At 59.5% G+C, this 137,939-nt stretch overlaps 3 protein-coding genes and 1 long non-coding RNA gene across 12 annotated transcripts; all 4 read left to right on the forward strand.

Moving 5' to 3' along the window:
* Positions 1–4,708: 4,708 nt before the first annotated feature.
* On the forward strand, positions 4,709–94,968 carry ARHGEF10 (Rho guanine nucleotide exchange factor 10). 5 transcript variants are annotated; one of them, XM_041751758.1, is made up of 28 exons: positions 4,709–4,768; positions 20,720–20,790; positions 29,075–29,227; positions 29,760–30,041; positions 32,345–32,408; positions 35,657–35,733; positions 38,100–38,156; positions 43,233–43,396; positions 47,805–47,919; positions 51,283–51,389; positions 52,077–52,154; positions 52,292–52,471; positions 53,655–53,771; positions 55,380–55,472; positions 58,910–59,080; positions 60,643–60,788; positions 62,206–62,381; positions 69,697–69,812; positions 70,144–70,271; positions 70,395–70,495; positions 71,775–71,896; positions 73,054–73,140; positions 74,703–74,908; positions 75,350–75,507; positions 80,632–80,774; positions 84,060–84,234; positions 89,989–90,111; positions 93,613–94,968. In XM_041751758.1, exons 2-28 carry the CDS (start codon positions 20,754–20,756, stop codon positions 94,110–94,112), a joined length of 3,876 nt encoding a protein of 1,291 aa, XP_041607692.1. In that variant the 5' UTR covers positions 4,709–4,768; positions 20,720–20,753; the 3' UTR covers positions 94,113–94,968. The 5 variants fall into 5 exon arrangements, with proteins under 5 accessions (XP_041607692.1, XP_041607694.1, XP_041607695.1 ...); XM_041751760.1 differs by lacking the exon at positions 4,709–4,768 and adding an exon at positions 5,104–5,123; XM_041751761.1 differs by lacking the exon at positions 4,709–4,768 and adding an exon at positions 15,571–15,590.
* Positions 17,675–20,272, forward strand: LOC121489446. The gene is made up of 3 exons (XM_041752480.1): positions 17,675–18,567; positions 19,651–19,854; positions 20,096–20,272. Exons 1-3 carry the CDS (start codon positions 18,121–18,123, stop codon positions 20,270–20,272), a joined length of 828 nt encoding a protein of 275 aa, XP_041608414.1. The 5' UTR covers positions 17,675–18,120.
* A 56-nt stretch (positions 94,969–95,024) lies between the features above and the next one.
* Positions 95,025–101,371, forward strand: LOC121489148. Its single transcript, XR_005987284.1, has 3 exons — positions 95,025–95,138; positions 95,575–95,821; positions 100,968–101,371. It is a non-coding gene; the product is annotated as an uncharacterized LOC121489148 (long non-coding RNA).
* A 4,536-nt stretch (positions 101,372–105,907) lies between these two features.
* Positions 105,908–122,718, forward strand: KBTBD11 (kelch repeat and BTB domain containing 11). 5 transcript variants are annotated; one of them, XM_041753603.1, is made up of 2 exons: positions 105,908–106,116; positions 119,757–122,718. In XM_041753603.1, exon 2 carries the CDS (start codon positions 120,485–120,487, stop codon positions 122,567–122,569), a length of 2,085 nt encoding a protein of 694 aa, XP_041609537.1. In that variant the 5' UTR covers positions 105,908–106,116; positions 119,757–120,484; the 3' UTR covers positions 122,570–122,718. The 5 variants fall into 5 exon arrangements, with proteins under 5 accessions (XP_041609537.1, XP_041609539.1, XP_041609541.1 ...); XM_041753605.1 differs by lacking the exon at positions 105,908–106,116 and adding an exon at positions 106,239–106,359; XM_041753607.1 differs by lacking the exon at positions 105,908–106,116 and adding an exon at positions 106,377–106,402.
* The last annotated feature ends 15,221 nt before the right edge of the window (positions 122,719–137,939 follow it).

Below are 137,939 nucleotides of genomic sequence, written 5' to 3' on the forward strand. Positions count from 1 at the left end.
CCATCCCCTAGTAAGTCCTCTGTACCCACCGTGTGCCAGGCACATCAGCAAGGGTCTGAGGGTGTGTGAGGGACTGGCACAGAAACACAGTGGGGACTGTCCCTGGATCAGGGCTTCCAGGGTCAAGGCTGGCACAGGAGGAGCCGGGGTTATAGCGAACTTGCTGGAGGAGATGGGAGGAGGTGGGGCTGTGGTTGGGGCAGAACGTGAGACAGGCCATTGTTGTGGTAGTTCCACCACCTGAACTCGTGATGTGTGTCTGGCCCTATATTTGGTGTTGGGAGGCCCAGATGAAGCTTGAGGACCCTTGGCTCAGAGCCTGCTATGGAAGAGCCAGGCACACAAGAGCCCCGGTGGGCCAAGACCTCAGAGTGGTCTAAGCACAGCTGGAGGCATCAGAGGGACTTTCCTCGAGCCAACAGTGTGGCGTCCATGTCTGCTGTCCATCTGAGACCCTGGAACTGCCCCAGTGACCGCCCTTACTTCACTGGGGTGCTTGAGATGAGAGGCACCGGCTGTGATCCTCCCTGTTTGACTCCTCTCCCATCACACCATGTACGCTGTCACTTGACCACTGACATCACCTTTAGCACACACTCAAATTTTCAGCTCTGGGCAGAGTGCCAGGCAGGTGCGTGCCCATGGCCACATTTAATCTCCTACCCAAGGGCATTCTGTGCTGAGGGTTGTAGCTAAGCCTGTCTACATAGAAGAATAATGGGGCCTAGTGAAGGGTCATGGCGTGTCCAAGGTCACCCAGCGGGGAGGTAGCAGAGACCTGGCCCTGGGGAGTTTGGCTCAAAAGCCCGTTCTGTCCTCTTACCCAGAACAGTACTCGCCAACCTCAATTGAGTTCCCACCCCCAGGAGCCAGTGCTCTATCCTTGTAGGCCGCTCACCTCTCTTCTAGTGACAAGTTTCTGTGAGTAGGTCTATTGGCAGGGTCAGCTGGTGAAATGGGGCCACTAGGGGAGATGTTAAGAGACCCATTGCAGGTGGGATTTCAGGGACAGCTGGGGGTCAGATATCCTCAGGGTGGGCTGTGAGGCAGCTGACTGGGGCTCAGGCGTGAGCTGAACCTCTGCTTCTGCAGAGGTGTCTCTTGAGTTCTCTGTCTCCGGAGAACCTTGGCTATACAATCGTTCCTGCTGCTCAACATCCTCATTAACACTTCCTATGGTCAGTCTAATTTTAGCCATTCTTGTATGAGTGCGATGATATCTCCTTGTGGTTTTCAATATTCCTGAAAATTATACTGCTGAGCACCATTTCCTGTTCTTATTGACCATCAATAAATCTTTTGTGAAGTATTTTTTTTAAATACACTATCTTTTCTCATTGATCTGTAGTAATTCTTTGTTAGCAAGTCCTTTGTCAGTATGTGTATTGCAGATCTTTACTCTCAGTGCGTGCCTTGCTTTTCATTTTCTTAATCATCACAAAATAAGCAGGAATGTCACATTTCATTGAAGTCCAATTCAATCCTTTTAAATTCTTAGTGCATTTTGTGTCCTACCCCAAAACTGGTATTTTCTACATTTTCTACATTTTTTTTTCCAGGACTTTATAGTTTAAGGCTATGATCTATCTCAAATTTCTAAATTCCATTTTTAATTCTAATTATTTGTAGATTATTTTATATTTCTTATGTACACAATCCTAGTATCTGTGATTAGTCACATTTCCCTCCCCTCACTCCTCATGCTTTTTGTTTTTCTTATAACATTGGTTATATTTTCTAATATAATTTGAATAGAATAGTGATGTTTGAAGATTTTAACACAGCCCTCTCAGTATCCTTTAGAAAAAGTAGACAAAACTGGTAATAAGTACGACTGAATTGACATATATAGAACATGACATAATAAGTGCAAATTCATTCTTTTCAAGTGCTCATAGAACATTTACCAAAATAGACTATATGTTGGGCCATGAAGCAAGTCTACAAATTTGCAAAGCCTGAAATTATATAGATTATATTCTTAGAGCAAAGGAGAATTGAGCCAGTCATAATGGAAAGAAACCCAAAAAGTCTTTCAATGTTTACAAATTAAACCTAACTTTTCTAAATTTTCTAAGGGTCAAAGGAGGAATCACAATGGAAATTCTCAACCTTTCCCATATCAGGGTTCACAGAAAACGGCACTGTATCTGTGAAAAGCACTGTCATGAGTTGAGCCTTAAATCATATTTCCACCTGCCCTGGCTGCACGGGGCAGCCTTGGTCTGTGCATCCCCCCCCCCCCCCCCCAGCTACCCTGTCTGGTGGCCTTCAGTTACGGGGGTCAACATTGCCAGATGGGAAGGGAAATCTCCAATCTGTACTTCTAGTTCTGATGGTGCTCCTATATTGTCCTCATAGGTCTAAAACCACAATTTCTGAGTGAAACATGACATTTTTGTGTCCTATTTCACTTTGTGATTGTCCTTAAGTTTTTGAAAACAAGCCTGTGAGCCATCTATTAGAAGTATTGATTCAACCTGGGAAAACACACTTCTGGGAAAACAAATAGAGCCAAATATTAGGATTTACTACTGAGCACCTGCTTTTGCTGGACATCACACTGGCTCTTTGTGGAGTTCTCTGTTCTGTGATACGGATATTATTAGCCACATATTTATATGGTTGGAGACTGTGTAAGTTACATGGGATTAGATCAGTGTCAGAAACCAAAGTGGGATCCCGAAATGGATTCCACATCCCTTGTTTATACACAGTACTACTCCCTTCTGAACTCTGGTCTACTTGATCTGGAAACATAACAAGTATCAGGATTTTCTTGTTATGTTGCAAACTAAAGGATATCAGCTGGCCTTTTTACCTTTGTGCACCATGACCATTTAATTATCTGGATAGAAGACCGTTGAGGAAGGTACTCAGAACCCTAGGAATAGAGACATAATATTTTTTCTTTTTTAAAAAGATTTATTTATTTACTTATTTATTCATGAGAGACAGACAGAGAAAGAGAGAGAGAGAGAGAGAGAGAGAAGAGAGAGAGGCAGGGACACGGGCAGACGGAGAAGCTGACTCCCTGCAAGGAGCCTGATGTGGGACTAGATTTCAGAACTCTGGGATCGCGCCCTGAGCCACCCAGGTGCCCCTGTTTTTCTGATATTGAAGTCACGAAAGGAAATATGCTTTGTCATTGATTCAGGCACCAGTATCTTCACAGCCAGCAGCAACACAGGTCTGATAGAGTATGCTCAGCCTGTTCCACACAATGAGCAAATGCTAATAATAAAAATTGCTAAAAAAAAAAAAAAAAAAAATTGCTAAAATATTCCCTTCCCTACTATTACTTGTTTCCCAACCATGGTAGTGTTTGTGCGTCATGACTGTGGTTTACATCAGTCACAACTGGCAGGACTTAAATAGAGCATCGGAGCTTCAGGGACAGGTAATGTTTAATTAATTGTGACAATCAGCTACTTGGTTTTATTCTAGAAGCCAAGTGAGTGGGGCCAGAGATCTCTAAGATGTCTGGCAGCTAGTTCGACAATTCTGACTTTAAATTACTTCTGTGATTCAGAGCTTGGGCGGGAGAAGGGGAGGCCGGCTCTGGGAGCACCTCTGTTCCTGTAACCAGGTAACATTCTGTAGGTGTCATTGTGGTTTCTTTGTATTCCTGTTATTAAAGCTTTTGTGCCACGTTCCTCCCTTCAGAAGTCATTATAACAAAAACCCGTCTTTTTAAATTATAAATGCTGCCTGTTAACCCCGCCAACAGCACAGAGGGGCGTTGTCCACTGGACGCGGGTGGGGATCTGAGCCTGTGCTGCGTCCTCGCCACAAACAGACCCGGAGGCCACCGTGCTTTGGGAGCCCGGCACCAGCCACTCGGGGTGAGCCCGCAGGTGAGGCTCTCGGTCCCAGAGCACTACTCTTTGGCTCCCCAAATTGCCTGGGAAATGTGTGAAATCACTGCATCTCCTAGAGGCCAAGCCTGGGCGCCTCTGAGAGCAGCTGACCTGCGGAGCCAGGACCGCCCTGCTGGCAGGACCCGTTCACCAGGGAGGGGCGGTGCTCTGGGGGTGGCCTGCAGCCCGCGGGGTCCTGACCCCGACCCCACCCGCCAGCGTGTCGGGGGTCCTGCCCACGACCTCCCACGCGTGCACAGCTCCAAGGTCGCGAGAAGGTCCCCCTGTCTGGGCAGGGCGGGGGGGGGATGGTCCTGCCCACGACCCCCCACGTGTGCACAGCTCCAAGGTCGCGAGAAGGTCCCCCTGTCTGGGCAGGGCGGGGGGGGGGGGGGGGGATGGTCCTGCCCACGACCCCCCACGTGTGCACAGCTCCAAGGTCGCGAGAAGGTCCCCCTGTCTGGGCAGGGCGGGGGGGGGCCGTGGGGGGGGGCCGTCCTGCCCACGACCCCCCACGCGTGCAAGCCCGAGGGTCAGCGGGGTCGGGGGGGGGGTCCTGCTCACTGCGCAGCCCACGCAGGCAAGCCCAAGGGTCCGCGGGACCGCCGGGCGTGGGGAGGACTCTGCCCCCGGCCCCCCCCACGCCTGCGCAGCCAGGCGGGGCGTTGGGCTCCGGAGGGGCCGCGGGCGGCCACGTGGCCCCTCAGGAATGCGCGGGCGTGGGGGCGGAGCGCGGCCGGGGACGGGCAGGCGCGCGGTCCAATGGGCTCGTGGCAGCGTCGGGCCCGGCCAATCAGCGCGCGGGGGCGGGACGGCCGCCCTGTGGGCGGGGCCGGGGCGCATCCCTGGACGGCGGCGGCAGGGCTGGGCGCGGGGCGCTCGGAGGGACGGCGGGCGGGTCCCGGCGGGTGAGTGCGGGCTGCGGGCGGGGCGCCCCGGGGCTCCGGGGGTGCTCGGGCGGGAGCCGGGAGCCGGGGCCCGGGTGGGGCGGGGGCGGGAGTGCGCGGGGCCCCGACGAGCGCTGCTGCTCCTCCCAAAGCCCCTTCGCCCGTGACTCCCGAAGTCGCTGAGCCCCAGGGACCGGTGGCTTCTGGGCTGCCCGCCCCGACGAGCGCGGGATGGGGCGCAGACGGCCCGGGTGTCCCTGGTGCCCCGGGAGGAGCGCAGGGCGCGGCCGCGCGGCGCCCCAGCGGCAGGGGGTGCCCGTCCTCGCCGCAGCAGACCGGGCAGGCAGCAGGCCCGGCGGCGCCCAGCACCGTGCGGGTGAGGCCCGGCGGCGCCCACTCAGGCACTGCGCCCTCCCCCCCCCCCCCCCCCCCCCGGTGATGAGCAGGGGCCGTCGGCTGTGCGGGAGGTCCCCCAGGTGGGGTCTGGGCGCAGCCACACGGCCGGTCGCGAGCTGAGCTGTTGGTAGGAGGCCTGACTTCTCTCCTGTGAAGACAGTGTCGGGTCTACTTAGGAGGAGGGGTTACCGCTTACAAGCAAGCGTTTGCCCTTCTCCCAGAGCATCACTGCTCCAGAAACCGGAGCAGGTGTGCCGGCCACAGGTCAGGAGGTGGGTCACTCCCACCCAAGGACACTCCCCTCTGGACCCTAAATTCTCAACATAAACACCCGATTCCGCTCGTCACAGGGAATCAACAATCAGAAAAAACAGATGTATTTGGTTCGGTGTGCTTTTCATGTCCGTGACTCACTTTTGCTGGAGGTAAAACTTCTCATTAACCCCAAACCTCATGGGCTTTTGTCTTTTCTCTAGTTGAGCCGCAGAGTAAAAAGTAGCTGCTGGTGTTCTGGGTTTGGTGCAAGGGTTACATAGTTTCCCTGCAGGTGGAACATGGCAGGGGATAACTTTTTCACTGTTCATTTATTGCTTACAAAATACATTTTGGACATTGTTGCATAGGAAATAAGTATCAGAAAGCAAAATGAGATTTACTGTTTCTGTTTTTAAAATCTAATTCGCAGCATTTCTTTGGCCCTCAGATAGGATTTGGTGGCCAACATCTGGGGTCAGGTGTACGGTCACTTTCTGTCATCAGATACAGACTTTGGTGATGTCGTTTGAGATGCTTTTTCCTAATTCATTGGTCTTTCCATTAAACAAGTGACAACTAGGGAAGAGGGCAAATTCAAAATTATTCAAGATGCCTTCCTACCTTTTAAAAATTGAGCTTGGCTTTCTAGTTGGACTAAATGCATGCTCTTGATATTTTGAGGTGCCCTGTTTTCTCGGTAATTTCTTTAGTGTTGAAGTCAGAAGGAGAGTCTTTGGGAATTCTGGATAGAGGCGTGCTGGTGGATCAAAGGGCTTGGGGTCAGGAGCCCTGGTTGAGTTCAGGAACTGCTTGCCTGACCCTGGGTGAGTCAGGGTATCCTACAGAGGTTCTGTTTACTCTTTATGAAATTGCTGGAAGGGAATGTCTGTGGAAAGGCTTTTTTTTTTTTTTTTTTTTTTTTTTTTAAGATTTGCTTTATTTATCCATGAGAGACACAGAGAGGCAGAGACCCAGGCAGAGGGAGAAGCAGGCTCCATGCAGGTAGCCTGACGTGGGACTCGATCCCAGGACCCTGGGGTTACACCCGGGGCGGAAAGCAGTGCTAAACCACTGAGCCACCCAGGGATCCCCTCCTGGTCGTCTTACAATCACCCAAGTGAATCGTACCTGCTGGTGGGAGGGGCTATCTCTGGGTTTTAATTTCCTATTTTAATTAAGCGATGGGAAAACAAGTTTTTGAGATATTATAAAAACCTTTTTGAGTGTTAATATTTTTCTCTCCCAGGGACCACCTTGTGATATTAGAAATTACTTTTTAAAGTAGAACACAGCCTCCGAGCTGCCATGGGGTGCGGTAGGTGTGTGTTGGAGCTCGAGGAGTAGTGCATCATGGTCGCCAAGGAAATCAGCCCCTTTAGCTTTCCTGAGAGGCTGCTGCCCTGCTGGCCCCTCCTAGGCTCTGGAAGCTTCACCCGGTGAGTCCCTTGCCGCTTGACTGGGCAAGTGATGAAGGGAAGAGAAGAAATGGTGAAGGGTGTCTGCGTCCCTGTACTCGGACAGCTGCACGTGGCAGGGGAACTCCGCGCCGGGAGGCGAGTGGGGATCCCTGGGCTTTGCTTCGGGGGCTGAGGTCATGTCTTCATTCTCCATGGCCAGAGCCCGACCCTTACCCGAGGGTGTTACTATTTTTAAGGAAGAACTAGGACACTTGCTCTGAGATGGGAATACCAAGTGGAAGGCTGCAGAGTCTGATGGAGGCGTGATGATTGATCTTCGGCCTCGCTGGCGTGGCTCCTGTAGCTGCCGGGGTTGGGGAGGCCCCGGAGCCATCGTGGATCACAGCTTGCTGTGCGCAGGGAGCCTTTGCTTCTCTTCTTCACCCTGTTTCTCGGAAGGGGAAGTGGCGGGGTGCTGTGAGCTTGCTTTCACGCGCGGAGAGTGTGGTGGTCACGCTGACGCCAAGGTTCAAGGCAGGTGTTGGGGACCACCTGGCCCGAGGCTCCGGCACATCAGTCCCTCACTGCTCTGCCATCGAGCTGGGTTCTGCCTTTCTGAACAGCTGCTGGAGGGGCGAGGGGCCCGGAGGCTTAGGGCGTTGGCTGAGCCGTCAGTCCTGAAGGGGTACGTGTGGGGCCGGTGGGACGAGCCCAGGGGATTCCAGGGCTACGAGGACAGCATTTCTGAGGCCGTGAGAACATGCACGGGCGGAAAGAACTCCCTGGCTCTTTTCCCTTCCTGGGTGAGCGGGTCTGGGCCTGGTGGGGCCAGTTGATCGGAGACTGGAGCTTGCAGGCTGTTGCTTGCTGCCTCCCATGGACGGGGACCCCCCCCCCCCCCCCCGCCCACCTTGCTGCACAAGTGATAAGAAGGTTGCTTCGTGTTTGGTTCTGGAGAGCCCGGCTCGGCAGGGTGGTGGGGAGTGGCCTCCTCCTTGGAGGCGCGCTTGCGGTGTGCTCTGCGTGGGCCTGCGAGTTCTGCCAGCACACTGGCCGCTGCAGTTCCCTCTGCGTGGAGCAGGCCACGTTTCCCTTGGAGCTGAAATCTCTGCTCCTGCCCGTAGGTTCCGAGGATCACATGGGGCCGGGTCTCCAGGGTCTAGTTCAGGTCTTGTTCCGCGTGGGCCTGCCGTGGGAGGGTGGGTGAGTGGCCCACTGGCACTGCTGCATGCTTCTTCCTGAATTATCTGCGGACAGAGCCTGACTTGCGATGACTTAGCGGAAAAGGGGGACAGGTGCGCCTCCCCGCCCCCCCAGGAGGATGCGGGGCAGCAATCCCCATGGCTGGAGCCAGCGGGAGAGGAGTGTGCTTCCCGGGACCTTGGCTGGACGGAGATCTGGATGCTGGGATGCCTCTCAGCTCAGCTTTCTCGGGTGTGGACGGCAGGCAAGGAGAGGAAGTGTAATCGAGGCAGGTGTCTGGTTTCATGTGTAGGTGGATTCCTTGTATGGCTCATTTTCTTGGGGGGGGTGTCAGGATACAGAGGGCCGACCCGCTTGTCCCGGGCAAGCCTGCTCTCAGGCATCCTGGCTGGGGCACCTTTCCCCCAGGGCTCAAGTCCATGCTTAGCCATGCGTTTAGGCCATGTCTCCTCTGCCAAGATGACATGGAAACCGATAACTGCTGTACAAATAGCAAGAGACAGGGCTGCTGAAGGTGAGGGGGTTGTAGTGCTTGTTCTTCACACGGGTCAGGTAGGACTTCATGGGAAGATGATTCTTGAGTCGAGATCTAAAGAAGGTGAGTGATAGTGCAACAGGAGCATCCTAAACAGCAGGACAAGCATGTGCAAAGGCCCTGGGGCTGGAGCATACCAGATATGTCCAGGAGCAGCAAGAAGGAGACAGAGGTAGGACATGAGCTCAGGGATGTGACAGAGGATGATAGCCATTGCAGGGCTGTGACCACGTGGGCCCTGTTTAGCTGGGCCATCTTGGCTGTAGTGTTGAGAAGAAATGACAGAGGGTTGAGGATGGGTGAGGGGGGTTGCTAATGGAGCTTTTACAGGAACTCAGTTAAGAGATGGGATGCAGCATGGACCAGACGGGTGGTGGTAGGGCTCACGAGGGGAGAGAGGAGGGATCAGGGACCCCCAGCTGTGGTTGCTTTGTCCTGAACGAGGGGAAGGGGTTTCTGGTGGCAGGAGGTAGTGAGTGTGGGACATGCCGAGTAAAGTGGCTTTCACGCTGGCTCTGCTGATGTTCTGTTCGGGAGAACATCGAACCTCTGCTCCCGTAGCGGCTTTCACGTACCCGTACCCCCGCTGTCGGAAAGTCCACGGCGAGCCCCATGGCTCCTGTGAAAGATCTATGCCGTCCCCTGGTTTCCCTAACCAGAAGGAATCCGAACAGGACTGCCCTCCTCAGAAACAGTGGCCAAGTGGAAATTGCGACGGGGTGTTCTGCAGTGTGCCAGCCCCGGGGGGGGGGGTGGCACCCTCCGACTCCTCCCTGGGAGCTGTGCTCGGCCTCCGGCGCGGAGCTTTGCCGCGTGTCCCCAGCCTCTGCCGTGTTTTAGCTCCATTCGTTTCGGGCTCCTCTTAGCAAGTTGCATCCTGAGGCCTGAGGGAGGCCAAAGAGAAGTGATCTTGGGGTCACTGATTCTCCCGCATGAATGAATGGGAATTCCTGTTTGGCTTACACCATTTCTGCTATGAAAGGTTTCCGAGGAACACGGCACTTTCGGATATTAGGGGAACCTGCTGTCATCCCGCAGGGTTAGCTTGAGTCTTGTGCTGCACAGAACATTCCATGACTTGTGTCTCATACCCGTGGAATTTCGGCTCTCTCACACCCTTCCCTCCTTTGCCCAGCTGCCACCCCGGCCCCTGGCACCGCCAATCTGTTCTTTCCACGTATGAGCCCGTTTTCATTCCACGTAAGATGAGATCATATGGTACTTGTCTTTCTCTGTTTGTCGGTCACATTCAAGTCGCTGTCAGGTCTCTCCATGTTGCTGCAAATACCAGAATTGCTCTTTTTACAGCAGAATAATATTCCACTGTGCTTGTATTATACTGTATTGTCTTTTTCCACGGATCCATCAGCGGCCCCTTAGGCTGTTCGCCGCTGTTGGCTATCGTGAATAATGCTGCAGCGACCCTGGGGGTGCAGATTGTCTTTTTAAGGTAGTGTTTAGTGTTTTAGGATAAATACCCAAAAGGGGGATTGTTGAATCACGGTAGTTTTGGTTTTTGTTTTTTGAGGAACCTCCATGGTGTTCTCCCCCAGTGGCTGCAGCAGTCTGCATTCCCCCCAACAGGGCTCCTCTTTCTCTGCATCCTTGCCGACACCTGTTACCCGTATCGTTTTGACACCCGCCATTTCAATAGGTGGGAGGTGATTTCTCACTGTGGTTTAGATTTGCCTTTCCCTGATGGCCAGTGATGCTGATCATCTTTTCATGTACCTGTTGGCCACCTGTATGTTTTCTTCAGAAAGATGTCTATTCAGAGCCTCTGCCCATTTTTAAATTTGTGTTTTGGTTGCTGTGGTATGAATTCTCTATGTATTTTGCATATTAACCCTTTATGAGATACATGATTTGCAAATACTTTCTTCAATTTGGTACGTTGCCTTTTTGTTGATAGTTTCTTTAGCTCTGAGGAAGCTTTTTAGTTTGAAATAGTCCTACTTGTTTTTTTTTTCTGTTGTTGCCTTTGCTTTTGGCGTCAGATTCAAAAAGTCATCACCAAGACTGACGTCAGGGAGCTTACTGTTTTCTTCTAGGTGTTTATAGTTTCAGAGCTTATGTTCATGTCTTTAATCCATTTCAGGTTAATTTTTGTGTATGTTGTGATGTAATGGATCACTTTGATTCTTCTGCACGTAACTGTTTAGTGTTCCCAGCACCATTCGTTGAGAACACTGTCCTGTCTGCATCCTTTGTCGTAAGTGAAGTGAACGTGTGTGAGTTATTTCTGAGCTCTTCGTTCTGTCCTGTGTCTGTCTTTGTGCTACCACCAAACCATCTTACTGATTTCCATAGTTTTGCAATGTAGTTTGATGTCAGGAAGTGTGAGCCTCTAGCTTTGTTCTTCTTTCTCAAGGTTGCTTCAGCTATTTGGGGTCTTTGTGGATTTCTACAAATTTTAGGATTGTTCTATTGTGAAAACGCCATTGGAATTTTGATGGGGATTGCATTGAATCTGTACATTGCTCTGAAGTCAGTGGACATTTTAACAATGTTCTTTCAATCCATGAACATAGAATATCTTTTTCTTTATTCATATCTTTTTCAAGTTCTTTCATCTGTATCTTAGAGATTTCATTGTATAGGTTTTTAGTTACATTGATTAAATGATTCCTAGACTTTTTTTTGGATGTGGTTATAAATGAGAGTATTTTCTTAATTTTTCTGATAATTTATATAGAAATGCAACAGATTTTTGCACATTGCTTTTGTGTCCTATAACTTTACTGAATTAGTTTTAACCTTTTTTTTTTTTAAAGATTTTATTTATTCATAGAGACACAGCTAGAGAGAGAGAGGCAGAGACACAGGCAGAGGGAGAAGCAGGCTCCATGCAGGGAGCCCGACGTGGGACTCGATCCCGGGTCTCCAGGATCACGCCCTGGGCTACAGGCGGTGCTAAACCGCTGCGCCACCGGGGCTGCCCTCTTTAGGGTTTTCTATATATATAGTGTCATATTGTCTGCATATAATTACGGTTTTGCTTCTTTCTTACCAATTAGATGCCTTTTATATCTTTTCTTGCCTAATTGCTGAGGCTAGGGCTTCCAGTACTATGTTGAATAGAAGTGGCCAGAGGACATTTTTGTCTTGTTCCTCATCTTAGGGGAGAAGCTTTTAGCCTTTCATTGTGGGCTTATCGTGTAGGGCCTTTATTATGTTGAAATAAGTTTCCTCTAGATCCACTTGTTGAGAGCTTTTTTAAAAATCATAAATGGATATTGAATTTTGTCAAATGGTTTTCCTGCCTTGATCATAATCCTATGATTTTTATCCTTTTTTTTTTAGTGTGGTGCATCTCATTGGCTGGTTTGCAGATGTCGAGCCATCCTTGCATCCCTGGAATAAATTTCGTTTGCTCATGGTGTTTGATCCTTTTAATGTGCTCATTTTGGTTTGCTACTGTTTGGTTGAGGATTTTTAAATCTTTGATTATCAGGGCTGTTAGCCTGTGATTTTCCTTAATTGTATTGTCTTTGTCTTGTTTTAGTATCAGGGTAATGCTGGTCTCCTAAAATGCATTTGGAAGTGTTTCCTGTTCTTCTGTTTTTCTTGAAGAGTTTGAGGAGAATTGGTATTCTGATTTTAGTGTTTGGTAGACCTCATCAATGAAGCCATCTGACCTTGGATATTTGTTTGTTGTGAGGTTTTTGATTATCGATTCAGTCTTCTTACTAGTAATTGGTCTGTTTAGACTTTCTGTTTCTTCATGATTCAGTCTTTGAAGGTTGTTTATAAGAATTCTCCATTTCTCCTAGTTTGTACAATTTATTGGCTTATAATTGTTCATGTTAGTTTCTTGTGATGCTTGGTATTTCTGTGGTGTCCGTTGTAATGGCTCATCCTTTACTTCTGGTTTTATTTGAGTCCTCTCTCTTTTTTTCTTAGTAGGTCTAGTGAAAGGCTTTTCAATTTCATCTTTTCAAAAAACTGGCTCTTCATTTTATTGATGTTTTCTATTGTCTTTTTGTCTTTATTTCTCCTACCCCATCTTTGTTAATTCTGTGCTTCTGCTAACTTTGGGCTTAGTTTGTTCTTTGTTTTCTAGCTCTTCAAGTATAGAGTTGGATTGTTCATTTGATATTTTTCTTGTTTCTTAACATTTTTAGCATTTATTGCTACAAATTTCCTTTTCAGAGTTGATTTGCCTGCATCCCATAGGTTTTAGAGTGTTGTGTTTCTATTTTCCTTTGTCTCAAAGTATTCTTTAAAATTTTCTTTTGATTTCTTCTTTGACTCATTGCTTAATCAATAGGATATTGTTTAATCTCCACATATTTATGTTTTTCCTCATTTTTTTGGGGATTGATTTCTAGTTTCATACCATTGTGGTTGGAAGAGGTGCTTGACAGGATTTCAGTCTTCTTAAATTTATTGAAACTTGTTTTGTCACCTAACATGCACTCTCCTGGAGAATGTCCCATGTGTACTTGAGAAGAAGGTGTATGCTTTTGAAATGAATGTCCTGTGTTGAGCTCATCTTGTCTAATGTGCCACTTCAGGCCGATGTTTCCTTATTGATTTTCTGTCTGGACCATCTGTCACACCTACTCTACCTTACGATTTGGTGGGGTTCAAGAAGATGCCCACCACTTTGGAGGGCTGCAGGTTAAGGAGTCTTTAGTCTTCTAATCATCATCATCTTCATGGTCATGAGCCTTTGCTCTTGCCTTGTGGCCTCCCGAGTCTTGCCCTCCATCCCCTTGGCCCTCTGCCCCAGTGCCCCATGCACCCTGATTCAAGAATAACCTTTTCAAAAGGCAGCTCTGAGCTCATCAGTCCCCTGACCAAACCCCGCTGTGGATCCCCTCTGAGCCAAGGATGAAGCCCTGTCCTGAATGGGGGCTGCCGGTCCCATGGCAGGTGAGCTGTCTCTCCTTCTGTAATGGGGCCTTCCTCCCTTCCTGCTCCCCTGCTCTCAGTCTTCCTCTGGGAAGTACTCTCTTCTCCCCAGCTCTGGGCTCCTCTGTCCTAGCAGAGTCTTAGCCAGCTCTGTTTCTGACTCCCTGCTACAGGACTGCTGTGTGGGCAAAATGACAGTGCCATCTGGATGCCCTCTTCTTCCTCTTCCCGGGGTCCACAGTGTGGCTTCAGCCAGTGTTGGGCGGGTGGGCAGCCCTGACATCACGGGATGGGGGGGGGGGGTCGTGTCTTGGAGGGAGGGAGCAGGTGGGACTGAGCCACCCCCCAGCAGGCTCCCCTGCTGCCCCTTGGTGTGTGAGGAGAGAGGCTCACTGTGCTCTGGGGTGACGGTACTTATTCTGGATCTGACTGATGTAATAACACATTTGCACGGGGCCCATTCTTCTCTTTGGGAGCCTCATCAGGACGACGCTTCCTGTGGTAACACCCTCCCTGCAGGACTGGGAGTCTGGGACCAGCCCCTCAGTGTTAGGCTCGCCCCCTGAGCTCAGTGGTTGCCCTGCGGGGAGAGCGGGCACAGACTCAGGCTCCGGGGGCTTCCCAGGGGACTGCCATTGGAGGCTTGACGTCCCTGTCAGAGAGGATGATTTTTAAAGTTGGAGTTTACTTTCTGCAGGAAATCTCTAGGCATGTGGGTCTTTTTTTTTTTTTTTTAAATTTTTAATTTATTTATGATAGGCACGCAGAGATCGAGAGAGGCAGAGACACAGACAGAGGGAGAAGCAGGCTCCATGCACCGGGAGCCCGACGTGGGATTCGATCCCAGGTCTCCAGGATCGCGCCCTGGGCCAAAGGCAGGCGCCAAACCACTGCGCCACCCAGGGATCCCTAGGCATGTGGGTCTTAGTGGAGGGACTTGGGGTTTCCGTCTGGGTCACGTCCTGAGCTGACCCTTTCCTGGGATGCTCTGTAGCTGTGCTTGGAGCAGGCACAGGGTGATGTGGGGGATCACAGGGAGCCTGATGAGCTGAGGAGGGGGATCAGCCCCAGAATTAGAGAAAGGGATGCTTGTTGGACTGTGGGGGTTGGGGGGCACAGAATGTTTTCAGTAGAAGCAGAGACAAGTGTAGCGTTTCTTTCCTTCCAGGAGTAACTTTCTGTTCTTTTGTTTTACGAACGTAATATTAATGAAAACATTTCTCAAATACATTGTGTGTTAAAGACAAAATTACTCCTCCATGCATTTGTCCAGGTGACTTTGAGGTTTAGAGAAAAGTGGATTGTTCCAACTCGGATGACCCACATTTGTGCGTTCATCGTGGGCAGGCCTCTAGGAGCTTTCCGGGGGATGTGCTCTCTGGTGGTGAAACATTTGCCCTCTGTCAGTCTCCTCTTGGTAAATTGATCCTCTGAGGGTAGGAGGATCGCAGCCTCACTGCTCCTGGCAGAGCCGTGTGGACCCCAAGCAGGGCAGGCCCCCATCCATCCTGTATCCCAGACTCCGCCAGTCAGCAAGCAGCCCATCCAGTTCTGTGGTTTGGGTATTTAGGAGGCCAGTGGGAGTGAGCGGCAGGGGGAGGAGGCATTGTGCACCCTGGAGAGGTGAGGGCAGGAGGGGCAGCAGAGCAGGGTACAGGTCCTTAGTGTTCACAGTCCTGTGACCTCCCCACCTGCGTCTCTGGCTGCCCACACTGACCAGCCAGGAGCTCCTGCTGCACCCAGCTGCTGACTGCTGCCGCTTCCTCCCCCCACCCCTTCCCTGCTTCTTCCTTCCTCTCTCCTCCGTCTTCATAGTTTTGTTGAAAGTGAACTACATTCTGGATTTTGTTCCGGTAGTAGGCCCTAAATAATAACTAGGTGTATGTTTTTCCAATTCCATACGTTTGCAGGGTATGGCTCGGGCATTAGCTAGAGGTTACGGGCTTTCCTTCTTTAGAAACCAGCGTGTAGTGGCCGGCAGCTTTTATAGTGAGCCCCTGTGGACAGGCTCCGTGGTGGTGTCTGTCCTGAGCCGTACTCCTCTGGGGTGGGCTCAGTGGGGGAGGGCTCCTTCACTTGCCTTTCTTTCTCTCTCTAGAAAAAAGTGATGGTGCTCTTGTCCTGACTCTGGGTTAGGAGGAGTGTAGAGACTAGAGCAATAAACAAGAAGGTGGACATACAGAAGAATTCATCTCAGCAGGTGTGGAGGGGGAGGTGGGAGGCAGGGGTGCAGAGGTCCCGGGGGTGGGGGGGAGGAGGCAGGGGTGCGGAGGCCCCTGGGGGCGGGGGGAGGAGGCAGAGGTGTAGAGGTCCCTGGGGGCGGGGGGGGGGGGGAGGAGGCAGGGCTGCAGAGGTCCGGAGGGTGTGGGGGAGGAGGCAAGGGTGTAGAGGTCCTGGGGGTGGGGGGGAGGAGGCAGGGGTGCGGAGGTCCTGGGGGTGGGGGGGAGGAGGCAAGGGTGCGGAGGCCCTGCAGGGGGACATGTGTGCTGAGCTACAGGGTCCAGGCAGCGGGGCGGAGCGGGAGGGCCTGGAGGATGGGCAGGGCCTGAGAGCACAGGTGTGGGAAGCGCCTGGGCCCAGTGGTACCCGTGGCTTCCCTGTCCTGTGAGCTGGGCTCCATTTCTGAGGCTTTGAGGCAGGCCCGTCCCTGCTGGATGGCCTCTGCTCTACCCCGGCAGCCTAGGGGCCTCACCAGGTCATTGCCTGACGCCCCAGGATTCTGTTCGGGGTGGTATTTTGTTTCCTGGAGGCTGGATATCGTCATGCTCCACAGCCACTTGCTTCCTGGGAAGAGATGTGTCCTTTCCCTGTGGCTGGGAGGAAGCAGGGCACGTGGGAGAGTGGGTTTATGCAAATCTGCAGCCAGTGTGGTGATGGCAGGACCACGAGCTGGGGACAGCCCATGGGATGCCCTGTCCCAGCTTCTGGCTGGAGGAGCACACCCTCTGGGTTGAGGGGCGGCGGGGGCGGGGGTGGGGGGTTCTCACACGGATTCCCTGGACTCTGGCTGTTTGGGAAAGAGCTGGTTGACAGCTGGTGGCCGGAGGTTTCCTAATGGCCCTTGACACAGAGTGAATGTGCTTCTCTTTTAATTTTTTTTTTTTCTTCTCGGGCCTGGGTGAAGGAGAGGATGAGATCTGGGCATCGGCGTCGGTCTGACATGAGCACATTGCTTATAGTCAGACGCGGACACCAGACGCCCCCGTGTAGCCCTAGTGACATGATGCCTCGCCACAGCACCGGCAGTAAAATCCGGTGACCACAGGGTAGAAGTCCCAGATGGCTAAGTTCCCTGCACGCATCCGAGAAGGTTCTCTTTCCTTCCTTCCTTGCTTTTGTGAGCACTGCCTAAATCTCTGAAAATATTCAGTGCAGGGGGTCCGCCGTGGAACTGGATTAAACTTAGACGGTGCCGTCCCAGCAAGGTGTGAGCCCTGAGGCCTGGTGTGCTTTCCCTTTCGTGGTCTCTGGATGGCGAGCCTTGCTGATGTGGTGTTGATCTAGAGGCTCTTGCTTTTAGGTAGGCCCAGACTTGTGCACCTGCTGTGGGTCCTCGGGAGTTCCTGGCTCACACTGACTGCTCAGCATCCAGCTCCCTGCCCCCTCGACCCCAGGCTCTGTCCTTGGCATCATCCCCCCTTAGGCATGAGGACTGGGGCCCTGAGGCTCCTTGCTCTAGCAAGTGTCTTTGCTGAGATGCTCCAAGCCAGCCCCTTGGTCTAGGCCACAGGGTGCCGTGTGCCTCTGACACGTCTTTGCAGGTGCTCTGGTTCTGGTGCAATCCATGGTGGTGGGTTTGGGTGGATCTGGGCCGCGCATAGGCCCAGCGACCTGCCACCCAGATTGTGGGGGGTCTGGAGGGTGGATGTTAGGGAGCCATCCGGTGCATGACATGCTGTGTGCTCCACAGAACTGAGCCTGATGTGCGGTGAGCATGTCCCCTCGGGGTGCTGGCCTGGCCTCAGGGACGTGGGGTCCTCTCCCGCCCAGCAGCCCTGCAGGAGGGTTGCCAGCTGAGGACACAGACACGGACTGCAGGCAGAGGTTGGGAGAACAGGGTGTCCCCAGCGTCCAGGCCCCCGGCCCTTGTCAGTGGAAGGGACTTTGGTGGCAAGTGTCCTGCCTCCCTCAGAATCCAGAACTCAGAGTGCAGCTGTGGTCCCAGAGAATGGGCTGTGAGAAGCACCAGTCCTCCTACGCCTCAGCAGCCGGCTGCACGCCTGCCCTGGATGTGCACCTTGCACATCTCCATGTGTGTGCGAGAGGCAAGAAAAAAATGCCGTGAGAGTAAAGGTCAGCTCTCTCTCTGTGGTGTTGTGAAAAGCACAAAACGTGATCTGGGGTGTTCAGCAGCTGCCCTGGCCTTGGAAACCATCTTATACCAACCGGAGCCTCACAGCCTCCAGACGTGTCCCACGAAAGCATCCTGCAGTCCTCAGCCTCTCGGCTGCTGCTCTGACCGTGTGCGTCATCTTTTTGTTTAAAACCACAATCTGGGTGTATAATGCAATCTTTCATTAGGATGCCTAAATTGGAAAGTGACAGCAGTGACACAGCGCAGACTGGAATTATGTCATGCAGCCTTGGTCGGAGGACAGTGTTGTGTAAGCGAGTCTCGTCCTTTGTCCCTGGGTCATTCTCGGGCAGAGTGGGCTGCAGCCGCACGGCTCCCAGAACCCTGTGTGCTGACGCAGAGGGTACCCGGGGAGGGCGTCAGGCACCACCCGAAGATGGGGCAGAGCAGTGCGTTCTTGGCTGCGGGAAAGCGGGGTTTTCAGAGAGGCCTGAAGGGGCCAGGGGTGCAGAACACATCTGTGGTGCCCAGTGGGCTGTTGGTGGGGCGAGTCACGCCGGCCTCTGAAATCCAGGAGCGGAATCGTGTGTGCGTGTTGGCTGCCCAGACAGGTCCCTTCTCAGGAGCACAGCTTCCTGCAGATGCCGATTTGGGGAGAAAAAACGTTCACCGGGCACGCGGTCATCTGCTGGCCGCTCCTCAGGGATCCAGAGCACAGATGGTGGCGCCGGGGCTGGGCTCCCCGCTCGGCCACGTGGCGAAGCGAGCCCTGGCTGGCTCGGAACTGGCCTGGCACACGCACCTGCCCCGCGGGGTCAGCCAGCAGAGTCGCAAAACCCTACACGGCTCCTTCCGTGTCGGGCCGGAGTCATCCGTGGGAAAGGTAGGCTCTGCTGGGCTGTGTTCTTATGTGTTTTAAGTCCAGACAATCAGCATTAATGAAATTTGTACCCCGTGGTCTTTAGAAAAAAGCGTTGAAGGCGAGTAAACAGTGTGAGAGAAGAGAAAATCGCGTCAAGGCAGGAAGAGCTTTGTGGCAGCCGGAGTCAGGCTGGTGCACGCCCAGCTGGTCCCGGAGGAGCCCCAGGCAGAAGCGCCCCGCCTGGTCCCGACGGGAGGGACAGCGCTTCGTGGCCGTGCCCCCAGTGGGCCTCACGCCCGAGCAGAAGCCGCGCTGAGACCGTACTGAGTAGAAAGCTCTGCTCTGCTTGAGAGCTGGGGACCCCGCTGGCCCTGGGCTCTGCTCTTGGGGGTGTCGTGCACGCAGCTGAGAAAATGCAGGGTGTCTGTTCCCCTGGCCCGTGGCAGGAATGTTAAGTGGCTGCAAACACTGGTCCTCACCTGTCCGATTGCTAAAAATACCAGTTTCCCTTCTTTCCTCACTTCCTCTTGTGACTGTGGTGTCCATTGTCCCGTCTTCCTGCGGATGTGTCGTGTCTTTCCTGTTCCCTGCGGTGCCTGCGGGGTCTTGACAGGCGCACCGGGAGGGGCTGGATCTGGCGTGGGGACCGGCCAGGCGTTTCCCTGTGACACCGGCATCCGAGAGCAAACCCAGCATCCTCGATGTGCCCGTGTGTGTGCAACATGCCGTTGCCGGCCTGGCTCCATGTCATGTCTGCAAGCTCGTGGCCTAGGCGCGTTAACGTTGGAGCCTCTTGGACTCCTGCCTTGGGAGATGACTCGGTGGCAGGAGGTGACCCCTCCGCTCGCCTCTGAGGCTCCCGTGATGCCTGCGGGCCTGGCGGGCGCCCTGGCCCTGATGTCAGGCTCCGTCCCAGAAGAGGCAGACTGTCCTGCGTCCGTGCCGAGTGCAGTGTGTGCCTGCAGACCGCACGCTCGGTGCCTCCAACACGGTGGACGTGGCTGGACGTTAGCTGAACATGTGGAGCAGTGGGCACAGTGTTGGGTGCTGAGGACCCTGCCCTGTGGCCCGGAGACGCCACGGCTGCATCATTTCCTCCCACAGCTGCCGTTGTCCATGCGTGTCCAGCTGTGCGCTTTGGGAACAGAGCAGCGGTGTCTGGCCGTGCCCGCTGTTGACCCCACCGGGTACCATCCTGTCGAGTCTGGAGAGGGCAGGGGTGGCCCTGGTAGTGCGGAGGACGGGGCGTGCGCCTGGACCAGTGCCCCCACCTTCAGGTGTGGTACTGCTGCCGTCCCTGTGCTCCCGGTGAGGGGCTTGTGCTCAGCGGCTCCTGGCGGCCTGTGGAGGGCGGGGAGCCGAGACGCAGCCCCAGCGTGGGCGCCCCTGTCTGTCCTGCGACCCTCCAGGGTGGACTCCCATAAGCCCTCCACGCCTCGGTCTCTAAGCTGTGAAGCTATAGGGGAACCCATGTCACGGAGGTGTGAGGTGACGGAGCCGGCAGGGGGGTGGCCGGGGCAGGGCTGCAGGGCAGCGCCCGTCTCCGTAGGTGGAGAGAGCTGGCAGGGCGGGTTGGCGTGACGGGCTGCTGCTGGGGGACCCGGAGTGGCATCCTACCGGCTCCTACCCGCCGTCCTGTGCACCGTGGGTGGGTGGGGGCCGGGGTGTCACCCCTGCCGCGCTGACCCTCATGGTGCCCTTGCTGCCTCGGAGACTGGGCATTTGAAGCCTGGCAGGGGGCGGTGCTGCTGGCCTGGTGGACGGGGATCCTCCCCCTCGGAGCCGGGGACCAATGTCCTCACGACTGGGCCGATTTCACACCCATTCGCAGACCTTTCCTCTGAAAGCACATAGGGAAACAAAGTGCAAAAAAGAGACGGAAAGAAAAGAAAGCCAGGGGTGCAGAGACCTGGCCTGGACCCCACAGTTCAGCACAGGAGGTGTCCGGGCCCGGGCAGGGGGTTCTTCGGCTGAAGCTATGGCTGAGGGACGAGGCAGGGGCTGTCCTGCCGGGTGGGAGGGGTCGGCCCGCGGGGACCCTGCTCCCTGTGCTCGCAGGTGTGATTTCAGGGGAGACGTAGAGGTCTTGGGGGTGGACCTCAGCCTTGCAGAGCGCCCCGTGGAGCTGAGGGCGCTGGCCTGCCCATGGTGACCGCGGTGTCTTTCCTTCCAGGGGTCCCGAGGACTGAGGCTCCCACCGCCGCACCATGGACCAGCCAGAGCCGCCTGGCCCCACTCCTGCAGGTAACAGGCGTCCTCGGGGAGGGCTGGGAGGGTCTGGGTGGCGCACGAGGGGTGGGGTCTGGGCCCTTCGCCGGCCCGGCGCCCCCCTCACTCTGAGGTGACCTGGCTGGGCCGCCTGCCGGCCCCGGGCACCCTGCGAGCACTGCCCCTGCCCTCCGACCATTGGAGGCCCGCCTGGTGACGGACGGTGGACTTGCTCGGGACGGGCTGCGCGGGGCCCTCGGCTGCTCCCAACACCTGCAGGGGCAGGAGGCAGTGTTCAGGTCTGCCTCCCGGCACCCTGGGCTCGTGCACGGCAAGTGTGGACCCAGCGTCTGCCTGCCCCGTCCCCTCACCAGAGCGAAGCTACTGCTGGGGCGACCGAGGCGGGGCGTCGGGGGGCTTGGTGGGGTCACCCCCTGCTCGCAGGGCAGGGCCTTCCCAGGGCCCCAGCCCAGGCTTCCTGGACAGACCGCCTGTGCCCTGCACACCTTGAGGTGTGGGGAAGCCACAGTCTGGAAGGAGCCTGTGTGGGTCAGAGACCATCCCGTCCCTCTCTGCAGGTGCGTGCCCGGGAGACGTGGCCCCTGGCTTCACCCTGCCCGTTCGGCCCTGTGCCAGTGGTGGTGCTTGGGGCCGCAGCCTTACCTCGGGACGGAGGAGGGCAGCCTGCGGGTAGGGCTGATCTAGGGCCGATCCCAAAAGGAATCTGGGCTTGGGCCAGGGGACGCGTGTCCTGCCTGTGCTGGTCGCCAGGAGGGATGAGCTCCAGCGCAGAGCCGCGCGGTGACAGGGCTGTTCCCGAAAGCCAGCGAGCTGGCTCTGTGGTCACGGGCTCCCGCGTGCCTTCCCAGACGTGGCCCGAGCCGTGCGCCCCGGGTGGGGGCGGTGTGCCGGAGGGCGGCCCGGCTTCTGCGGGCACCTTGGTGCAGGCTGGCTCCCCTGCTTGGCCATGGCCGGGGGGCTGCTCGGGGGTCCCTGGGTGGCACCCTGCCACTGGCTTGGTCTGCGTGTAAGCCGGCGTTCGGGCTCTTCCAGGGCAGGCCTGACTCTGATCGTGTTGATCGAGGAGGCACTGCTGTCCCTGTTGTGCCTGCGTGCCTGGAGGGTCTGGCTCCGTGGCCTTCCCGTGGGTGGAGGCCAGCGGGGTGTGGGGCTGCCGCGGTGGTGATGGCCCGGCTCCTGCCTTGGCCCCTGCTGTCTGTCCGGCCGTGCTGACGGCCTCCGTGGGGGGCAGGGCCCAGCGGTGCTCCAGGTGTGGGCGCCTGGCAGCTGTCAGAGAAAAGTCGGAAGCACAGGGCCCCAGGGCCCTTTCTGCATCTCTGTTTGTAGGAACAAGGGTGACGCACGACCTACTCAAACCCTGCGGGCGACACCTGCTTTCTGCAGCCCAGGGAACCCAAACCTGTTCTTCCCCTGTTCTGTGGGTCCCGGTGTGCGGGCAGCGGGTGTCCAGAGCTGGCTGAGGCCCGTCTGGGCATGACCTGGACTCGACAGTGACGCCCGCCGGATGCACCTCTGCACTTGGTCGGGGATGGGGAGGGGCCCGGGCAAGCGGCTGGGGGTTGGGCAGGAGAGCTGGTGACCCCGGGTGAAGGCCTCGGGCCTGGGAGCCACAGCCTGAAGCCCAGGGCACCAGGGGCTGCCAGCCGGCCCTGCGAGCGTCCAGTCAGGAGGCCATCCAGAAGTGGTGAGCAGGATGTGACGGGAAGGGGGTGGCTGTCCCCGTGGAGCCTGCTGCGAGGGGAGGCCGGACGTGTCCCCAGCACAGGAGTAGAAGGGGAGGGGGATGGTGCTTCGGTGCGGGCTGCATAGCAGCTGGCCCGCCAGGGGCGGCCACATCTTGGGTCCCCCGGTGCAGTCCTCAAGGGGACACAGGACTGGGCCCGGAGCACAGAGGCCCCAGGCAGGGCACGAGCATCGCACCTTCCCCGCACGCCCACGCCGCCCCTCCGCCCGCCTGTTCCCCTTGGCACCCTATGCGCGCCCGTTCAGAGCCGTGAGCAGGCTGACCGGCAGGCCTGGCGGTGTTGGGGCCCAGCTGTCCCCCCGGGCGTCGTCCACAGCCGGGCCCTCTCAGCTGGGAGCTGGCTCGGGGGCAGGGGCTGGACGGACCCTCTGTGGTTCCCGGTTCCCCTGGGGGTGTGGCCTGTGCCTGCAGCGTGGATGGGAGGTCCCCATTTCCGTGGGGTGATGTGTGCTGTGGCCTGTGACCGAGTGTGGATTCAGGCCAGCGTAGAGAGGAGAGCGCCGTGGTTCTTGCTTACACGGGCACCGGGTCTAGGCAGTGCGCTCTCGGGTTGGGTTGGGCGCAGCGGCGGCAGCGCTTTCGGATGAGTCTGTGGTGGGTCACCTCTAACCCCCCGCGATGGAAGCGTCTGCTCCCAGATGCCCTGGGGCACAGGGGCGGCAAGAAGGACAAGGTCCGACCTTCCCGGCCCCACGGGGACGCGGATCCCGTCTCTCCTCTTGGCTTGTCTTGTTTGCGGGACCACAGACCCCAGATGGACGTTCCCTGCTGGGGCAGAGGCAGGCCGGTGCCGTGGGGCGAGGAGCTGACCTGCAGGGCGTGAGCAGGTGCGTGCCCCCGTCCTCAGAGCAGTTCGTGTGTGGCCTGGACCCGGCAGGTGGTGTCCGTCGCGGGCACTCGGTGGACCCGGAGAGGGGCTGACGCTCCCGGGGGGCGGAGCACGGAGCCCCCAGTCCCACGCTGTCCACGCGGCCGCCACCCCGACGTCCAGAGCCGGGAGCAGGCTGGGAAGGCCGGTGGCCGTGATGGCCCCTCGGTGCCTGCTGCTTTGCAGAGCACGTTTGTTCTTCTTCTCTGATAATGGCACAAATTACAGCGGGAGTACTCTTGTGCTCTGACACGTGTGGTCGTATCCGCCCCACGGACAGAATTGCAGCCTCCGTCTCTGAGCTTAAAAATGGGTATTCTCTGATTTCCTTTTCCTCAATGACTTCGTTTGTCTGCGGGGTGTCTGCCAACCCAGCGGTGGATGTTCAGCAGCCTCCCCCACCCCCGACCATGCTCCTGAGCCCCGGAGCCCCGTCCCCCGTCCCCCGAGGGGTGAGGGGCCCCAGCCTGAGACCAGGCCGTGCAGCAGCGGTGTAGACTGATGTGTGTGTGTGGGGGGGTGTGTGGGGGGGCCCATGGTGTCTCCCTACCTCCTTCCCTCCCTCTGCTTTCCCAGCCGGGACCCCGTAGCCTGTACTGACCTAGGGTTTGTTGCAGTTCAGGGGAAACTCAGATCTTTTTCCCGAGATCTGTGGTGTGAATTCTCTTTCCTTGGAAGCGTGCTGGCCACACGGTGTGACGCAGCCGTGGCAGGTGTGGCCCGCAGCTCCGCCTGCATCCCTGGGTTGTCGGGGGTGTAGACCACAGGGCCAGCCTGGCTCCTCTGCCTGGAGCGCCGGGGGGAGCCTGCGTGGTGCCGGGGGATGCGCCGATGCACAAGGGACGTTGTGTCCTCCCTCATGGGAGACAGACCATGAGCAGGGCGCTTGGGGTCCCAGGGTCACCCAGGGCAGGCTCGGGGCTCCCCAGGGGAGTCGGAGGTGCGGCCCGAGGTCTGGAGGCACCTGCAAAGACTGGGAGCAGGGGTACCTGGTGTGGTGTCCGTCCGTGGACGCTGCAGGAGTCGGGGAGGGGAGGTCCCGGGTGCTTGAAGCAGAAGGACTTTGCTGCAGGTTGGTTGGTGGCTCTGCAGCAGGTCGGGGCCCGGGGCGATCGTCGGGCTCCTGCCGTGAGGACCTGGGCAGACCGAGTGTGCAGGGATGGGGAGGGATAGAGGCAGGGCTGAGTTGGGACGGGCCTCGTGGGAATCCACGCAGGGCTCCTCGGATGCGAGTCCAAAGCTCTGGCAGGGGGTCTGGTGTAGATGGTGGGTTTTGTGCCGATGAAGGCCCAGGCCCCGGGCAGGCCTCTCGTGTGGGGGCCGAGGCAGGGGGTCCGGCAGGGGAAGAGGAGTCGGCTCGGGCAGCCAGCCCAGTGCCAGGGACGGGGCCAGGCCTGCATGTGTCGCAGCTGGGGGGCAGGGAGTGGGGGTCTGGGTGTGGGCACTGTGGGCTCCTCAAAGCCTCCCTCCTTGCCGTGTAGACGCCGGCTGTCCCTGCACAGACAAGCCTTCCTGGGGTCGTCCCTCTGCGTGCGTGTCCTGACGCCCTCTCCTCACGAGGACACCGGTCATGCTGCATTAGGAGCTGCCCTGGGGGCCACCTAACGTGGCTGCATTCTGAGGGTCTGGGGCTTCGGCCTTCAGCTAGGATTTGGGGGGCACACAGTTCTGTCCCCAAGAGGGACTAGGAGCAGTAGCCAGCGAGGCAGGAGGAAGCCAGGATCGCGCAGTGTCGTTGATGCCAAGGAAGGTCGCGCTGAACGGGGTAAACGGGGCAGTGGAGGACAGCCTGGTCACTGGGGGACAGCCGGCAGTGACCCCTGGGCATTGGCTTTGGGGACATCACCCAGCATCCCGTGAAGCCGTTTGGCTGGCAGGTGGGGAGGCCCTGGCACTCCTGGGGTGCTGGGGGAGGGGCGCAAGCAGGCGGGGCTCAGAGGGTCCCCAGGGCTGTGAAGCTTCTCTGCAACCCCGTCACGGTGGACACGCGTCATTGTACATCCGTGCAAGCCCACAAAGTGCACATACCTGTCGGCGCGGGTCGGTCAGGGGTCCGGAGACGAGCGTGAGCACCTCCTCCCCGTGGGGGCCCCTGTGCGTGGGTCCCGCGGGGCCGGGCGTCATCAGGCCTTTTTAAAAAGCGGTGTCTGTGCCGTCACTTCCAGGGGCATCTTCCCTAATTTCAGCATTCCGCAGCGATAACGCGTCACCTCCGGGAGAGGCCGAGGTCCCGGGTGCCTGCTGTGCCGAGGGGACGCGTGCCGGTGCGGTCTCCTCTGTGCCTGAGTCTGGATGGGAGCCTCCCCCCTTCGTTCTGCATCGTGTGCCTCATTGGAGGGGGTTCCCTGTTGTCCGACTCGGGCCATCAGGAACCTGAAGCGCCGGCGAGAGTTGCGTCTGGATGACCGTGCGCCCAGGTTCGGTTTCCTGCCGGAGACCTTGCTGCCCTCGCCCGCGTGAGTGCGTGGCTCCCGTGAGGAAGCTGCTGCCTCCACCGGCTTCCTGGCACTCGGCGGTGAGCGGCTGCCTGGCCCCTGGGGCTGGGGTTCCGTGCGCCCCAAGCCCGGCCTGTGTCTGGGGGCTTGTCCCGTGAATTCTGCTCACTTGCGGGAAACGGGAGTCGCACGTGCGTCTTTATCCAACACGAACCTCAGGAGTCGTATGCCCCACAAACGTGTGCCTACAACAGAATGGCTGTGAAGCCGACAGGAGCGTCTGCTGACGGAGGACGGGCCGTCCCTTGGGGCAGCCCTGAGCGCCATGCGCACATCCGTCTCTGTGCGATGTAACCGCTCCGACCGTCTCTCAGTGCCCGGTTTGGCAGCGTGACGTTCGTTCACGACCTTGCTGTGCGCCCACCACACCACCCGTCTCCAGAACTTTCCATATCCCCCCGTGAGGCTCCGTCCTCCCTGAACACTCACCCCACGTGATGGGGCCACACCGGGCCTGCCCCTTGGTGCCTGGCTCGTTGCACTGGGTGCAGTGTCCTCAGGGTCGGGCCTGGCGTAGCAGGTGCCAGGGTTTGTCCTTTTCCAGACTGGATACGTCCCGTTGTCTGTACAGAACACATCTGATGTGTCCGTTGTCTGTCCGTGGACTCATGGGCTGTGTTGTGAATAATGCTGCTTGTAGGGTTGCACACATGTCCACTCACACGCTTGTAGGGTTGCACACGTGCAACTGCACACTGGTAGGACTTCACACGTGTCCACTTGAACGCTTTTAGGGTTGCACGTGTCCACTTGCACGCTTGTGGGATGGCACACATGTCCACTCGCACCCTTGTAGGGTTGCACACATGTGGCTGCACACTTGTAGGGTTGTACACGTGCGGTTGCAGACTTGTGGGGTTGCATATGTACACTTGCACACTTCTACAGTTGCACATGTGCATGGGTGTGCAGGTGTCTGCTGGAGTGCCTTGGATGGCCGGAAGCTGTCTGGCATCTGGGAGCCTCCACAGCTTCCACGCTGGCTGCTCCGTGGAATGTTCCAGCAGCAGCGTGCCAGGGTTCCAGTCCCTCCCATCCTCACCAGTATGTGTTAGTTTTTTATTTAATGAGTGAGTGTGAAAAGACCAATTAAAAACACTATTAATATGTCAGGAACCTCTTTCCAAATTATTGAATAAACTTCAACAAAATAATTTTAATGGTTTCTTTAGTATCTCATTGTATAAAACTATTATAATTTGGAAAATCTATATTCTAAGACCTTTAAGTATTCTAATCTCAGATTATTTCTGTAAGATAGATAATTTGTAATACAGACTCTGAGACCGAGGACATACAAAATGATGAGGCCTTGATAAATATCGGCAGCTCACCCTCCAGAAGGTCCCCAATGCACGCTCTTATCAGAACTAATGGTTTTAGAAACAGATCTTTCTGAAGCCTTTTCTTGATCCCGTTTCGGTATTTGGTAGTCTTCTACCGTGAGCAGATGTAAACTGGGGTGGAGCTGCCCAGAGTGCTGCTGGGGTCCCGTGGGTGCCGTGCACACGGGTGTGCCGGAGGCAGGGGTGTCCTGGCTGCCCCGGCAGGAGGCTCCAGCCTGACCTGTCAGTCATCACTGCCAAGAACGTGCTTCCTTTGGAGGACCCATTACATATTCTAATTCCAAAGATTCAGGGAAAAAATAACCCCCCTGGTGTTTTGGAACCCATTTGTGTTTTTGGACCTTCAGAGGTTCATGTGGACAGCGAGGCCCCAGCTGGACAGACGGTTTCCAGACTAACTCAGGCTGACACATGTCTGTCCACTTCCTGCCCTAGAAGCGACCTCACCTCTAAACCCCTAACTCTGACCGTCCCACCTCCCCCCCACCCCCCGCTGCCCGCCACCCCCCCCCGGCTCAAGAGCTGCCAGGTGCCCACGTCCTTCAGCTGCCCTCTGCCCCTGAAGCTGGTTTGTGCTGCTTGGCTGTTGCTGACCTAACCCTTGACCCTGGATTGAGAGGCACAGAGGGCTCTGAGCAGGGCTGGAGGGGCAGAGGTGCCCACCTGGTCTCCCCTCGCGCCCGCCCCCACCCAGGGGTGACTGCAGGCCATCCCAGGATCGCACCTGGACGCCAGCCCCCGCGGCCTCAGCAGAGTGGGTGGAGAGGGCGGGGTCCCTGCTGGCTCCGGCACCCCAGGGCGGGCCTCCCACTTGGCGGGCCCATCGGGTGGGGCCCCGGGAAGGGAGACGGCCTGGGGCCACGCGGCCTGTGTCAGCAGATCCCTCCCCGGCCTCCCTAGACGGCGGTGCCAGGCCTCCCCAGAGCTGATGCCCCGAGCCTGGGAGGAGCTGCCCTGCAGGGAGGGGGGCACGCTGTTTGCAAAGTGAGTGATTTTGGCTCGTGGGAACCTTCCATTCATGCCTCTCAGGAGATCATGTTCTCCTCTCCTTACTGCTCATTTTTTCATAGCGAACCACCCTGGGGCCTGGGGCCCCTGTGTCCTGATGGAGGGTCCCCTGGAGTATGGGGCCCATTCTGTTCGCCGACCAGAGCTGCTCCCTGGAAGGTGGCTGGGTTTTTGTCATATTTCTGAGCCCTGGACACCGGCTGATCTGGCACCACTGGACAGACGTGTCCTACTGGGGAGAGTTCCATGTCCTGACTTGAGCCCCAGTGTTGGGCATAGTGAGCAGAGGAGGCTCCTCCCTCCGGGCTGTCGCTGCACGTCCTACCCTGTCCCCTGCCCCACTCTGTAGCCTGGGCCTTGTGACCTGGGCGCTGTGACCTGTCACGGGATGACCGATGGCATCTGTTCTCTGCCCCCCAGCATGTGGCATCAGGCCTAGTCCCTGTGGACAAGTCCCAGACGGCCCTGCAGGTGTCACCCCAGGGCCTCCCCGGGGGTATCCGTGAGCCCAGGCCCCCTCTGCCCTGCACGCATCCTCGCCCAGGGACGTGTGGCAGGACGGGCCTGGAGGGTGGGCCTGGGTGGGCAGGGGCCACGAGGTCCTGTACCCTGGTGGTGATGTCCCTGCAGGTGATGGCATGGGCGGAGCCCAGTGGTGACTGGGGACCCATGGGGCTTGAGCCACATCCGTTCGTGCTGAGGTTGAACTTCTCCGGTTTCCAGATCTTTCCTCTCCTCTCCGCCCCGTGACTCTGGCCACCCGGACGTCCGAGGCCCTGACCCTGAGCGCCTCTGGGTGTTGGTCCCGTGGCGTAACTTGTGTTCTCTTAACCTCTAGACGCGGAGGTGAAATGCGACCCCAACAACAACGAGGAGGACGAGGGCGAACAGTTCGACTTTGACAGCGGAGATGAGATCCCGGAAGCGGATCGAGCCGCCATGGACGCCCCCGGGGACAGCCGGCCGGGCACAGACGCCGCCCCTGGCACAGGTGGGTCCCCAGGCGCCCGGCACCCGCAGCCACCTCGCTCTGCTGGGTGGGAGGAGTTAGTGTCCGGGAGCAGGACGCTGGTGACCTCCGTGACGAGAACCCAGGTGGCGGCTTGGAGTTTGGGGGAGTTTCCTTGACTTGACCTTCCCTCCGTATCCTGGAGGGAGTGGCCATTGGCACCTCAGGAGCACGGCCTCCCGCGTCACTGTGTCACGTGGTGCCTCGGCCTGTGGGTGACTTAAATCCGGGTCGGACCTTGGAGGGGGTCGTCTGCTGTTCCCCGACCCTGGGGACCGGTCGGGACCAACCCTCCGTTTCTTCATCCCCAATGACCACCTCTCCCCGTAGCTGCCGACCCCCCGCTTCTGGCAGCTTCTGTTGCTCGCCTCGGGGGGAGGCGGCCCAGGAGCTGCGCGTGTCTCAGGTGCCCGGCGTTGCGCGGGCCCTGGGGGCACCCGGTTCTCTCTCGCCTGCAGCCAGAGGGGGGCAGGTCCGCGGGCTCCCCACCCATGCCCTGCATGTTTGCCTCCAGGGGGTGACATCGGGATGGGGACAGCCCCGGATGCCCTGGTGGAACCCGCGCCACCGCCCCCCAGAGTCAACCCCTACTCGGTCATCGACATCACGCCCTTCCAGGAGGAGCAGCCCCTGCCCGCAGACGCCGAGGCCGAGGCCGAGAGCGCGAGCCCGCCTGTGCCCAGCGGGTACTCGGTGCCCGTGCCCTGCGGCTACGCTGTGCCCTGCAACCTGCCGCTGCTCCTGCCGGCCTACAGCAAGCCCGTGGTCATCTGCCCCCCGTCCTTGGACGAGGAAGGTAGGGGTCCTCCCCGCCCCGCGTGCCCGGGCGGTAAGGGCTGTTCAGCCGCTCTGTGCTCCTTGCTGCTGTCAGGGCCAGAGGACAGCGACGTGGGCGCCCGGTCACCGTCCCCGGCCGAGGCCACCGGCACCCACGCCCACCACTGCAGACCAGCAGCAGGGGGCCCCGAGAGCAGTGTTCTCTTCGGGGTGGGCCCCGTAAAGGCTGTCCAGCTGAGTTCTCCCCTGGAAGTCGCGTTCTGGACCCAGGACACGCCAGGGTCTGCCCCGGGCCCCAGGCACAGAGGTTCTGAGGGACGGAAGCCCCTGAGGACGATGCTCTTTTAGATGCAGATTTGTGATTTAGAGGAGATTTCAGTGAATAAGTTATTTCCTTCCCAGTTAACAAGCGAGAAAAAAAATCTTTAAAGAAAATCTTGAATTTATGTTTGGAAACCATATACGGTTTTCAGGATTGGGGTTTCCCCATTTGTTTTCTTGGAATTGGCAATAATCTTGGAAATTCACCACAATTGACAATGCCGTTCATACTGTGCCGCCTAAAGAGTAAGAATTATCTAAAAATAAGGGAGTACATTATACAGTTAAAAGATTCAGGAGCACATTCTTATATTAATTTGCTTATTTTCAGATAATTTGGTGATCTTTAATAATTGAACATTTACTTTTAGGTTCTGTAGCATACTTGCACACCATTGGCTGATTTTTGTCTGTCACCCTAGAGCCATTAATAAAACACTATGATAAATGCTATTGTAAGTCCCCAAATCCGGGAACGCGTGTGGATGTTTGTCTCTTGAGTGTTTAAAGGCAAACAGGTGCACCTCCCTGTTTCCTGGGGTCACGAGGAAAGCCTGGATTTTGGTGTGAGGCTGGGCCCCGGGGCCTGGACCCGCAGGGAGTGCCGGCTGCTTAACCGTTTGCAGAGTCTGGTTCTCCTGGGGTCGTGGGGTGGCCTCCTGGTCTGCGGAGCCGACGGTCAGGGTGTGGGCCCAGCATGGGCTCCTGGCGCAGAGGCCGCCCCGCCTGGAACACGACTCTTAGAAATAGGGACAGCCAGGACCCACGCACCCTCCCACTGCCCAAAGCCAGTTCTGAGGTTCCGCTTCTGTTCATTCGTGGTCCTCCACGGGCCAGAAGTTCCTGGTGCTCTGCTTCTGGCTCAAGCTTCCAGATCTTTCCAGAACAGTAAGAGACGAGCAGATGCTCATCATCTCCTGACCTCTCCTTAGCAAAGGTCTCACGGGGGCACCTCTTTTCTTGAAACGGGGAGAGAAAGAAGGCATTTTGTGTGGGCGGTGGAGACCAGGCCTGTGAGGTGTGCGTTCAGGGACGGGACGTGCTGCCCTTGACACAGACGCAGGGGGCTCATCATGGTGTGAAGCGTGTTTGCCGTCAGTCAGCGTCTTTGTTCACTGACTTTGCTGAATGGCTTTGCCTTGTAAGAGGTTGTGTGGGTCGCCCTTTGGGGCCGTGTGGTGTGGCGGGAGGAGCAGTCTGGAAGGCCTGCGGTTCAGTGGCCTTGAGCACACGGTGAGCGACTGCGGCTCCGGTCCCCGGCTGGCGAGTGCCCTCCACTGCGTGGGGCTGTGGTTGGTGTTTAGCGGGGTCGGGGCCGTGTTTGAGGGTACGACATTGGGCGCGGCTGAGCTGGACCAACTGTTGAGCAGCGTGAGTGTGTCAGGCTGGTTGTGTAGCACACAGTCCGTTCCTTCTGGAAGGGTTTTGTGGACAGTTTGCCAGCGTAGCAGTTACCAGCCGGTCCTTGGTTGAGCACGTGGCCTTTTGTCCTGAGCTCATCACCCTCTTGGTAAAGCACACCCCAGAGGTGGAATAGCAGTCAGCTGGGACATGTGCGACGGACTCTGTGTGTGGGTGCGCGTATGTGTGAGCGTGTTTGTGTGCACACGTGCATGAGCAAATGAAAGTCTCGTTGTCAAATACCATGAACATGACTCTTTCTCCTTTGAGAGTCTTTGGAGGCTGCTTTTAAGACACCTTTTCAAATAAATCACAATTGTAAATTCCCATGACAAACTTTGAGAGGTTTGCTACTCTAGCTTGATTTCTTTGGCTACCATTTTAATTCTGGCTATTTCAGAGGACCTTTGGATATTGCTTTTTACTGTGATCCCATGTCAAAAACATTTTATTTAAAACCCGAAGACACTATCAGGTTACCGATGTTTATGTTAAGATAAGCTTATCATTAAAAAACTGAAATCATTTTAAAGCTAAAAATGCATCTCCTAAACGTTTTCTACTAAGCCTAAAACTGTGAATTTTTTTCTTTCCTCACAGAAACACAGGAAGTAGCACAAGACAGCCAGTTTAATTCTTTAAGTTCTGAGGATCCAGCCAACAGGTATCTTTATTAATCTTGCACACGTGCTCTGAGTTCAGGACCGTCTCCTGAGAAGTGGAGTGCAGTGATCCGAGGTGCTGCCCTGGCGGCCCCCGGTGCTTGGGCCCTCCCCTCCCAGGTCCCGTGCCCTCTGCGCTCTCACCCAGGGCTCCTGATGGGGGTTCTGCAGAACACAGGGAGGCCGTGAGGTGTTCTTGCTCTGCGGACAGACGGCAGGTAGACCAGGAGCACACGGCCCTTCTCCGTTTCTGTGTAGATGAGGCTCCGTGTGCTCCAGCCCCATACAGGGTCTCAGAAACCTGTTGGGGTCCAGGGAAATTTTTCATTGTGTTCCACCCACCTTTCCTCCAGAATCCTCCAAACTGAGTTGACTGGAGATCTTTCTTTCGTGCCACTTGCCTTCAAAAATGCTGTGTCGTCTGTTTGAGAGCCCAGGGAATTCCATCCCCCGGGCAAACTCCTTCCACCTCAGAACCCTGCGCAAATGTCTCATTTTATAAACTCCCTCTTTCATTCTCCCAGAGCTGTGTGGGCACACCTGCTTTAAAACTGAGCGCTTTGTGCCCTCGCTGTTACTTCCTTCTGCTGCTGGTTGTAGAATTCTCTAAAGACCAGGTTTTTCCAAGGCTCAGGATGGCAGTATGCGGGGAGCATGCTGGGTGTGCCTGTGTTTTGTTACCAGGCAGTCATGCTGATGCATCATGCACACACCTTGCCTGTTTAGAGCGTACTGTCCTGCAGGTTTCGGCACATGCACCATCCATTTAAAAATTGTGTTAGAATCTATACAACAAAAATGCTGCCATTTTAACCACTTTAAGTGTAAGATGTAGTGGCATCTCGTGCATTTACTGTGTTGTGCAACCATCACTGCCATCTCCTTTCAGAATTTTTCATCGTCTCAGACAGAAACTCTCCCCGTTCCATGTAATCTATCTTTCCCTACCCCAGCCCTCGAGAACCTCTGTCCTGTGTGCCATGTCTACGGCCTTGCCTACTCTAGGTAACTCATACAGTCGAAATCACGGTAGTTCACTTTGCATCATGTTTGCGAGATTCCTGTGTGTTGTACGATGTATCGGGGCTGCCTTCCTTTTCGAGCCTGAACAATATTCCTTTGTGAGCACGCAGCACATTTTGTTTACCTGTTGACCTCTCGATGGACGCTTGGGTGGTTTCCTACCTCTGACCTGTTGTGAATAGTGCTGCCGTGAGCACCCATGAACGAGCGTCGGAGTTCTTGTGCTCACACTCACTTGACTTTTCCTTTCGGGCAGTAGTCGGTCCTCTGAAAGTACAAAAGTACACTCCTCTCGGAATGCCTGGGATCTCTGGAGAAAGGTACACGCTCGTGAGGCCTTTCTACTTGGTTTTCGTTACATACGTTGCCAGGTAGATTCACCCAAGACCCTTCATTACAATCACGATCCGCGTAGAATGGAAGATGGTGGGTGGCGCATTATCGCTGGTAACCTACACTTCACGATGGGAAATACATCAGCTGAAAGGGTGATTTGTTAGAACAAAAAGAATGTGAAATGACATGAGAGGGTAGCCTGAGACCGTTTCCCAAAGTGTGGCCTTGTTTAAACATATGGAAACACTCAGGAATAGTTTAAAATATCATCTGTACTTCAGATTTTCTCTTTTTTGCTTAACTTTTTTGTGATGTAATTTTAGACTTAAGTGTAAGAATATTTATTTAATGTGAGAGGTCCTTCAACTAAGTGCAGGGCTGATTCTGCTGATTTCCTCACGCTCATCCACGACACGGCACGTTGCATGTCCTCAGGGAGCTGATGTGTCTGTGATCTGGGTGCTTTCAAGACCTGACCACCTGCCCTGGCCTCTAAATCTTGCAAATCTTTAACTGTGCATTACAGCTTATGGCAAACAAACAAAAATGTTGATAAAAGAGACCATCTTGCAGCGACCAGTGCCATCTGTCACTTACTGTGAAGTGTGGCATTAACTCTGTACTAATGATTCTTTTTTCCATGCATATGGTTTCCAGAGCTTCCCATGTTGGTCTCTGGGTGCTCACATCCTCCCGGTCTCTCTCCCTTCCAGCGAGGTGCTTGGCACCGCGCTCACTTCCTTGCAGAGCGCTCCGGTAGACCACATGCCCCTGAGATCCTAATCAGGGCTGTCCCTCTCCCTGAGGAGGCACTCCAGGTGTTGAAGGAATCTGATCTTGTTCTTCCAGATGAAGCATTCCAGTGGCTTGCCATTGCTGCAAAATAACGTCCCCATCCCTCTGTGTGAGACCTGTGGCTTGGCCCCCGGGACCATCGCACTGTGAGCGTACCAGCAGTTGTGTCATGAGCATTTTTAAAAAAATTTCTGGTGGTGCGATGTCTCTTTCCCATTAACCTGTTCCTAGAGGCCATGAAGGCCTGTTTGTCACTCCGGTGTGTCTTTACCACTGGCACAGTGTGTGAGACACGTAACAGACTCTCAAGAAGTTCTGGTGAAAAACCAGAGGATGATTCAGGTCTTCTGGAGCAGACACTTCACTTCCTCTTATTTCTATGGTGCCAGATCCTGTGCATGTGGTGGGTGTTCAAGAGCACTTCTAAATAGCTGGGAATGAAAGTTTGAACTTGGGCTCTATGTTGAGAAGCCGCAGCTGGTGTATTGGATTGTGAACGGGCAGACTCTGACCTGCTGAGTGCGGGGCTCCCTCCGCATCCCGGCGATGGGTCCAGGGAAGTGACAACCCCAGGGTCGTTTTGATGGAAGGCACAACCTGAGTATACCCACACGAAGGAAGCATGGTCACCGGCTTATTCCTTCTGCATCCCAGGCCCAGGGTGTGTGTAGAGAGAAGGGGAAGGGCGTCCCCGCAGCAGTAGATACACAGCAATGTCACCAGCACCCATGACTTACTTGATGATGGGAACAGAGGTCACTGACTTTGTGAGGGCTTCACTTGAAACATTTTTTTTTATAAGTAAAAAGAGCAAAGTGGGAAGGTATGGTGGGGTGGGGGGGGAGTCCTAAGCTTGAATCCTCATATGTACGTCCAGACTGTGGGTGTGAGCAGGGTTGTCATAGTGTAAATAAAATGCGCAGAGACTGTACAATTCGTACTGTAAAATGTAAAAGCTCAGAGCACATTATTCTCAGCACAGAACAGCTGTAATAATATCTGGGGAAACAGAACTTACAGACATGTACCCTCTGTGGACATCCGGCCGTCTCTTGAAGGACTCACTGTTGTGGTCTTGTGGCTCCTTCCCTCTTAGTGAGGACCGCGTGCACAAGGAGGACAGCGCGCTCGCCCGGTGGGTTGCAGACCCGGCCAACACTGCGTGGATGGAGAGTAAGTACCACTGGCTGCCGGGGTCCTCACCGGGCTCACGGAGGACGCTTCCCGGGGGGATGATGGGTTTTCGTCAGGTTCTGCTGATCATTCTCATGTCCTGGTCAGACCTAAAACTTCAGAAACGTATTCACTTGCGTAACGTACTAACTGGGGCTGTGACCGCTGTCCCTGGCCCTCTCTGAAGCCCTTCCTTTAAACCCTATCAGAACATCTCTGCTTACCCCATCCCAGCACATATTTCCTTCTGACTGTTTCTTCCTGGGACGGTTTTTGGGTTTTGTCATGACAGTCATGTACTTAGGGAACTGGTGCTTTGACCTGGGCCCACGGTCAGCAAATCCCCACTGAGACCTCAATCAGGTTATTTTTCTCGTGATTCTCACTAAGATGCTTTTTCATGCTACCATGTTGAAAAGGGGGTGGGTGGCTGGTTAAGCCAGCCCACCATCCAGATGGCACGCCAGATCTTCTGTTCCACGTGTGGCTTAGAAAGCTGAGCTATTTTTAACCAGATTTGATTTTTAAATTTCAAAGAAAAGTAAAGATGGCTTTTCTAATTATCCCTTTATTATCCACACTGGCTCACTAATTTGTGTATAATTATGTTATATGATTAACTTCCAAGAAAAAACCATCTTTTTTTTTTTTTTTTTTTTTTTTTGAAAAAACCATCTTAATGGTTATCTAATTGTTAAATTACCTCCTGGAATGTGTCATTCTGATTTTAATTATGACATTGTCAAACAAGGAACTTAGCATAAATAGATGATTCTGCTAGGGGGGGCTGTTAAATCGAGATCATTACAGGATGGAATCGTTATCTTATTTTCTAGCAAATTCCTTTCCAAAGTAAAATTTGTCTGACTTTCTCCTATTCCTTGTTTTATTACACAAGTGGCAGTTAATTAGAGTAACACAGAGGTTAAGGGTGATGACCCTTAACACAATAAAAGATTTGGGTGTAACTTTTTTTAAGATTTACTTATTAGTGCACAAGCAGTGGGAAGGGGCAGAGGGAGAAGCAGACTCCCCACTGAGCAGGGAGCCTGATGCAGGGCTCAGTCCTGGGACCCGAGATCGTGACCTGAGCCAAAGGCAGCTGCTTCACTGATGGGGCCACCCAGGCTCCTTTGGGTATAACTTTTGACTCCCCCCAAGACGTAACTACTTAATAGCCTCCTGTTGACTGGAAGCCTTACTGATGACATATACAGTCAACTAACTCCTATTTTATGCACCTGTTATATACTGCATCCCTGTAATAAAGTAATCTAAAGAAAAGAAAATGTAATTAGAAAGATCATTAAATCCATGAAAACACAGTTGTGGTATGTACTGCAGACATCAAAAACAAATCTGCATGTCAGTGGACTCACGCAGCTCCCAGCTGTGTTTTTCAAAGGTCCACATATGAGCGTCCCTCATGTTATCTAACAGGAGTAGAAGTGCTTATCGTGAATGCAGTTAATTTTCTTGCAAGGAAGCAAGTATGTCCCATATGGGGACTTGACAGCAGCAAGAGAACGAGGAGCATTCCTGAATTTGCTTCCCCCCGCTTACGTAACAGTAGCTTGATATCAGAGGAGGAGTTCAGAGTATTTACCTCATTTTCTTGTTGTTGCTTAGTCACCAGTGAGCTCTGTGGCTTTCATTATGTAAGACTTTGTAGTGTGGTTGATTTCCATGTAAGGCCCAAACTCTTACAGATATTAAATGCGTCTCTAGTTTCACTGCTGCTCTTGTACGTGACCCGCTCATACAGGATGCACTGAGTAGTTTGCCTGTGGGAGATCCCCACTTTTTCTTAGGAAAACTTGTTACAGCTTCAGAGGACATGAATATAGTTGGAGAGATTTTATCCTAACAGGTGTACCTTCTCACCCTCGCCTATGCCTACTCCCCTATCCAGGGGTTTAGAATATCACAGAATGATGGGTTTATTTTAGCAGCGTCCTGTTAATATAGCCCCAGTTGAGCTGTCTCTTTACTTCTGAAACAGTGTACTCCACCTTTGTGTTTCTTTGCATACCAGAACACATTAACTTCATAAACTTAAAAATATTTATAAAGAGCCACATAGAGATGTATAGATGAACACAAAATAATGGACTAAGTTGGCCTAGAAGCCACAAACTCTCTGTTGGAGAGATTTCACAGCTGGTTCAGGTAGAGTGTCATCCTTCAATCCCAAGAAAACATCCTGTCCTAAAAGTAACGCTTATGCTTCAGTAAGGTGTAATGAATTAGCCCTTACCAACTTTTAGAATAATTTTAGCATCATAGGAGACTGTGGCCCTAAACAGTCTAAATTATATTTGGTTGGTCTTGGTCAGTTTTTAAACATTTCCCTCTTTTTATTCCAGATCCAGAAGAAGCCATTTATGATGATGTGCCAAGAGAAAATTCTGACTCTGAACCAGGTTTGAATTGCCTGTAATTGAGTTTTTGAGGATTCAGTTTTTCAGTGTCTCCATTTGTGTGTAAAAAAAATAGCTGGTTTCTACACAGTCCCTAGATACACAGCTTAATGTGTGTTTTATGTTTCGTATGTTTATAATATCAATGATATTATGGGTTAGAATATGGGTGCATGCACATAGGTATGTGCAATTATAGCACGTTACATAGAGTGATTGGTTAATGTAGAGAAGCAGAAAGAGTTAAAGATGTGAAAAATAGGAATGGGAAGGTAAGAAACATGAAAGCTGTTAAGTGCCAGCATATACCTAGTAAGTTATTTAAGTGAGAAAATTGAAGAAGGAAGTACTAATACTTTTGTACAATTAAAGACTGATATAAGTTCTCAGATTGTAGAAATACAAAATCAGAGTCCAGCACGAATCCATGCCTAGGCACATGCACTTAAAACTGCTGAGCACAAGTCGATGCTCTAATACCAAAACACGAGGGTTTAAAAAGAGGGAAACAAATGCAGTATTAGATAAATATTGGGGAGATTTACCACTCAGGCTCTAAAATCTATTTCACCTTGCATTTCAAGGAAAGGTGTACTGAACCCAATGAAAAAAGAATAGCGTGCAAATAATGACTTTGTGAATGAATCTAAACAAGTATCGACTAAGACAGTACTAATAGTATTGTTTCATTTCACGAGTGTAGCTGCAGGGTGGGGCTACAAGCCCCTAGCAGTGGTACCTGTCACCTGATGGTGGCAGATCCTCAGCATCTAATATCTGCATTTTTCACAAAGAGGGTATAGATAATGCTTGTGGGTTTTTTGCTGTGATAGATTGGGTCTGCATTTAGGGGCAACCACTAAAAGAACAGAAATAGATTATTTAACTTCCAAACCAGTAGAGAAAAACCCAATCTAGTAGAAAGCAAGAAAATGTAAAATAAGAAAGAATGGCAAATAATATGAAAAAAGATGGCAAAATTAGCCCAAATATATTGCTATTTATAGTAAATATAAATGGAGTCCAGTTGCCCATAAAAGAAATTCTCAGGTTGGATTAAATAACAAAGCTATATGAGATACAAAAGAGAGCTATATAAGGATACAAAACATTTGTAAGTAAGTGGATGGAAAAAGAAATATAAGTCCAATTCCAACCAAAATATAGCTAGTATTACTCTAATATATTGAATGTTAGGCTATAGAGTCCTTCACAGGAGAGAACTATAACAGTTTTAAAGTTATGTGCACCTAACAAGACCTCTCCAAATTTATATAAAGCAAAATATGACTGAGATATAAAAAGCAATAGTTAAGTACATAATTGGAGTGGGAGATATTTACAAAGCTCCTTCCACTGTCATGGATATTGGAGGTAAGATTAGTAGATTGCAGAAGAACGCAGCATACGATCAACCTGAAGAAACTAATAGTTTCAGAATACACATTTTTTCCCCAGAAACATGGAATAATTATAAAGATTATATAGCATTTATCAAAGCAAATCTTAATAAATGCCAAGGAATTATTACCCAGGCCTCATTCCCTGATTTTGAAAAATCAATGAAAAGAAACATTTGAATATTAAGAATAACACTAGTTCTTAGCTCACAGAAAAGGCTGAAAACAAAGAAAATTAGAAACATTTTGACTTAAATAATAGTGAAAACATTACATAAGTTCTTATGGGATGGATTTAAAATAATGAATTATAGTCACAATGGCATCTGTTAATAAAAGAAGATAGAAAAATAATGAGCTCAGCATCCATCTCAGTCATTTAAAAGAATAGCAAAGGTGAGGACAGAGGAAATAGAAGGAAATGAAAATGGTGGCAGCGAAAGTGATAAACAGAAAACAAATAATAGAAAGTATCGACAGAACCAAAGAGTAGTTCTCTAAAAATAATGCAAAAATAGATGAGCCTTGGGTAGTGTTGAGAAGAAAGGATCTGATTGGGAGGAGAGAGAAGGAAGGAAAGATGGATCAGGAGCAACAAACTACAGTAGAAACTCACACCACAAAGGGATTCTAGAAACAACTTGATAGCATTCAGTTGAAACACTCGGACTGCTTTTGAAGTAGAAAATGTTAATGTACGATGATTCACGATATAGAATTAGTTGCTTAATAATCTACCAGACGGCCCACTAAGATCAGAGTCCTCATCTCAGAGTGGCTAACCCATCAGGGGACAGGCAGTTCCTCTGCTCTACACACAGTTCCAGTGGGCAGTAGAAGACAGGAGCAGGTAACTCACTCTAGGGTGTTAGTATAAGCTTAAACCCCCTTCACCCAAAGGGGTGATGCTGAACGTCCTAATGAAAATGTAAAGAAATAAAATCCAGCAGTATCCCAACAAGCAAAAGCCACCCTTAACCCTTTAGATTTGTCTCAGGAGCTTATGGATCAGGTAGGTGGACAGCTACAAGCCAGGCCTGATTCTTCCCAACCTGGGGGAGGGGACAGGGCTCTGGCTGTGTGCATGTTGCTTCGCGCTGCGGCCTTTATAGGGGCAGACGTTGCATCAGTTCAAACAAACATGCCTGTTTGGTGCTTTTTGATGCATTTAAAGTATCTGAAAATTAAATATGTTCAGTGAAGTAGGTGCAACTAGATTTTTGAGGTTCCTTGTGAGTCTGATTGTAGAATTCGAGCTGTCTAGGATATCAGCTGCCTGGTAAACGATGGAGACACAGACGCATCCGAGGGAGAGCAGAGGCCTGTGTGCTTTGTGCAAAATACAGTCATTTAAGGTGAAGTTCTATCACAGTACTGGGTGGATACTGAAGAATTTCTCATGAGACATGATGGTGACCATCTGTATATTTTTAAAATTGTGGTAAAGTGCACACTGCATCAAACTGATGATTTTAACCAGTTTAGAGCAGTTTAGTGGGACAAAGCACATTTGCGGGGTGATGTAGCCATCGCCACAGTAGCACTTCTTAGGCGCGTCCTGGCCTGGGGCAGGTAGCACGGTTACTGCCCAGAAGAATCTCAGCCAGGTAGACCAGCTCTCCTTCGCTGGCTTGTGGGAGAAACACCTGCCCTGTGGTGGGTTTACTTTCCAGTGTTGGAAGGCATCAATCTGTGCATCCAGGAGCTCTAGAGGGCCTCATAATTCACAAACCGTCAATCATCTGTAGTTCACGAGACACTGTAGAGAGGCCTTGAAAGTTTCAGGATGCAGGGGAGGCCCAAAGAGCCCTTTCCAGAGCACAGAGGAGCATTATTCTCACACATTCTGACCACTGAGTGGTAATGTACCTAAGTTAAAGGTCCGTTGGGCCTGCGCTTCTGATGGCTCTTACTTCCCCAAGATGGACAAGCCATCCAGCCCACCCTAGAGCAGGGCTCACCCGAGAGCAGGACCCTCCACTGTCTCCCCGGAGCTGGGACCAGCTGGTGCACCTGCAGCTGGCTCCCGCAGTCTGGAGGTCTTGCCGTAGGCATGAACGACACCTGCCGTGCTGTGTGTGCAGACTGTTTCCTGCAGACACACTAGCCCGACGTCCAGAGGGTGAAGGGAGGAGGGCGTGCTAATCTGGCAGCTTCAAGGTTTATGAACCGCACTGGGGGGACAGCTCACAGGCACGTTTCTGCATGTTTGGGCACCTCATTGCTGACCGGTCCGTGGAAGGTCAGTGGGTGCCTCCACTCGTGGCCAGATGTTGTTGTCGGCATGGCTCTTGGCCCTGCCTCACACGTAGCCGCTAAGCCGGAGTCCGGCCACACCCCCACCTGCCCTGTTGCCCCAGTTGCCCAGCAGGTGGTCAGTTGCAGGTGTCCTTCAGGCACACTGAACCACACCACTGCGGCTTCTGGAAAGTGAACTCATTTTCAAATATCGGGCCATTTTATCCAGATGACATTTACTCCATAGATCTTTTAACCAGAAATTTGGATTTCTGTTTTATGTTGTGGAATTAATCTGAATCCAGTGGAGACGTAATGCGAGGCCAGGGCAATCTGAAGTATTACAGGAATTTTCAAAGTGACAAATTCGTATCTACTTTTCATTTCCAGTGAAAACAGATGTTTTCCTTTAAATGTCCTTATATATGCAAAGCTGGCTCTCGGCCCTAAAGAATCTATCCATCAGGGCTTAATTACTGAAGATTTTTAAGGCCAGGTTTTATTACAGAGGACAGTTGAGGATGCCTATGGGATAAATCTAATCAAGAAACGTGAATGTATTCTCGGGTGTGGAAATGCCGTCTTTTATCTAACTTTGTACTGTCCTCCGGTGATAATTTAAGCAGAAATTATTCTTAACAAGACACTTGTACCTGAGAAACTCCAACTGAAATAACCATTTATGCTCGTGTGTTTAATAAGTAATAGAAATCAAGACAGTGATACCCTAGAAGTTTGTAGACATTTTCCTTCCCAGAAAGTCGGCCACCAGCCACACGGCACTGCAAATAGCAGATCCATCTGTATTTTTTTGTTCCACTGGTTTTTTTTTGCATTGGTCAAGGCATATCACAGTTACTTGCTGTGGATCTGTGGCCTTTGTATCTATTAGAAAGATTAATTAATTGTTGGTGAATGTCCTTGCCGTGGGAGTGCCTGTAAGGCGGCTCGGCTCGGTGAATTCACTTTTGCAGAATACAGATTACGAAGTGAACGATGGGGGAATCAAAGCCTTTGCAACTTTTCAACCCAAGCTCCCTTGTTCTTGTATTTGGTGGCATAGACATGTGTTCTTCACTGATTCTGGAATGACTGATGTGATTACGACATTTTAAAAGCAGTAATAGGTTATACGACTTATTAGACCATTATTAGCACAAAGGCAAAATTCAGTTGTTTCCCGTGAGCTTCACGTGTGTTCATATTTGAGTATTTCTATCATTGATATGCCCGTCGCCTCCTTGTCTACTCTGCCTGTATTCCGTACATTTATCTTCTTATGGCTGGTAAGTTGTTTGGCATAATTCTGGTAGATTCTTATAGACCAGCGGCCCTCAGGAGATGCTGGGATGGGGGCTCCTGAGCGCTCGGTCCAACCCTGCACGTCGCCGCCCCCGACCCCCGACCCGGAGATATTTCATTTTGGCATTTTTGCCCTCAGATGAAATGATTTATGACGACGTGGAGAATGGAGAGGAAGGTGGAAACAGCTCCTTGGAATACGGATGGAGCTCGAGTGAATTCGAAAGTTACGAGGAGCAGAGTGACTCGGAGTGCAAGAATGGGGTCCCCAGGTCCTTCCTGCGCAGCAACCACAAAAAGCAAGTATGTGTTCAGTGTGTGTGAGAGACAGAGCATCTCACGTTAACATGCAAACGGGACAATAAAATTTGTGTTCTGTAATATCTAAGTGTTTTTAGGATGTTGCTGTGTGGTGTGAGGAAGGCTAAGCAGTAGGGAAGGGTTCCTGACTTTACATTGTATGTATAATCATTGTGGGGAGTTTTTATAAACAGATCCACCGAGAAGGCCCTAAGTAGCCGTCCTCTGCGTTGTGCTGCGTACACGTTCTGCTGTCTGTGCACCGTCACGGGGTCCGTGCGCCCTGAGCGGTTGGAGTCGGGTCTCTGAGACACGGATGATGGTGAAGGACAGAGCCCCGGGGGTGTGTGTGCATGCGTGTGCAGGCCTCATGAGATGGAGGTCTGAGGAGGAACTTCAGACATCAGGAGCGTGACTCCTGGAGTTGGGCGGATGCGGGCCTGGGAGCACTTGCATTGAGGCAGATCCTCTGGTGGAGACTTGTGGTTTTCAGTGGAGAGTGGCTGTGCCCTTGCTCTCGGCTGCTGGGCTCTGGCTGTCGGTGAAAGGGGTGATCCACACTCGCGTTCACAGACGTGCTTTCTGTGTGGGGCTGAGTGGCAGGCCACAGGCAGACGGAGGCTGCTGTGTGACCCTGTGGGTGCAGACCGTGACGGCATCGATGCCCGGCCACTGTGACTGTGTGGGTGACGCCTGCACCCAGGAGGCAGCGCGGTGGGTGGGGCGGGGCCCCTGTGTGCACCCGGCTTGCATGTGGTTACAGGTCACCTAGTGTTCTAGTCTGTGAACGGGCTTCACGAGACTCAGGAAGAACCTACGGCGTCGTGCGGGTCGCCCGAGCCCCTCACGTCATTGCACGCCCTCTGGCAGCGGGCAGCACAGCCCAGGCTTGTGAGGGAAGCCGTCCTGGGATTCACTCCCTGCTGCCCCCCCCCCCCGCCCCCTGGGAGAGCTGTGCACAGGCCCCTCGGAAGAGTGGGGAAAACACTCTTCAGTTTCCTTCCGGTGGTGGGTTGGGTGTTGGGTGCCCCCTGACGAGCCAGTCACACGCTTACTGGACTGACCCTGCCCTCCTCACCCTCTGAAGGGACCCCCTTTCCTGGACAGGCCCCCCTGAAATGCCAAGTGAGAGGCCGCCCCCCAGCGGGGAATGGCCCACAGGGTGGCTTGGGAGCCGGGTGATCACACGGGCATCCTCGTCGCTCCCTTGCCCCGGCCTGGCCGCCCCTAGGGCAGCTGAGAGCAGGGCCAGCAAGCTGGAAGGGCCGTGGAGGGACCGGGCATGCTGGTGCAAGTCACGGTGTTGAGCCAGCCTACTGGTCGCCTGTTGACAGGTCAACTCAAGGAGAGTCCTTTTTATTTTTAATCGAAATTTGCTTAGAGTGTCTTTGCCTGGGTTGATGTGGGAAACACGCTAGAGAAGCATGAGGCCTGGGTTCCCAGGTCCGAGCCGTGTGTGTCACGTGGAAGGTGTTGGACCTGCATCTCCCCTCCCGTCAGTGTGACAGGTGACCGCCCGTTCCCTTGGCTTGGGGACTTGAGCCCCTGTTCCCATGGCGACACCCTGTCTGGTGGGCGGCCTTGACCTCGGGTGTCTCCTGCCTTGGTGCCACCCCAAGAGGATACTTTCATACACATTTGATTTACCCGTTTGGTCCTTTTAACGTCCTCAGAACGCGTGTGAATGACATCCCGGGTCGTCTCGTTTCTGCATTTGCCCGTCTGGCATGGAAAAGTCCCCCGTCTGGCTCATCCGAAGCCGCCTCCTTGCTCCACGTGTTTGACTTCCTCGTTTTTATCTCTCAGGAGTTGGGCCAGAACTGGGGGCTCCCCGTGATGCGCCACCGCCGCCACCGCGTCCTCTCAACATCAGATTGTCGCAAAGTACTGAAAGGAGCGTCTTTGTGAAAAGATTGTGTCTCTTTATGCTGTAGCTTTCCCATGACCTAACCCGTTTCAAGGAGCACTATGAGAAAAAGATGAGAGCTTTGGTGGCAGACGTGGTGGGAGCCTCAGAGACTCAGCAGCTAAAGCAGAGGCATGAACCGAAGGTAGTGTGGTCCCTTTTCTGACCAGCTGCACTGAAAACGCTCATTCAGACGTAGGCCGTGCTTTGGAGCGAAGCGCCAGGGCGACCAAGGCGACCTTTACGTCTGAACGGTGGTTCTCAGTGTGCTCTTGGGCGTCCCGGTGGCACCACGGCCCACGTCCCGGGTTCCTGTGAAATCTGAGACACTGCTTCCCTGTCTCCTCCTCTTACCCGGGACGGGGCTGCTCTGGGGCCCGCGGCGTGTGTGACGCCACAGCCCCTGGGGCGGGATCCGCTGTGTCTCGGCCCGAAGCATGTTCCACGCATGCACGACGGCAGCACCCCTCTTGCTGTTTGGAAAACACAGGAACTTTCCATGGATGTGCTACTTGGATAATATGGAATAGCTTCGTTATTATTTTTAAATGAATATTCATAAAAGCTTGATTACTGTTTTCAGTTTTAACTCTTCATCCAGTAAATGTGGGCCAGCGAGAGCCAGATAAACGGAGCTCGTGGGGCCCTTGGTATTTTTAGGAGCGTAAAGGGCTCCTGAGACCAGCACATTCGAGAGCCGCTAGGTGTGCAGGTGGCGGCGGCCAGGCCTTGGGGGTGTGTTTTAAAAGGGCACTGTCAAGTAGTGTTCAAGTCCACGAGGTCGTCTGTCCTTCCCACATTTTGTGATTCTGTGCGTATGTGTTAAGTGGCGTCTAGCTGAAATAGATGTTCACTTAGAAAGGTCTTCGTCATAGTCACCTGCTCAAGTCCCGAGTGTTTGTGCCCCGGGCTCCCCCGGCAGGAGCGAAGCCCTAGGGTCCCATCACTCAGGTCAGCCTCTGGCTGGTTCCCGTGCAGCGTCTAAGGCACAGGCCACACGGTCTGGGGCCTGGCGCGATTCTCCCGAGAAGCGTGAGCTCGGTCATTGGTCATGGGGGACACGTGACGGAGGCCAGCTCGGGGGAGGAGTTTGCAGGCAGCAGGGAGAGGCAGGGCGAGCCGCCCATGTTGGGCCACAGGGAGCAGCAAGACGGGACAAGTAGCCAGGGCCAGGCCAAGCAGGCCCCTCCATCCAGTAAGAAGTGGACGTTAGGAAGGGGCGGGGGCCTGGCTGTCTCCTGGCTGCGCGTGACCTGGGGTGGCACCATAGCTCCCCACACCCTGCGCCTCTGCCACTGCTCGAGGACGGGGCGTGCCGCCACCCTGCAGGCTGCCTTCTGGTCACGGTCCTCTGCGTCTCACTCGAGGGACCCTGGCCGGGGCCTGGCTCAGCGGGCCGGCACGGGGTAAGGAAGGGTGGGATCTGGGAGGCCGTGTGGATCAGGAGACGAAGCGGAGGCACCTTGCAGACGGACGAGCCCTGGGCGAGGGGACAGGGTGCAGGCCCAGCGCGGCTGGGGGGACGGCACGTCCTCGAGATGGGGAGGGAGGACACGGGGCTCTGGAGTGGGGCACGTGCAGCTGACAGGGTCCTGGCTAGCAAGTGGGCACGGGGTTGGGGGGCAGCCGGTCGAGCCTCGGGGGAATAGAGGACGTGCAGGAACAGCCAGGGCCGCAGTGCGTGTCTGACCCCGACGCGTCCCTGGGGAGCGACCGGGCGGTGTCCCTGATGCCCCAGCCCCGAGACACAGCGGCAGGGAGGTGGAGACGAGACAGCTAGCAGGATCGAATCCATCCTGTGTCGGGAGGACCGGGGCGGCAGGCAGCGTGGATGTTCCTCTGGTGTGTCTGGAAGCCACTTGGGGTTTCTCAAAAAGAATTACTGGGGGCCCGACGGCCAGGACCTCAGACCGTAGAATTTTAAAGAACGAGGAATGTAAGATGCCCAGGGGGTCGTTGGAGCTCTGGGCACCGATGGCCAGTGCGTGTCCCCGGGACTCCAGGCTCAGGGGGCCAGGGCCCGACGTTGCGCTCCCTCGGGAGGTGGGCTCCCTCCGTCTGTGGCCCTGGGACAGCCCCTGGCGGCGGCTGCACCTGCCCCTGCCCCTCCCCGCGCCCGCCCTGTGGCCTGGGCCGCCCTGTGCCTTGTGACGTGCGCGCTCCCTTCCTCTGCCTCTGACGTCTGCAGAGCTCTCTGTGTCTGAGCCACCACTGCAAGATGGACACTGACGTTCACACGCAGCCGGGGACCATCCCCCCAGGTCAAGGAAGGGATCTCGTTAAAGTTCGCCCTTCTTTCTGTCTTTCTTTATTCAGCAAACAGAACGTGGCCCGAGCCACACACGTGTACACACAACGAGCGAGCAAGCTCCCCGAGACCACAGAGCCAATTTCCGGGGACGTTAAGACCAAGCTACTTGACAGTATTCTTTTAAAATAAAATAAATGCGGAAAGTGGGTTTTTATCGACGGCGCGACTTCTCACGTTTCCCTGTCTTTGTGCAGATGCAGAAGCTTATGAAGGCCGCCAAGGAGGGCACCAAGGACGGGCTTGAGAAGACCAAGGCTGCCGTCAAGAGAGGCCGCTCTCTCATTCGGACCAGGTCCTTCATGGCTGCAGGTGTGTGGCCCGGCTTGCACCCGAGCTCCCCTCGCAGCGTGTGGGCGGCGCCGAGTGTGGCCGCGGGCACCTCGCACGCCCCCAGCACCGTGCTTGTCGCCAGGCCTCCTGGGTCTCCCCTGCCACGCGGGCCGCGGTGTGCTCTCAGCTGAGGGCGCGCACGGGTCTGTGCAGGGGCTCGGGGCACATGCCCACCGGGCACTGGAAAGTGACGGGTTCTTGTGGGTGGGATACGTCACTCCTCTTCTGATGTCTCCCCTCAGCACGTGGGCCCTGGCGGCTGCACTCTCTGTGTTCCCTCCCGAAATCCCATTGCGTATCCCGGGACCCCAGTCACTCTGGATTCTCAGCAAGTCTAGTCCTTAAAAAAAAAAAAAAAATTTTATTTATTCATTTGAGAAAGAAAGAGCACGAGCAAGGGGGGCAGGGAGACAGAGACTCCCCGACATGGGGCTCGCTCCCGTGACTCCGGGTCCAGACCTGACCTGAAGGCAGACCTGTACCCGACTGAGCCACCCAGGCGCCCTGCAGATTTATTCTTATGATGCATAACTGGTGATGCGTTCAGAGTGTCTGTCCTCGTATGAGTATTTCCCACAAGGACACGAGCTCAGGAGGTCTTGTTCTAAGCAGGGGGTTTAGGAACCCTTGTGCTGGTGAGGAAGGATCTGGGATGATTCCGGGAGTTTCAGGCTTTCCGAGACCCTGGCCGGGGCGCCGGGGCCCGCGCCTACTGTCTGCCTGAGAGAGCGGTGGAGTCTGGTGTGCTCCACGTGGACAGCACGCTGCGGGCCAAGGACTGGCTGGCGTCTGAGAAAATGCTGGTTACCCACAGGGTGGCTGAGCCCCCTCTCCGGGGGTGGCACCCTGATGCTGCTGGGTCCCCTAAACACGGCTTCATTGTTTGCATGTGTGCCTGGAAAGCACCGTGAAACGTGCCTCCCCGAGGAGCAGCCTCGCGAGACTGTGCTGTTGGCTTTAAAACGAACTAGATTCTGGTATGAATTTGCGTCCCAGTGAAGTCTTAGCGTCTCAAAACAGGACGCAGGAAGGGTGGGCGCAGCCCCAGCAGGTCACTTGGAGAGGAGACGGCTGGGTCGGGGGTTCTGACGGGGTGTGTGCCCGACGAGGTGCAGAGCGCCTGCCCGGTGCCCCCAGGATCAACACCTGCAGAGCACGGGCAGGGTCCGAGAGGTGCCGAGATTGGGATTTGGGCCGTGGTGGTCCGGGTGGTCCCGGTGGTCAGAAGGGCTGGCTGAGGCCCCGCTCCAGACCCTGAACCAGGATCGGTGGATCCGTGCCGGGCAGGGTGGGCTGACTTAGTGGTTCTGCACCTTGGCTGTCCTCGTGCATCAAGTGGGAGCTTTTAAGAAATCCCACGTGCCGAGGTCCCGCAGCCCTGGGACCAGTGAAGCCCGAGGTGGCTCTGCTTACTAGAAGGCCTGTTTCTATTTCTTTTTAAGACTTTATTATTTGAGATCAATTTTACATTCACAGCAAAACTGCAAAAACAGTGCAGAGATTTTCCATATATACCCCGCCCCCTGCTGTCACAGCCTCCCCCCAATGCCAGCTCCCCTGCTGCAGCTCCCCCACCAGCCCCTGCACCATCCTCCACCAGCCTCCCCCCCAGCACCCCCCCAGCTGCTCCCCCACCAGCTCCCCCCTCCCCCCGCCCAACCAGTTGGTACCTTTGTTAGAACTGATGAAGCGGCATAGACGCGTCCTCATCACCCAGAGTCCTGGTGTACGCGGACCCCTTAGGTGTCAGGGTGGTGCGGGCTGCAGGCTTGGGGACAAGCCCAGGGACAGGCGGTAGAGCTGCCCCCAGCGTGGCTTCATGCCCTGCACCTCCGCCGCCGCCTGCACGGCCCACCCTCCGCCACAGCCCGGCGGCCTCTCATCTCTATGCCGTCTCTGCGGCGTCGCCGGCCCGGACTGGTCGGGGTGGGCATCATCAGGAGCGCACACTCGTCACGCTGGCCTCTTCCCCTAGGGACCTGTGGTCCAGGCTCCCCTGTCCTTTCATGGCTTGAAGGCTCTATGTCCCGCGTCTGTCCTGCTTGTGCGCGGACTGTGGCTTGTGCCCATCACCTACCGAGGGGCGTGCTGGTCACCTCAGGCTTTGGCCGCCGTGGATGAATGCGGTCGCGTCCGTTGAGCTTTCACGGGGCAGAAGGCAGCAGCTGCTTTGGGTAAACACGAAGGAGCGTGGTTGCTGGGTCTTAGGGCAAGAGGACATGTAGCTCTGTGCGAAAGCAGGGACCGTCCTCCACGGGGCCGCCCCTTCCGCCTTGTGGGTGCCGAGCAGGGCTCCCATGGTCCCAGCCCCCAGTAGGAGGTGCGCTGGGCGCTCGGGGCCTGGGCCCGTCTTGGGGCCGTGTAGACACTGGCCAGGTTTTTGATGCTCCTCAGGGACTTTTTTGTGCAGCCGGGTTCTGGGTATTTGGATTTGGTCATCTCTGGCTCTTACTACCTGAGAATTCCTCTGCTTTCCAGTTTTCCAGCCATTTTGTGGATTCTGTATTTAGCTACAGCCCAGTTTTTGAAAGTGATTTTAGTTTGGGTCTAAATGTTTTGATTTGACGGAAGCCGTGCTTTCCCAGTGAGAAAGGCCAACGGAAAGTCAGGAAATCCACCAAGTATTTGGCGGATTACTGAGGGTGGGTCTTAGCCTCCCTTCTTTGCTTCTGAACGCAGTATTTTGGACATTTATCTGTTCTTCTAGGTTAAAAACTTAACCTTGTTTGATAGCAATCTATTTTTTTTTTAAAGTAACTTAGACTTCTTGTAATAGAAGAGTTCAAGCCAATAATGAAAACCCAACGGTAAGAAACCCACGTGACCCCACGCTCGCAAGTATCGAGCCGTTCGACGTTAAGCATTGAAGTGTTTATTTCTGAACACCAGCCAGCTCTTCAGGGGGCACCTCTGCCGTACGAAATTCGACTTCAAAGTATTGAAAATTCCAAATCTAGGTGCACCCTGTGTTCCCCTAGTGGAAAGGATATTTTCTTGGGTTTGCTAAAATGGCAGTTTCATCACTGCCAGGTGGAAAGCACACGCGGAAGATTGGAGTGTCTGCCCGGAGCATTGATTTGACTGCTCTTTTCCTTTTCTTTTTCTTTTCTTTTTCTTTTTTTTTTTTTTTTATCACACTGTACCATTAGGACTATATCGCGTCAAAAAAAAAATAAAGTTAGGGTTAGGGTTAGGGTTGGGTTAGGGGTTAGGGGTTAGGGGTTAGGGGTTAGGGTTAGGGTTAGGGTTAGGGTTAGAATAATTAAAAAAAAAAAAATTAAAAAAAAAATAAAGGAATATATTGCGTCAATGTGAAATTCATGCCTTCTGACTCTTTTTAAGACCACAGATCCTGTCTTGAAGAGGAGCAGAATTTGTTCATTGACGTTGAGTGCAAGCATCCGGAAGCCATCCTGACGCCGATGCCTGAGGGCCTGTCTCAGCAGCAGGTAGGAGGCGGCGTCTCCGGGCTCAGCCCCTGCCCCTCGGCCCAGCAGCCGCCTGAGCTCAGGGCAGGGTGGTGGCCTGCGAGGAGGGGGTCTTAGAGGCTGCCTGACCGAGATCCTGCGCTCGTGTCCGTGTCCTGGCGGCCGTCACGGCTCAGACTCCGCAGGCCCGACGGCGGTGCCCAGCGCCATGCCCGGCGCGTCCCAGGGATGCGCATGCGTGTCTGTGGCCTGAGCAGCCTCACTTTGCCCACTGGCCTCTGCCTCCTTCCTGGGTCTTTGGCCTAAAGCTCTGGGCCAAAATAAATAATCGACTCTCCCACCTTTCAAGGGTGTTTTCTTGTGCGACATCAGAATCCTGTCCTCATCATACATGTCGCTGCTAGCGCGGAGTCAGCTGGAGCCACGTCCTCACCCTTCACCCAAACGCGAGCCGCCCCGCACCTCTGTGTGCTGCTGTCCTCACGGCTTACCCTGTGAGGTTTATGGTGTCCATCGCCACGGCAGCGGGCTTGTACGTCTTGCGCCTGTCACCTTAGCTAATAGGCCACTCGAAGTACCTTGGAGGCCTGCGGAGGTTCCCCCGCCTGCGGTTTTGGAGACAAAGCACCAAACGAGCCAGTTTATCAGCAGCGAGCACTGTCCCCCCGTCCCCTTCCCAGTGGCCGCAGTGTGTTTTCCGATCAACAGGTCGTGAGAAGATACATCCTGGGCTCGGTGGTCGACAGCGAGAAGAACTACGTGGATGCTCTTAAGCGGATTCTGGAGGTACGTGTGTCGCGGGGTGGACCCAGGTCACCCTGGCCCTTCGCCTATGTGTGTGGTCATGCACAGACCGACCGTGGGCAGCCTCCCCAGAGACGCTGAGCTCCGGGTCTTTGTGTTTTCATGCGTGTCTTTATCAGCAATACGAGAAGCCACTGTCGGAGATGGAGCCAAAGATCCTGAGTGAGAGGAAGCTAAAGATGGTGTTCTTCCGAGTGAAGGAGCTGCTGCAGTGCCACGGCATGTTCCAGATTGCGCTGGCCAGCCGCGTGGCCGAGTGGGACTCGGTGGAGACCATCGGGGACGTCTTCGTGGCTTCGGTGATCGCCAGCGCGCCCCCGCCCCACGGAGCTCGCCCGTGCCCTGCGCCGTTTGCTGTCCTTGCGGGTGGGCAGAGGAGGTCTCCCGCCGGGTGTCCCGGTCAGTGGGCTGGGTCCGCCCGGGGCCCTCGGAGGCCACGGCGCTCTGCTCAGGGGCACGTGCTCTAGAGCACCGGGGGCACCGCCCGAGGCCGGCGGCAGGGCGGCAGCATCCCCGGAGCGTCCCCAGGCAGTGGAGCGGGCCTTCTGTGGCCAAGCCGGGGCCCTGCAAGCAGTGTGCCGCCCTGGCCCATGTGCCCCCGGGGTCAGGTCTCTGCCCACGCGCGTGGGAGGGAAGCACGACTGCGTTAACCTTTCCTGGCGGGGGAGCCTCCGGCGTGCGTGGACGTGACAGGCCGCCCCGCACAGGAACGGGAACGGGAGCTCTTACTAAAGTACTTGTGTGATCCCGTTCAGGGCCCTTATGAAAAACAGAGGAGGAAGACGCGGATGTTTCCTGTGCTGTGACGTTTCCTGGCTATTTTATGCATTTGGTGTCTACATTTACTTTGTCTTGAAATATTTCTTGAAATATTTACCCGGGGGATGTTTTTTTTAAAGGAAAAAACTTTAAAAACATCCACTTTAGGTAAAAGCATTTTTTTCCGTGACAGTCACATGAGGCACCTGCTTACAGATAGGACTGTTTATCTTGAGAACGTGTGGGGTCTTAGGAGAGTGTCAGAGGGAGGCCCTTGGTGTTAGGAACCCGGGGCAGCAGGCCGACGTGGCCGGAGAGGATCGGTCTCTGGCTGCCCTGGGGAGTCCCCAGGGGAGGCTCCGCGCCCGCGGGTCAGGGTCCTGGGGCCTGCGTGGCGTTCTCTCCTGGGACACCCTCCTCTCTGGTCGTCTGTGGTCAGGGCCACTGCTTAGCTGAGGGCCAGACCGCCAGCGGCCTGAACGGCAATGCCGGCAGCGCATCGAGGCCACAGTTAGGTCGTGCAGCTGCGTAAACAGTGCCTAACCCGTGGGCTGAAAAAAAAAAAAATCACACACGTTTGTGATGAAGTGGGTCCTGTGGAAACCTCCCAGGGCCCGAGGGGTGGTCTTTGGGGCAGTTTTCAGATCTTCTGTTGCAGCCGGGTGCAGGGAGCCCCGGGGCCCACGCGCTGCTGATAGTTCTCCATTTGCTCCGACGTTCCAGTTTTCCAAATCCATGGTGCTGGACGCCTACAGCGAGTACGTGAATAACTTCAGCACCGCCGTGGCCATCCTCAAGAAGACGTGTGCTACCAAGCCTGCTTTCCTCGAGTTCTTAAAGGTAAGCACTTGTGTTTTCCTTCTGGGTTCCCACACCCTCCAGTGAAAGGTTCCACGTCAAAATGCTTCTCAGTGAAATTCTCACCACACTCTGTCTCTAGACATGTAACGTTATTTATCATAAAGATTTTGACCAAATGTTGGGTCAGTTCTAGAAATAGAGATGAGTCTGCAGCGGTGGCGTCATTTTTTGGAAATAAGCTATGTTTTGCGCATCCTTGGAAGAGTGTAGGTGGATGGACAGATGGAAAGGTAAGGTCTGGCCCCAAAGGAAGCTGCTTTGGCTTCCTGTCTGTCAGCATGACGTTAGGGGCAGCAGACGGAGTTTGGGATTGGGGTGGAGTCTTCGCCCCCTACAAGTCAGAGCAGTAAATGGGCCCCTCCCTGGGCCAGGGGCTTGGTCCCTGGGCTGCTGTCAGGTGCACAGCGAGGGGAGGCGCGTCGGACTTGGGCGATGGGGAGTGTCTGCCGAGGGCTGTTGGTGAGCTGGGGTCTTCAGCCCACGGCCCCTCACCGTGACCAGCCACCCACCCGGACCTCGTTTGCACGAGACCCCAACTCCGATCGGGAACCTTGAGCCAAGGTTCGTGCGTGTTACCTGAGCTGAATTCCCAAAGCTCCTGCTCCCTGCAGCGAGCGGACTTGGGCGGGAGTCTCGCCGGCCATCCCTCCCCCGTCAGTCCGCCCCCGGCGGTGGGGGCCTCGGTGCTCCGCGGCCTTTCCGTGCCGCAGCAGCACAGCTCCTGGAGGAAGGCAGTGCAGGCGACTCGCACGTTTACCTCCGTGGAGGCTGTAACGGTCCTGTGGACGCTGACCGAACCCGAGATGTCAGCCGGGGAGGCGGCCACAGCCCCCGCTGGCAGGCGACCTCCTTCCTACCAGGAGGCCTGGGGATGGGCACGTGTGTCGTCAGGGCCCAGCCCGGGATCCTGTCAGGAGGCTGGGCTGCCCTCGTGGTGCTGGGGCCGGTCCCTCGCTCTGCCATCCGACTGCACAGCTCCCTTGGCTGGAGAGACCCGACCCTGGGTGTGCAGGTGGTCCAGCTGGGTGGGGGTCCCCGGCTCAGGGACGTGGGCCAGGGGATGAGCCTGCCCCTGGCACATGAGAGAGGGGCCCTCGGGCTGGATGCCCTGGCCGCAGCCGCTCCTGGGCCAGCTCGGACAGGCTCGGACCCAGGGACACCCCACTGCTCACCCCGAGACCCCACAGCAGAGCCGGGTGAGGCCGGCAGCGGCCGCTGCAGAGAACTTGGTGTGGGGTGTGGGGCAGGCTTCCTCTAGGGGCCCTGGCTGCTCTTGTTTGGGAGTCCGTGATCCTCTTCCTGTTTAAGTAAGTGCACTTTTCAGTACCTAGAGGATTGCAATGGCTTCATAAAGGGCCGAACCCTGCCTGGCAGTCGGAGGTGGCTCTGAAAGCCTCCAGCAAAAACCCCGAAGATTCCAGTGCAGAGCCTGCCGCGACAGGCTGCAGACCTGGCGACTCGGGTGGGCATGTCCCGCGGTGCGGGGTGCAGGACGGGGCGGGGCTGCGGGTGGGGGTGACCCCGGCCCCGGCGGCAGAGCCGGGGCCAGCACTGGCCGAGTGCGAGTAAGCGAGCTTCTCTCCACAGCAGTGCCAGGAGTCCAGCCCCGACCGCGTCACGCTCTACAGCCTGATGATGAAGCCCATTCAGAGGTTCCCGCAGTTCATTCTGCTGCTGCAGGTAAGGACACACCCCTGCCCACGACTGTGGACAGCAGTGTCCCTTCTGCTTCTGTCTCCGACTTCCTGTCCTCCCCCAGCACTTCCAGGAGGGCAGGGGGAGGGCGCCGGACCTCCACTAGCCTGTCTCTCACTAGCCAGGACCCCCTCCCACTAGCTCAGACCCCCACTAGCCTGGAACCCCACTAGTCTGTCCCCCACTACCCGGGATCCCCCCTTCTAGCTGGGATCCCCTCTAGCTGGACCCCTTCTAGCTGGACCCCTTCTAGCCTGGGCCCCCTCTAGCCTTGACCCCCAGTAGCCGGCACCCCCACTAGCCTGGATCCCCCCCAACCCGGATCCCCTCTAGCCAGGATCCTCAGTAGCCGGGACCACCCCCACTAGCCCAGACCCCCTCTAGCCAGCTCGTGAGCGGCCAGGCGGGGCGGGGCTTTGCTCCCAAGGGCCAGAGCGGTATCCGCCCCCTTCTGCCATGGTCAGGGCCTGGTTCTAGGATCAGGTGGAAAATGGCCCACGCCCTGTGCTGCACGGGTCGGTGGGTCGGTGGGCTCGGGAGCCCAAGTCAGGACTCAGACAAAGCGTGCCCGTCGTGAGGGGGCTGCACAGACGGTGCAGGGGGCGGGGACGCCGCGGCAGGAGGCTCAGTGGCCGCCCCAGCGTCGTCAAAAACTAAAGATGCGCAGAGTGGTGGGTGTGGCTCCCAGCGACAGCGGCTCTGAGTGTGGATGATGCGCCGTCTGTGCCCACTTGGTCCCCCTGGAGCCTGGGTCCCCGCCCGTGCCCGGGACAGGTCTCCTGTGATGCCCAGCCTGCTGCTCCCGCGGCCCCAATGTGGAGTCGCAGCGCAGATCGCGGTGCCCTCCCTGCAGACGAGGGGCGTCTCCCTCGGCATCAAGCCCGCTGCCACCGGCAGCCGAGTCTGTGGGGAACGTACCTCGTGACCCACGATGCCCTGAGACCCTGAGAGGAGGGTGCCCACGGTTATGCGTTGGTCTCTGCTGTTTCCGATCCGAGGCGCACAGGCCATTTCTGGTGCCGGTTGCTTGTGTACTTGTCCCATCGGGTCCTGGTTCCCAGCGTAGGCGTTAGAGTCTCAGTAACAGAAGCTGGGTTTGTTCTGCTTTGTTTTTTTACCCCTAGAATCAAAATATCCAGAAAATGTGTTTTGCTCCAGTTGTTGGGTATTTACTAAACTCTGAACGTAGGAGGCTCCAGGCAGGCGGTTTGGTGAGGAAGACGGTGGGGGAGGCGATTAGACACTCTCTTCTTCGGCTACGTGGAGACGCAGGGACCAGGGGCAAAGGCCTAACCACCTCCTAGTCCGTGCGCTGCGCGTGCAGACCCTCATGCAGACCCTGCTTGGCGACGTGCCCGCAGGTGCCTGGCAACCCCTGGCCGCCCACGTCGCACCTAGACGCCTCGCTCCTGGTGGTTTTCTGTTCTCACTTAGCTGTAGTTGGGTGTGATTTTCAGTGTAGCTTGTCAGCTTTCGGTTAACCATCCGTAAGTCGCAGCAAACCCTTGACCCAGGTGTTCACCGAGGTGTATTCCTTAGGGCGGGAGGGCCGTGGGAAGCAGAAGGAGCCATCAGAGGTTGGGCTCCGAGCCTCGTGCCGGTCAACCGCAGGGGCCTGGGCCTGGCGGCGTATCTTGGATTTAGGCCCGAGGACGCTCTGTGGACGTTGTGGTCGCCGCCCCGCCTAGTTCCCTCGGGCTCCGTGAGGCCAGTCCCTCTGTGGGTCTCCCTCCTCCTCCCGCCCCGTCCGTCTGGGCCCAGCAGACTCACCTGAGAACTCTGGGATTTGGGCGAGTGGTTCCCTGGCCAGTGAGGGGGCGGCGGAGGGTTGGGCACGTGGGGAAACGCGCGGTTAGGCGCAGGGAGTCCGCGGTGTGTGCGTCTGAGAGGAGGGCGAGGGCCCCCCAGGGCCCCGGGATCCCCGGAGAGGTGCTCCGAGGAGAGGTGGTCCCAGGAGCTGTCCCTGGGGGGGGGCGGGGCCCGGGGCTCGGCTGGCCCAGGGTGGGCGCCCTGCTCTGTGCACGCGGGTCGGGTGGCCGGCACCGCCTGCTGCCTCCTGTTGTCCCGGGCCCGTCAGGTGCCCCGCTGCCCTTCTCTGCCCTGATGCCCAGCTCTCCGGGCCCTGCTGGGGCTCAGACCACCGCAGCCCTCCCTGAGCCCCGGCGAAGCTGAGCCCCGGCTCTCGGACACGTGGTCCTCCAGGAATCTTTGTGTCACTTCCCACGACCGTTTCCTGTCCTGTGTTGGACGCACGTGGGTCGGGGCCTGGATGCAGCAGCAGACTTCCCGTCTTGCTCCCGGGGTGCTCTCCCGGCATGCGGCGGCCCCAGCCCGTGGCCCCGCAGCTGCGGTGCGTGTCCTGATGGTGCCAACGGCGGCAGCCACCAGCTGTGACCTCGGAGCCGGAATGCGCTGTCGGGTGCTTTACTCGCCTCAATAGGACTTGAAGGGACTCTGAGGGAACGCGCGTGTAGCACGGTACACGCAGCTCGCTAAGACCAGAAACGCTGCCTCGTTTCGCAGGGTTTTGTTTTCTCAGGTAAGAAGCAGGTTACAAGACGAGGGTGTTGTTGGATTGCAGGCAGGTGGGGCCGGCATAGCCGCGGGGGGATGGCAGTGGGCTGGGCTAGGTCTGAGCCGGCGAGCCCCCAACCGTGTGCCCCCTTGAGCAGACAAGCGGCCGAAGGCCAGCGAGCGTCCTCTGTACGAGCGAGGGGACAGTGCTGTGACTGTTGCTTCACTGTTGCTCTTTTTTTTTTTTCTAAACATTTTTTTAGAAATGGGAGGGGGAGCGGCGGAGAGAGAGGGAGAAGCTGAGCAGGGAGCCCAATGCGGGACTCGGTCCCAGGACCCCGGCATCGTGACCTGAGCTCCCCGCGGAGCCACCAGGTGCCCCTGGATGTTGCTCTGGGAATCCTGCGCCCAAGTGACGCACAGGGCTCCGTTGTCTGGGTGACCGTGTTGCCGCTGCCTGCTGTGCGTCCTCCCTGCAGCCTCCTTGTGCCTTTGCGCCCCTCTGTCGTTGGCAGGAGGGGGAGGGGCGCCCCCGGGAGCGTGGCGAAGTGGGGGCGCGGGCTCCGTGTCGGTGGGAGCAACAGGCTATTCGTTAGGCTGGACAGAGTGCGGAGGGCAGGGCCCCTCTGAGACCTGGGGTGCAGCCAGTTCCCATTCACGGAGCCCTTTATGGGGAAGTGCTAGTTTTTTCCATTAGCAAAGCCATTTAGTGAGTTCACTTTGTTTTTGCAAAAGGAGCTGCTCCGTGTTTAGCCGAATCCTGAGTCACTTGGCTTCTTCTCTCCCCGGGGCTGGTCCATCCTCCCCCAGAAGCGGGGGCGCAGCGGCCGGCTGGGAGCGCGTGTGTGCCGCCGCCTGCACCCCCGCACCGGCGGTCATGCGTCCCCTCCTACCGTGTTTCTCCCAAGGACATGCTGAAGAACACCTCCAAAGGCCATCCTGACCGGCTGCCGCTTCAGATGGCGCTGACGGAGCTGGAAACGTTAGCGGAGAAGCTGAACGAGAGGAAGAGAGACGCCGACCAGCGCTGCGAAATCAAGCACGTCGCCAAAGCCATCAACGAGAGATACCTGAACAAGGTTGACCGAGGTTTCTCTGTGCTGCGATTCCACTTGCTTCGCACTAATAAGCCTCCGTTCTTTCTGCCGCTTGCTACTAATCTTCTGGAAGCTGCAGCGAGGCCGCAGCTCAGGGCCCTGCCTCGGAAGCCGATGGAGACGTCGGGCGGGTTGGGGCACGTGTCCCTGGGGAAGGGGCCGGGTTCACAAGACCCTCGCCCGGGCCGGGACCCCCACGGAGGTTCAGACCGGCTCCTGTCATGGAGTCTTTCGGCCACCACGCGGTGTCTCATGTTAGATGGTCAGAATGGCACCGGAGGAGGTCACGTGTGGCGTAAGTGGTGGTTGTCACGGAAGCTGAGGGAATCCCCGCAGGAAAGCAGCTCCTAGGCAGAGCCGTTTCCACTTTCTATCACAAGTCTTTCCTGCGACAGCGAGTGGATTTTATGTAGACCTCCCCGTATTTATTTACGGCCCTGGTCCACAGGAGGAGAGTAATCGATAGGAGTGGTTTTAAATAACCACAAATCCTATTTATCGTTGCTAAAACCATTTTCTGTCTGTAGGGACATTTTCTGTCTCATCTCCTATCAGATGGTGACCCTCAGTGACCTCGCCACAAGAACTTTACCATTATACAGGCTCTCCCTGATTTCCTGAGTGATTGACGTGGGGTTTCTATGAGCTGAAAATCGCAGCCAGTGATGGTCATGCTGTTTAGAATCGTGCTTGCCTGTGGTCGCGGTGTTTGCACGCCCGTGAGGCACAGAGCGACGCAGGCCGACGGGGAAGTGCTGTGCGTTGCTCGCTCCCGGTTCCGTGCCCGTGCGCGCAGCCTCGTCACCCCCGTGAGCACGTCAGGAGTAGGTTGGCTGGGAGCTCGGCCGCTGCAGATTTAGAGTCAGAATGCCCCCTGAGCTTCGGATTCCCCCATGTTCTTTTGGGCCGAATAGTCACAATCAGTCTAGCTTCTACATGATTGGTCTCGTCTTATTAACACAAAGCATCTCTGCAAAGGTTTATAAACCAAGTGTTGTGTTCAGCCCCGTGGGACGAATTATGACGTACCCCAACAAACTAAGACGTTTTCTTAATTGGGAAAACAAAACCCCCCGAGTCGCTATCGTGCTCACGAACGTTCTCGGCTGATGTAGCGTCGCACGTAAGAGAACGACTGTGCGGCCGGGCAAGGCAGTGTAAGGATGGAATCTGTGCTCAGGCAGGTCATCCGAGGGGAGGAGGGAGAGTGACAGGTGCAAACAGAGGAGCCCTCCTTTGCTGGATCAGCGTCTCAGCTGGAGAAGGCGAGTTTACAAACAGAGGGTTAGTCTCCCGTCACTGTTGAGGATGATTCCAAACACCGTCTGTACAACGACTTACTTAAAAAAAAGCCACTTTCGGGATTCTTCGTAGTGTGCACGTGAAGTGTGACGGGAAGTATGCAAATCCTCCGTAAAGAGAAAAGTCTGCCGAACCGTGATGCGTTCTGCTCCTGTGTTGTGCAAGACTTTGGCTCACGCTTTCTCTTCTTTTGGGGGAACTTGGTTGCGGGAACCGTGTCAAGCGTGACTTTGAATGTTCAGCTTCTCAGCAGCGGGAACCGGTACCTCGTGCGGTCCGACGATATGATAGAAACTGTTTACAACGACAGAGGAGAAATCATTAAGACCAAGGAGCGCCGGGTCTTCATGCTCAGTGATGTGTTGATGTGCGCCACGGTCAGTGCACGGTGAGCGTACGTGCCGCGCCCCACATGAGCGGTGGCCCCCTTAGTACCCCCCGTTCAGGGTGCACCGATCTGTGTGCGGAGCTTGGTCGCCTCATCCTGTGACCAAGGGAACAGACAGTCTGGTCCCCCCTGACGCGCTCTCAGCGACGCTCCCGGAAGGTGGTGAAGGGAGGACCCGCTTTGGTCGGGCTGAAATGTGAAAAGAGCCCCTTGGTAGCCTCAGAACATCAGGAGTGGAGATTTGAGATTCAAGCAGGTTCAGTAGAAATTTGGGGCCAAGTTCCTGGGTTCTCTGTTGCTAGGTGTAAAGCCCGCCTCATGCAGCAAATACGCAGTCTTGCACTTGTTACTCAGCATCTGAGCGTGCCTCCTGCCCCTCCCCACGCGGGCTGGAAGTTGAAACGTGAGGGGGACGTCGGGTAGCTTGGGTACCAGCTGGCTCCCAACACGTCAAGTATTTCAGTTTCTTTTTCCTTTTTTTTTAAGTATTTCAGTTTCAAGTACAGTGCCCAGCATTTTGGCTATTGCTTTCTACATTTTGATTGGGGCGGGGGCGGGGAGGAACTATATCTTAAAGAAAGCAAACTGTGATGATCACTTGTAGTAAGGAGGGGTGAGGTCCCTGGGCACGCCAAGGGCCTCGGGGCGCTGAGAGCCCTGACGCACTGGCCTGGTGGTGGTCGCACATGTGTCTGCTCTAGCATTTCCACGTAACCAGTTAGGTGCATGCGTGTGTGCTCCATTTTATGGGGAAAGGAAAAAATACCTGGGATTTTTTTTTCATTGTTACATAATAAGTATTTTGATCATGGAGCATAATGGCATGATTTAATTTTTTTAAAGATTTTATTTATCCATGAGAAACACAGAGAGAGGCAGAGACACAGGCAGAGGGAGAAGCAGGTTCCATGCAGGGGGCCTGATGCTGGACTCGATTCCGGGTCTCCAGGGTCACGCCCTGGGCTGAAGGTGGCGCTCAACTGCTGTGCCACCGGGGCTGCCCACGTGATTTAATTTTATTGAAATAGTTTTACTATATCCAAGAGTAGAGAAGGAACTTTGGTAAGAAATGGTCAGAGACTGCACAGGAGGTTGTCCCTGCTAACAGTATTTGCCAGGACACAGGAGCAGCTTTGCCCAGGGAGCCATCCGGGAGCATCTGGCCTGTTCCCTTCCGCCTCTGTGGGACCCTGAGCGCTTTCTGGGACCTCGCAGTCCACGCTCTCCCGTCGCCCTGGGTCTGGCAGTGAAGTGCCTGCCCTCACCTAGTGGGAGGCCTCTTTATGGGACCAAACGGCAACTTTGCAAGCAAGTCCGAAGCATCCCGAAGCTTCCTCACTTGAATTATCTAAGGGATAGACAGTACTGTGACTCACGCGGGTGATGAATCCTAAGGAACGGTTTCTCCCTGTTTCAGCACCTCCGACAGCAGCACCATAATGTCATCGAGCCAGAGGTATTTGTTGAAGTGGAGTGTTCCTCTTGGACACGTAGAAGTGATCGAGTACGGCAGTAACGACAGTGCTGGAGAAAGCAGGTGTCCCCCCGTGCACCCGCCCGAGAGCCTGGCAGTGGTCGCCAACGCTAAGCCGAGTAAGTGACATTGTTCTGAGGTGCCCGTGCGGCTCGGGGCCGGCTCCTTGGCTGCAGCGGTGCCCGAGGGCCAGGGAGGTGGCCGGGCTGTGGGAGGCCACCCTCTTGGGAGCCTGTGTTGTGTCGGCTGTGAGCCTGCTCACCCTCCTCTTGCGGCTTGCCCCTGCTGCTGCGCGTCCTCTGGGTTTAGGGGGAAGCCCTGCCGTGTGGGGATGCCTCAGTGTCCGGGTGTGGTTTCTGGTTCAGCACTTGGGGCTCTGGCCCCTGTGTCCCGACCCCGCAGGGGTCTAGGGCCCGTGGACCTGCTGTAGGCTTGGCTCTGCTGCACGGCCCCCTTGTCTCTCCCCCAGGCTCCCTGCGCAGGGGGGGGAGCTGGGCCGTGCTCCTGTCCGGGGAGATGAGCTGGGGCTGCCCTGATACTTTGCCAGCGTCAACAGCTGTGTGGCACTTAGGGTATCTGTTACCAGCGGGGCCTCTGCACTGCAGATTTTGAACTTGGCTGGTATTCAGGACTTCCTTCTTCCCTCTGCCTTTTTTAATGCAAATAAAGCCCCGCTGAGCTTTGCTCACTCGCTGGCCTCTGCCTCCCTTTGGAGCACACAAAACACAGTGAATGGGGACTTTCAGGGAGGGAACCTTTTCATACATGAAACGAGCCTTTGTGTTAAATATATAAATGCTATAAACATATCGGACAACCTTCCAGATTATTTTGTCTCTGACGTGCTCAGAAAAAGGTGCCTTTAAACCCTGTAACTTTTCTGGCTGCGTAGGCACGTCTGTTCGGAATCACAGGAACGTGGCCTGATGAGCATCAGGTCTGATTTGCTGTGGGGTCTCCCGTTGATCCCGTTTGTGTAACGTTAGCAGTCGGTCGTTCCGTTGGGTAATTGGCCTGGTAAGCTACGTCCCCGGGCGTGTGGTGTCACAGTTCCCACACCCCCGGATCACTGAGCGCTAAGTCCTTCTTGCAGGAACTGCCCAGTCTCAGCTAATAAGGAAAATAGACTGTCACGGGTTTTCCACGGCCGGGGGCGTCCTGAGGAGTGGTGCGGGGAGGGGAGGCGCGGGTGCTCTCTGGGCGGACGTAGGTCGGCAAGATTTCACTCAGGTTCAACTTGTGCATCTCATTTGTTAAAAGTTCTTAAAAACCGAGCTAAATCGCTAATATTGATAGCAAATCCTGCCTGGGACTCGGTTTTGTGAACAATATGACGCCTTTGCGTGTTTGCAGTGGTAGCCGTGTTAAAAGGCGCCTTCCTGTGCTCAGGTCACCAGGGCCGGCTTTGACCCTCAGAACGGACGCTGTATTAAGGCCCCAGTACGTTTTCTTACTCATCTTTATGTTTTACAACTTGTATTTAGCTGACGTAGAGGGAGATGTGAACGAATCAGTAATATTCAAGAGGCACATAGCAAGAAGAGTTAATTTTTAAAACACGACTGACCCTTAAAGAACGTGGGGGTCGGGGCGCCGACCCTCATATGTCGAAAATCCACATATATCCTTCGACTCCAAAAATCTTAACTGCCAGAAGCTTGCCGTTGCCCCGAAGCCCTAGCGGGAACGTAAGCAGTCGGCTAGCACGCGTTTTGTAGCCGAATCCCGTGCTGTGTTCTTACGATAAAGACGCGGAACAGGAAGCCTCGGTGAGGAGGTCCCGGGGACACGTCTGTGGCACTGCCGTGTGTTTACCAAGGGAACGTGTGTGGAAGCGGGGCCCGCGTAGTTCAAGGCCCTGTCGCTCAGGGGTTGGCCGTGCACAGAAGCAAGGACGCGGGGGCCGTGCCGTGACTGAGCCCACGAGCTCCCGTCCGTAGCGCAGGGGGGCACGGTTCTCATTGGCGGCGGAAAGAAGACGTGTCACTTGGGAGAGTAGCTGGTTTTTCTTCATTTTTCAATTTCAGGGGAAGTCTGTTATTGTACCTTCAGTTCGAGAGCCTGGGAAATACTTGGAAACGGGGGCGTGGGTGTGTTTTGCCGACTTGCCTTGACCTTTTCGCTCTCGCAGGCAAAGCCCACACGTAACCTCGGGGACAGCACTTGTTCAGGGAGCGCGTTTTCCGCGTTGAGGTGACGCTTGCTCCGCCTCCCCAGACGCCCGCTGCCGTCTTGGGGGCGGAACGCTCGCCTGGGGTGACTGCGTCATCTTCATGTGCTGTTTGGTACCTTTCAGGGTGGTCTGTGGGGACGGTGCCTCAGTCTGAGGAACCAGGGTGCTGCTAGCTGACGAGCACGAGGGACCTTACGTGAGGGCGACCGCTCATCGTTTCCCTCCCCGGCGTCGTGACCAGGCACGCAGCAGGCGCTCAACAAGCATCTGTGGATTGAGCAGAAAGAAAGATGGAACTGCTGACCACTGTCAAATTTTTAGCTAAACTGTGTCCTTCCACCGACCTGTTTATCGAAGGCCTTTTCTAACCGAGCACCACGTTCTGGTAACCCCCAGATGGCTGCGGTGTAGACGCCGCCTCCCGAAGCCCTGGGGCTCGGATCTGAGAACACACGTGCGGCACCATGTCACACAGTCTTCAGCACAAACAAGGGCAAGATGCTTTGAAAGATCAAGGGTGATGGTTTTCCCAGGGAAGATGCTTCCTAAGCTAGGTTTCAACTCGGGAGCAGGATTTTAGCAGAGAGCGAGCGAGCGGTCCTCAATCGATCGATTGGTTCATTCATTCGTTCAGCTGGTGTTGGTCCGACATGTCGCCCGGGCACACGGGGGGAGGAGCGCGTGTGCACGGGGAGTGGCGAGTGCTTTTGTGACTAGAACCTTCCCAGCCTGTGGTGGTTGGGAAGCGTGTGTCCCTCCAGGTGCCGGGGACCCACGGCGGTCTGCTCTGGGGTCCAGCTCCGTCCGCAGGAATACGAACGTTCTGCAAGAGGCTTCTAGGTTATGGTGGAGACCTGGTGCTGGGCAGCCGGCCGGACTGCTGCGTCTGAGGGCAGCGCCGTCCCACTGTCACGTGGTGCCAGTGAGAGCCCGGGAGCTGCTCCAGCCTGGGGACCCTCGTTCCACCTGTGTCTGACAGTCCCCGTACCCTTGTGGCTCCAGTCATATGCATGGTGACACGCGAGGAGAGCAAAGCGTAGCATCAGGGCAGGGAAGCAAGAGCCACTACTCAGCTGTTTCTTGGGTGGCAGAGCAGGATGGAGGTGCCTGGTCACGTGTAGGTCATGCTCGCTCCTCCAGGAGAGAGAACCGACGTGCTGTCCATCCAGGGAGGGACCCTCCATCCTTGACAGATCATGGCCGAGAAGTGCACCAATTCTGCGTGTGTCGGAAGACTGAACTCAAGCCAGACCCCAGGGGCATGTCAGGCTTCGGGTCGGGGAGTCGGGGGCTGCCCAGCGTCCCCGGGGTGCTGGCAGGGAACAACGCATTCGCCACCTAGGCCAGACGCCCCAGGAGCGAGGGTCCCGCTGCTGTCGGGGCTGGACAGCGAGCCGCTCTCTGCGTCAAATCCACGCTGTGCATCCTCCCAGCAGCCAGCGGCCATTGTCGCCGTCGCTCATGCAGAGGAAACCGGTCCCGTCCGCGAGCCTCGGTGTGGCCAGTGTGGCCGGCTGCCTCCTGTGTCTCAGAGCTTTTAGGGAAGGGCTTCTCATTCACCCACAGCGGTTTTGTTCCTTCCAATTCTCCTGCATTTGTCATCCCTTAATTGTTTTGAGAAGCTGACTAGAGACTCCTGTGCTCCGCCTGTGACTTTCGAACAACTGAGCTCTGGAATCCAGCACTGGAGCCTCGGTCTGTTGTTCAGCCGGAAGACAGTGTGGGCTGCGGCGCTGCCTGGCAACCGAGGCCTACGGAGCTGCCTGTGCAGCCAGGAGGGGAAGGAGGGGAAGGAGGAGGCGGCCTTGCAGGGGAGGGGGCCGTGCAGGGGAGGGAGCTGCCCACTGAGGGAGTGCAGGGGGAGGGGCTGCGCCCAAGGCCAGGAAGGACCCTGGACGCACCCCCCAGCAGGGCCCCTGAGGAGGGCACTGCTCCCAGCGCCTCCTTGAGCTGTGACATTTCTCTGGCATTAAAGCTCGCTCTCCGGGGCCTGCAGGCTGGCATCTGTGGGTTTGCTCAGGGGTCCCGGGTCCTGCGGGCTGGTGTCCGCTCCCAGATCTTCTAAAGTTACTTTGCCAAATTCTCTGCCTTTTCTGGGGGGTGACAAAAGGTTTTCACTGATTTTGCATGCTGGGGACAAGGAAGCCCCAGAGCCCCGGGGCTGTCGCTGCCCTGCCCCTGCCGTGGCTGCGCCCCATGCACCCCCAGGGCCGTCGCTGCCCTCCCCTGCCGTGGCTGTGCCCCATGCACCCCCAAGGCCGTCGCTGCCCCCACCTTCACTGTGCCTCCCCCTCTGTGGGGACTGGGTTTACCAGAAACTAAACTCGCCTGTGGCCAGAGATGAGCGGACTCGAGTGGGTCTGCACAGCCTCAACTCCGTCCCGCAGTGGACTCGAGCACCCCCTGCACTCAGGGAACTGTGCTGCACTGAGCTTGGGGAGGGGACGGGGGTCTCAGTGGGCAGGAGCCTTCCCTGGGAGAGGTCCGTCACCGCCTCTCTTCACCACGTCCCAAGGAGTCGTCTTTGGGCGTCTGGAGGACCGGGTGTGTCCGAGGGGGGCGCACGGTGTGCACGCAGGTGCCGATCTGAGGTCACCTAGGGTTTTCGTTCTGGGGTCCTTGCGGATGACGGCGGGGCCAGCCTGGCCGTACTTCTCTGTGGTGGGTGTGCCGCGAGTTAGGAGTGCAGGGCAGGCCTCGGCCTGTGGAACCAGCGTCTGCGTGGGAGCTTCCCGTGGGGCACCAGCAGGCCCTGCACCCGGAAACCTTGCTGCTGCCCTGGGGAGCAAAGCCGGCGCCCCTGCTTGCCACCAGCAGCCTGAACAGAGGCGGAGGGCCAGTGTCCCCCCCCCCCATCCCCAGAGCATCCGCGGAGCGCGCACAGAGTGCCCAGACTTCCTCCTACAGCGAAGAGGGGCCAGGGGAGTGGGGGCCACATCATCTTACAGATGAGCGGGCGGAGACCTGAGCATCTTCAAATTCTGAGCATGAGAGTCCTGGAGGCAGAGGCTGGGCCAACGGAGAGGCGGGTCCTGGGCAGAAACACAGCGCAGGTGCCGCACTGGGGGGGCGGGTTTGTGGGTCCCCCCCCTCCCCCAGAAGGGACTGCGCAGCAGGGCAGCAAGGTGGGAGAGGCTTCCGGGTCTCCTCAGGCCTACGTGCTGAGGTCCAACCAGAATACAGCCTGCCCGAGACACCTGGAGACCGGCAGCAGTGTGTCTGCACCTGACCCTCGGCCCCGGCCTCCCCGTGCCCCGGCCTTGCCCCACCCCGGCCTCCCCGTGCCCTGCTGCGGTTCAGGTGTGACATACTGCTGCAGCTCGGGCCTCTGTGTGCCCAGAAGGTGCACTGTTGATGCGGCTGGAAGACTGCAGCGGGGGAGCGTGTGCTGCTCCATGACCTGCTTGAGAAGACGACGCGGAGACGGGGAGGCCGTGGCTGCTACGCGAGGCTGGGGCGGTGAGGCGGTCGGGCCGGGGCCTCCGGGGTGACGCCGCTGCTCCCCTCCCGGGCCACGCCTGCCCCTGTTAAGGTTCAAGGGCCATGTGCTCAGGGTAGAAGGGTCGCTTGGCTGTAGGACAATTTGAAGGATTAAACTAAAAGCCAGACGTGGCCAGGCTGGTAGGCTCTTGTCGCCGAGTGATTTTATCACCGAGGCGCGCCCGAGGAGTGTGTCGGGGTCTGCACATGAAGGCAGACGCGTGGGGTCACCGCAGGGGTGTTAGGTGAGGTGAACATGCTGTCGAGGGAAAATAAACGTGATGAACGTACAGTCGTGGGACAGTTCATGCCCTTTCTTTGTAAGATTTTATGAGAATACTTGGTAGGGGGTTGAGTGTATAGTTTGCCTGGATCAATCCCCAGATTCCGGCCTGGGGCGGGTGTACAGATCCGAGCGAGAGCGTCTCGAGCGCCATTTCTGCAGGATCACCGATGGTTGCCGTGCTATGCAGCGAGGTGCCCAGCGCGGCTCGAGGAGCAGCGCCCGAGGCTCCGACGTTGGAGCCGCACATTCGCTGGCAGCACTGACGCGCGCGGTCATGGGCGGGTGCAGAGCCGTCCTGTAATGGGCCACGCCCCATGCCCGCCGGGAACGCAGGGTGCCTTGGTCGTCTTGGTCCCACTTGTGACACCTGCAGCACAGCCTGAGACCCGCCAGGGGACGTGCTTCCTTCTGGCGGCCCTGCGGAGCCGAGCGGTCCCAGCCGCCACGCTTGCCAGCTGCACTTTTTATTTTTCCCTTAACCATACATTTGTCCCTTAAAAGAGTCGTAGCCGGTGACACACACGTGTGCTCCTGCTCTGCACGCTGTTGGTGAGGCACCCGGCAGGGCCTTGGCTGCATCCTGCGGGCAGCGTCCGCCTTACCCCCAGCCGGATGACGCCCGTGGGGCCGACCCCAGGACACTCGCCGCATCCAACCCAGGTTTGCCGGCCACTGGCCGGGGGACCTGGGGCAGCCCTTGTGCACAGACGTGGGAGAGGAGTCGGCTGTCTCCGCGTGTCCCTAACGCTGAGCTCCGGTGGGATCGTGCGTCGGGATCCGGCCTGTGTGTCAGCCGCGTCCTCGCCGGGAGGTGGGGGACGGGGCACCTCGTGTGGCAGGCGGGTGGCCCCGAGTGGGGGCTCTTCCCCACCTGTGGCCGACCTCCTCTGTTCCCGTCCTTCGGCGTTGGAGGAAGGGCACTGTGGGTGACCCCGGTCTCGGACACTTGCTTTACGTTAGTGGCGTTTCCAGCTACCTCTTAGCAACCGCAGTTACGTCGACGAGGCTTAGAGAACGCCCCAGCGGCAGAAAGCGCGAGAGGCTCTAGGGTAGGACTTGCGGGCCGTGGTCCATGCGCTCAGCTCACGGCCGACAGGCCCTCTGGAAGGGGACGGCAGCCAAGGGCGTGCGGGACGGCGGGGCCCAGGGCAGGGACGAGCTCAGTGGGCGAGCTGGCGACACCTGTAGGGCGTGCGTGTGAGCCGGCAGCGTCGTGTCCACGAGACTCCGCGGCTCTGACGAGAGGGCCGCGGGGCTGTGAGACGTTAACGTCCCGGGCGCTGCACGAGGGCCCCACACGGGGGGCTCTTGGTCTTTTCTCTAAGTCTGATGTCGTCCCGGATTTAAAGGTCAGAAGAGGAAAGAGACCCCCAAATGCTGCAAGGGATCCACTTTTTAAAAATCCTAAGTCAGCCGGAATTTTAACCCTGGTGTTTTCGGCCTCTGGCGCCAGCGCACGCGTGGCTTCAGGTTTCCACTCTCGCTTCTTCCGCAGACCAGGTATACGTGGGGCCGGGGCAGCTGTACCAGGACCTGCAGAACCTGCTGCATGACTTGAACGTCGTCGGTCAGATCTCGCAGCTGATCGGGAACCTCCGAGGAAACTACCAGGTAACGTCGGAGCCTCGGCTTCCAACTCTGTTTCTGGTCCCGCGTCGCCGCCGGCGTGTCCCGTGGGGCGTGACAGTGAGGCTGCTCCTGAGAACCGGCCTGATGGTGTGTTTCCTCCCGTTTCCCGTGGGGTGAGACTGTGCGGGGGTCATTTCGTTTGGGGCGGACTCGAGGAGCAGTCTGGTCCTAGGCTGTCCCGCCCCGTGCGACCCGGGCCGCGGGGGCCTCTCGTCTGCACCCTGCTCCCCAAGGGCCCGGGGGCAGGGCCCAGGCTGCAGCACCGCCTGCTTGGGCCTCCCCGACGCCAACACGGGCGTGCGATCCCCCCCAGAACCTGAACCAGGCGGTGGCCCACGATTGGACGGCAGGCCTGCAGAGGCTCATCCTGAAGAAGGAGGAGGAAATCCGGGCAGCCGACTGCTGCCGCATCCAGCTGCAGCTTCCGGGGAAGCAGGATAAGTGAGTGGTGACTCGACAGGGCCGCCAGGCCGGGCCTGAGGGGGTGGCGTGCGGTTCAGTGGCCTGTGGGACCCGGCGGAGCGGTGGAGTCCCGGGGTGCAGCTGTCTCCGTGCTCCTGGCAGGTCCGGGCGGCCCACGTTCTTCACGGCTGTGTTCAACACCTTCACCCCAGCCATCAAGGAGTCGTGGATCAGCAACCTGCAGATGGCCAAGCTCGCCCTGGGTAAGAGCGGGTGCTGTGGGCCACGCGGGGCTCAGCTGCGGGCCCCGGTCCCCGGCTTTCCTGCCTGGCGGGGGCGCCCGTGCCCGAGCCGAGAGTGCCCTGAGAATGCCCTTGACCGTAGACTCATCCTTTAATACAAAAGAACGTGTTCATTTTATTTATTTGAGAGCGAGCAAGAGACTTGCTGTTGAGTGGGGAGCCTGACGTGGAGCTCAGGCCCACGGCCCTGAGACTGTGACGCTTCCCCCACCAAGCCACCCACCTGCCGCCCCTGCCCCCGCACGAGTGATTTTTAAGACGTCACTGTGACGACCTAGGGGTCACACATGAGAACACACCCTTGCTTTTACTGGGAGAACACGTTGACACCAGCTCAGCCCACGAACAGCAGCAGAGAAGCCCCGTGAGCTGCGACCTGGGGGCCCGTGACCTGGGGCGGGTCTGTGTCCGGCTGCGGCTCCGGCGCTACAGGCGGGAGGAAGTCCTGCTTCCCCTCCGTCACCCGCGGGAGGTCCAGGGCTGCTCCGAGTTGTCAGCGGAGGCCCTGCCAGCGTGGAAGGAGGTCCTGGTTCGGCCGGGGACCGGGGGACCGGGTGAGGTCTCCTCGCTCCTGTGTCGGCCCCTGAATCAAGCCCCTCTGCAGTGTAGACGTGTGCCTGTAGCTCATTCCCACGCAGATCTGCTACTTAGAAGGCGCAGGGCGTCGTGCATGCGTGTGCTCTGGTCCCCGAGCTGCACAGGGTCCGTAGGCCTGCGATGCTCCCAGCCCACAGGACACCGTGGCCCCCCGCTTGCCGAGCACAGCGCCCTCCTGCCCCTGTCCCTTTCTCTGTCCTGAGGGGCTCCCTGGTTGTGATGAGCACGACAGGAACGGCCCAGCCCGTCTCCGACGACAGCGGGCTGACCCGGAAGGCAGCGCCTGTGCCGTTACAGGCCGGACACCTGCGGAGCCGGGGCGCCCAGCTCGCTTGGTGCACGTTTTTCTCCTGTAGTGACGCCACCTGTCACTGAACGGCCCTAGGTGTCTACGTGCGACTCTCGGTGGTTACGCAGGGGCCCCGGGGGGGCGGGGTGGCACGCGGGCAATCAGGTGCTCTTCCAGAACACAGCGCTCAGCGGGCAGCCTTTCCATGAGGGACAGACAGTTGTGTTTTCCAGAAATGGTATTTGGCCCTGAGCCTCGTGCAGGAGTTCCCATCCGAGGCCGCGGTCCGCACGGTCCCGCCCAAGCAGGAGGCGGCTCAGGTGCCCTTCCCCTTTCTCTTTGATGTGACCGCAGAGGAGGAGAACCACATGGGCTGGTTCTGCGTGGAGGATGATGGGAACCAGATTAAGAAGGAGAGACACCCTCTCCTCGTGGGACACATGCCGGTGACGGTGGCCAAACAGCAGGAGTTCAAGGTGATGGGCGGTGGGCCTGGGGGTGGAGGCAACATTCACGGACACGGTGCTGCCTGGGGGGGGAGCAGAGTCCCACATTGCCCCAAGGCACCCGCTGTGACACTTCTCTGGGAAAAATGTTAAGGACTTAGATTGTTAGAACATGAAACAGAAAGCCTGATTTTCTGCCCAGTGGTTGCCCCACTGATAGGGGTCCTTGCTGCCCCTGCTGCATTGCGCCCAGGGGTCATCCGGGTGCTGGGGTGTCCTCACCGCCCCTGGTGCATTGCGCCCAGGGGTCATCCGGGTGCTGGGGTGTCCTCACCGCCCCTGGTGCATTGCGCCCAGGGGTCATCTGGGTGCTGGGGTGTCCTCACCGCCCCTGGTGCATTGCGCCCAGGGGTCATCCAGGTGCTGGGGGGTCCTCACCGCCCCTGGTGCATTGCGCCCAGGGGTCATCCAGGTGCTGGGGGGTCCTCACTGCCCCTGCTGCATTCTGCCCTGTGGTCATTGAGACCTGGGGGTCCTCGCTGTACCCGGTGCACTCCAGGAATTGTTAGTTCAGAGAGGACACAGGTCTCATGTCTGTCCGCCGGGCCGCCCTGCGCTGGGCATATTCCGTCTCCTTAGCGTGTCCCAGTTAAAGGCCCGTGTTTACCTGGAATGCCTCGCCCTCTTTTGCTAACGCTTGTGCCGATGTGGCTGTTTATTCATGCCCGTGCTCTCTGTTCGGGGACCACAGCAGGTGCCTTCAGGTGCGGATGTGTCTTTGTGTAAGAAGCAAGTTAAGACCTTTGTAGCTCTGCTTTCTGGCCTCTGGCGACACTCAGACCTGGAGCCAGGCTCCCTGGAGCTTCCGGGAGAGGAGGGCGGGCGGGAGGGACAGGAGGGCGTCCATCCCCCTCCTGCCGCTCCCGGGGAGCTGCCCCACCTGCGTGCTGCGCTCCGTGACGCAGGTTTCCAGCAGGAGCTGGGATCTGGATACGGGAGTAAAGACCGATGTCGCTCATTAGCGTTTGCCTCTCAGGAGCAGATTTCTGAGGCTCGTACCTCCTCTCCTGCTTTAATCTGCAGCAAGTAATAACCTGCGGCTTCTGTGATGTGCTCAAGGGACTGTGTCATTCAGACGCCTCCGGGTCCTGTTCTAAACGAGGGCGTCCGGTTTTCTTCCCTGATAGATCGAATGTGCCGCCTACAACCCTGAACCTTGCGTGACCAGTGAGGCCCAGCCAGACTCGCTGTCCACGGTGCACGGCTTCCTGTGGGTAAGACAGGGCGGCGCCTGCGGGTCCGTGTCCACGGCCAGCGTGGGTTTGACAGGTTCCAACGTGTAATCCGCTATCGGTGTCCTGGGTGTCCTGGGCTGTTTATAAGCATGCGAGTCATGAGCCGTGACGGGACTGAGCACTTTTGGGAAAGTTGTGCAATTCTCAGGAATTGAAATGTTTCTGTCTTGTATTTTGCTTTGTTTTTTTGTTTTTTTTTTTAAAGCTTTACCGGATTAGATTCAGCACAGGGACAACCCAGTTAAGTAATAGGATAATTTAAATGTTTCTGCAGTTTGGGTGGTTAAGTTGCATGGAATCTTTTTTTTTTTTTCCCACTTCCAAGACATTGCTGGCTTTTTACCGTGGAAACTTGGCAATCCAAATTAATTTGCTCCAAATCAAGTATTGCATTTCGCATGCTGCAGTTGCAATGGGCACTTCCAGTCCTTGCAGACGGGGAGAGGGTCCCACGCACCGTGAGGGCTCCCGTGTGCCCTCCTGGGCTCCCAGCCCTGCTCCGCGGGGGCACCCTGCTGTCTGTCCTCCAGTGCCGTGCCCCGACCACCGGACCACCTCTCCAGGCTCCCTGCTCTCGGGTGACCCCTCCACCCCCCACAGCGGAGCCTCTCCCTGGCCGGCGCTCCTCCCTGCATGCACCCAGCAGGAAGGACGGGATGGGCTCACTTCCCTGAGCAGAGAATTGGGGCAGAGAAGGTTTTCTGTCACGCGCACCGTGTCAGTGCCTCCTTGTCCCCTGGTCGCCGGCGGCTGGCGTGGGCCTAGCGATCCCGCAGCCTTCACCGAACGGCCGTCTGAGCAGGACGCTTCTCTGTAGCACAAGAGGCTGGGGCGTGACGGCACTCCCGAAGCTGGCATGGCGGCGATGGTACCTGGGGCCCCACACCTGGGGCTCCAGCCAGCGCCGACGCCCTGGCTGGCTTCGCAGACCTCACAGGCTCTGCCCCGGGCATTCTTCCTGTTGGCAGCATCTGACCCTTTCCCGCGTGAGATGGCCGCACTGCATGTTGGGACGGAGCTTGCGGGGTGTCCGTGGGTGTCCCGGTGGCACGCCTGCGGCCCAGGGCGACCCCAGCGCCTCGTGCTTACACGCTACCGGCCGTGTGGGGGGAGGCGCCCGGTGCTCGGGTTCCTTGGGCCTTGCTTTCCTAGCTGAGCCCATCACACAAGTAAACGTCAGCGTTTACTTGTTGGGAACCGATGCTCACCCGGTTGTTAGCCTCTCAGTCGTGCCCGAGCGGGCCGCCACCGTGGCAGAGTGCCCGGCAGCTGGTTCCTCAGGGATAGCAATGGGAGCTAGGACGAAAACCTCGAAACCGTACTCTCGTTATGAAAATTAAAAGGGAAAGTCACCCCGTAAGTTGAAAAGGAAGCGCGGGCTCCGGTAGCAGATGGTTTAAACCCCGTGGATTCTGTGAAGTGTTGGTTTCCGTGGCAACAGTGGTTCCCGTCCCGCCCTCCCGCCCGTGGCCTCGGAGGTTGGGGTCAGTGTGCCGTGGAAGCTGCAGGTGCTCCTCTAACCCCCCCCACCCCCCATTCAGATCGGCAGCTGCACCAGCCAAATGGGCCAAGTTGCCATCGTCTCGTTTCAAAACTGCAACCCCAAAGTCATCGAGTGCTTCAACGTGGAGTCTCGCATCCTGTGCATGGTGTTCATCCCCGCGGAGGAGCGGCCCGTGGAGCCCGAGGCCACTGCCGGGAGGGCGTCGGGCATGCCCACCGTTTGCCTGGGCACCGAGGAGGGGAGGTGAGCCCACTGCCAGGGGTGGCCACCGCCCCACCTGCTAGGCTGCGCCCCAAGGCTGGGTCACCGCCATTAGAACCAGTCCCCTTGTGGTTGCTGCAGCCCCCCGCCCCCCAGAGGCACAGCAGCTACACGAGGTGGGTGTTCACTTGTGTCCCTCACCTGCCCCGACTCCCCATGCCTCGGAGTATAGCAGGGCCGCGGTCTGTGCCCCGGCCTCCTGGACACTGCACCTCGTAAAGGAACCACGGTGGTTCCCTGATGTGAAGCTGCTTATGGAGGGAGAAGTCCTGTTTCTCCTTTACCGTGCAAGGAAGAGATGCGGTGGGGGTGGCGGGGAGGGGCGGAGGTGGCCGGGGCAGGTCGGAGCTGGGCGGGGGGGTGTGCTGGCGAGGCCCCGTCACTGAGCAGGGGCGCTCACCGGCCCGCGTCCTTCTCCCGCAGCATTTCCATCTATAAGAGCAGTCAGGGCTGCAAGAAGGTGCGCCTGCAGCAGTTCTTCGCCCCCGACAAGTCCACGGTCCTGAGCCTGGCCTGCACGCCCCAGAGCCTGTACGCCGGCCTGGTCAGTGGGGCCGTGGCCGTCTATGGGAAGGCAGAAGGTAGTGGTATCTGTACGTCCCCTCTCCCCGGGGCTTCCAGGGACTCTCTCAGCCTCGGGAGGAGGAGGGCGGTGAGGGAGGGTGGGAGGATGGGGCAGGAGGATGTTGGGAGAATGGTGGGAGGACAGGATGGGAGGATGGGGCAGGACAGGATGGGGGGACGGGGCGGGAGGACGGTGCCCAGCGTGAACATGCAGCCGCACAGGCAGGAAGTGGTTTTGGACCATCGCTGTCCCGCTGACGCCTCCTCGTCCAGGAGGTGGGAAGTCCATGCACATCCGTCCCCCACGGCATGGTCCCGTCCCCCGCGGCCCCTGCGCTCCCTCGGGGCTGGAGACTCCCTCGGGTGGTGGGGATGCAGGCCGCCCACGGGAGTGGCCGGACTCCATCTGCCCAGACACTCCACGGGCTCCACCAGGACCTCGGCGGGTTCCGGGGACCCAGAGGGCTCAGCGGGGCTCTGCAGCCTCTTGGGGACGGGGCGTCCCAGCTCTGTCCACCTGCTCAGCCCCCGTCCCGCCCCTGCAGCGTAGCTCCACTTGGACGAGCTGTCCCGCCCCTGCCGGGGGTCGCCCTCGCTCGCAGGGCCCACTGCCTACGTTCTGGGGTCGACAGGGTCGGGGGCTTCCTCACCCGCTCCCCGCGGCCGGCCTTCCTTCCTCTGAGCCCCTCTCAGGGGGCGGCTTCCGTCCTCAGCTATAGGATCGAGCGTCTCCTTGGCTCGGGCACCATGGCAGATACCCCAGACCGGCCCGGCCAGCCGTGTGCACCCTTCCCGGGGCCTGGGGGCCGCAGCTGAGGCGGGGTCAGCAGGGCGGGTCCCCGGTGCTCCCCTCCCCTGCCTCTCCGGGGGCGCCGCCTCGCATCCCTCCTGGTTGTGGGGTTTTGGCAGCCCCTGGGTGGCCCCACCAAGATGGGGTGCATGGAAGTCAGGGGCCGAATCCCCTTGGGGTGGACGGTCCCCTTGGTGGGGGGAGCCTGTCCGCCCCTGACGCCTGCCTGCCTGCAGCCCCCCCCGCGACCTCCCGGGCACTGTGCCACTGTCACTCACTCTCTTGGGGACAAGCTGAGCGTTGGCTCGGTGCAGTGGACCCGGGGCTAGTGCCAGGGGCTGCCGATGGGGGCAAGTCCTAGCTCTCCCACAGGGCTGGGGGTGGGAAGGGGGGGCGGGGGGATGAACACGTCACGGGGTAAACGTGCTCACGATGCCCAGAGGGCGCTGGGGGGGTGCCGGGTCAGAGCCCTCTGGGGGGGCCAAGGTCACTAGGGGGACGTCAGGGCAGCTGCAGGTCCCTGGGGGTGGGGGGCGGCCATGGCAGGAAGCAGGACCTGTGGGCGGCCCGGACGGTGGGGTAGGGCCAGGGCAGCGGGTGTGCCCCGTGGGGTGAGTCGGGCTCAGAGGCGTGGCTTCCGCGTGAGCTCGCCGTATGTGGAACGAGGTCCGCGTGTACTTAGACCCACGGGGTCGCTCCATTTCCTTCTCCCGCGTCTGTGTGGCGGGGGTTGGCTTGCCTGGGGTCGAGCTGTGCTGCTGCGGCAGGGACTGAGGTCAGGGGCATCGTGCACAGCGTGCGGGTCTGAAGGTTCCGTGATTCCGTCCCGTCTGCCGAGCTTCCCGCACGGAGTCGGGGTGTTGACGTCCGTTTCTCCCAGTGCTATGGACTTATTCAGGGCTTATTTATATTTGTCTAACTTGGGGCTGGTGCTGGCTTTACTGGCACATCACCGACCTGGCCCGGGGACGGCGGGGTGTCCTTCGCACCCACGGTGCTTTGCAGAGCTGCCACCTGCGTCCCCATCATGTACAAACCGTCGCTGTGTCGGTGCTGAAGACGCTCGGAATCTGCTCTTAGCACTTGGGCGCTCACGTGCGGGATGTGGACTGTCCTCTGGGCGGGCGTCAGGCCCCCGGCCTTCCTCTCTCTGGTTGTGAGGCTCCCCCACCCCTCCCCACCCCACCCCACCCCACCCCACCCTGGACCCCCGTCCGTTCTGTTCCCGTGACATAGAGGTCTTAGCTTCCACACGTGCGTGAGGGTGCATCTCGCTTAGCATGGCGCCCTCGAGGTTCACCCCGTCCTGACGGTGGTGGGACGTCCTCGTCTCTGTGGCACACGGGGCTCCCTTGTGCATGCGTGCACACCGCATCTCTATCCCTCTGGCCGTCGACAGACTGGTGGCTGCGATGCTGCTGCAGGGCTGCATGGAGGTTCTCGAATTGATGTTTCCGTGTCCTTAGGATCAGTACCCAGAAGTGGGCGTCCTGGACTGTACGGTCGCTCTGTTTTAATGTCTCGAGGGACCTCCACGCTGTTTGCGGAGCGGCCTTCCCACTGACAGCGCACACGGCCCCCTTTCTCCCCCGCCATCGCCAGCGCTGGTGACCTCGCGTCTTGGCGATGACGGCCATCCTCATGGCTGTGAGGTGATCTCTCGCCGTGGTTTCCGTTTCTCCGACACCGACGGATGCAGAGCATGTGTTTGCCTACCTGTTGGCGTCTAAATGTCTTCCCCGGAGGGAGGTCCCTCCACCGCTGTTGTGTTCTCCGAGGTGGGAGGACTGGCCTGGCTGGAGGCCGCCGCCCTTCCGCCACGGCTCAGCATGCATCATCGTTGCAAGTCTTTGACCTTTTAGGGAGCTTGAAATCAGGAAGTCTGGGAGAAATTTCCAGATTTCCTGGTGCTGGCTCAGAATGTAGGGAGCATGTGCTGGGGCCCAGCCGCAGGGGGCAGCCTGGGAGGGAACTCAGGCCTGGATGAAGCCTCCAGGGAGAGGCTGTCTGCAGTCGGCTGGAGCCGAGGCCCACGTCCTGGTTGGACCCCCACCCCCACGGAGGACTCGGGGCACTGAGCGCATCTGCAGGAGTAACTAGGTGCTCAGAACAAAGTTCAGTCGCTAGAAGTTGATCTTTCCAAACAAAATGTGTGCAGCAGTTTCTTGCTCCAGAGGGACGAGCACAGTCAGGGTGGTGGCTGTGCTGGGGCGCAGATGCCGGGGGTGTAGGTGCCGCGGGCATCCTCAGCCCTGTGCTCTCAGCCCCTGCACGTGTGGGGGAGAATCGGATCTCCACTCCAAACCCCTGTGATCCCGTGGGATATGGAGGTGCAGAGCCTCTAGGACTGTGAGTCCCTGATGCAGAGGCCTGTGTGCTTGTGTGTGCACATGGGTGTGCACGTGTGACTGCACCTGTGACTGCGTGCATGCATGCACCTGTGACGGCTTGTGCACGTGATTGCTTGTGAATGTGTGCACGTGACAGTGCATGTGTGACTGCATGCGTGTGTGCACGTGACTGTGCATCTGTGACTGCGTGTTTGCATTCATGTGTGACGGTGTGTGTGTGCATGTGACTGTGCACGTGTGACTGTGTGCGTGTGTGCACCTGCTTATGCACGTGTGACTGCATGTGTGCACCTGTGACGGCTTGTGCACATGTGATTGCGTGCATGCATGCACGTGTGACTGTGTACCTGTGACTGCATGTGTGCACCTGTGACGGCTTGTGCACATGTGATTGCGTGCATATGTGCACCTGTGACTGTGTACCTGTGACTGTGTGTGCACGTGTGACTGCATGTGTGTGCGCCTGTGATTGCACGTGTGACTGCATGTGTGTGTGCACGTGACTGCTTGTGCACATGTGACGGTGTGCATGCATGCACGTGTGACTGTGTACCTGTGACTGTGCACGTGTGTGCACCTGTGATTGCACGTGTGACTGCTTATATGTGTTCACATGACTGCACACATGTGTGGCTGCTTGTGCTTATACATGGTGCACATATGGCTACATGTGTGTACACATCTGTGTGCACATGTGCCCGTGCCACTGCATGTATGCCTGCACATGTATGCACGCGTGGCTGTGCATGTGTGCACGTGTGACTGTATGTGGCCACCTATGAGCATGTGCTCGTGTGCACTTGTGACCACACCGCGATACCGGGTCCAGTGCAGGTCTACAAGTGGATGGCAGGTTGGTGTCCGCGGGAACCGGTGATTGTCCTGCAGCTGCAGCTAGAAGCCCTCCACCTGCACCTGAGCCCTAACTTCAACGCGCCTCGAACCCCAGACCTTACCTGGTTGCCTCTTGGCATCCGCGTGCCTCAGCCTAAGACGGTTCATCATAAACAGGGTTTGGATGAAAAGGTCTAGATACGGAGCGTGGAAGCGGCACTGGGTTTGCAGCCAAGGCGTTCCCGTCTCCTCAAGCAGAGCGCTTCAGTGAACTCGGTCGGAGGCATTGGCCGACTCAGAGTTCGCTGCTTTTATGTGTGGTGGCTTAATTAACGGTCACCTTGAAAATCGAAGAATGTGTTTTTACACAGGGTAATTACACAGTCATTTTGAAAATGTATGTTAAGTCTTCCTCTAAGTATCGTTTATTGCCATCCCGGCGCCGGTTGACTCACACGTCGTCTAAAGCGTGACGACCCTCGTCCGTAGGTCTCTGAAGATAGTTTCAACCGAAGTATTTCCTCACCGCGTGAGCTTCAGGAACAGAGCGAGCTCCTGAGACGGGAGGAAAGCCTCCTGCCTCAGTTCTGACTTTAATCCAGGGGTGATGTGGTCGGTCTCGACGCGACAGTAGCTAGAAGGCGTCTCAGAGGTGGACGCAGGCGCTGGGTCGGATGCAGACCCTTGGCTACGGCCGTCATGTCGCGTGGGGTGGCCGTAGATGGCGGGACTTCTGGGCCCCGCGCGCCAGGCGCTGTGCTGAGCAGCCCGACCGCCTCATCACCCCTCGCGCTCCCACGGCAGCCTCGGGGGCATGGGGTGGCATCGCCCCCAGCTCACAGAGGAGAGAGCTGAGGCTTGGCCTGGGCCGCGTGGGCCACCCACGCGCTGGGTGGGACGGGAACGCGGCTGTGTCTCCATCGCTGGACTAGATCCTTCGTGGAGATGGCGCCCGGGACCAGGCGTGCGCGTCAGACTAACAGCGTGCTTGTTAGAATGGTCGTGGGGCGCCTGGTTGGTTTGTGAGTCTTGACCCCGGGCAGGAGTTCCAGCCCATGTTGGGTGTGGACCTACCCCCCCCCAAAGGACCTGGATGAAATGACGTCTGGTCCTTTCCCCTGATCCGTGTGCGTGGATAACTGAAACTAAAATATATATTTTTTAAGATGGATCCTGGAATTCCGAACCTCAGAAAGTGATAAAATTAGGCGTCTTGCCGGTTCGCAGCCTGGTGATGGCGGAGGACACGTTATGGGCGGCTTCCGGAGGCCAGGTGTTCACCGTCAGCACCGAGACCCACGCTATAGAGGTGAGTCGCCTTAATGAGCGTGGCGCTGCCCCACTTGCCCCCTGAGGCTGGTGGTCGGGAGCGCCTGGCCTGTAGGGGATGCAGGCGCCTGTGCCCTGCCTGCCCCGAGGAGGCTGCCCTGGCTTGTCTGCGGATGACAAGACACCCTAGATGAGTCCACTGACCGCGCGGCCACGTCCCTCGGGGTATTGCTGGTGCTTTCCTGCCAGTCCTACAGACGCGCTCCTTTGAACACGTGCCCAGCGTGAACGAGGGCATCTTCAGGGCCCGGGGTCCAGCAGCCTTCGGTCAGTGCAGGAAGGGTCGGGAGACGGCTGGCCGTGGGGGCCGCAGGGCCGCCTCTGGCTCCGCGTCCTCACCCTTCCAGACCTCTCGGGTGGAGGTGATTCTTAAAGCTTACGCAGAATCACAAACTTGGAAAGCTGGAGGACGTTCTCTTTACTTTCCGGGGGCGGATCTCCTGCCGGGACGCAGGCTTAGAAGTTGCCGTAACAAAGGGAACAATGAATTTCCTAAAGTCTTAGAACTTTCCTGTTCGTGTTCAGTGAGCGTGCGTGTGCTTGTACAGAAAGGTTTGTAAGTGACAGGTGGAGGCGTTTCGTCTGCCTGCGACCCAGAGTCATGTCCTCGCGGAGCCCCGCCGCCCGCAACCCTCTGTCCCTTGCCCTCTGAGCAAGCTCAGGTGATAGAGCTGTTTCCTGAGCTGGGGCAGTGAGTCAGAGCCCGGGTTCCCTCGACCTCCACCCGCACAGTAAAGTGGTCTCTGTGGGCTCTGAGGCTCCGTCCTGGGGACTCCGCGGAGGAGCAGCGGCGGGTCAGCGGGTAGGGCCCTGGGGCCGTTGGCAGCACACGCAGGGACACGCGCGTGAAAGCTGTTGGGACACACTTGGCCTGGTCTGTGCTCGCAGAAGGTGGGACATCAGCCTCGCGCCCGGGAGCGCTGTAATGGGGTAGCGGGCGGCTGACCGCGGGGGAGGCCGAGGGGCGTCACCAGGTGCCTCCCCTGCACACGCGGGGCCTGCGCTTCCCGTCGGACTGACGAGCGCATCTGCACCTGGCCCTGGAAGTGCCTCTCCGCGTCCAGCCGGGCCCTGCCTCCCTAAAGCCTACAAGAGCCAGCCGCGGCCCTGCCTGAGGGCAGGTGGCAGGACGAGGAGAGTTGCGGCCTTGATGCCATGAGCACGGAGTGCAGAGCCGCAGGAGGCTGGCTGGGTGGAGCGGGCATCCCGAGAAGGCGGGCATGGTGCCTTGCCGGGGGAGGGTGTGCGCCAGGCCCAAGGCGAGGCGGGAGGTGAGGTTGGTGCAGCTGCACCCAGAGGGCACCTCACGCTCGGTACCGAGGAGCTTGGAGTAATGTCCCCGGGGTTACCCGCTCGCAGCGGCCTGCTGGAGGCGTCCATGGAGGGCCGCACGTGTCCTTTCCTGCCGGGACCCCCTCCTTGCCAAGTGCGATGCTGAGCCCCTGAGGGATCTTACCGTGTGGCGGGTGTCACAGGGCCGCGTTCCCCAAGGTCACGACCGGCCGTCCAGGGGGAGCTGCCGGAGACCACCCACGAGGAGGAGGAGTGAGGCGGCCGCACGGACACGCACCACCCGCCATGAGGTGCAGAAGGCACAGCCCCCGCGGTCCCGGGCAGTGACCCTGCGCGGAGCGCTCCTGCGGCCTTCAGGGCGCTCGTCACGGAGGCAAATTATGGGACTGGAGGACCAACAGGGAAATAAGAAGCAGCAGAAGGTGGGCGCGCCCAGCAGCAGCTCCTGGGAACGTTCTAGAAAGCTGGCTCTGGGCCCCCCCCCCCCCCCACCTGCTGGTTTCATCGAGGGCTGGAAACCTGTTGGGGAGGAGACACCACGGCTGTGCTGCCTGATGCCCGGGGAGCACCGGGAGGTCCTTCCTACGCTCCCCACGGCACTGCCCTGCCTCCCCAAGGCCGTTTTCCAGGGAGCAGTGACCGCGTGGCCGTGAGCCTCTGGGGAGCGGCTGTGGCACGGGCAGCGGTCTCGGCGGGCAGTGATCATGGCAGGCAGTGCCGGCCTGTCCTCGCGGGACGAGGGGGCACGTGCAGGGCTGCTCATCGGGCGCCCCGTCCTCCCCTGGCCCCGCGGGTGGACACGCGGCCGTGGGCGGTTGTCCGTCCGCTTCCTGCAGGCCTCGTCTGGGGAAGCCTGTGCCCAGAAGAGAAAAACAGAACTTCTTCCCTGAGAAGCCCGACCGGAGGGTAGAGCCTCGCGTGTCCCGGTGGCAGCCGTGGGGGGTGGTCTGTGCCCGCGCTGACTCTGGGGCCCACGCTCCCTGCTCCCTGCGTGCACGAGGACTGTGCCACCCGCCGCTGATGGACATGCTCACTGTCAGCTCAGCTTGTGGCGTGTCACACGGGCTGCGGGTGCGGGGTTTAGCCCGGCGCCCCCCTCTGTGGGCGTAGGCATGGCGTGTCCTCGGCTCTGCACAGCCCCGAGCTCAGAGGAGGAAGCCCTCCACGTAGAGGATGTTGTGGGGCTTGGGCCGCGGACCCGGGCAGCTCCGGGGATACCCGTCTTGCAGCTGATCCTCCGGGCGTCCCCCCGCGCCCCTTCTCCACAGCTGTCAGGCAGGGCCGGCCCCTGCCCAGGGCTGGCCTACCCCTGCCCGGGGCTGGCCCCTCTCATAGGGCCTCAGAGCCGCTCGCCAGGGTGAGACACGGGGCAGAGTCAGCAGGAAGCTCTGGAAGGAAAGGCCTGGTCCCACAGGGAGTAGCAGGAGCCTTCGGGACTTGGCCGGGGTGGGCGGGGACCCAGAGACCTGTGGGCGGCCAGGGAGCGCTCGGGGCAGTGGGGACGGGCACAGCGGGCTTCGGGGAACCCAAGTCCCAGGGCCCTGCTGGCCTCCTGCCTGTGGAGCTTCACCTTCCCGGACCTTCCCCCGCGCGCCCAGAGGCCCTCCCTCGCCTTCCTGCTCTGGCCAGCCTGCCAGGCCCACAGGCCTTCCAGTGGGCTCTTGGGGGCTGCGTGTGCGCCCACACGGGTCCGACAGATGCCGTCAGGCTCCGGGAAGCACTTGCACCTGCTGGGGAGCCATAACGGGCGGCTGACTGCTCGTGTGTCTGTGGTTTCCGTGTGCAGCGCCCTTACTGTGGCTCCCTGGGTCGCAGCGAGCCCCTCTGGGGTGCCCGCTGGACGCCCGTGGCCGGTTCAGCCGTGTGACCCGGCAGCTGAGTTGCAGCTCGGGGCCGGGGGCAGCTGCTCCAATGCCGGGTCAAGGCTCCGGTGCCCCCAGACCCCATTGACTGTGTCCCTTGACCTCCGCAGAGCCAGCTGGAGGCCCACCAGGAGGAAGGCATGGTCGTGTCTCACATGGTCATCGCTGGTGTGGGGATCTGGCTCGCCTTCACCTCTGGGTCCACGCTTCGCCTCTTCCACACCGAGACGCTCAAGCATCTTCAGGACATCAATGTAGCCACCCCCGTCCACCACATGCTCCCAGGTGATCAGACCCGGACGGGGAGGGTCCCGGGGAGGAGAGGGCGCGGGGGTGGGGGGGCACAGAGCACAGGCGCGGCCCCCTCGGGGTGAGGGCACGGAAGTGCATTGTGCGTTAGCTCAGGCCCGGGTAAGGCCCCGTTCTTAGAGTCAGAAGCCCTTGACTGTGGACGTTTTGTTGGACCCTGGCTCACGGGTGCCAATGTGTCCCAGTGGACGCCCCAGAGACTCAGATCCCAGACAGGCAGATGCAACAAGCAAGAGGGTTTATTGGACGTTTGCGCAAACGGGCTCTCCGCCTCAGAGGTGGCAGAGCAGAGCGCCGATTAGCAATTACAGGCATCTTTTAAAGGCAAAAAAACCGCGGGAGTAGCATAGCATTCGGGTTATGACATGATTGATTTCTTTGAAGGTCAACACGACTATGTTCAGGGACTTTCCCAGTCAGGGCGAGGGGGGATAGTTTTTTTATCTCGGAAAAACAGAATGTTTTTGTTGCTTGAATTCATGGGAGGCACCTGGATGAGCTGCCTCAGGGTTAGGCCTGGTCCCACTCACGGGGGGCGGGGGTGTGGGGTTTCTTCAGTTTCTCGTACTTAAAGCTGATGAGACCGGGCCCTGGGAGCGGGGCCTCGAGCTGAAGAGCAGAGAGAAGGAAGTGCAGCGGGGCAGAGTGGGCTCCCGGAAGCCAGAGGGGCAGCCTCGCGGCCGAGCCCACCAGGCCCAGAGCAGGAAGGAGGCCCCGGCAGGGGGGGGAAGACGAGCAGAGAAGTGGGACTGCGGGAGTGGCAGGTGGCTGCTGCATGTGCGGGTAGCTCGTGTGCATGCATGTAGCTGCCGTGTTGCTTGTAGCTGGTGTGTGCATAGCTGGCGTGTGTGCATGAGCTAGTGCGGGTGGACGCATGTGAATGTGCGTGGCTGTCGCATGTGAGCACGTAGCTGGTGTGCACCTACGCGCGCGCGTGGCATGTGTGCCACATATGTATAAGCATGTGGTTACCTTGTGCGTAAGTGGGCAGCCAGTGGGTATCAGCAAGCGCCCGGTATTTACAAGTGTGTTGGTGACGTGTATATGCGCGTAGGTAGCGTGCGGTCCTGCGGCCGGTACCTCATGTAGCTGGTGCATGTGACCTTGTAGTTCGAATGTACTCATGTGTCCAGTGTGCATAAGTGTGTAGTTAGCACACGTACATCATGTGTAAGCATGTGGCTGCGGCATGTGTGTGGCACGTGGCTGGTGTGTGCGTGCACAGAGGGGTACGTGTGAGCATGTCACGGATGCATGTGGGCACACGGCTGGACACGTGTAAGCAGGTGGCTGCTATGCAGGAGCTGAGGGGCAGAGGGGGGAAGAGGCCAGCAAGGTTGTGGCCGAGAGTGTGCAAGGAGCAGCCTGCAGGGGACAGAAGGAGGGGCCGTGGGGACCTGCCTGTGTCGGGAGGGACCCGCTCTGGCCCAGAGAAGCAGTGGCCTGGGGCACAACCGATTACGGGGAAGGAGGGCCGGGAAGTCTGAGCCTCAGGGCCTGGGTTGTGGGGCCACAAAAGCCCCGTACGTTGCACGTGGTGCTGCGGAGCAGAGCGGCCCCGTAGGAAGTTGGGAGGAGCGTGTGGCACGTGGCCGAGGAGTCAGGAAAGGGGTGTAGTCGGGGAGATCATCACCTGGTGGGCAGCGAGGGACGGGGACGGGACAGAGGGTGACCGGTCAGAATCAGGCCCCACCCTGAGGAGGTGAGAGGAGGCTGCAGAGTCAGAGGGAGCCCTGCAGTGTGCGGATATCCACGGGGTTGGGATGGGGTGGGGGTGGGGGCGCAGGCGGGGGGGCCAGGTGGGGGATGGGCCAGGGGAGGGGGGCCAGGTCGGGGGGCTAGGCAGGGGGAGCCCAGGGGAGGAGGGGCAGGTGGCCTGAGAACCAAGCACGTGGCCTGAGAGCGGGTGCGTGCCTGTGTGAACATGTGTGTATGCACCTGCAGGGTGCAGCTGTGTGCATGGGGCTGTGTGGGCGTGTGAGAGCGTGTGCACATGCGTGTGCGTGTGCGCATGTGAGGTGTGACTGTGCAGATGAGAGCGCCTGGGTTTAGCGTGGGGCGTGTGTGCCCGTGTGAGGGAGGAGCTTTGCAGCAGAGATTGAGTCTGCACTTCGGCTTGGCGGAGCCCGTAGCCCACGGCAGAGCCATGCTAGGCGCCCGGTCAGGTTGCCTCGTAATCGACCGCACGTGTTCGGCAGCGTCTGCGTCCTGTAAGCGCGTGAGCGTGGAGAAAATCTCTTAGAATGGTCGGGGCCCCTGCCCCGCGGGTGGTGGAGTGAGTGGTCAGAGTCTCACACGTGCAACGCGAGTTCTGTTCCGACTGGGTAGCCTGTGTGTACCCGTGTGCGTTTAAAAGTGGCGAGAGTAATGGTGTCAGCGGGAGGTCTTGCGCTGGTGTTGGTGTCCATCGGTTGGTGCTTGTTGGGCAGCTGGTGGCTGGTTGCTGGCAGGTCGGTGGCTGGTGGCTGGAACATGGTGAAGGTGCCGTGGCTTAGGCAGAAGGCGCTAGAGGAATAGTCACCGTGGATGCAGGAGAAGCAGGGTGGTTTGGGGTCGGGTCTAGAGAGCCTGGATGAGGGGAGGACCGTGGAGTTGGGGACGGGGGAGGGGGGGACCTGGCAGCGGGAAACAGGCCGACGTTGGGGCTGGGTGAGGCCGAGAGCTGTTCCTCTGCTGTTTGACACACAAACCGCTGCAGGCGTGCGGCTCACGTGAAGGCGCACACTCTCCACCTCGTGGCCGTGTGTGCACGCATGTGTGTGTGGCGAGGAGACAGCGCAGGCGTGACTCTGACAAGCGTTTCCTTGGAGAACGCAGGTGCTTCTGTGCTGTGAGGAGACCCGGTTGTGTAAGGTCCGGGTTGGCAGCCGAGTGGCCCACGGCCGCCCTGGGCCTGTGAGCACACGGGAGCTGCGCTGGGGCTGCGAAGGCCTTTCTCTTGCACACGTGCTGGTAGGGCGGGTGCTGGCGCCGGGCTCTGCCGTCACGGAGGGCATGACACCGGGCCCATCCTGGGGGCAGTGCTGGGAGCCCCGACCCGCTGTCACCTCACACTCGCTCCCCGAGGTCGCGGCGGGTTGTGGCGGGTCCGGACCCCCAGAGGCCAGCACCCCCAGGGCTGCCGTCCACCCAGCCCTGCCCCCTCGTCCACACCACTCTCCTGTTCTCACGCCCTCTTCGTGGTGGTTTCAGCCTCCAGCCCACGGCTCCTGTGTTTGTGCAGCCGCGTGGCTCTGCGAGTGCTGGTCACGGCCACGTGGGCCCTGGCGGGGCCTAGCGGGTGTGCAGCGAGCTCCCTGAGTGCGGCCTCCTGGTCACAGCACCACCCCCACTGCCTGGTGCCCCTGCCTGGTCTTCACGGCAGTCTCTCTCCGAGGCCAACGCGCCTGTCGCTGACCCCGTCCCCCCGAATCCCTCGCCTCCGTGCTCCAGTGCATGGGGGTGTTTTACGCTGGACCTGCGTCTCCCGCTCCCATTGGAGGTCGTCGCCCCCGCAGCTGAGCGGCCTGGGGGGAGGGTGGGTGTACAAGTGGGATTTAGCTCTGCTCAGGGCCGGGTGGCGTCTGTCACGCCTCCCACGGCGGCCGCTGGACTCGACCCTCTGGAGGGCAGGACGCGGAACTGGTCTGATTTCTGTGGCACTTTGTGATTCAAGAGCGGGACAGCCGAGCAGCCGCGCCTCCCCTTCCGTCGTAGCAGCCGTCTCAGCCTCGGGCTGGGTCCCCAGCGACGGGCCCTGGTGCGCCCCACTTTCCCCCAGAAGTCATGGCGCGTGTCTCTCACGTGCGGTGGTGCCCGGGGGTGGGGGGGTGCTGGGCTGTCGCTCACGGGCACTGCTGGTGGGGACGGCCCGGCAGCTCACCCGGACACCGCGTCCTGCACGTGTCGCGGCACCAGCCTCCCCGAGGGCCGTGTCCTGTGTGTAGTGGGCACGGGAGGCAGCCTCTTGTGCTGTCGCTGGCCGGCGAGATTCCGGAGCCTTCTGAAGGTGAAGCCTCTCCAGGCAGGAGGAGCAGACGTCAGGGGTGAAATCGAGGCTCTGACTCAGGCCCTTCCCCAAAGTCGCTCCGTGGAGTTGGTGCCGCTGCCGGGGCCTGAGCCGCGGCTCCAGGACGTTGGTGCAGCGCCTCCTGCTCACAGTTCAGTGCTGCGGACCCTCGCGCCCACGCTCCTCGGCACAGGCCGCGTCCCACTTCACGCCGTCTGGCAGGCGACGGGGAGCTGCTGGTCAGGAGCACGTGGACCCCGTGGAGCAGACTCCAGGTTAGAAGGCGCAGGGTTCCCCGCAAAGACGGACGGACCTGCTGCCTGTGGGTCGCGAGCAGTGGCAGCTGTTTCCCCTGTGACGTGGGCTTTCCTGCTTTGTCCGGAAGGTCCAAGGGAGAATATTTTGGCGGAAAAGTTGTTAGAGGTCGTGGTAAGCGAGCCCCTCCGTGTCCCCACCGCGTGGGCGCCATGCCTCCCAGGAGGGACCTCGCCGCAAAGGCCAAATGAGGTTTTTTTTTAAAAAAAAAATCAGTGTAACTTTAGAAAGGATGTGCGTGGACCACATCAAGAGGAAGTTGAGCAAATTGGAGCAGAGTCGGGACCAGCTGTGAATTAGGAGCAAAGCCGAGGGAGGGGCCTGGCGTCATCCTGGCTCGGGCCAGCCTGGGCCCACCAGCAGCAGCCCTGCCGGGTGCCGACCACGCTCTGAGGCTCGGGCCCCGTCCGTCGCCCGTCGGGGTGTCCAGCACGAGCACGGAGGTGAACCTCCCAGCAGCTCCCGTCCCACTCGTAGTCGGGGTGGGAGTTGGTTTCATCCGCTTCAGAAACTGCCTGCGCACGTGTCCCTGTAGCTTTACACGTATTTGACCCCGAACAGAATCGCATGCAGCGCCTGCCCGGCTCCAAACCCAGTCCCCCGAACAGGCTTCTGGGGAACAGAAACCCCGTTAGCTTTCAACCAGCACGTGAGTCTACACTGACAGACAAAACTGAATCTTTTTGTTGTTGTAGGTTTAGTTTGGGGTTTTGGAGGGTTTCTGGGTGTTTTTCTTTGTTTGTTTGTTTGTTTTTTGCCATCGCAAGGGAAGTCTTAAGAGCGGCCGTGTCGCTCTCCCTGTGGCCTCGGTGTTGGCCCGTCTGCATGTGTTTTCAGCAAGGTGAGCTGCAGGTGGGCCGCAGACGCGCAGAGTAGCCGTCAGGCCTGCAGGGAGGAGAGCACACTGACCCTCGGGGCCGCGGGCAGGCTGGACCGTTCTTGCGTGTGCCCGACCTGAGAGCCCGCAGGGAAGGCTGGGAGCCCCTGAGCATCCTGGAGGCGGGGATCCCGCCCGGGAGCCCCCCGCGGGGCGGCACTGCGGGGCCTTGGCCGTCAGACCAAAGCGCAGGAGCAACCAGAGCTGGGAAGGCCTTTCCGGCTGCCCTGTGTCCTGTGAGCGTTGCCCAGGCCGCTGCCCACACCGAGCCCGGGGCCGCAGGAAGCCACTTGCTGGGGCGCGGGGTGCAGGGGTGCAGGGGCTGCTCTCCCAGAGGGCGTGGCCACCACCGGGGTGCCCAGGATGGAAGCGGCGCCCGGCCCTCCTCTCTCCCTGCTGCGGTCATGGGCACAGCGCATGGTTGAGGCCCGGGGGCCCGGCGTGCGCCCCGTCTGCAGGCGGTGGCATTTCCAGGCCGGGCGCCCAGTGCCTGCCCCTGTGCAGCGCCACTGCCGAGACCAGAGCCCGCTCCCCTCCCCTTTCTCCCCAGGGCACCAGCGCCTGTCCGTGACCAGCCTGCTCGTCTGCCACGGCTTGCTGATGGTGGGCACCAGCGTGGGCATCGTGGTGGCCTTGCCCGTGCCCCGGCTGCAGGGCATCCCCAAAGTGACTGGTGAGTGGTCGCGGCTGCGCGCCTGTGCCTCCCGGCCCCGGCCCGCCCCCCGGCCTCCGGAAGCCCCGCGGTCTCCGTCGCGCTTTCATGTCCCGGGAGCTGCTTTAAGCAAATAACGGCGTCAGTTATTTGGGCTTTTTTCCCTTTTCGCATACTCTGTAGCCTGTGTCTGTTCATTTGCATCCACAGTTCTTTCTTTTATTTTTCTGCTTCTTGGGGCCCGGGGAGAATTTTACCCCAGGAACGTGTTTTCATGTCACCTGAGTTGCCACGTATTACCCTCCATCATTTACATTTGGTCTTGCTCAATGGCATGGATGCTTTTTATGCTTCACACCGCAAAGAGGGAAGCTCAGCGTCCAAACAAGCTGCGGTGCCCTTTTTCTGCAATGTTGGTAGGAGTTCAAACGGGCGCAGTCTCTTTGGGACACAACTTGGCATTTTGGATCCTAAGCCTGAAAATGCTCTTGTGTCTGGATTCAGGATTTTTCAGTTGAGAAATCTGCCCGGTGAAGCAGCCAAGTCCATGAACAAAGCAAGATGCAAATAGAGATACTTGGCACGGCTTCGGTTTTCTGTAGCACAAAATAGGACACAACTTCAAAATCAGGGGTGAAGAGATGTGTAAGAAAAGGCTGTAGTGGGTTTTAGAACATAACGAGCCGGTGCAGGTGATGTTTGAGTGATCACAGAGCAGTGTCAAGTCTATAAGGAAAACTAGGATCTCAAATTTTTTTTTTTTTAAGATTTTATTTATTCATGAGAGATCCACAGAGAGAGGCAAGAGACACAGGCAGAGGGAGAAGCAGGCTCCCTGCTGGGAGCCGGATGTGGGACTTGATCCCAGGACCCCGGGGTCACGCCCTGGGCCGAAGGCAGGTGCTCAACCGCCGAGCCACCCGGGCTGCCCAGGATCTTAAATTTTATATTGATTACATGGTATCAGCCACATGGGAAAAAAAAATCAGAGAAAAAAAATTATGGGAAACTCACCAGGATGTTCATGAGGTTCTATTTCCGCAGTTTCTTCCTAAAGACAACTCTAGGACATTTCATGGGACTCCTGTTGTGAACAGGTCTGTGCTTCACAGAAATGACCAACCTGTAGGGCTAAGGATCCCAGTTTTGTTCATTCGTCTCCTGTTTTCTGTTTTTCTTATGATCTATATTTTGCACACACACAACATTGCGTGGAATGGATGTGCGCAGGCTCCGTGGTGGTGAAGGGGTCACGCCCACCTGCAACTGGTGAGGGATTGGGGTGTCACCCCGACCCAAGGTGCCCCTTCCCCCCACGACCGTGCTTAACTCTCCTCCGCGGCTCACGCATGCCCTCGTCATCATGTGTCTTACCTGCATGTTTACGAGCTGTTTGCAGCTCTTCATGTTGCATGAAATGTCTCTGCTCCAACCGGCCTAACGGCGTGTGAGGTGCACGTCAGGCGTGGAGCCGGGTGTGTAGGTACGCACGTGCTCTCCTTCCCTAGGTGGCAGGGAGAGGTGTCCCCGGGTTGTCAGGTCGGTGACACCTCCTGCACTGGTGTCCGAGCCTTCCCACCCCCGGGGTTCCCACCGGCACCTGCTGTTTGCAGCCATGCCTAGGGGAACAGCAGCTCGCCCTGCACCCTGGCTAAAGAATCCTGTAATTTGATCTGCTTTGGCCAAGGTGGGATGAAGGGGAGGGCTCAGGCCCGTGTCAGCCCTAAAGCATCTGGTTAGAAGGGCACATGCTTCCCATGTCCCTGTTGCCTCACCCTGTTGTCCCTGAAGCAGTTGAAAGCCTGGACACTGTGCTCTCCCGACAACATGGAACCAGGGCACTCGGGGAGGGGGAGTAATGGATGTTTCAAAAGAGACCTCTGGGTGGTTTCTGATATGTGCTCTTCAGGTTAGGTAAGGATTTTAAGATTAAATTCACATCGCTCTTAAATCCCCCCTAGATAGCTGGAGGGATGGATAGATGGATAGATGGATGGATGGATAAATGGATGGGTGGATGGATGGATGGATGAATAGATGGATGGATGGGTGGATGGATGGATGGGTGGATGGATGGATGGATGAATAGATGGATGGATGGATGGGTGGATGTGTGGATGGATGGATGGGTGGATAGATGGATGTGTGGATGGATGGATGGATGGATGGGTGGATAGATGGATGGGTGGATGGGTAGATGGATGGATGTGTGGATGGATGGATGGGTAGATGGATGGGTGGGTGGATGGATGGGTGGATGGATGGATGGATGGGTGGGTGGATGGGTGGATGGGTGGGTGGATGGATGGGTGGATGGATGGGTGGGTGGATGGATGGATGGATGGGTGGGTGGATGGATAGATGGATGGGTGAATGGGTGGATGGATGGGTGGGTGGATGGGTGGATGGATGGGTGGATGGATGGGTGGGTGGATGGATGGGTGGATGGATGGATGGATGGGTGGGTGGATGGATGGATGGGTGGATGGATGGATGGGTGGATGGATGGATGGATAGATGGATGGATAGATGGATGGATGGGTGGGTGGGTGGGTGGGTGGGTAGATGGATGGGTGGATGGATGGATGGGTGGATGGATGGATAGATGGATGGATGGATGGGTGGGTGGGTGGATGGATGGGTGGATGGATGGATGGGTGGATGTGTGGATGGATGGATGAGTGGATGTGTGGATGGATGGATGGGTGGATGGATGGATGGGTGAGTGAGTGGATGGATGGATGGATAGATGGATGGGTGGATGGATGGGTGGGTGGATGGATGGATAGATGGATGGATAGATGGATGGATGGGTGGGTGGGTGGGTGGGTAGATGGATGGGTGGATGGATGGATAGATGGGTGGATGGATGGATGGGTGGGTGGGTGGATAGATGGATGGATCGATGTGTGGGTGGATGGATGGGTGGGTGGGTGGATAGGTGGATGGATGGATGGATGGGTGGGTGGGTGGGTGGATGGACGGGTGGATGGATGGATGGTAGGTAGATAGATGATAGTCAATGATAGATGACAGATGATAAATGATAAAAGGTAGATGGATGGATGGATGAGTGATTGATCAATCCTCAGGTGAATTAAAACCATGGAGGGAGCTCATTCTAAGCCATGGAACCCTCTGGTACTGAGACATGGCAGGAAGCTACTGGCCCTTTAGACCTCTTGTGTCTAAAACCAACCCATTTCCAGCATTTAATTTTTCGGTCAAGACTAGGTCCCTGTCTGCAGGGAGTGGGCAGGGAGGCCCCTTATGGGGCGCAGGGCAGCGGTGCTCTGCGGGGCCCATGTGGACATCAGGATCTTAGACCCTCTCTGTGGATACTTCCGTGGATCCGCTGCAAGTCCATGAGAGTGCGCAGCGGGCGGCTCTCCCCACTTGACGCTGTGCCTGGTATCAGAGTTCCATGGGGGTTGGGGTGGCTTGGACGAGAGAGGGGTGCCTGTTGATTTCTCTGTGATTCCGTCTGTTGCATGCGGCCGTTGCCGACTGATCCCCACTCAGGAAGAGGCATGGTCTCCTACCACGCACACAATGGGCCCGTCAAGTTCCTGGTCATGGCCACTGCGGCCCTCAAGACGGACAAGGACAAGCCCACGGACAGCCCGCCAGCCTGCGCGGACCCCCAGGAGGAAGAGCAGAAGGACGTGCCCCCTGGCGAGGGCCTGAGTCAGGGCAGCCCAGATGCTGTCTGGCTGGGCGCCTCGCTGGGTGCCGGGACGCACAGGAGCGAGGTCTCGTCGTCGTCCGGGTCCCTGACGCCGTCGCAGGGCTCGGGCTCCCTGGAGCCCAGGTCAGAGGAGAGCGTCGTCTACGATCTCCTGCGGCTGCCCAGCGTCCTGCCGGGCAGAGGGCGGCGGGCCAGGAGGGCGAAGGCCAGCTCGGTGCTGGTGGTGTGCGGGGGCCAGGGCCACCGCAGGGTGAGCCGGAGGTCCCGGCAGCAGCGGCCCGAGGAGCTGGCCGCCTCCGTCATGGTGTGGCAGGTGCCGCTGCTGACCGCGTGAGTCCAGGCAAAGCCGTCGGGCCGCCTGGCGTCCTGGTACCTGTGGGCTTGCGGGGAGTCCGGCGCACTCGGTAGCACGGAGATGCCTTGACCGTTCTTAGGACGTCTCCCTCGGCTCAGAGCTGCCGTCTTTACTTCTCCCACGTGTCTTCAGATTCCCGAGTAGAGCTCGTGGCGGCGAAGGGGGCCAGTCCGCCCACGGCGGGCTCCGCTTTCTGTGGTGAGCTGGGATGTCCGACGTGCGGGGTGTGCTGTGTGTATATTTTAACAAAGTAGTTTTTTATATATTTTTTTCTATTAAAAATTAACAGTTAATGTTTTAGGGAACCAAACGATCTGTAACGTTTCACAAATAACGTTTGCTTCGAACCAAAATGCTCACCCCTTCACCTGTGTGTAGACTCCAGCATCCACGCCACAATCCTTCCTCCTCATGTCAAGTGTGTGGGTGCCCGTGCTGGAAAGCCCACGTCCCCCGCGTGCGCCGGGCGGCCCCTCCGTGGTGCTCACCGGGGCTGCGGGCGGCTGGCCGTGGGTTTCAGGCCGCACAGCTGCCTGTGCGCTGGGTGTCCCAAAGGTGCCCCGGGGCCCGCGGGCGTCTTGGGGTGTGCGGTGAGCGTGAGTCCCCGATGCTCCACGTGGTTTTGTACTTACCGAGTGGTTTACAAACGTTAATGCGGGCGTCACCGGAAGTAAACTCCTCAGCACTTTACAGATAAGAATGCTAACTTTATGACTTGGCCAAATATTCTCCAAGGTGCACATGTACCCCCACGTGAAAGTAGTATCTCCTGAAGCTTTCTTAAATTGTTAGCTGCTACCTTAAGTCATAAATAAAGTTTTTATTTAAAAATACAGTACCCGGATTGCCTTTTTTTTTTTTTTTGCTGCCCACAAAACACGAAGGAGGGCCTTAGGTTCTGGTGAGTTCGGGGCTGGTCCGCTGCCCCCCACCCCCACCTGCTGGCTTGGGAGGTGTGAATCCTGGAGACCGTCCGAGTACGTGGAAAAGCACGCGTGATTGGAGGTAGGTGCTGAGAAACTGAGACTCACGTACTTGGCAGTTTGAACTATGAGTGACGTCCTGAGTTGAATGAATTTAACGTCAGATATGAAGAGAAGTGCCTGTTGTAGACCAAACCTCCTGATTTTTGTGCCGAGTAAACAGTGGTGTTTCTTGGCCTTTTCGTGGGCCAAATAAAACAGAAGTGCCCTGATGTGTGTTCTATTTAAACCTTGATACTCAGAGATTTTTGGTCTTGATCGATATCTCCAAAAACTCAAAAATAGCAAGTTTTCTTGTGTCAATAAAAAAAAAGTAACGGTTGAGGTTTGCATGTGTAATGCTGATGTATTTAGGAAAACCTCCCGCGATGCCACATATCATACTCATGTGCCCGAAGCCTTGCAGGGCCTGTTGGGCCCCTTTGGGGCTGTAATTGTCTCCTGTCCCCACCGCCCAGGAGCCCTGTGCACCGCCTGCTGCGCCCTGAGAGCTGGTGAGCGCACAGTGCCTGGGACTCGCCGGCCTGCCTTGGGGGACGCTGTGGCCCCTCCGGCCCCTCCGGCCCCTCACACGCCCTGGGGCAGCAGCCACCACCGCTCCGGGGCCCAGGAGGCCTGAGCTGGGGTCCATGTGCCTCCGCGTGGGGTTGGCCCCTGGCACCCCAGTGGCATCCTGGGACCTGCGGTGTCGACCCACAGATGCAGGTGAGTGTGGACCAGAGCTGTGCACGGGAAGTGTGCCCCAGGGGAGACCACAGATGCCAGCCCAAGTGATGCCAGGGGTGCCCTCCCGACTCCTGGGGCCTCCAGCCACTTGCTCTGATCAGCCACCCCCCCCTGCCCCCCACGGCCCCCCCACCTCCTAGAGCCCCCAGCCTCCCTCGGGCCCTCCCCGTCCCTTGGGGTCCTGCTCCCCACGTGCTCCCAGCCCCCCTTGGGCCCCCGCCTCCCTCGTGCCCACTGCTCCCCTCAGCCCCCCCCCCGTCCCTTTGGGTCCCACTCCCCACATGCTGTCAGCCCCCCTTGGGCCCCCTGCTCCCCTCGGGCCCCTGCCCCCCTGGCCTAGGGCCCAAGCTGATGAGGGACCCGCTCCAGCAGCTGTCCAGGGGTGCTGGCCCAGCTCTGAAGCTCGGCAGATAAGGGGCTGCTGAGGAAAGTTGGGGCGAGAAGCCGGGTGGGCGGACAAACTGCCTTGCCCCTGGCCTGTGCCCTCTGGGAGCCCGCAAGGCCTCCCCGCCCCAGGCCTGCGCTGCCCTCCATCGCACCTGCCTGTGAACCTGTGAACGAGACATTGGCCCAGCAGGAGCCTCCCCGAACCTATCTATGGGGAGTGGGGCCCCCCTGGGCCGACTTGGCACAGAGAGGGGTGATCGGAAGTGAGAGGAGCCCTGGTGGAGTCAGGGAGCAGCTGGGCCACATGCACACTGAGAGGACCGTGAGCCTGGAGAACTGTGGGGTCCTGGGGAGTCTGCAGACCTCGTCCTGATGGTCCCTCAGCGGGACTCCTCCAGGAGCTTGCCCTGGGCCCTGACACTAGGTCCCCAGTGAGGTGGGGGGCTGCCCTGGAGGCCCACAGGCACGCAGTGGGGGGCGCCCTGACAGGGCTCTGCTCTGCTGGGGCGCTCTCTGCACCACCTCCCACTCTGTCCTGGCTGGGGACACCCCACCTCCTCCTGTCTCTGCCCCCTGACCTCCAGGTCAGGGCTGGCTGGACCAGGTCCCCCTCCCTCTCTGAGCTGACAGGTGTTGCAGAGCCCCCCCACCCCCACCCCCTCCCCAGGACCTAGTTCTGACTTGATGCACTTGGACTCCTGCAGGGCCTCCTGGGTCCGGGCACAGTCCTTTCTGCAGTCTGAGCCTCTGGGAGGCATTTTCCTGAGCTCACGGTTTCCTCTGCAGCCCTGCTTCGGGCGGGGTGGGGTGGGGGGTCGGGGTTCCGCAGGGAGGCAATGTCCCAAAGCCCGGGCGAGGCCCCCAGGCCCCTCCACCGGCAGAGGGTCCTTTCAGGCCCTTTGGGGACTCGGGGCCTCTTCTGGTTCAGGGCACCCAGTCCTGTGGGTTTGCTGGGCGGGGGTGGGGGTCCTCCTGGTGCTTGGCTGCAGCACAGCCCGTGGTCAGCGGTCAGGTCGGCCGAGCCTTCCCTGCGCCTGGGGCAGTCATATGCTGGGCTGTTTCTGACAAGCGGCAGAAAAGTGGGATTCCGGCAAATGGAGTCCTCTTTTTTATTATTATTATTATATTTATTTATTATTTTATATTATTTATTCTATTATCATTACATTTATTATATTATTATTTATTATTTTTTATCGGAGTTCCATTTGCCAACATACAGCATAACACCCAGTGCCCATCCCAGGTGTCGCCCTCAGTGCCTCTTATTTGATTTTCTGAATCGTGCCCTCAAGCATCCCGTGTCCATCAGTATTTTCTAAATTCAATTGGATAAGCGTGTCCTAGATCCTGAGGGAAGTGGGATGATTTCTAGCCAGTTTTCTGACCCGTAAAAGGGACATGGAAGAACTTGCAGATTTTTGGCAACTTTTGGATTTTATGTGCACGAAAGTGCTTCATAAAATTGGATATTTTTATGGATAAAGGGCTCGGGAGTATGGGCATCGCTAGTGACCTACGACTCCGTTACCCGGGACACTGGGCTGTCTGAGGGAGGACAGTGCAGGCTGCCGTCCTGGCCCCGAGCCGCGATGGCCCAGCGGGTGTCTGGACCCTTCGGCCTCCTCCCTCCGCTGACAGTGGAACGTCACCGCCCTCCCCGCCCGTGTGGGCTGACTCAGGGCAGAGGCGCTCCCGCACGGCACCCCGCACCCCGCACCCCGCACCGCGCCTGCACTGCCTCCTCCGTGCTGGTTGTGCTCGCCGGCGAGGGGCCAAGTGGACAATGTTCACTCGGGCGGAAAACGAGGGCGAGAGACCGAGAGCGAGTGACAGCCGGTGGGGCCGCCCCTCTGCTGGGCCCTGGCTTCGGCTCCCGCGGCCTCAAGCTCGGGATTAACCCTTGCAGGGCGCCTCGCAGAACCCTCGGCCTCCCACCGCCCTGGCTGAGCACAGCTCTGGGGCCTTGTGGGGTTCCCCGTGCGCCCCTTGTCCCGGGGACCTGCAGTGGGGCCACGTCCCCTATTCCTCCTCCGAAGGCGGCCAGCCCTGGGTCCCCGTGAGAAGGTGCAGGCGGGGGCAGGAGGCGGTGGCCTGGGGAGCTCAGCTGACCTGACCTGTCACCTGCCACCTGTCGAGTGAAGGCTGTGACCTCGGCCTGCTCCACACGGGGTCCCATGGTCCGGTTGTGCATCTTGGAGCTGTCCGGCTGTCGGTGGACGCCCTGCGGACACAGCTCCGGGAGGACGTCCAGGCACCCCTGTGCGATGAGGCCACTGTGGCGGCCTGAGGGGACCTGATGGGAAGTGGGGGACAGGGTGTGGGGGGGTACGGGGTAGGGCGGGGGGGGCCGGCTGGGGCTTCTGGGCGGCTGGGGTCGGCGGGTCTGGGGCCTGGCTGCACGGCGGGGCCAACACACAAAGGGCCGGAGCCGGAGCTTCTCTGCGACGGGGCAGCTTTCCCCGCAGTGCCGCCGCCCGCCCGTGACCGCAACATCCTGGGGGCCTCGCGGAGCGCGTGGGCTGTGGGCCGTGGGCGATCTGGAGCGGCCTCGTGCCAGCCGGTGCTCGGGGCAAGGGCACACGTGCTGGTCCCCGTGGTCCTGCTTCCCTCGGGTCGTTCACGGGGCTGGGGACACAGGAGCGTGACGAGCAGCGGCGAGGTGTGTGGGTCGCGCTGCTGGCAGGTGACCCCTCGAGCTTCTGCAGGGCGTGGTGCGGTGTGGGGTGCGGAGTGGGGCACAGAGCAGGGTGCAGAGCAGGGTGCAAGTGGAGGTTGGTGTGGGGTGCAGAGTGGGCGCGCAGTGCAGGGTGCGGTGCCCGGCGTGGAGGGACAGCTCCGGGCACCCAGTTCTGGGTACATAATGGAGGAGTTACTTTTATTTATTTTTTTTTGCTTATCAAAAAAAAAAAGATCATTGTGGACTTACTCTTTCCTCGTGCCTGACTGTGGGATTCTTGTCCACGTGGGGCTCGGGTTCTCAGGCGGGGGTGCTGTGCCCTCCCCCGGGGCCATGGCAGCGTCTGGGCTGTGCCGGGGAGTGGGGGGCGGGGAGTGGCAGGGGAGGAGGAGCAGGTGGGCAGGGAGGGAGGAGCTGCGGGCAGGGGTGAGGCCTTGCTGGCCGAGGAGAGGAGACCACTGGAAAGCAGGGGGCGGAGAGCGGGTCTTAGGGCCGTGGGCTTGAGCGCAGCCCCTGGGAACTCGTCCCTCACAGACTCGTCCAATGTCATTGCGTGTATTTTTTCTTTTCGGTTTTAAGAGCAAACGATACACTTTCCAAGGGGAATAAACGGCACCGCCGAGCCTGCTGTGCCCTGTCCCCTCCTCTGCGGGGCCTGCTCTGAAGTTCTGGCCCCCAAATCCTCCGGGTGAAGCCCTAACCCCAGACAGGTGGCACTTGGAGAGGGGGCTTTGGGGGGCGAATAGGGGCAGATGAGGTCAGGAAGGTGGGGCTGGCCTGGGATTCGTGGCCTTATCGAGGAGGGGACCCCCGGGCTCGCTCTCTGCCGCGTGAGGACACAGCCGGGACCCCCCCTCAGCACCCACCTGCTGCCTCCCTTCCAGCCCCGGAGGGAGAAGGATCAGGGGTTGCACCCCGTGCCTGCGGCGGGGCTGACTGAGGCGGCCGCTGAGGCGCCAGGCCTGCTGGGAGCCGGTCCCTGCGGGAGACCCTGCAGGTGGAGTGGGGTGGCCCCCCAGCAGAGGCTGGCAGGGGTGCTGGGGGGTAGAGGCGGCTCCAGAGGGGCGCCACACACAGGTGGGAGAGCTCTCGGGACCTGGGGGGGTAGAAGGACTGGCAACTCAGGTGTGGGGAGGCCCCCGGTCATGCTGCCTCCTGGGTGAAGGGACATTTCACCCCAAGACCCCGTGTGGCGGCTGCAGGAGGCTCCGGGGTGGGGGGGTCCACTGGCACCCACGGGTGGTCTCCAGGAAGGACTGGCCCAATACAGTGGCGCTGCAGGGAAAGGGGGGAGCGCAACCCCGGGGTCCCCGCCCACTGACTCCAGAGGCGTCCCCCCAGGATGCCCCGGTGGGGAGACGCCGCAGGAAGCAGAGACCCCTCAGGGCGCGGCGGGGACAGGTGGAGGCCAGTCCCAGCTCCCGCCCTTCCCCTGCCCCCGGCCGCCTGCACCTGCCGCATGGAACAGAGCAAGGGGCGTGGAGGGTGGGGGCCAAGAGGAAGGGGCGGGCGGCCTCCCCCCCCCCGGGGGGGTTCACAGCGGCCGGTCAGGTTTGAGGCTCGTGGTTTTCAGGAGAGGGTTCCTGGCACCCGCGGGACCCCGGAGAGCCGCGGGAGGGCCCCGTCCGGTGTGAGCTGGGGCGCCTGCCTGGCGGGCTGTTTATTGGAAATACTTTAGAGCCCATTTTCAAGCATTCCGCCCCCCAAACTAATAATTGCCTAATTCCACAGTAAGACATTGTCTGGAAGAGGGCTGGGTGGTCGTCGCCGTGCCCTCCCGGTGCTGGGGTCCTGGGCTCATGCGTTGGCAGACGGGGACCTGGAGCCGCGGGCTCGGCGCCCAGGGGCAGGGGGGGTCCAGCTGGGGCTGCGGCCGCCCCCCCAGACCCGCCAGACCCGGAGCGTGGGGCTTGGTGCACAAACGGGGGGCGTTTTGACAGCATGGATGTTGGCACATTTAACTCCCTACTGAGGAAATGGCTTTGTATTTTGCGTGTCGTTTCTAAATTCACTTTTTTTTTTTTTAACCAATTCATTTTTATTGTATTTTTTTAAAAGGCTAATCCCTAAGCAATGAAAAATAAGAAAAGGCAACAGCCCTGATTCATCACAGCAGACAGTCTGAAAGGCTCCATTTTCACAGAGAAGACACAAAACCCTTGTGTTAGCTCCGTGGGGCCGCCAGATTGAGGCACCACGTGGGGCTGCAGACCACAGGGACTCAGCCCTCCGCGGCCTGGAGGCCAGCCTGAGGTCCCGGTGTCACGGGGCCTCGCCACCTGAGGCCCGAAGAGCCTCCGGCCTCCGCCCACATCCCTGGCACCCTCGCTGGCACGTCCACCATCCCAACCTGGGCCTGCCCATGGCTTCCCTCAGCCCGGCCGTACCCGTGACGAGCCTCCGTGGGGACACAGCACGCTGCCCCGGGGCCCGCACGGCCTCGTTGCAAGAGGGCCGCCTTCAGAAAGGCCCTGTCTCCGCATCAGGTCCTGTCCTCGGGGGCCGGGGGCTGAGGACTCTAACCTATCTCAGGCGGGGGTGGGGGGGCACAATTTAGCCTTTAAGTTGCGGTTAACTGGGTAAAGTGCCCTTTATTTTTTCAAGATTTTTTTTTACAAGATTTATTTATTCATGAGAGACACAGAGAGAGGCAGAGACACAGGCAGAGGGAGAAGCAGGCTCCATGCAGGGAGCCCGATGTGGGACTCGATCCTGGGACTGGGAATCACGCCCTGAGCAGAGGGCAGATGCTTAACCTCTGAGCCACCAGGTGCCCCAAGTGGCCTTTTTAAAAATAAAACAGTTTTTATTTGACAGAAAGAAAGAGAGAGAGAGCGAGCATGAGCACAGGGAGGAGCAGAAGGAGCAGCAGACACAGGGAGAGGATGCGGGACTCGATCCCAGGACCCGAGATCATGACCTGAGCCGAAGGCAGATGTTTCACTGACCGGGCCGCCCAGATGCTCTGGATGAAATGTCCTTGTTTACACTTTTGAGGATTTACTAATTAGATCTTTACTATGTTAAAAAAAAAAACAAAACAAAAAGCTTGAAAACCTGCTGTTTTTGCGACCAGTGGTGAGGGCCGTAAGTGATGCATTTAGATTGGGGTTTGGTTTTACGGAGCTGCGGGTGTGGGGCCTGGGGGCGAGGCTCGGCCAGGCTGACGCAGGATGTGCCAGGAGGCACAGGGCTGGCAGGTGAAGCTCCGAGGGCGGACCTTTGTCTCCCAGCATAGAGCATTTGGGAGGTTGGGGTGGAAACCAGGGGGGAGGATGAGGCCAGCTGGACACGGTGACTCCTGTTCCTCGGAGTGCGGTTCTCGCGCACTTGAGGTTTACTCAAGTAAAGGGCACTTGAGCCCCTTGAGGTTTACTGCGCAGATCAGGCTCATTCATTTGAAATGACAGGGCTGCAGTCTGGGGCCTCACGTGAAATAAGAGCGTCACGTTCAGCTGAGAGCTGAGATTCCTCAAGTGCAGAGGAGCATTCCCTGCCCCTGCGGTGCCTGTGTGCATCCGCCCCGAGGCGTTCTGCACAAGTGTACGTCCATACGCATGGAGGGCATGGATTTCCGTGAAATCATATTTAATTGCAAGCAGCTTGCTCGGACATGACGGACACATACCTTGAAAGTATCTAAAAACGACTATTAAACTTGTCTTTTCCGAAAGAAGGCTTACCGGAACCAGCACGAGCGACCTCGAATGGCCTTTCAGTGGTTGCCGTGTTTATTGCCTCCCGGTGGCCTGTGGCCTTGTGAGGGCCGGGCCACCAGCCCCGGCAGACCGGGGTGGAGGACGGTGGGAGGTTCCCGACCACGAGGCCTCATCGTCCCGTGGGCTCAACAATCACTGGTCCTAACTGGGTCTGGGAGGCTCGAAAGACAGGTCCCTGTCGTCCATTCACACCAGGGACTGGCCATGACATCACGAGCACACGGTCAAGTGTCTATGCACGGTCCACACTCCAGTGTCTACGCTGTTTCAGGGGATGTGGGAACCTACTCTGAGTGGAAAACTCTCAGGCACTGGCGAGCCAGAAACTTGAGAAAACTCGGGAATGAGGGAAAGAGCCTCACCCTAGTAAGAAGCAGCGAAAGTGGACCCAGAGTCCATCCAAGCTGGGGCGGGGGTGAGTTGGGAAAAGGCGGATCTCAGGGAGCCGGCCCTATGGGGACGGTGGCTTCATGCTCGTACCATGTGGGCAGAACTTTTAAACGAAGCAGGGAATATTGTTTCCACACCAGCACACAGATATTCTAATTAATTTTTCATGCCAAGAGACTCAAACTACTTTGTAGCACTTGGATCAATTCCTGACAGCTACCGGAGCTTAATTGCTGTTTTTTTGGAAGGTGGGAGTGCGTAAACTCTTTGGGGCTATTAAAAGCTTTGGGTAAAAGATACAAACCCAGTGATCCGAAGGGGCACCTGCACCCCAGTGTGCACAGCAGCAACGTCCGCAACGGCCACACTGTGGAGGGGCCTCGGTGTCCGTCGGCAGATGATGGACAAGGAAGATGCAATCATCATATGGTCCCACTCCTACGGGGAAGATAAGAAACAGTGAAAGGGATTAAAGGGGAAAGAAGAGAAAATGAGTGGGAAATACCAGAGAGGGAGACACAACATGAGAGAGTCTGAGACTCTAACTCTGGGAAATGAACAAGGCGCCGTGGAAGGGCGGTGGGTGAGGGGACGGGGTCACTGGGTGACGGGCATTAAGGAGGGCGCGGGATGGGAGGGGCGCTGGGCGTTACACGCACTGAATTACTGAAGTCTCCATCGGAAACTAGGTGTGTATAGGTGTTGGCTAATTGAATTAAAAAAAAAAAGTTTTGGGGAAAGATCTGCTTTCTGGTAATAGCACCCCAAACAGTATCTTGCAATCTCGCATCCAAACAGGGCGCAGCGCTAGTGGCTGGCTGGCAGCCGTGTGTCCTGCATGCGTACGACGCACGACCCGGGGCAGCACAGAACTGGAGACTGGAGACGGTCGACAGTCACCCCGGGGGCCGGAGTGATGGATGGAGCCAGCCAGGGCACGCAGACGTCACCCGGCCGTCCCGTGGGAGGGTGCCAGTACCCCCCACTCACCGAAGAGGACAGCGGAGCACGAGCAGCCAACGGTCCTGTTCAAAGTTGTCGCTTGCAGAGGGCGAAGTGCTGTTTGACACCCCAGCTGCTCAGCCCCGGAGCTGGGCGCTCTCCGTTTCCTCTTGCAGCTTCCAAGTGGGGTTCCCAGTGCCCCAAGCGCGGAGCCCAGGCCCCTTGCCCCGGTGTTCACGGCGCCATAGACCGTCCTCCCCAGCACAGTTTGGAGGCTCAGTCATGCTTTCCACAGCCCCGCACCGTGATGTTGGCCCGCTTCTTCGGGGTTGCCGAAAATCCAAATATTAAATGACGTTATTGTTGAAGTTCTCTTGAAATAGACGTTATTTAATGTTTAAGACCAGTCCTTCTTCTTCTTGGTATCATCATGTCCCACGTTCTATTTCAGGAACCCTGGAGGTCCCCGTAGTTTGAATGAATGAACTAATTAAATGCGTGGACTGTTCCTCTGCAATTTCCATTCACTATATTGGGACCATAGTACATGCTTTTTGAATAAAACATGTAAAGTCTGAAAATGGATGGGGTCCCCCACACACCTTATCTACCAGATGGTGTAGGGGTTGGATGAGTATTTCAAGTTAATTCATTTATTTTACGGCAAGCAGTGTATAGTGGAAAGAAAAGTTAAGTATGACACCACCTGACCTCGGGAAGTCTGCAGAATGATAGAAAAGATGGGCCAGTATTTCGTTGGCAGTAGCACATGTGGTTGGGGGAAGCTTCGTGGCCACTGGACACTAATCCACGGAGGTGGGAGGGGAGCCAGAGGAAGCCATGAATCCGTGGCTCAGCCTAAAGTTCCTCTTGATAAGAATGGGAGTGAGGCCTGGAGGCCCCGCTGGCAAAATAAATTTAAACTCTACTCCAAGCGACGTTGAGTCAGTGGTGGTGAGCTAGTGACCCGGTTTCCATGTAAAGGAAACAGACATCCACTAATAGGATCCCAGTAGATTTTGGAATATTTTTGGAGTAAATAGAACATAATGAAAGTGGAGCATGACGGGAATGCTTCAGCCTCCAGAAGATCTGTTTCTGGGAGAGTAACTGATAACTTAAGAATATATCTCCCAATAGTTTGCTTGGTTTCTGCTTCCTCTGATGCAAACCCCGATGTAAAGTATTCTACTTGGCAAGTGAATGAAATAAGATTTTTTATTTTTTATTTATTCATGAGAGACACAGAGAAAGAGAGAGAGAGGCAGAGACACAGGCAGAGGGAGAAGCAGGCTCCATGCAGGGAGCCCGATGCGGGACTCGATCCCGGGCCTCCAGAATTGGGCCCTGGGCCAAGGGCGGGTGCTAAACCGCCCAGCCACCCGGGATTCCTGGAAAACTGTTAAGGATGTTCTCAGAGCCTGAGCTATGGTCCTGAAATCCGAAAGGCCCAGGGCACAGTAGCCGGGCAAAGACTGTCAAGTGCAAAATTTGAGCCAAGTCAAGTGTGAGGCTCTCTGTGCCTATGGAAATCGAATCAACCTTATTTTGCACAAAATCTATAAAAATAGCACGTACCGTGGGAGGTCCAGTGTTAATCAGCGCTGAAGGGGGCAGGAGGCAGCTGGAGGTAGGGAGAGCATCTTCCCTTCCTTCCCGGGAGCCCAGGGGTCCCTGCAGGGCCTGCGCCCCCACCCCCGGGCCACCCCGCGGTCGGAGGACGAGGTGCCGCGTCTCCTCCAGCGCAGGAACCTCTTCTTTTTCACTGGGGAATCTGTAAGGAGGGGAGCAGGGCTGTCGCCCCCCAACGTGTCAGCAGGGCACCGTGTCCTAGCGCAGAATCGCCCGCGGTCCCCGGAGGACAAGGGGGCGGGGAAGTTGGACACAAAGAGTGTGGCCTCCGCCGGGGCCGTCCGGGTGCGGGTGGCCCCTGGCGCCCCGAGCTCCGCGCCTGCGGGCCTCGCGCGGTCCCGGCGACGGTGGGCGAGCGGCGGGGGCCGGGGGGCCGGGCCCGGGGCCCCGGGGGCCGAGCCTGGCGGCGGCGCGCGCTCCCTCACCCGAGCTGCGCGCCCCAGTGCACGCGCGCCCGGCGGAGGCGGAGGCCGCTCCCGCCCCCGCGGCGCGCTCCTCCGAGCGGCTGGGCCTCCGCGGACCGGGTGAGTGCCGGGCCCGCGCCCGCTCCGCCGCCTCCCGGGGCAGGGCGCGGCGGGGGGACTCGCCGGCCCGGGCCTGGCGGCGCCGGAGGGACCCTGGGCGCTCGCGGGGGCGCGGGGAGGGGGACCCCTGGGCGCTCCAGGGCGCGCGGGGAGCAGCGGGGGACCCCCCCAGGCGCTCGCCGCCCCCAGGCCCCCGCCCCCGCGCGCGGAAGACGCCTGCGAACCCGCGGGGCGCTCGCACAGGTGCGCGGGAGGCGGCCGCCCCCCCCCCCGGGCGCTCCCACAGGTGCGCGGGAAGAGGCCCGCGCGCATGCGCGGCGGAGACCACCGGCTGGGGCGCGGCGTCCGGGCGCGGGTGGGCGCCGGGTGGGGCGAGTCGCCGGCGGCGAGGTAGGGGCGCCGCGGACCGAGGGCAGCGGCCGGTGGGCCCCGGAGGCGCAGGCCGCGGGAGCTGGGGCGGGGGCGGCTGCCGGGTGGCCCTGCCCGCGGGGGCGACGTGGGCAGCGCGGTGGGCGGACCCCTGCCTGGCCCCCGGGCGCCCGCGTGGAGGGGGAGCCGCTGGGCTGCGGGGCCTCGGCCGCTCCCCGGGGCCCGGGCCTCCCCGCGTGTGCGCGCCCGCCGGGCCCCCGCCTCCGCCTCCGCGCAGGGCCGTGGGGGAGCGCCCTGGCCACGTCTGCGGCTGGCGCGCCCGGGGTCCTCGCGCTCCGAGGGCCCGGCCTGCGCGCGCCTCCGAAGCGGGGAGCGGCCCCCCCGGGCGGGGGCGGGGGCGGGGGCGCTCCTGGGGCGTCGGGCGGCGAACGTGCCCCGCATCGCGATGGGCCCGGCGCCTGGGGCGCGCGGAGGGGACTCCACGGCTTTCCGCCTGCGCCCCCGGGGCTGGGGACCTCACCTCCTGCGGCGCTGGGCGGCCCTTGGGGAGGGGCCCGCCGTGCCCTGTGCGCCCCCGTCCCCTGTGCGCCCCTGTGCCCTGTGCGTCCCCCGCCTCCTCCCCTGTGCGCCCCCCTCCCCGCCTCCTGTGCGCCCCACGCACCTTCCCCGGTGCACCCCCGCCCCGCCCGTGTGCGCTCCGGGGGAACAGAGAACCAGCCAGTGGGAGAAGCTGCCGCAGGTCTTCTCCCAGCACTAGCGGCACGTGACCAGCAGGTCTCGGGTGGATTCGCCTGTCCCCTGGGCCCCGAGGGAACGGAGAGGTCACCGCGTCCGGCCTGGGCCCCCCCCCCCCCCCCCCGCCACCCCCGCCACCTCCCTCCATCTCGTTAGCAGCCCTTCTTCCCGCTAATTAGAGCGCCTAATGGATGCCAGCCCTGCCCTGGGGCCTGCTACCCCCAGCTAATGGCGTCCTATTACTGGAACACCCCTCCACACCCCAAAGCCCCCGAGGACAGCCGCCCCGCCGGCAGATTCGCCCGGGGCACCACTGTCTGCAGGTGTGAGGTAATTGGCATCCGGCCCTCTCTCCTGGGGATAAGTAAGCAAAAATTTTAATGGTATAAAAAGGTCTTTTGAGCTTCTGGTGTCAACTGCACAGGCGTTGTGGATAATGTAATTAGAACACGATGGAAATACTTAGAAGATTTTGCCCGTTTTTAAGGCAATCTCAGTTTGGGGTTAAACAGTAAAAACGTTAGCTGGGTGGCTCTTAGCCTGAGGCTAAATGCAAGCAGGGCGACTTTCCCAACTTTCTCGGAATCCGCCTTGGTTCAGGGAAGGCCCTGCCTTGACCCTCGGAACAATTTGCCAGGTACTGGGAGGGTGGAAGGATCTGGAACGCGGGGATCACCTCTGAACATCCTCTGGCTGGCCCCTGGCTTCTGACCTCAGGTGGGAGGTCCCAGGCGGGCGGCAGCTCTGGCAGCGGGGAGGCCGAGGTCTCCGCAGGTTAAGGACGCCTCTGCAGCCTGTGCTCCTGTACCGGAGCCCGGCTCTCCGTGCCTCCATCTGGAATCATCTTCCTGTTGTTCTCTAAATGTAAACGGGCACAGTGCACGGTGACACTGGCTTTGCGGGGAGCCTGCGGTCACGTAGGCACCGTGATCCCCTCAGCCTCCCTGCCCCTGAGCGGGGACCGCAGGGGGCAGCTGCTCCTTGGGCCTCTGAGGGCCGGCGCGGGGGGGGGGGGGGGGGGGGGGGGGTCTGCTGGCGGATGGGAACCCCGACCTGCCATCCTGCGCAGCTTCCCCGGTGACTCCGGGAAACATCTGCCCTGCTCTGGAGTCGGAGGGGTTGCCATCTCCACTGCGGCCCAAGTGGGGTTTTTCTCTTGCAATTATTGTAATTATGCTCAGATCACAGCGTTGGTATTCAGCGCATATTTGCAAAATAGTTCAAACAGAGCAGCAATAACTTTTGGGGTAAAATGGAAACTTCTAGGAGTTTATCTTTTGCCAAGAACCTGGCGCTGGCTAGAAAGGATTTTAAAACAAACAGTGCCTTGGAAGCTGCAGCCAGTCCACGTCTTGTGCAACGTTTCACCAATTAAAAATTAATTTCTTTCTTTCGCAAATATTTATTGAGTGCCTTCCGTGGGTCAGGCGCGCTTCTAGGAGCCGGCGTGGCGGAAGTCAACCCAGTCTCCCTTCTCTCGCGGCCTGGACTCCGTAGGGCAGAAGGCAGCAAACGTGTGGCCACAACCCCCACGAGCGTCTGGAGGAGGCGGACAGCTGGCGGAAGCCTGTGACACGCGTTGAGCTGAGATCTGAAGGCTGAGGTTCCAGGAGGTTCCGGGGAAATCGTGTGCAAAGGGCCTGTGTTGAGGAGCAGGGCCCCTGCAAGCACCGAGGAAGGCCAGGAGGAGCACGTAGGGCAAGAGCGGAACATGATGTCATCGCAAGTTCCTTGGGGTCTTTCCTTTAGGGCAGTTCATGGGCTTCCTACCTTCGGGCTCCATGGAGTAGGATGTGGATTCATCTTCAGAGCTGAGCGCTCCCGAGTCCAGAAGGGAAATCACTAAAGAAGACGGTGTGTACGGCGCTCCCCCAGCTGGCCGCAGTGGCCGCGTCAACGCTGTCCTTACTGCTCTGTGATCTGTGTGAGGCGGTCCCGTGGGGTGACAATCTGACCTGCCGCCTTTGGGCCACTGCCGGCCGCTGCTTCCTGTGGCGCCGGGGTCCCCGGTGTGGGCCCCGCAGGCCTGGGCCCCTGGTCACTGTCCCCTGGGCGGCAGGTGGCAATGTGCGACACAGGCCTGCTCGCAGCGCCCAGACGTCCTCACCCGGGCTCGGTTGGCGCCCGCTGCACAGATGTCCCCCCAAACCCGGGCTGCCGGGGAGACCTGCCCACGGCATGACGCTGCGGAGGGGCCGTGCTCCTGCGGGTGCAGCCTGGTGCCGTGGCGGGTCCTCGGAAGAGGCGGCCGTGTGCGGGTGGCCTTGCTGCCCCCACCAGGGGAGGACCCCTCCCCTGCACCGTGCTGGCCCTGACCCTGGACTCCCCAGCTTCCCCCCTGCACCGTGCTGGCCCCCGACCCTGGACTCCCCAGCCTCCCCCCTGCACTGTGCTGGCCCCCGACCCTGGACTCCCCAGCCTCCCCCCTGCACTGTGCTGGCCCCCGACCCTGGACTCCCCAGCCTCCCCCCTGCACTGTGCTGGCCCCCGACCCTGGACTCCCGGCCCCCAGAGCTGTGAGAAGCAGGTGTGTGTCGCGTACAGGTCGCCGGGTCCAGGTGTTGGTGACAGTGACTTGAGCTAAGCTCATGGCTGCACACTGACACGTGTCCCGCATGTGGCTCTGTGGTCTGCATCGGGCTCGATGGGGCTGGCTCAGCTGTGCCCAGCGTGACGTGGGGGGACCTCTGCTGTTGGGCTGGGCGGCCCCAGGCGGGGCCTGTCTCTCTGTGGCCCCCGGGGCCCCCGCCATGGGCAGCTTCCGTGTTGCTGGGCTTCTTCCCTGTGGCCCAGTGGCCCCAAACTGTGTCCTGGGGGAGAGAGCCGGGAGGGTGCTCGCCAGCCTTCCTGCCTGCGTGGGTCACTCCGGGTCGCCTGGCCTGCCCGGATTCCCGGGGACGGATGGGACCTCACCTCCAGGAGCAGCTTCAGTGCACATAAGGGGACCATGCTGGACGGGACCCGTCCGTGGGGCCGTCTTCGGAGAGGCGACACCTGCCACAGCCCACCCTCTGGCCACTAGGTTCATATTGCCCCATGTGCGGCTACAGGACCCCGCGTCCCCTCCCAGTTGTCGTGCTGTGGGGCTATCGCTCAGCCGTGAAACCTGGTCCAGGAATGAAGAGGCCGCGGAGGTCTGGTTCCCGTGAGGACCCTCGCGGCGGGGAGAGCCCGTGTGCGCGGGGCCTCGGCTCGGAGGCAGAGGGTGGGTGCCTGAGCCACTCCCGGCGCCACCTTGGCTGGCGTGACGTGGCCGTGGGGCTGGCAGGTGTGCCGCCCGCAGGCCCTGTGGACCCGAGCAGTGGCTGCGCTGGAGCCCTGGGCCTGTGGGAGGCGGATCCTCTGTTTGGGGGCCCCCCGCCCCTCGCCTTTCCTCCTGCCTCAGGGTGCAGCCTTGGCCGGGCCTCTGCATGGAGGTGACTGCCCGGAGCCAGCAGCCCCCCGCAGCGTGGCCCGGTGCTTGTGGGGTGCCCGGTGCTGAGCAGGGACGAGCCACGACCCCACTGGGCCCAAGGCAGGAGTCGCCGCTGCCCCGGGGAATCCAGGCCCCCCACCAGCCGTCCTTCCTTGTCCCTGAGAGATGCCCAGTGCCTGCCGCCCGTGGGCTTGTCTTGGCCACGTCTGTCCCGCGGCGACCTCGCAGGACCGGCTCCTCCCACATGACGGTCCTGTGGGCGCCCTGGGGTCCCCGGGCCGTTGGCTTGGACCAGCGACAGACGCCGTGGACGCGGGCCTCTGCCCGCCTCGGACTGGGCGCGGCCGCGGGAAAAGCCGGTTTTATTTTGGACCCCGCTTTGTGCCTCCGGCCCGTTCCCGTCCTGCATCCCCCGCAGGCTGTTCCCACTGGCAATGGGGGTGTCTGTGCATCCCCTCCCTGTGGGCATCCCTGGGGCTTGGCTGCTGACTGGGCGGGGCTCCCCGCCTGGCGTTCGGTTGGCGTTGACCGTCTGTGTTTGCGGAATGACGGCGTGAGGTGACGACGGCAGGCCTGCCCCATGAGCCCTGGGCAGCTCAGCGGTGGGACTGTCTGCAGGGGGTGCGGGCACGGCCCGGGGCGCGGAGGTCAAAGTGCAGCCCACAGCTGAGCTCCCGCGGCCCTGGCCCGGTAGGCGGACGCCTGGTGTGCGGCCTTCCTCGGGCGGGATGGCAGGTGTGAGGTGTGGCTGCGGCCCCGAGCGTGTGCCTCGGGTCATGTCACTGGGGAGCCCGCCGTGGCGTCCTGGGGCTTGTGGGCATCTTTACAAATAGTTGGGTCTTGGCGTTCCTGTTCCAGCCCCGTGGAGTTGAGCCCGCCTCACGGGGAGAGCCGGGCGCTGGGGTCCTAGGTCCTGCACCCCGCTCCTTGGCTGTGTGGCCCGAGCACTCCCTCCTGCCCGCTGGTCTTGGTTTCTCCTATTTCTGCGAAAGGCAGGGACGGTGCTCCGGGGCCCCTGAGGTCCGGGGTTTAGAGCAGCTTCTGGCGCTGGGATTCAGGCACTCAGGCCTCCGTCCACATGTTTCCCCTGCAAATCTACAGCCTAAGTCAGGCCCAGGATTTAGCAAAATTTGACCTTGAAAAGTGATGCCTCACCTTCGGACTCCGTGCAGGGAGCCTGGGGCTCACAGGATCCTTCACCAAGCGCCCTTCCTCCTGGGGGGCCCACGGGAGCTGGCGTCGTTTTATTCTGTACACAGACGGGCTCACGTGAACACTCGCGCACGAGGCTGCTGTGTGTGTGGTTCTTCCGATACGTGCTGGGGATGTATGGTTTGAAGACACCAAAAATCATGAAAATTCACCCGGCAGCTCACCATCACCAGCCTTTTAGCCTTTGTGGCAGTTTCTCGATGCCTTTCTGTGTCCCCTGTGTTCTCGCTCGCTCTCTGTCACGTGCTACCCTTTGATCCTGGCCTTTAAGTCAGCATCGTGATGGAGGCCCTTTTCACGAATGCCTGGAAACTTTGAGAACGTAGTTTTCAGTGATGGCATGTAAATATAATGCGACTTATTGATCATTTATCGATAAAACTTGTTTATTATTTCCATGCTTTGCAAACAGGAATGCTCTGGAAATTCAGTGTCCTCAAATATCTGGTTTTCCAGGGTGGAGTTTGCATCCCAGGCGCTGAGCACCCCAGAGTGCTGGATGAGGGCTCGGTGAGGTGATCGCCGTCACCCGGGACCCATCACCCCAGAGCCCCTCACCCTCGCCCGTCACCCAGAGCCCCTCACCCTCGCCCATTACCCAGAGCCCGTCACCCGAGCCCATCTGAACAAAGTGCAGCCCGTAGGTGCTCATAGCCTGACCCGCTCCTACCAGGTGGTACGCACTGGATCAAGGAGGATTTGTACTGTGGTTTGGTAAGGCCGCGCATTCCCCTGCCCAGGAAGGTATCAGGAGTGTCCCGGTGTCTACAGAAACTCCTAAAAATCCTGAAGCCCTTTCCAGGAGCTCCTGTTGCAGGGGGCTGGGCTGTGTGCACCCACTGGGAGAAGGAGTGGCTGCCAGAAGCAGGCTCCATGGCAAGAGACGAGGCTGAGCGCCCTGTGTGGGGCCCTGGCCCTCGGCGAGGATGTGCTGTGACCCGCGGCAAGGACAGGCCGGGCCAGCTGGGCAGACGCTCCTCGCCCTGTGGTTTCATGGCCTCCAAAGCGCCTTTTCCACTCAGCAGCTCTCCACAGCTCCGTGGAGCTTCAGACGCCAGGCAGATGGTGGGAACATGGTCGGGTGCCTCGGGCTCCCAGGAACTGAGGTCTCACTGTATCTGGCAGTTGCAGAGCGGGGCTGATTTCTCTCCCAAAATCATCATCTTTGTAAGCCTGAAGATTCCTCTCTCACCCTGACGTGAGGTTCAAGCTCATCGGGAAAATATGCAGGACAGATGGAGATGTTGGGGACTTTCGCCCATGAGCCTCGTTCAGTCTGTTGTTCGAAGAGTTCGCAGAGGCAGGAATCATCAACGCAGAGGACCCTCGGGGTCGGCTCCAGGTAGAGCTACGACACCTAGTCTGAGCCTCTGCCCTCATGCGTGGCCCAGACCACCCTGGCAGGACGGGCCTGTGTCCACTCGCACACGTGGACTTGGACCTGTCAGGCCGCCCGGCCTTGGGCCTCCCCCAGGCACAGGGGCCGGGACACCCAAGAGTGTCCTTTAGTGATGCATCGCCCTCCTCTCCACCCACGCCTCTTAGGTCGGGAAGCAGGCCATCACGAGAGGACCCTGGACGTGCGGAGCCCAGGTGATGGGCCCTGGGTGACGGACTCTGGGTGACGGGGTCCAGGTGACGGGCTCTGGGTGATAGGCCCTGGGTGACAGGCTCTGGGTGACGAGCTCCAGGTGACAGGCTCCAGGTGACAGGCCCCGGGTGACAGGCTCCAGGTGACAGGCTCTGGGTGACGAGCTCCAGGTGACAGGCTTCGGGTGACGTGGTCCGGGTGACGGGCCCTGGGTGACAGGGTCTGGGTAATGTGGTCTGGGTGACAGGCTCCAGGTGACAGGCTCCAGGTAACATGGTCTAGGTGATGGGCTCTGGGTGACAGACTCCAGGTGATGTGGTCCAGGTGACGGGTCTGGGGTGAGGGGCCTCACGCGGCTGTCAGTGCTGCACCCCCAGCCCGGCCCTGGGCCCCATGGGGTCCGCGCTCCTTGTGGGCAGCTGCTTGGCCCAAGGAGGAAGTGCAGGCTCGGTGGCATCCCCCGCGGAGGGCAGTGGGACCGTGCAGGGGCGCTGGAGGCGGGGCGGGCTCTGCAGCATCTGGGCCTGAGCGGGTCAGGGCAGCGGGGACAGAAGGGACTGTACCCTCCCTTCCGTGTGCACCACCGGCAGCTAATAAGCGAGCGGAGAAGGTGGAGGGGGGCTTCCTGAGCTGTTTTCTCTCAAGATCTTCTCTGAGAGGAGAGAGCATGAGGCAGAGGGAGACGCAGACCGTGCTGGGCGGGGAGCCCGGCCTGGGCCTCGACCCCGGCACCCCGAGATCGTGACCTGAGCTGAACGCAGGCCGTCACTGACACAGCACCTAGGCGGCCTGGGACTTTCATGGGTTTTAATCAAACCACGTAAGCGGCGCATGATCTTGGACGAGGCTCTGCTGGGAAGCCAAGAGCTTAAGACGTTGAGAATGACACGATGGGAGTTTTTGTGTGACTTTGCCATGTCCCAAAGCCCCTGGAACTTTGAGCGTCCTGAATCAGGTGTCGAAGGCTCCAGCAGCAGGAGCGAGGACCTCAGGGGCCCCGAGATGTGTGCGGCGACCTTGACGGACCCGAATCGGTCCGAAGCAGCTGAGTGAGTCCCTGATGTGCAGGAGGATGAAGCTGTCGTTCTCACACTCAAGACGGATCACGTGACTGCCAGGTCGCCTCCCCCTCACTTCTCTACCGGCGTCCAGGGATTTGCACCGCGCGTGAGACGGAGCAGCTCCGGGGCCTGGCCAGGCCCTGACCCGCTGACCCGGGGACCCGCATCCAGGACTGGCCTCGCTGGTTCGCTCTGAGGATGTGCCCCTGGTTGGCCGCCCTGGCGATCCCTGCCTAACCGCCCTCCTTGCGGGGCTCGGCATGCGCCCCCTGTTCTCAGAGGAGACTTCCCTGCCCTCTGGTCCACGCGTCACCAGCCGAGCCGTGAGGGTTCCCCGGGTGGCACTCCGCGGGTTGCTGTTCCCTCAGAACCCGTAGAGCGGCGGCGGTTGGCCTTCCTCAGCAGGCCGCGGACTCGGGGGGCTGAGACCACACCTGCCGGGTCCGAGGAGCTTTCTGGCACCTGCGACGTCGTGGGTGTTCGGGGCATATCTGGCCAATAGACGAGCACGTGGAGAGGGCATCTGGGGAGTTTGGCCGATGGAACAGTCGAGAAAAACTGGGGTTTACTTGGCTCGGGTGGTCTCTCACCTCTGACCGTAGCCGTATTTCCGTGGATGTGCAAACGCGCATCCCGACTTTGGTGGAGGCACCCGACGGCTGGAACGGCAGCATGGCCTGGATTCACGGGCCTCGGTGCTCCTGTCTGTGACCTTCGTGTCCACACTGAGCGTTCGCTAAGCCCGTAAGTCTTGAATCATGACCCCCAGGGAGGGACAAATGCATCCCCATATTCTGAGTTTGTGTCTGAAGGCCCTTCTGGAGTGCCCCCCCACCCCCCAGGCTGGGGCGGGTCCTCAGGACGTGGGCCCAGGCGTGTGCTTTCTGTGTGCGCCACTCTTAGGGCCGTGACTCGAGCGCGGGCCCACGGGGGGCAGCGAGCGGGCGCCGTGGCCATGGGATCCCACGGCAGGTGCGGCGGCGGACACAGGCCCGAGCATGCCCACCACGGCTCCCGTGTCCCCCGTCCACTCCCCGGTGTGGTGGCTCCGTCCCCCAGAAGAGGCTGATGCGTGGCACACAAGGGGTGGTCGTCTGTGAAGCCGAGCCCAGTCTCCTCTGTGCATAGACACGGGGCCGCGAGGTGGGCGGCACCTGCCAGATGAGGCCGGGCCGCTGGAGCTCAGGGCGGGCACAGCAGGACCCGGGGGCACGGGGGCTGGGACACGCGCATGACAGGCGGGCACAGGGGGCTCGCTGCCCCTGCCGCCCCCGGGCCTGGACTCCAAGGGAAGCTGTTGTGTAAGGTCTGACTCGTCCTCGGCGACTCCACGCGGCGCCTCCCTCAACCGCCATTACAGCGCATGTACTGGGCGGCGTCTCGAGACAAAGAGGCCTTTGGTGAGGGAAGCTCCCGTGGCTGGCTCTGGCCTCCTCCGAGGCTGGCTCCGCACCGCCAGGGTGCTCGGGGCCGAGGGGCACGGGTGTGGGCATCGGCCAGCCTAGCCAGGCGGCCTCCCCGGAGCTGCCAGCCCGCCCTGACCAGGGCCCCGATCAGGGGCGAAACCACCTTGAAAAGCGACGTCTGTGTGAACAGCTGGGGCAGGCCATCGCTCTGTGGCCACGGGGGGCCGGGGCACCCCGGCACGCTTCGAGGGCGCGGCTGTCAGTTCACAGCCTTAACAAATGTTTTTTTTTAATATATATATATTTATTTGAAATAGGTTTTTCAAAAAGCGTGATTATGTAAAAGGAAGATTCTTTAAAGCAGTATTCCAGAGCCGCATTTAATTATAAATAAACCAGTATCCACATCAGATACATAAATAATGTCCACGTTAGGAGATCATACAATCATTTTAAAGAATCAGTATTAATAGTGAAGAAGTTGATGTGAAGAACCTGAAAGTTCTGTTGAGGTATTTATTAGGCCAAGCAGAAACTCCTGTCCTTCAGAGGGACATGCTGCGCGAGTCATCTTCAGATAATGGATCCTCCGTGGAACATCCTCTGACTGCAGCTGGGAAGCCCACTGGCCTCCGTCGCCCACAGCTGTGGGACGCTGTCTGCGGAGATGCCGCCGCCCCCAGAGCCGTGCTCAGGGCAACCCTTGGGGAAGCCAGCCTGCCCAACGCCGCGACCTGCGACCTGCAGGGACCGGCCCGGGTGCCCTACAGGAACCCCCCAGGAGCCTCCCCGTGGAATTCTGGTCTAGAGCCACCCACAAAATGGGGGAAAGCCCTGACTGCCCGTCCAGAGACACTTGGCACGGAGCATCTTTTTTTTTTTTTTTTTGGCACAAAGCGTCTTAGCAGGCGAGCCGGGGTCTCCCGTTGGTGCAGAATACCCCCCCCCCCCCCGTCAAGGGGGCACCGTGGCACTGGCCGCCCAGGGTGGGGAGGGGGCAGGGCTGCCTCGAGCTACTTTGACACCGCCTCGGGAGGGAAACAGCTCCTCCGCCTAATGTCTTCATCTGTCTGCTCTGAGAGGTGGCGGGCGACACGCGGGAGAGGCCAGATGCTCGCAGCGCTGGGGACCGTCCTCCAGACGCGCTGCGCGGTGGCCTCCCCGCCCCGGGGAGCATCTCCGAGCCTGGCGGCAGGGTGGCAGGGGCCTCCTGGGGCACCTGACTGTGGCATGGTCACCCCAGGGGGGCTGGCTGGGTCGCTGGGGGCAGGACTGGGGCGGGGAGGGGCAGGGAGCCTGCTGAGGGTGTCCGTGGACCTGCAGGCCGTTTCCAGCAGCGGGACACAACCTCCGACGCTCGCATGCACTGGCAAGCGCACGTGGTTTCACTGCGGGAACCCGAGAGGCGTGATAATGGGGTTCCTCTTTGTCTGGCTGGACGGGAACCAGCTGTGTCCTCAGGCCACCAGGCGGCTCCACCCTCTGCCTCAGACCCTGGGGGTTTCCTCGTGGAGCTGTGGCTGCTGCTGGGTTGTAGGGGCAGCGGGGTCCGTACGCACCAGCCTGGGGCTCTGGGGCTCACCCTGGTGCCGCGGGGATTGAAAACACGGTTTCAAACTTAGGCTTCAACACCGTGTCCTGCTCTAGGCCTTTTCTTCCAGTCTGTGACGATTTATGAGGACAACCCTTCGGGCTTAGGGTTTTGCTCATCCTCAGGGGTCAGGCCCGAGACAGAAGCAGGAAGTCCTAGGACGACTCCTCAGGCCACAGCGACACGAGCTCAGTCTTCTGAGGCCTGAGGTCCCATGGGGTAGAGAAGTGCTAGTGCTGAGCCACGTGCCGGGCTCTGTTTGGCGTTAAGGTTCGCATGTGTGGGTTTGCCCTTCAACGCTCTTCACCCTTTCCTCCCACCCCAACCCTTCAGCCTCTGTTCTCTGTATGGATGACTTTTTTTTAAAAAGATTTTATTTATTCATGAGAGACACGGAGGCAGAGACCCAGGCAGAGGGAGAAGCAGGCTCCCTGCGGGGAGCCCCATGTGGGACTCGATCCCCGGACCCCGGGGTCATGCCCTGGGCTGAAGGCGGCTGCTCAACCGCTGTCCTGTATCCGTGATATTTTGCGTAAGATATGTTAGTGCATCTCAGTTTCATCAGTTTCCCCTAATGGCCTCGATGGCTGAGAAGGCACCGCCGCGTCCTTGGGAAGACGCCATGAGCCTTGCCTTGCACTTGCACTGCTTCCAACTCTCCAGTGCGTTGCCACTCCCTCGCCGGGGCGGGCGCTCACGGCCACCTCGCTGGGGACAGGATGCCCAGCCCTGAGACCGCACCGCAGCGGGGCTGGGCGCCAGCTGAGTAAACACCGGGGCCGTGTGTCCTGCTGCCTCCTCCCCAACCACACACCCCAGCAGCCCAGGGTTTCAGCTCACTCAGCGTTTCATAGCCCGGCATTTCCATGCGTCCCGGGATGCGCCCTTGCACACAGCGAGTGTGCCGTGGACGTTGCTGTTAAAGATTTCTGGAAAACAGACGGGGGGGGGGGGGGGTCAGAGAGAGAATCGAATGTTTTGAGTTTCCAACCAGAGGACGCTTACTGCTAAAATAGCGGGAAAGCTCTTTAGTGACTCCAGGGAGGGAGGGCAGGGAAGCAGGGGTACGTGCTAGAGCCCGAGCAGGGAGGTTGGGGAACCGTCTCAGGCAGCAGAGGCAGAAAGCAGGGGTGCTGGGGGGCTGCTTAGGTCTCCACTCACCGGAGAGGCTCGCACATCCTACCCAAATAATAATGATCAAACTAAGCGGTATTTGGCGTCTTTCTTGCCCGTACGCTCTGCTTTAGAAGCTAGAACACACTTGAACCCCCTCCCCTCACGGTCGCGGTGAGACTGCTAAGGCCCCTCTCAGGCTGGGGCGTCTCGGAAGGTTTCGCCAATTTAGGAAAGGTCGTACTTTATCCTTCATCCACAGGTGCTCACGTCTGCTCCCATCTCACGTGTATCCGTGTGTGTTGTTTTGTGTTTGTTTGGCTCCAGCTTCTCTTCGGCCGCACGCGGGCCATGTGGAGAGTCGCTTCCCTGAGGTTTCTCGGAGGCACAGTTCCAAGAACGAGCGGCTCACAGATTGCAGGGTTGAGCCTCTGAGGCCAACTCCACAGAAGAGTCCTCAGCTCCTTCCTCCTAATAGTTGTTGTAACTTAATTTGAAATCGACTGGAAAAGACTATAGGAAAACTGTCACATGTTAATACAGTGAATGATGTTAATTATGCTTTCCCACCGGATGTTCTTCACACACACATCTCATTCCGTTGAAAATAGGAATTTGTTGGTATCTGACTGCTTTTTTTTTAACCTGCAGAATGAGCTGTTTTGTTTGGAGGAACCCAGTGTTTCTAAAGCCCTTGGCTGGGGGCACCTGGGGGCTCAGCGGTTGAGCGTCTGCCTTCAGCTCAGAACATGACCCTGGGGTCCTGGGATCGAGTCCTGCGTCGGGCTCCCTGCAGGGAGCCTGCTCCTCCCTCTGCCTGTGTCTCTGCCCCCCCCACCCCCCGTGTCTCTCATGAATAAATAAAATCTTTAAAACCAATAATAAAGCCCTGGGCTGAACTGGGGTCTCCGTCATGGGCCCACAAACAGGGCAGGAACAGGGAGAGGGCATTTCTAAGACCCCTGAGTTGTTCTGTTTGTCTCACTCATCCAACTCTCCGGCAGTGAATAGTCACGATCCCCTTTCCTGCCATGTGAGTCCCTAACCTGGAAGTGGGGGGCAGGGGGGGGCAGACCCCCGTGAGTGACACAGAATGACCCCACTGAAAAATGCACATTCAAACACCCTGTCTCTCTCCCACAAACAGGAACAAGAAGAGTGTGGTGACACCATATGGAAACACCTGATGTTCCAACAAAGGAAGAGGCCCCTGCCCCTACGTGAGGAAGGCCAGTTCTCCGGCAGTCATGGTGTTTTCCTAGCACCCAGCCCCCCTCCGCAAGCGAATCACCGACAGCCCCTCCCACGGGGGTGAAGAGTGTGGATGCCCGGACACAGACTACCGTACACCCCAGTCGCCCATGGGAGTCTTACAAATAAAAGGGAGCTCTGTGGGGTGGGCTGCACGGGGCGCGGAGTTAAAATCCCAGTGCTGAGGTTTAGAGGCAGCCTGCCCTGGACCTAACTGAAGGGTGTGCCCTGGCTCCTCTTAGCCCTGCTGGTAGCTCAGCGCCGGAGACCGACCTGCGCGGGGCCGAGAGGCCAAGGCTCGGCTGGAGGGAGCATCGGGGGAGCATCGGCGGAGCATCCGGGGAGCATCGCGGCCTGGAGGGAGCATCGGGGGAGCCTCGGGGAGCCCCGCGGCGCGGCCTGGACGCCTGGAGGCGAAGCCCACGGACCCCGCGTCCGAGGCTGGCGGCGGTGCGCGCCCGGCGCACAGGCCCCTCCTCGCGGGAGCCTCGGGACTGTGCACCCAGAAGCGGAGCCCGGGAGCCGGGCCCAGGGGCCGCGGGGCCTTGAGGCGCGCAGGGCAGGGCCGGTGATGCTGGGCTGCTGAGCGCGCCGGGCGGCGGCGGCGGCCAGAGCGAGGCGCCCATGGAGCCCCCCCTCCCGGGGCGCGGGCCCGAGGCCGGGGGCGCGGGGGCGCAGGGGGCGCGCGGCCAGCCCGGGGTCCGGGGCGGCGCTCCCGCAGCTCCGGGAGAGGACGCGCAGACACCCTGCAGCCTCGGCGCGTCGCTGTGCTTCAGCTCCGGGGACGGCTCCCCGCCGCAGTGTCGCGCCTCCGCCGCGGAGGGCGCAGCGTCCTCCCCGCCCTCGCGTCGTAGCGGCCCGCGGGTGGTGGAGCGGCAGGGGGAGGTCGGCAGCGCGGGCGCCGCGGCCCCCGGGGACCCCGAGGAGTGCGTGTCCCCGGAGGAGCGCGCGACCCCGGCGGAGCCCGGGACCCCGGAGGAGCGCGCATCCCTGGAGGAGCCCGGGATCCTGGAGGAGCGCGCGTCCCCGGAGGAGCCCGGGACCCCGGAGGAGCTCCTGTCGCCCGGGGAGCCCGTGACCCCAGAGGAGCCTGCGTCCCTGGAGGAGCCCGCGTCCACCGAGGAGCGCGCATCCCCGGAGGAGCTCCTATCGCCCGCGTGCACCGAGGAGCTGCTGTCGCCCGCGGGGCCCGCGTCCCCGGAGGAGGCGGAGGAGCCCGGCGACCTGGCGCCCGTGGCCCCCGGCGTCGGGCCCGTGCACGGGGAGCCCGACCTGGTCATCGAGGTGTCAGGCCGCCGGCTGCGGGCGCACAAGGCGGTGCTGGCGGCGCGCAGCGACTACTTCCGCGCGCGGGCGTCGCGGGACGTGCTGCGGGTGCAGGGCGTGGGCTGGGCGGCGCTGCGGCTGCTGCTGGCCTATGCCTACAGCGGGCGCCTGGCGGGCGTGCGGCCCGACAACGTGGCCGAGGTGGCGGCGGGCGCGCGGCGCCTGCAGCTGCCGTGCGCCGCGCAGCGCGCCGCCGAGGCCGTGGCGCCGCAGCTGAGCCTGGCCAACTGCCTGCAGGTGCTGAGCGCGGCCAAGCGGCAGCGGCTGGCCGAGCTGCGCGACGCCGCCTACCGCTTCATGAGCGACCACTACCTGGACGTGCTGCGCGAGCCCGGCGTGTTCGGGCGCCTGTCCGGGGCCGAGCGCGACCTGCTGCTGCGCCGCCGCCTGCGCGCGGGCCGGGCGCACCTGCTGGCCGCGGCGCTGGCGCTGGGGCCGGCGGGGACCGCGGGGGGCGCGGGGGGCGCGGGGGGCGCGGGGGCCGGCGCGCGCGCCGTGTTCTGGCTGCACGAGGCGGCGGGCGAGTGGCGCGAGCTGACGCGGCTGCCCGAGGGCGCGGCGGCGCGGGGCTGCGGGCTGTGCGTGCTGCACAACTACCTCTTCGTGGCGGGCGGCGTGGGCGCGGCGGGGCCGGACGGGCGCGCGCGGGCCTCGGACCGCGTCTTCTGCTACAACCCGGCCACGGGGCTCTGGAGCGCCGTGCGCCCGCTGCGCCAGGCGCGCTCGCAGCTGCAGCTGCTGGCCCTGGACGGACACCTGTACGCCGTGGGCGGCGAGTGCCTGCGCAGCGTGGAGCGCTACGACCCGCGCGCCGACCGCTGGGCCGCCGTGGCCCCGCTGCCGCGCGGAGCCTTCGCCGTGGCGCACGCGGCGGCCGCGTGCAACGGCGACATCTACGTGTCCGGGGGCTCGCTGTCCGGCCGCCTGCTCAAGTACGACCCGCGGCGCGACGAGTGGCAGGAGTGCCCGAGCAGCAGCAGCCGCGAGCGCGCGCTGGGCATGGTGGCCCTGGGCGGCTCCGTCTACCGCTTCGACCAGGGCGCGGCGCGCGGAGACCCGCAGGCGGCGGGGGCGGTGACCGTGCTGCGCTACCACTGCCTGGCCAAGCGCTGGAGCCGCTGCGCCGCGCACCCGCCGGGCCTGCCGCCCTTCCGCTGCGCCGCGCTCGGCCGCGCCATCTACTGCGTGGGCCGCGGGGGCACCTGGCGCTTCGTGCCCCCGCAGGACGGCGAGGGCGCGGGCGAGGGCCAGGGCGCGGGCCGCGGCGCCACCTTCGAGCCCGCGCCGCTCCGCGCCCCCCTGGACGCCCGGGGCGCGCTCGTCCCGTTCGTGCTGCACCTGCCGGAGGAGAAGCCAGACAGGGGCGAGGACGGCGCGGCCTAGGGGGGCGGCGGGGGGAGCTCTGGGCACCTCCCCGGGGGCGCCCCTGGCCAGGACGGAGGCCTGCGGCGGGCGCTGTCCACCGGGCCATCTGGAGCTGGAAGCTCGTGCGCGGGCGGGGATTGTTGCAACGCCCTCGTGCCGAAGGTCAGCTGCCCTAACCTGCCCCCCCTGCAGCCCTGCTTTGCTTAGCGCGGTCCGCGGCGTCCAATGTCAACGTCTGTGCAAATAGGTGAGCTGCAAAGAGGACACGAGGCGGGCATCTGGCGGAGCAGGAGAAGCAATCGGAGCATCAAGCCTCAGGACACGGGGAAGGGGTGGGCTCCAGAGTGTGCCCGCGGGGAGTCCGCAGCCCGCCCGACTGTCAGTAGTTGCCCCGAGTGTGTCCCCGCCCGGACAGGGCCCCTTGCACCCAGCTCGCGTCCACCAGCACAGGGAGACCCCGAAGCAGGCCACGCACTGTGCGCTGGGGGTTTAGACTCCTAACACGTAACCAGAGCTCCTCACATGTTCCTAACATAGTCATTTTGCACTCAAATGTGGGTTGGGTGAGTCCCGGATGGCACAGCAGGGAAGGTGGGGCCCTGGGTACCGTGGGTCTCTGTCCGGCAAGCAGTGGAAGTACCTTCCCTGCCGCACGGAAGCTGCAGAGTGGGCCTCCCGGCCTCAGGAGAGGAGCCACCTCACCTGTCAAGCGGCTTGGGTCACACGTCGGTAGGGAAGGGTGTTAATGATTATGTCGGATGTTCTGGGGATGATTTACTCCGGGGAGCCCAGCTTGAGTAGGAAAAGCTGCCCCACAAGGATGCTTGTCTGTTTTCAAAAGAACCTTGGCCAGGTACCCATAGATGCTCAGCCACCATCATGGTCTATAACGAGCTCAAAGACACGATTACCACCCCCCCACCACACCGCGGAAGAAGGTTAAAACCACTCCTGACACTTCTAAAGACAAAGGCGTGGGCGCATTGGGAACCCACTGCTTACTACGTTCTTTCTTTTTTTTTTTCTTTTGCTTACGATGTTCTGAGTACATATTAGGTGACTCTGACCAGGGAAATGGATTTTTACAAACGTGACTCCAAGAGTCTGTGGCGAAGGGACAAGGAGCATATTGACATAAGAGGAAGTAACTATAACACAATCGGCAAGGAAAGTACGTTTTTCTAATTGAATTCCAAAGCAGCCTGATAGAAATTAGCAGGAAACTCGCTACTTCGAGAGGACAAAGCACTAACAACAAATCAAATGATTCTTCCTCATTTGTTATTAACATTTTACTTTCCAAGTAGATGTAGGCAGAGCTTACTATTTACTACACATTTCTGGCTAAAACACATGCTCACAAATAGAGGCGAACTGATTTGGATTCTGAATCCAGTCGTTTTTTTTTTTTTTTTTTTTTATTAAAATAGGAAAAGCGCGCGCTCAACGTCTGTGGTGCAGGGAGCCGGAGTCCGGCACCCTTAGTGCTGTTCACTTCCTAACCCAGCAAGGGGGCGCTGACGTCCTGTAGTGTCGTGGGTTTTGGGAAATACGTCCTGCTTTTTTTGAGAGTCTGCGGTTATGAAAGTCACCGGTTGAGTGTGTTTAGCAACGGCCAGCTCGCATCTTCACGCGTGTGCCAGAGGAACGGAGTTCCCGATTCCCGTTGGAGCACATCCTGGCGACCGGTGTGTCGGGACGGCTCGCGAGCCGCGGGGAGACCCCGGCAGCCTGGCTCACCTCATTGTCTTAGGAAAGAGGGACACACTTCCCACCGCCTGCCTTGGTCGGCCTTCTGCGGGAGTAGAAAGCAGAAATGGCAGGAGAAAGAGGAATTTACAGCAAAAGGGGACAATGTTGTTTTAAGGAAAACGTACGCCTTGTATTGCAGCACGTCTTCCTCTGGAATGTTGTTATATTTGTGGCAAAGCTTTTATATGAGATAGAACCAGGCTAATATTTTCATCCCGTAAACCTCGAATTCATGAAATACTATCACTGTGATTTTGCTTGAGAAATCGTCCCTGTGATGTTTGCTGTTTGAAAGCGAAGTGCGGTGCGGGTGGGCCTGCAGGGTAGAGCCGCGCCTGAGCTCAGGGAAGCGCTGGGGGGCAGGTGCGCACAGCCTGGCGGCCACGTGCCCAGCTACACTGCCGTGTGCGGCGCGGGATTTCATGGAACAGAGGCCCGTCCCGGACATGGCCTCACTGCCTGCGGGGCTGGCCTTGGGGTGCCGGGGGTCGCCCCAGCGGAACACCCAGGGAGGCCGGGGGAAGCCGAAGGGTGAGTGGAAGGACAGGGAACAGTGTGTGTCTTATTTCTAAATAGGGGCACCTCATGAAGACAAATGCCAGGGGGCCTGCCATGCCTGGGGACCAACCCCTTTGGTGTTGGGGGCCATTATTTGGAGTTGTAGGCACAAGGTTTGCACCAGTTCCACGAGCAGAAAAGCCACCCCTCTGGGGTCGTGATGTGGGGCGCGACTTGGTGGCAGGCGGAGGGTGAGGGGCAGACCGTCCTGGCTGAGACTGGCCCCTGACGGCTGGCGTGCCAGGGACGGGCCTCTTCCTGCACGGGGTTCCAGAGGTGCGCCCAGCACTGCGAGGGGTGCCTTACTGTTGTTACTCACTTGTGTGTTTGGTGTAGACGTGTTCCCGATGAGCGATCTCTCAGAGGCAAATGAGCCTACGGGGTGTAGGACGACTGTCCGTAATTCTGGTGACATTAACCCTGGCACGAGGACACTTGCACGGACCTGAAGAGCAGCGGTGTTGTCCGGAGACCGCCTCTGTCAGCAGGGGGCCCACTCCGCTCCCCCCCCCCCCCCCCCAGGATGCGCTGGAAACCTGGAGAACCTGGAGACGATGCTCGGGGCACATGTGTCTGAGGCTGTGCCCGAGCTCCCCGACTGTGTCCCATAGCCAAGGCGGTTTCAGGCCGCAGTGCGCTGCACCCCTGCTCGGGCCGCGTGGACGCACAAGTGCTGTGTCGTGTTTGCGCTCGTTTTACTTGCTTTCCTAGCTTCGAAGGCGTCATTTTTGGGCATTAAAAACACTCGCTGTTCTCGGTTTCCCGCCCCTCCGATATGGTGTCCTTGGGAAGGTGAGGGACCGCAAGCAGGGTGCCCGGGCTCCTGCGGCGCCCGCTTTCCTGTGGCTGCTCCCTGCACCTGCCGGCGGGGCCCAGCCTCGCCCCCCCCTGCATCCTGGGCTCGGGGCGGCCCGTGGGGAGCTGCGCTGTGGGCGGGTGCTCGCTCTCCGGAGACCACAGCCAGCCAGGCGCTTGCAAGCTGTCAGCGGGCCGCAGCGCCACGTCCAGGACAGACGTCGCCGCGCGTGCAGGGAGCGTGTTAGCACTTTGGGTTTTCACACCCAGGCCTGGTTGCTGTGAACCCCTGTCCATGTCCGCTTATGCCGAGACGAAATAAACCATCGGAAATGCAGTGCTCCTGAGTGTGCGTGGTTGCTGGCTGTCCCCGGCCCCCGCGGGCGAGCAGTGGTGGGGTGCCCCCTCCCCCGTCCCGTAGGAAACGTGCTCCCTGCAGCGAGGCCCGCCAGCTGACTCCCCCTCTGTGAGCGAGGAGCGTGGGGACTCCCGAGGGTGCTCCGGGCTCCCACGTCTAAGCTCGGGGCTCTCCATCTCCGTCGCCGGTCCCCTGGGCCCGCAGGTTCCGTGCCAGCCACACCTCCCGGGCCTTGGGGCTCCCTTGGCCCCAACCAGCGGGAAGTCCTAGAGCCAAACATTCCCCTTCACAGTCTGCTCTCCCCATGAGCACGGACCTGTGTCACTGTTAATTTGTAGCGTTCTTTAAGAAATTATTTCTATTCCTCTCGAAAATATTGTTTCATAGGGCGGGGGGTGGGGAGGATGCTGCTCAGAGAATTTCCTTAGGCCGTGGGGTGGAGGCTCCCTGGCCCCAGCCTGCATCTGCAGTTTCCTTAGGGCTTTTTCCTCTGCGAAAATAGAATTAAATCTTTTTTTTAAAATTTTTTTTTAATTAAAAAAAATTTTTTTTAATACAATTAAATCTGAACGTTTTCACAGCTGCAGCTTTCCCCTGGGTTTTGGGATTTTGATACTAGATCGGAATGATTTTCTTGGCCTTTCATGTCTTTTAAATTAGACCTAAGGCCACAAAACACATGGGCTTTGCGGGCTGAGGCGATGAACTTCGTAACGGAGCTGGAGGCCGGCGAGGTCACAGGAACAGTTTACGTTGCGAGCCGAAGATTCTCGGCCCGTGAGAAAGGAGGATTTCTTAGAGCCATTTCCGACGGGACATGAGATGTATTTTTGCAAAGGACAGTGTGCGGGGCTCAATCCCTCAGAGACCGCAGGGGCCCCGAGGACCATCCTGGGGGACCCGGTGGCCATGGCCCCGCCCACCGGCGCCAGCACGACGGGGAGCCGGGTGCTGCGGGCCCTGGGCTGGTCCGCTCCCTCCAAGCAGATGCTTCCAAGCATCCCAGCGGCCGGGAGCCAGCAGCTGGCCCCCCCGCCCCCAGAAGCCGCGATGGGCACGGTGCGGGGACGGCGTCAGAGGGTGGGAGGCCATCACCGACAAAACATCCCCAACAGCTGTCATTAACCTCCGTGGAGCTGTCCCCTGCACAGCCGGAACCCTGTCCCGGCTGACGGGTCGTGTGGACCCAGAGCTCCAGGACATGTCACATTGCTTGGTTGCAAACCCCAGATTGAAGCACCTTACGGGGGCTGGCATGGGCAGCACCTGCGCAGGCCCCCGGGGCAGGGCGTCCCACTCCTCCGAGGTAGGACAGCCCCTTCGGGAGCTCCGGGACCTGTAGGAATTCCTGGGCCCCACGTGACATGCCCAGCCAGGATGTCCGGGGCGGGGCTGGGAGTTTGGGGCAACAAGGGGCACAGCTCGGTAGGGTGCTCGTGGGGGGCATGTGCCGCAGCCCAGATGGTGGGATGGTCCCTACAGAGCCCAGGTCCCCGGAGAGCGGGGCCCCTGCCGAGTGTCCCCTGCAGGTGCCCGTCCCGCACCTGTCCTGGCCTCACCTGTGCTGTTACATTCAGTCCCGGAGACGCTGCTCCTCACAAGCCCCGGGTGGGCCTGGGGGGGGGTCTAAGGAGGCGCCCACTTGTGTCCTAGCAGGGAGTCCCCGGAGTTAGCGAGGCTCCAACCTGGGGGCACTGGGCGGAGGGGTCTGGGGGACCTCCTGCACCCGAGGACGCCGTGACCCTTCCTGGCACGTATGGTATGTCTGCTTCTGGCCCTGGGGGAGGGGGCAGGGAAGGAGGCAGCTCCTTATGCTTCCTCCCAAAGCTCCCCCCCACCAGCTCCCCCACCAGCTGCCCTCCAGGCCCCCTACACTCCCCCATCAGCTCCCCCACATGCTCCCCCCACCAGCACCCCTCCCACCAGCACCTCCACCAGGTCACCCCACCACCTACCCCCCACAAGTACCCCCACTGGCTCCCCCTCACCCCTTCACCAGCTCCCCTACAAGCTCCCCCACCACAAGCTCCCACCAGATCCCCCCCAGCTCCCCCCACCACCAGCTCCCCCCTACCGGCTCCCAACACCGGGTCTCCCCCCACCTGCTCCCCTACCAGCTCCCCCACCAGCTCCCCTAGCAGCTCCCCCACCCGCTCCCCCCACCATGGACCCCACGGACACGTCCCCATCGCCCAGAGCCCACAGCCTCCATCGGGTCACGGGTGTCACACGCTCTGTGGCCTGCACACGTGTGTGATCTATACTCCCAGGACAGGGTCCCTCAGAGCCATCTCACTGCCCCAAGTACCCTGTGTGCCCAGCTGCTCGGCCCCTGGCCCCAGCCCCTGGCAGCTCCTTATCTCGTTATTGTGCCCATATCTGCCTTTTCCAGAAGGTCCCAGAGTGGGAGCCCCAGGGTCGGTGGCCCCAGCGTGGTGCTCCGCCCCATGAGGTGCTTCAGGTTGGGGAGCTCACTGCTGCGTGGCCCTAAAGCCTCCCCGTCCCCGCATGAGGCACCTGTGCAAGGGCCCCTTGGCCGCTTCCAGGCTTCGGCAACGATGGATGAGGTGCAGGGGCCGTGTGTACGGGAGTTTGCGATTTGTTTTATTTTAACAGCTGTTTTATTACGATATAGTTTACGACAACCAGATCCGCTCACTTCCAGCGCCCGCTCCCCGGCCTCTGAGGGAATGTGCACGGAGGGTCGCGGTGACGGTGACGGTCCTCCCCGCAGCCGCCCGGCCTCAGCTGCCGACCACACCCCGCAACCACATGCGCCTCGTCCCCGCGGCTCAGGGTCGTCGTGGAAACGGGCAGGTCTGCTCTTCGCCGTCCCGGGCTGCACTCGGTGTCTGCAGGCCCGTCGATGTGGTGCCAAGCAGCCGCCTGGCTGTTTTGTTTGTCGGTGGGTTCCTTTAGGTATGCTTGGAGCAGACGCAGACGTGTGGATGACAAGGGCACCCCGGGGCCGTGCCCGCTGTCCCGGCTGGGAGCCTGGGGACCCTGGAGCCGGTGGCCGCCGTCAGCCCCACGCGGGGACTCCCCAGGTGGCCTGACCTCGCCTTGCTCCTCCTTCCTTTCGCTCCAGGGCCTTGGGGGAAACTGGCCACACGTGGGCAGCCTTGGAAGCACCCCAGGTCCTGCGAAGAAAGGGCGCATGAGCCCAGCCGCACGTAACCCTGGGAGCCCAGGCGGAGGTGACCTCCCGGCCCAGAACATGGCCAGCCGCGCAAGCGTCCTGCCGGCCACCCACTGGGGCACGTCACCGAGCAGCCGGCTATCAATTGGCCACTCTGCGGTTTGGATGGACGCTCTCGCTGATGGGATGCCTGCAGGCAGGTGCCCCGTCGGGCGTCCCAGGGGGCGTGGTACGGTCCCCAAGGTGACACTCAGGGGGCAGGGCCATTTCAGAGCCACTCGACTCCTGCAAATTAGGAAAGCTGTCCTCCCCTGCGGTCCCCGCGGCCCTGCCAGAGCCAGGCCTGACTCGGGCGGCCCCACTGCCCTGCAGGCCCGGACGCAGGCCCCGAGCGGAGGGGACTGTTCCATCGTGACCCGGGGCGGCCTCTTCTTCCAAGTGCCCGAGGGCCTCTCCAAGGGTTGGCTGACTGGTGCTCTGAGCCACGTGGAGCACCGTGTACGGCCCAGGTGTGTTCTGGGGGTGCCGCAGGGAACCCTGCCAGCAGCTCACAGCCTTCCTGGCCCAGTGTCTTGGGCTGAACCCACTGCAGCAGGAAGGTGACATGCGCTCCCTCCCAGGATGGGCCTTGGCAGCCCTGGGCGCGTAGTCACTGCTCTGCACCCCGCGGGGAGTCCGGAGACCTGGGAGGCTCCTGCTGTCGCCTCCGCCTGGGCTGGGAGCACGGGCCAGGCTCTCTGCTGAGCGTCGCCAATCGGTCGGCCATTCCCCGCCGCGGCTGTGTGTCCTGAGGGTCAGGCCTGAGCTCTGGGAGGCCTGGGCCCCCGACCGACGCAGAGCGCGTGCCCACCTGGCATGGGTCCCAGAGGCAGCACGACACGGGGCCGGTGGCTCCACCAGGATCCCCTTGTGCTCCCGTCGGTGGGGATCCTCTTCTTGTCCCCCGGGCCCATCGGAGGCCCTTCTGTGCCCCAACAGCCCCACTCTAGTGTCTTGGAGGCCCCGCCCCCTCCCCGGTGGCCTGGGCACACCCCACTGCCCCTCCCTGGTGGACAGTGCACCCCCGATAACTGCTGCTCTGAGCAGCCCCTGGGCAGTTAGACCTGCATCCCGGCCTCTTGGGGAGCATCTGCCCCCCGGTGCTCCTGTGGCGTCCTCCCGGTGACCGCCCCGACCCCAACTCTGTGTCTGTCCTCCCCGGGGCCCTTCCCTGACCCTGGGCTCCACGTCTGTGCTCCCGGTGACCTTCCCCGACCCTGGCGTCCCAGTGGTGACGGCAGATTTCATTGGCTGCCGCTGGCAGACAGGGGGCCGAGGCCAGTGCATCTGTGCAGAGGGGATGACATTTCCCTGGGCGCCGAGTGGGGAACGCCCAAGAGGGCCGGGCCAGACACGCGCAGGGGGCCGCGTGGCTGCCAGCTGGCAGGGACCTGAGCTGGGACCCACCCTCCACGGGGATGGGGCATGCGTCCTTCCTGATGGTTCTGTCTCAAACCAACGGCCCTGGGGTTCTTGGGGAAGACGTGCCCGCTTGTGTGAGGTGCTCAGACGTCCCTGGGGACAGGAAGCGTTCACGGTTCTGTGTCCTTTCCCATCCAGGCTCCACGCTGGGCCAGGTGTTGGCTGAGCAGAGAATTGTCCTGGCAGCTCCACGCTCTCAGGGGTCTCCCGGGGCCCAGGGCTGTCCCGGGCTCGCAGCTGAGGGGGCCTCCATCTGGGGTCCCGGGGCCCTGGGTTTGGGTGGAGTCCGCGCCTGCCCGGGGCTCCGCAGTGCTCTGGCTGACTGCGCTGGAGACGGAAACCCAAACCCTCCCGGGTCCCTGTAGTGGGCCCCTAACCCGCGTGGTGCCCCTGAAGATGCGTCCTCCGGCCCCGCCCTCGAGCGCGCCAATGCTCTAAAATTTGAGCGGTGATGAGGGAGCTGGGCTCATGCTCACAAACGACCCAAGAGAAAAATGCTTTGACGTATCAGAATACACGGTGTGCCCGTCGCCACCGTCCGGGGGTCCGACGAAGCAATAGTGTGGCCCAGTGGGCTGCTTTTTCCCGGGCTCAGGCCGCGGGCGTCCGGGGGGCACGGGAGCGTCGGGCGCAGAGGGCTGAGTGTCTGTTGTGTGTGTGCGTGTGCAAGTCCTGCGGACAGAGGCCCTTTCTCTCTGCCGGCCTGGCCCTCAATCTCCTCCTGGTCCCCCCTCGGTGGGACGGCGTCCAGGAAGGGACGGGAAGACGCGGCGCTGCAGGAGGTCGAGCCTTGCATAGCAAGGCCTGTCGATCCTCCCGCTTCTGCTCACAGGACTCGTCTCTGCTGCGAGCTTTGCAAGAGGTCAGGGCACAGCCGATTGTGACCGGAGACACGGACGTCTTTGATTCCCGGGCCGGGCCCCGTGTGTCTCCCTCTGTCTCGCTGCCTAGTGACTGCCCCGTGTTTGGCGCCGTTCAGGGGCCCCGTGCCTGGGTTCAGGCCTCAGAGACTCAGGCCGCAGAAGGAGGGACGGTCGGCCTGTGTCCGTGCACATCGTCACTCAAGCAGCCATGGAGGTGAGTGTGTCCTGGGGGAGCCGAAGGGGGAGGAGACTGTGCACAGTGAGGGGCGCAGAGGTGAGGACCCCCCACCCCGGGCAGCAGGAGTGGGGCCAGCACGGCGGGCCGGGGCCTTAGGGTTGGGGAGGCGCCCGAGAAACCCTCCGATGGTTCACCAGTTGGAAGGAACCAGCAGATACAACTCAAAGTGGAGGAATTAAAACATCGCGGCGCTTAATGCAGCTGTGAGGGCGGATGATGCTCAGGCACGCACACACACGCACACATGCCTGCACGGTGGGCGATCGTCATGTGCACACATGCTCGGTGGGCAGCTGTCACTCGTGTACACACACACGCACCCACGCGCACAGTGGATGGATCACAAGCACAGACACACGGCTGACAATCGTCGTGCATGCACACGCGCTCGGGCACATGCACCGTGGACGGATGTCACACACACGCACGTGTGCTCCCAGGGTGCACCCGGCCTGCAGCACGCTGTGCGTTCGTTCCTTACTACACGTGTGCACACAGATGAGAAGCCGCCGCTGGGAGTGCAGAGACCCCGCCGGGGCCGGTGATGGGGCCTGCCTCTCGCCCTGTCGCGGCCCGGGTCTGTCCATCTTCCGCCTCCCGTTCCCAGATGTGCTGCACAGCTCCCGGCGCCCCCAGTATCCGTTAGTTCTGCTCCGTGAGGGGGGGTCTGCCGTGGGTTCCCCAGAGCAACAGACCCCTGCTGGCCTCCCCGCTGCTTCCAGGTCTGTCTGGAACTGGAAGGACCTTGCCCGGAGGAGCGCCGTGCCGCCCCCAATGCCACCACCCGCTGGGGAGCACAGAGCATCACGGTTCGGGGACAAAGGAAATAGGACGTGGAATTAGGGAAATGTCGAAGTATGTAAAGGACACTGCAGCCTCTCTGAAACCAGGGCACGGCCCGGATCTTCGAAACCCTTTTCCATGCATTTAATATCATTTTAAGTAGCGTCACATGCGATACGTGCTTGTGAACTAAGGCACTGATATGCATTTTATTTCCGAAGGTCATACGTGCCATTGCCTGGACGCCCGGAGGCCTAGGGTGACGCATGTTTGTGTTCAGAACCTAAGAGGCGACAGGCCCCCCCGCGCACCGACTCCGATGGGCTCAAGTCACTACCACGAACGAGCGGGTGAGTGCGCTGGGCCGCAGGGACCCCCCTCCCCAGCCTGTGCGTGGAGCCCTGACCGCGTCCCGGGTCAGTTTGTCTGGCTGGAGTCCTGGGCACCTCTGGCAGGAAGACCTGGGGGTTTGGGAAATGCCGCTGCCCTGACTCGAGCGTGGACGTGGGGCCGACGTAGCACACGGTGGCGCAGAGGCCTGAGTCAGCTCAGCACCGGGTTCTGCTGCTGGAAAGATCTGGAGAAGGAGCCAGCTCGCCTGCAGGAAGGATCGAGCGCTGGGACCCGGCCGGGGCCTGGGGGCCGCCCCGGAGCCAATGCTGACTTAGCGCCGGGACGGTGGTGCCCCTGCTTGGGTCACAGAGTGCTTGTGCGTGTGTGTGACATGACGATAAGTGTTGACATATTGTGATCTTTTTTCTGACTTTACATCATTTTATTTGTACGTCAGAAGCAGTTAATGGCTGATGCTTATATTTTTACTGTTTCTACTTTTAAAGCGGGTTCCCTTCCTGACTTGATCATGTCTCGACTCCGTGTCAAGAGGTCAGGGCCGCAGGAGCCCGAGGTCGGGGTTCGGAGCCACAGGAGCCCAAGGTCAGTGTTTGGGGCCGCAGGAGCCTGAGGTCAAGGAGTCAGGGCCGCAGGAGCCCGGTGTCAGGGTTTGGGGGCAACAGGAGCCAGAGGTCGGGGGGTCAGGGGCAGCAGGAGCCTGAGTTTTGGGGGTCAGGGGCCGCCTGAACTGAGATCAAGGGGTCAGGGCTGCAGGAGCCCAAGGTCAAGGGGTCAGGGGCCTGAGAGGCCCGAGATTGGGGGGTCGGGGGCCGCAGGACCCCGAGGTTGGGGTTCAGGGCCACATGAGCCTGAGGTCAAGGAGTCAGTGCCACAGGAGCCCGAGGTCGGGGGGTCGGGGCCACAGGAGCCTGAGGTTGGGGGGTCGGGGGCTGCAGGAGCCCGAGGTTGGGAGGTCAGGGCCGCACCTTCACTGTCTAACGATGACGGGTGAGTCTTGACCTTCGTGTAGCCCTGGGAAGAAACCTCCTTCCCCCCACATCCTCGTGTGCCCGGAAGAGCCTTGGCCGTGTTGTGTCCGAGACGGGACGGCTGTCAGAGGCGCTCGTTAAGGTCTCCGGGGGCAGCAGTGCCCCAGCTTCCTGGGACGGCCGGGGGATGCTGCAGGAACCCCCCGGCAGGCATTTGCAGCCTTCCTCACGCAGAGGCCCCGCCGTCACCACCCGGCCCTCTGCCCTACGAGGGCGCCGCCGTGTCAGCGGCGAGGGCTCTCCGTGCAGCGAGGACGGGAACTGCCCCAGTGACCCTGTCAGGCCAGCGTGGCTCTGGCGTTGGCCCGTCGAGCTGGCATCGCAGCTGACCCGGCCCGCGTGTACACGGCCCGGACCTCCCCCGGGGGCTTGGCCGCCGGCCTGCGCTGGCCTGGACCGTGGCCTGCACCCCGGCCTTGACCCGGGAGCCCCCGTCCCTTGAGGTGGCCGATGACGGCGAGCATCCCACGTCCTGCTCTGCGCCCGTCCACTTGCAGCGTATCGGGGCTTGCACGGGGCTCCCGCCCCCAGACTCCCACTTCACAGACGGGGAGGCCGCGGCCCGGGCGGGCGAGCAGGTGCAGGTGGCTTTGACGCCGGATTAGTGAGGTCGCCAGCCGGGCCCGCAGCCAGTGCCCTTGACGCTCGGTGGCCAGGCCCCAGCGCGGCCTCGCTGTGATGAGTTAATGGCATCGTGGAGATGACTTCCCTCGCGCCGGCCCGTGGCTGTAAATAGAAACCTGTAAATAGAGCCCACGGGATAAAAAAAGGGACTCGTTGAGTTTCTAGGACGTGCCAGGCGCTATTTCAGGCAGACTCGGGCGTGGATGGGAACCCGCTTCTGTCTCCACCCCGGTCCTCGCTCCCGGGCTGCAGCCAGTGTAGAAGAGGGCACACGGGCGCGGCCCCCACATGTGCACAGTCAGGCACGTTGCATGAAGGGGCACGTCTAACGCCGCTTGTTTTCACTGAAGTACAGTCTGCACCGTGCTGTGTGCCGGGCTACGTGCCCCTGAGAGTTCAGGGGATCCAACAGCTCTCCCCGTTGCTCAGTGCGTATCCCGACTCTCACCGGATGTGGGGTCTGCGGCTCTGCCGCAGACCGTTGGAGCCGTCCGCAGCCCGGGTGGTTGGGGCCCCGGGCTTTCCTGTCTGTCCATCCTGTCACTGGCCCGGGAGGACCCGGTGAGGCAGGCAAGAGCTCGTGCCTGCACATGAGGGGCTCCCGACACCCATCTCGAGGACGAGCGCCATGGAGCTCGCGCCATGGAGCTCACGCCCGGGAGAGCGCCCGTGTGACCCGGCTAGGTGCATAGGGCCTCCCGCCAGGTTTCCTAGGATCATGTTTGGATTTACGGAATATGGAAAATCTTCAGGCTCCGTGACGGAGATGTTGAGTAATGCCCAGATGCCAGCCGTCCGGGTGCTGTGATGCGCGGACACGCTCCGCCTTGTCACACTCAGGGTCCTGTTGATGGACAAGTGGACCCGTCGCCGACTGGTCCCTCCCTTCAGCGAGTGGGTACCTGTTCACCTGTGACTCGGTGGGGCTGTGCTTGGCACAACAGCCCATGTCCACAGTCTGGTTGGGGAGGTGGGCCCCGGGCCGCCAACACGGGAATGTGGGGTCTAGACGGGAAGACAGGCGGCCCCAGGGAATGTGGACGGAGAAGCCCACCTGGACTTGGGGGCGGAAAAGGCATCTGAGAAGTTGGTGGAGTCTGAATGGGGGCTAGCGGGAGGGGCGTGGGGCCGCAGGGCGAGGCTCCGGTGGGGGGCGGCCCCAGCACACCCCGCGGGACCGGGGTCGCAGAAGGCCTCGCCAGAGCTGGAGCCCACGGGAGGGGCAGTGTCCAGGAGGGACGGGGCTCGGGGTGGGCGGGCGCAGGAAGGCGTGCAGTGGGGGCTGATGGGGAGCAGCAGGGAGACCCCAAGGCTGGGCCTTGACTCAGGGCGTTTGAGGGTTCACGTGACCACCAGGAGGGGTGGACAGGTGGCTTGGCGTCAAGGCTGGTGCTGCTCGCTGGACGAGGCTGCCTGGGGGCGGACGGGGTGACAGGACAGCGGCACGACGGGTGCCTGGGGGGCGGAGGCCGGGGGCACAGGGTGGTGAGAGGCCCCGGGGCCCCCAGCACGGAGCAAGTCCTCTGGGTGGGTGACACGAGGTCATGGGTGACTCGGAGCTATTTTGGGGCCTGATGTGGCAGGAACGGAAGGCAGGCCGGCGACACAAAGGGCTTGGGGGGTGAACACATGGAAAAAGGTGACGTACACGCCTCGTTCCAAAGTCTTGCTGGAGGACAGGTGGGCGGCTGCAGGGAGGGTGTGGCTGAGGGCGGGGACATGGGGCGTGGAGTGGGGAGCCGGGGCAAGGGAGGCCCATGCAGGTGGGGGGCCGTGGTCCCTGGGCAGGTGTGGGGACCTCTAGACCCCGGGCAGGTGTGGGGGCCGCGGCCCACGGAGGAGCCCCGGGCAGGTGTGGGGACATAATGGTGCAGACAGGAAGTGAGCCCTCATCTCCAGGCGCCGCTCTGTGTGCACCCGAGCTTGACTGCGAGGGACATACAGGCAGGAGTGTCCTTCGAATGTCGCACCCTGTCGTGCTGGTCGGGACCAGCGGCCTGGAGGAAACGTGGTGGGGGTCCGGGTGCGGGGTCGCTCCCTCCTGCCCGGGGCCGACATCTGTGCAGCAACGGTGGCTCGTTCCCCTGGGCCGGGGGCCGGTGCTCCTGAGGCTCAGGGGACAAGCAGGTGCGCGTCCCCCCCTGCCCGGCGGCGGACAGACTCGGCCGCGGAGCGCGGGGTGGGCCAGCAACTCGGGGCTGCCTGCGTCGACCTGAGCTGGGGGTGGTTTTGAGCGCTCAGGAGTCCTGGCGGGTGTCAGGAGCCTGCAAGCGCGGACAGGAATCGGGCACGTGGCCCGGGGTGGCCCGTGGGCTCGGCTGGCTGCGGTGGCCTGTGCTCCCACGCGGTGCCTGCGGCCTTGCCCCTCCACGTGCCCCCAGAGCTGCTGGCTCCTGGGTGGTGGTTGTTGCCGTTTGACACCAGCAATTGCGACGGTGTGAGGGGCATCTCGCAGCCGTGACTTGCATGTCCCTGCTGCTGGGGGATGCTGAGCATCTCCGCGCGTGGCTGCTGGCCGTTTCTAGCTCTCTGGAGAAATGCCTAGTCGGGTCCATTTTAAGAATCAGATTGTTTTTGGTGGAACGACCTTTATTTAAGACCCGATGTGCAGAGGTCCAATATTTTAGGCCGATTACAGTGAGGCTGAGCAGAGGTGGCCGCCGGGCCCTGCAGACTGCTGGAGCCTCTGCACAGGGGGCGCGAGGCCGTCTGCGGGGCCCGGGGGACGGTACCGACGCCCTCCTGGAGGCGATGGGGCGTCATGGCCCCGGAGGCCGTAGGGCGGCAGCTCCCGGGGGGAAGCCGGGCAGGGCCGTGCCCGGTGCACAGGCTGGGGCTGGGGGCGACTCGTGGGCGCGAGCCCCTCACGGCAGCAGGACGCCAGGCCCCCGGGGTCTGGGGAGGAGTGGACACCGTGCAGGCCGGGGAACCATCCAGGAGGCCGGGGAGCCTCCACCAACGCAGGGGCAGGTCCTGGCGAGCGCCGGCCACACGTGTCCCTGGGGGGCGACACGGGGACGCCCACGTTAGAGTTGACGGAGCCCAAGCGACGACCCGCAGCCCCGGCCGTGGGGGCCGGGATGCCCACCCGCATCGCCCTGCGTGGCGCCCTGGGGCCCGGAGACCCGAGGCTCCTTTCTCGCGAGGCCCCCCTTGGTGACGCTACGCGGCCAGGGACAGTCCGCCCACCGGATGGAACTTCCCGGCAACGCGTGAGGCCGTTTCTGCTGCTTCTAAGACAGGATGGAAGCCAGCAGGGCACCCTAAGGACGGTTTTGATGTTTCTGAGATACAAATAGACCTTTCTTTTCCTTTTCCTTTTCCTTTTTAAAGATCCTGTTTATTCACAAGAGACACCCAGAGAGGGAGGGAGAGACGCAGGCAGAGGGAGAGGCAGGCTCCACGCAGGGAGCCCGACGTGGGACTTGATCCCGG

The sequence above is a fragment of the Vulpes lagopus genome, chromosome 4 (genome assembly GCF_018345385.1).
Source record: "Vulpes lagopus strain Blue_001 chromosome 4, ASM1834538v1, whole genome shotgun sequence".
Taxonomy (NCBI): domain Eukaryota; kingdom Metazoa; phylum Chordata; class Mammalia; order Carnivora; family Canidae; genus Vulpes; species Vulpes lagopus.

Coding starts and splice junctions, on each gene's coding strand:
- LOC121489446 (XM_041752480.1), top strand. CDS start 18,121: ATGGGGCAGAGCAGTGCGTTCTTGGCTGCGGGAAAGCGGGGTTTTCAG. Junction 18,568..19,650: donor CGGAGTCATCCGTGGGAAAG/GTAGGCTCTGCT, acceptor TTCCTCCCACAG/CTGCCGTTGTCCATGCGTGT. Junction 19,855..20,095: donor CTGCCGTCCCTGTGCTCCCG/GTGAGGGGCTTG, acceptor CCGTCTCCGTAG/GTGGAGAGAGCTGGCAGGGC.
- ARHGEF10 (XM_041751758.1), top strand. CDS start 20,754: ATGGACCAGCCAGAGCCGCCTGGCCCCACTCCTGCAG. Junction 70,272..70,394: donor CTTCCGGGGAAGCAGGATAA/GTGAGTGGTGAC, acceptor TGCTCCTGGCAG/GTCCGGGCGGCCCACGTTCT. Junction 90,112..93,612: donor GGGCATCCCCAAAGTGACTG/GTGAGTGGTCGC, acceptor ATCCCCACTCAG/GAAGAGGCATGGTCTCCTAC.
- KBTBD11 (XM_041753603.1), top strand. CDS start 120,485: ATGGAGCCCCCCCTCCCGGGGCGCGGGCCCGAGGCCGGGGGCGCGGGG.